The sequence below is a fragment of the Nesoenas mayeri genome, assembly GCF_963082525.1.
Source record: "Nesoenas mayeri genome assembly, chromosome: 1".
NCBI lineage: Eukaryota > Metazoa > Chordata > Aves > Columbiformes > Columbidae > Nesoenas > Nesoenas mayeri.
Genome location: NC_137541.1, coordinates 69,481,058 through 69,625,236, shown reverse-complemented (window position 1 = coordinate 69,625,236; position 144,179 = coordinate 69,481,058). Strand labels below are relative to the sequence as shown.

General features: G+C 40.0%; 1 protein-coding gene across 1 annotated transcript; it reads left to right on the top strand.

Annotated features, from left to right (window-relative positions):
- Positions 1 to 29,693: 29,693 nt before the first annotated feature.
- Positions 29,694 to 109,787, top strand: FAR2 (fatty acyl-CoA reductase 2; the record flags this gene model as incomplete). Its single annotated transcript, XM_080354308.1, has 11 exons — positions 29,694 to 29,882; positions 76,200 to 76,375; positions 79,033 to 79,212; positions 85,167 to 85,344; positions 86,726 to 86,770; positions 92,252 to 92,370; positions 94,864 to 94,931; positions 100,447 to 100,618; positions 105,682 to 105,811; positions 108,245 to 108,372; positions 109,625 to 109,787. 11 exons carry the CDS (start codon positions 29,694 to 29,696, stop codon positions 109,785 to 109,787), a joined length of 1,548 nt encoding a protein of 515 aa, XP_080210434.1.
- Positions 109,788 to 144,179: the final 34,392 nt, after the last annotated feature.

Sequence of the window (144,179 nt, the reverse complement as noted above, 5' to 3'; positions counted from 1 at the left end):
AGCTTCATTTAGTCCCCAGCAACCTCTGTCTGTAGTCATAGTCACCCTCTCTTTTCCTCTCCTTTCCTCTCTGCTCTGTAGCCTTCTGCCGTCTCTATTCTTGGGTCCCTGAAGTACACAACTGGTGGGTTAAACTCTCTGCCAGGTTAACACTTTCTTGTTCCCTGCTTCTCACTCCAGATTTTTACCTCCTCCAGCTTACTCTGGAATCCCTCCTAAAACCCACATTTCTTGAACACCAGGCTCGTTTTCTGTCCAAAGGCTCCCAGTTTCACACTACATCCCCCCCAGTAGGATATTTTTCTCAGTTTTTGTCCACAAATTTATGTTTCTGCAGTATCATTTCCTACTGCTGCATATTCACAGATCCTCTTGCTGTCTTCTGTCTGGGCTGTAAACAGATAAACATAAGCCTGGATTTACAGCAACTGGAAATGTGTGTAAAGATTTTTCTTAGTAGGGCAAGTTCCATCCTCTTATAGAAGCTGTAAGGGAATCAAAGCCCATTTAGCCTTTTGACCAAAGGTGGCCTTCTTCAATCATACACAGAAAAAAAAGAAGATACAGAAGGTACAGTGAGCATTTGGGTTATTTATGGGAAGAAATATCACAAATAATAACAAAAAAACACTGCCTAAGTTCAGAGAAGTGTGAAGGGTCACTGTGAGGGGTCAATATGGAGCTGATTCTACAGCCAGTTTTGGAAACTTTTATCTTTTCTGATGTCAAATGTCATCTGTGGATCCCATTTACAGCTGCATTTTGGGAATAAAAATGTGGAGGGGCACATTTACTCTGACTATCATTTTGTATGAGTCTTTCTGCACTTTTTCCCCTGGCTTCCTTCTGTTGCGTGTGCAGGATGTAGCCCAATTTTATTAATTCTCATCAGAATTTTACTGAAAAATTCCTCGGTATCTTCAACAACTTCGGCAGCTGTCTTCATTTTCTCTATTTTCTCTGAACAGTTGGGCAGCAACTAAAAAAAGGTTTTGCATATGTTTTGCAGGAGTTTCTTGATTTACAGTGTTCCTAATATTATCAAAGGGAATGCACCCAAAACAAGGTACATCCTCATTCCAGTCTGAATTACAAGGCACTGAACAGATTCTATAGAAGAATGAAATTCTATGTAGCAGATCTTTTCAGCTCCATTTTCTCCCATTTGGTTTACAACTGCCTCCTGGACTATTTCTGTGCATCTTTGATCAGATCTCTTAATATCCCAGTGTGTCAATCTAAGTTAAGTACAACTCTACTTCTATGCCTTGCAACGATTCAGTGAGCTGGAATCTGCTTTGTATTGATTCGATTAGAAAAGAATGAATGAAATATGGGAGAAGTTAGTAAAAATCTCAGACTTTTATGGATTAGGCTTCGTGTAAGGTTGTCAGAAAGTGTGCAATGAATAGAATTAGGGCCTAGTTGCTGTAGGGTCTAGTGTAGGAGAGGCCATTCTTGAAGTAAAAGCCCATGTCATGAGGTTGAATTAATTATTACAGTGTATATTGTAACAAATACAGCCAGCTATCTTGCACCTTTAATCATTCTGCAAGTAGATGGATATGTCTTCTCTTATTCATTAATTATGAAATACCTCAGAATATGTGGGAAAGACAGGGTGAAAATTTGAAGCTATGGAGCAATAAGAAATATTTTTGATGTAAAGTTATTCCAATGCATACTATTGTACTTCTTAACAACAAAGTCTACCAACGCTTTTTAGGCTACCTGGAAATTCAGCTTTCATAATTATAGGAATTATTTCTCTGCACTTGCTTTTTGCTGAAAATTGAAGAGTTCTGAGTTTCAGTCATGCAGGTTTCCCACTTTACAGGACTTTTAAATTTTGCATCTTTTCTGGTTTGACTTTATGAAGAAAAGCAAAAATGAAAAACAAAACAAAACAAAAAATCCCTCAGGTCAGGCTGATGACACAGGAAGCAGCATTACAGTGAAACTCCTCTGTAGCTGCCTCTGGGGTTGCCCTAGGGAAGCTTCAGTTTCTATATATATTTTAAAAGTGAAATATTACAGAGCTAAGGGAAAGAGCACTCAGGAGAGAAGGAAAGAGATCTGCAGAACATTAGAGAGAAGCCCAGAGTAGCAGAAGTGTGAATGGCTTGTAGAAAGAGAGACAAAACCCGAGACAACTAGTAAATATTTCACAAAGTAAAGTCAAAATATATTTTTATTTATCTTTTACTGGTCAGTAAAATATTTTCCCTTAAAAAAAACTTCTCTGGTCTACCTAGAAAATAACTTGCGAACCAGTACCTTTTTGATTTTGTTGATTTAGAATCATAAAATAATTTAGGTTGGAAGCGACCTTCAAAGGTCATCTAGTCCACCCCCCCCTGCAATGAGCAGAGACACTTTCACCTCGATCAGGTTGCTCAGAGCCCCATCCAGCCTGGCCTTGTGTGTTTCCAGGGATGGGGCATCTACAACCCCTCTAGGCAACCTGTTTCATTGTTTCACCACTATTGTAAAAAAATTCTTTCTCATGTCTAGCCTTAATTGCCTCCCATTTAGTTTTAAACCATTACCCCTTATCTTGTCATAACAGGCTCTGCTGAAAAGTCTGTCTTCATCTTTCTTATAGGCCCCTTTTAAGTACTGAAAGGCTGCAAAAATGTTTCCCCTAAGCCTTCTCTTCTCCAGGCTGAACAATCCCAACTCTCTCAGCCTGTCCTCACAGCAGAGCTGTTCCAGCCCTCTGATCATCTTGGTGGCCTCCTCTGGCCCCTCTCCAACAGGTCCATGTCTTTCCTGTCTGAGGGCTCCAGAGCTGGATGCAGGACGGCAGAATCACCTCCCTTAACCTGCTGGCCATGCTTCTTTTGATCTTTTGACACTTCTCCACTGGAAGATTCATTTTGAATCCTCTCTCTGCTCTAGGTTAGACAAAAAGTGATTTATTTCTTCTGTGAGCAGTTAGAAGCCAGTGTTGCCTGGCAGGTTTTTTTATAGTATTATCTTTATGGAAAATATTTCCTTCCTGCTGAATCCCTTTTGTTCTTTTTCCATTTCAGTGAAAGATCTTTATTTTTTAACATATATGTTGAGTGAGGAGCAAACATGGTCCTTTGTTCTCAGCTCCTAGTGAGAAGCTCAGGCAGAAATGGGGAAAACAAACCTCCTTGAATGTCCTTCAGCTGAAACTGTCTTTCACCGGTGGACTCTGGGATGGTTTCCAACCTGGAAGTCCTGGTGTCTTAGTTTTTGTAGTCTTTCCTTCTCACTTTTGGGCCCTTTCTGGGTCAGTGTCAGTATTAGTAAAATTGCATAATGTGGTTACTCTGCCCATACTTCTGACACACCTCAGAGTTAAGGGTCAAATAGTTCTAGCTCCTCAGATATTCAGTGAGAAGAGAGAGGAGTATCCAACAAGGAGAGTCAGAGTCTCTTTCCATTGTTTTTTGCTGTCTTTTTTTTTTGTATTTTGGGGGCAGTCCCTATTACTAATGTTGAAGGAGCAAGCAGAGCTCTTGGCACAGGCAGCCAGAAGAAAGAGCATTGGCTGTGCGTGCAAAGGAGCCACTGCTTATCCCAGCTTCCCTCTGAAACCTGCATGAAAATATGACTAGACTACTAAGAGTACAGGTTGGGTTATCGTTCTGATAAAACAGCACTTCAGAAAGATGTAAAAATCTGCTCCCAGGGTGAAAGAAATAGAAGAAGCCACATTATAGGCTGTGGCTTCCAAAGAATTAAGGCAAAGCCTTTTTCTTTCTGAATTAATCTCCCTGCTCAGACACTCACTGAGTTTAGTCATTTGGTAGCTATTTAGAGGCTTTCCCAGTGCTGGAAAGATAAAAATATTCTTTCGGGTTTTCATAAACCTGTCATTAAGAAAGAAGTGTTCCCTTGACAAAACGGAATGGTTTTCTGGGGAGCAGGTTGAGACAGAAGACTAAGATGTCTCAGGAAAGCCTCTCTGGCCAAAATAGTTATTAGGCTTCAAGGTAATCTATTGTCTAAAACCAAGATTTGTTGTACTAGGAAGCTAGTTTTTTTATTAGTAGTGCACTAAGAAAAAAAATGTATAGAGGTGTTGCATAACTGCGTGAAACTTGGCATTCTTGAAGGTATTTTTATTTGTGTCTGGAAGTGCTCTTTATGTAGCTTGGAAAAATTAACTGCATATATGTCCATCTATAATGTTAAGTTGCTTTCGCCTGAACCAGAAGATAATTTGTATTTAGCTTTTGTTTTGGTTGGGTTTTTTTCATCATCTTCACAAGTGTTACTGAATGCTGTTTCTGAGGCCCACACTCAGGGATATTTGCCAGAGATCAGCATAACATTTACAGCATGCAAAACTAAATGCCAGTACAGCAAAGAAACTAATTTTCAGCTCCCCTCTCCCCTTTGGTGTGTTTGTTTTCTTCTTCCTTGTCATTTTCGAAGGAAAAATTATATTAAATGTGCGTATAATCATAGTAATAATTACAGAAACACAGAATGGTTTGTCTTGCACCTCTGGAAGTTTCTTTCTTCTTGCCCATCCTGGAGATGGTCTCAACATTTGCCTTTTACTGTCCATGGGTCTGTTCTCAGCCTCTATGACCTTCCCAAAACAGTAGACTGTCAGCCCCATTGGATGCATCCTCTCCAGCCCCAGAGAACTGTGTAGATCTGCTATGCCGGGGTCATTCCCTCCATCTTCCTCTACCAGGGGTAACACTTTCCTTCCCCAGACTCTGCTATGAGACACAGGCACCTGGGAGGTCTGAGTGCAGAGCTTGCAAGTGAAGACCATAAATATATATTCTCTACACAGAATTAGTGGAAGTTTGGAATATTTCCTCTACTGAAGTTATGGTTTACTATCCAAATATCTGTGTATTGTCATGAGAACTTCAGTAATTAAGCAAGAAATGAAAGAATAAATTGATGGAACCCCAATTTTGCAGATCCCATGCATTAGGGTTTGGCATTTTTTGCAAATAACCTGAGTTATTCTCCTCAAATTGGACACGATTAGCTGTTACTTCCTTAGATTTTTGAGAGATTGTCATAATACTGGAACGTAATGTGTGAGTTGCCAAAGTGCATAAACAAAGGGGAATGGGAAGAGAGAATTGGAAATGGGACAACAAGAAAAGAAGGTAGTTAAAAAAGCCTCTTATGTTAAGCATATTTTAATATATTGTATAAAATATGGAACTTAAAATATTGTATATTAAATGTAGACACCTCCGTGTGAAGCTAGTCTAAAGAAGCTTGCAAAATGAAGAATTTTAATTGGCATTTAAGCTGCAGGAAATCTGAAGTGGTTTTAAAAGGCGTGTGAAGCTTTTTTTCTTTCTTTCTTATTTTACTTCCGAGGTGAAGACTTTTAGCTTAATTTCTGCAGTTCTGGCTAATTTTACTTCTGTGACTGCGTTATGCAAGGGAAGTGCAATGTTCAACGCCTGTGTAATTTGTACATTATCTGCCATGAGAGAGGAGACACTGCTCTGAGAGAATGCGCAGTGGATTTTGTGAACAACCAAAACCATTTTAACTTTCTACACAAGGACTCCAAACAAGTCAAGGGTTGACAGTGAGTAATAAAATGTAGTTTGGCTTTGTGGCACGGTGGTGAGAGAAAGGGAGGAGGGATGAGAGAAAGGCAAATGCATATTGGTGATAAATGGGCAAGAGAAGTGTCCAGGCTACTGTGAGCAAATGGTGTAATGGAGATTAACTCAACATAGTTTCATCTGTTTAGGCAAAGACATTGTGCTGCTTCCCCATGAGGGAGAGCTGTGATGCTCTGTCTTATCTGTCTTATAACAGTCAGCAAACCAGAGGGAGTTTTTAAAGACCAGCTTAAATAAAAGATTTGGATAGGACAGATATATGAGGAAAAAAATTAATAGTAGAGTACATAGCAAGCACTGATTGAGAAGAAATGAGGAGGAGGAATAACCAGGCCTGATTTAAAACTCAGTATTTCCTTCCCTCAGGGAATTCTGCTAACTTCAGCATTTATCTTTATACTGGAGAGAAATAAAAAAAATCTCAATTTTGTGGTTGGATAGAGGGTTATGAAAAATGTTGGTTTTCAAAAGGATGATGTGAGTTTTCTTTAAAAGACCAGTTTGACATTATGTCTTCCTATTCTGATTTTAATGAGTCCTAGGAATGGCGGTTTGGAAATGTCCTCATTGATCACTACAAGCTGGGGTCACTGGCCAACCACTTCTGTCCTGGTGAATCACATTTATGTGCCTCCTGCTCTGCATCCAAAGATGTTCTAGCAGAATGGAGGTCACAGCATATGCCAGGATTTGCATGAGTGTGTGTCTCTTGGGAAATATAGTCCATCAGTTGGTCCAGCTTATAGTGATAATGAGACCCAGACCTACGTGAGCTAGAACCATAATTTGGCATAGTGGCAATACAGGTGGATGCAGATCAATGTCAAAATGAGACAACATTTGGCAAAATGACAGATTCTCCTTGATTCTGAGTGACCTTGCCTCCAGGAGAAATGTTTTGCTTCAGCATTCTTTCTGGAAATAATCTAAATACTTCAGTAAAATGACTGAAAATATGCTTGTAAAAAAAAAATATATATATATATATATATATGTATATATATTAAAATTACCCATCAATTCCCAAACTGGCTTTCCCATGTAAATGTAGCATCAGCAAAGTTATTGTATGTTCTGGCAAGGCGGGGTATTTATATGTTGTGTATAATAAGTTGAGGAAGCTATGTGTGCTCTCAAAGCAAGACCACAGCATGTATGGTAGTCTAGGGAGAAAAAGGAAAGTAAAATCAGTAGTTTATTGAAGGTTATTGAGATTAAAAGTGGCTTTTATAGAAAGAGAAGCAGAACATTTGTGCAACAGTTTAAAAAAATTCAGGTTTAATTTAGCGGCATCATAAAGATCTCCAGATCAGCATGTGTACTCCAGCCAGCCAAAGGCTGTTACCCTGCAATGAATATTTCTGTGAAAGGAATATTTATTCCTGTAGAAGAGTATTTAATCAGGATGATCTTTATGTAATTTTGAGGGAGAAAAGGCCTCCATAATAGCTTACGCAAATTCTCTTCATTGGCAGTCTGTAAAACACCTGCTCTAGGAGCCACAATAACAGGAAATAAAACAAATAGCTCATTTCAGGTGTCATGCTCCAAAAATATGAAGCTGGTATTTGATTATTTGTTTTAGCTTGTGCTCAGGTGGCCAAAAAGGCCAACAGCACCCTGGCTTGTAGCAGGAACAGTGTGGCCAGCAGGACTAGGGAAATGATTGTGCCACTTTGCTCAGTGCTGGTGAGGCCCCACCTCAAATCCTGTGTTCAGTTTTGGGCCCATCACTACAGGAAAGACATTGAGGTGCTGGAGAGAGTTCAGAGGAGGGAGACGAGGCTGGTGAGGGATCTGGAGCACAAGTCTGATGGGGAGCAGCTGAAGGAACTGGGTTTGTTTAGCTTGGAGAAAAGAAGGTTGAGGAGAGACCTTACTGCTGTCTACAACTACCTGAAAAGAAGCTGTAGCGTGGAGGATGTTGATCTCTTCTACCAAGTAGCAAGTGATACGATGGGAGCAAATGGCCTCAAGTTGTGCCAGGGAAGGTTCAGATTGGATATTAGGAAAAAATTCTTCACGGAAGGGGTTGTCAAGCACTGGAACAGGCTACCCAGGGAAGTGGTTGAGTCACCATCCCTGGACATGTTTAAACGATGTATAGATGAGGTTCTTAGGGACGTGGTTTAGTGCCAGAGTTAGGTGAATGTTTGGACTTGATGATCTTGAGGTTCTCTTCCAACCAAAATGATTCTATGATTCTAAAGTGAGTCCTAACATGAGAAATTGAAGTTACAATAGACACAGAATAATGAAGTGCAAACAGGGCAGAGTTGTTCCCTTGATGCACAGCTTTTGCTTGGGTGGATCAGCATTCAACCAGGTGTTGGGAGCCTCACAGGAAACAAAGGCCCTTCTTTGGGCTGTGAGCTGGGAGGTTCTCCACAAGGATGGGTGGAGCCAGGGTGGAGATCACTGAACTCCTCTCTTTTTGAGGTGGTCATGCCTTCCTCCTCCCGTCTTCTTCACTACAATCATTTCCCCTGTGAGTCATGGGAGACTTGTTTCAATAGGAGGCTTATGGCTACTTAGTCTGTTTGTTTAGGATTGTGGTTTAAGGTGCTTATATGAAAAAGAGCTTGTCATGTTGGGTTTTTTTTCATCTTTTCTGTGTCAATATTGTCCTTTGTAAGTGGGAGGACAAGCTGTACAAGTAAAACAGAAGTGTTTTCACTTATAGTTTACCAAGCTTTTCAGGAAAAAAATATTGGGCACAGCTGAGTCACATGTATCCCCTGTGGGGAGAGAAAGTACTTTTTGGTTTTATTCTGAGTTTCTTCTTTCTTGCTGAACTGACTGGTTTTCCTTTAGGATAGGGCATGAGGAAGAACTACAGCCTGAAATCTGTTTGCTCTGATATGTGGAGAAAAATATGAAAGCATTATATTAATCTATTTCAGTGAAAATGAAGATATAATGAACTCTTTTTCCTAGGTATTAGGAAAGGAGTGCTAAATTGTCTTAATAGTGTTCTGTGCACAGCAGTTCTCTCACAGACTAAAACGTGAGTTACGATGAAGTTGTTTTGTGATAAAGTGACTCATCTATCCATTCAACAGCTATTTAACAAAAATGCTAAGCCCATTGCGCAAAGAACAGGCTATATCTTCCAGAAAGAGTTGTCAAATAAAGAACTGGTCATATTGCCTCATGTTAGCTATTGTGTCAGCTTGTTTATAGCTGTTGCAATTCTCCTCTTGTGTTTTATAGTATGCCATGACTGTGTGTGTCCAATCCATCTTAGAGCTGTTATATTTCCTAACAACTAATGGCTTCTCTGCTTCCTGAAAACCTTTCAATACCTCCCTTATAGCAAATAGAAAGGAGGAACCAGCTGATCCTTGTCCTATGCTATAAAGTCTCCTGTGTTGCAAGAGAGTTTGGCTGACTTTCCTGACTAACCTAACTGCATGCAGATAGACTTCTCTAAGAGCTGATTTTTTCAGGTAAGCCATGCTCCTAAATCCTTGCTCTGTAAGTGATGATAGAACTTCTCTCCCACACTCCCTCTCAAGTGATTTCCCCACTTCTCCATTCCCATCTCCTCAACTGGGGACTTCCACACAGAAATGGTGGATTAAGGCTAATGGTAGCTACTGGGGTTTTGTGTTACTCCTCCTTGCTTGGTGGCCATGGAGGATCTGTTCTTATTATTATATAAGCTTCCCAGTTCGGAAGACAGCACTGCAGGTTGGACTGAAGCATTAAAAAGGAGAAATAAAAGAAGGGATTTGAAGTGGAATAGAACTGGCAAAGCACCCATGAGGAGCTGGAAAGACTGGCCTGAAATTATTCATGTGAGACTTAATGCAAATCCTGGGGAAAGTTGCTTGTAACTGTTCTGATTGATAAATTTTAAAATCGGGGTACTTCCTAAAAAAGGTAGATTAAGTGTTCCTATCGAGAGGCCAGAGTTTTACTGTATGAAGGCCTTGGCAATAAGATGGGACAAACGAATTCTTGCTTTTTCCTGCCTCTCATCCCACCACTGTCTCACAGCACCCTCAGCGTTGCCGACAAAACTCTTTCTCAAGCCACATTGTAAACCAATCCAGTGAATTTGTTTAACGCACAACTTGATCACACAAGAATTCTTCCTGCTCAGGTGAAGAGGCAAGAAAAATGTCATGAGTTTCTAAAGAATTTCTGAAAAAAACTAAAGCTGCTGCCAAAACCTCTGTGTTTAGCCACAGTGAAACTCCAGAGATTGATGAAAGAGAGAAGCTGAGGATTAGCAATGGCTTTCCCCTGTGAAATGCAGTGCATTGATTGTTTCAGTCTTCCTGTCAGAACTGAAGAATGTTGCAATTAAGGCTTATGATTGTACAGATTCAGCAAATTATTGGCCCAGGCTTTGCCTCAGAGTTAAACTTCAGGTGTTGTAAATTTGCAAGGATCAGCCTGCTACAAAAAATTGTTTCTGTAATGTAAAGATGATCTAAGAGCTTCAACATCACCCATGGGCATCTCTGTGCTCTATAGTGATTAGTGGTGCTAATAGCTTTATGGAGCATTTGACAGTTGGCTAACCTGACATCTTGCAGCCAGCTGGGAAGCCTGGCAACGCAGAGATGCCTTTCTTCTCCTTTCCCTTGCCATTCATAGTTTGTCTTTTAGGTTGTAGATAGTAGCTTTTATTTTCTGTCACTGTTTCTAAGGATGATCTACTTGTTCTGTGAAATACCTGATTTAAGTTCTCTCTCTCCTGCTCAACACTGTGACTTCCTAACCTAAATTTGAATGCTGAAGTTTTCTAACTTCTTGAAAATCTAAAAAATGCCTGATTTTTATTTGTAAGAAACTGATCACTGAGTCTCTTTAGAAATGACCTCTTTATGCTGTTCCAGTTTTGGGTACACAAGATCACTACGTTGCATTCATTCTTCAGCCCCTCAACTTGAATTTGAAATGTGTGTCTTGATAGCAACCTCTTTGCCCTCTGTGGTATTAGAAGATTTCAACTAGATCAAATAATTTGCAAGTTAGTATCATCTAAATTAATTATTTTTTCCAAGCATGAATCACCTACCATGTCCCTGCTGTATCTATGGTTCAGTTTCCTTCTGTCAGAACACTCATACAATATTCACAGGCCCCTCTGGTTATTTAGGACCGCATCCTTTGCAGGACATCTCTGCCACTTGGTTGTTAAGATCCAGATTTCTTGGCATGTGTTCAGTATAAGGTCAAAGAGGATGGATATGATGGCAAAACTCCCAAAACCTACATTGCCTTTCCGTGTAAATTTAGGCCATCTCAGTGTGTTGTTTTCTGTGGTTTCAACCATCCTTCTGAGAAAACTGGGATCCTTGGGTCATGCCATTTCTTTATCTGCCACCACTTTTTCTCTGGTCATCCCATTGGGAAGGGGTCAAGAAAGGGCATTGGCAAAAATTATAAGAGAGATAGGAAAAGTTCTCAGGAAGCCAAATTTGCTGACTTTTGTGCTGTTTTGCACTGCCAGGGGGAAAAAAAAAAAAAAAAAGTTTCTTCTAAAATAGTTTTTTGTGCTACAGATAGTTCAAGATATAAAATTTTGAGCAGAGTGAAGCACCTTCCCTGTTTGTTTGTTTGTTTGTTTGTTTTTGCTTTCCTTTCACAAGCAACAGAATGATACCACTTTTCTGCTCTTAAACTGAGAGGAAAAAATGGTTGCTTTTACCTGTAGGCATGTTTGTTCCCTTCTACTCCTTTCCCTAAGAGGTGTAATTGAGCAGAAGCATTACTCTGTGTGCTTATTTTGGTAAAAATCCCTGTATTGCAGGAAGTGTCCTGTCTCAAAGACTACTTTTTGGCAAGGTCAATGCATGTTTTAGCAGTTATTAATACATTTTTTTTTTTCTTTCTTGTGGCAAACCTAGAGTAGGTACATGCTACATGTTATGTCCTGCCCAATCAAGCTGTGTGTTTTGGCAGTGAATTTCCAGCCTGGCAATCTGCGTGTAACTCACTTCAACCCTTTTTAATAGGGCTCTTATCTGAACTAAAGATTAGTGGTAAAAAAATCCAAGATGGGGGATATCCAACAAACATTGTAAGACCTGGAGGTGAATAATTTGTGTCTGACGAATCTGGACAATAATGCAATCGGTGATACCTTGAAGGGGACATTGCACCTTTTGGCTACTGTTTAGAGAAACAGGGACTGATAACAGTTTATTTATTGAGAGGTAGCCTTCCACGCACAGATGTTGTTACTCCAAGTCAGTTGACATTTGTTATCATGGTGTCTCTAGGCTTTGGTCTGAGGACAGGCTCTGAACCCACGTGGGACTTCAAATGAATTGCGAAGATCCAGGGTCTGAGAGACCAGACTTAAGACGTGAATCTTTTGTGGTTTTTGGCACAAAATAATTAAGAGAGAGTGGTTGAGCTTATTCGATCTCAAAATTTTAAGTACACAATATAGGGAGAGCATGCTTTGAGGGTCTAGTGCAACAGAGCTAAAAGCACTGAAGCACCTTGCTAGTGTTTCAGTTTCATAACTAGTAACATTTGCTTGATATTTATAATCTCTGACTGTGAACTTTGTCTCCAAGATCTTGAGGTCATAAGAGATTCAAAAAGAGCATATTTTTCTTGGGAAAAAATAATAATAAAAAAATAAACAGTAATTGAGTCTTAAATTATTTTTTCTTAAATGATATGGATAAATCCTTCCTTTTATTGTTATGTTTGATCAAACATCCATGCTTATGTAGTCACAACACAGCTAAATACCTTTACCTTGGAACATAACAATTTCCTGTCTCTGCAACAGAGGAAAGACTTCAAAACAAATTTTTAAAAAATAATAATCAGAATTCATCAACACTCTGTACTTGTACCTGAGCTTGAAATCACTGGTGCACAATAGCACAGCATTTACTGTAGTGTTTTATACTAGCAAAATGCAGCTAATTAAGTGACTCATATCTCTTTCGAGATATTGCATCACATGTGTATTTTGTTACTAACTTTCTGAAACTTCAGTATTTTCATCTATTTTAACAGAAGACTGTTGTCAGAGAAAAAGCTGCTGCATTTTGACGAGCTGAGGCTCAGCACATTTGTTGATTAGATGCTGCAGGGAAAAATCTGGGACTATACCTGACTTCGTCTGACACCTGTCATATGCCTTTGCGTATTTATTTCTATACCTCTCTGTGTTACATGAAACCATGCTAATGTATCAAATTTGTGTCATCTTGTGCATTTTGAGGGCAGGAACATTAATCAATCCAGAGGCACTAACCACTAATTTGGCTGTACAGCTTGATATCTTGCTGCTGGAGGGGCAAAGATCACATTATCGGAAGGAGGTTTGCTGGGTGCTGATCCACAGGATTGTACTTCATAAGCTTTGTGAGGTCAGCATAAATATGTCATTTTCAAGTTGTGTTCCTGGGCCTTAACCTTATTTAAAATTATTCCAACATTTAAACTATTGTTTGACTTTAAGAGGACTATCTTGGATTTCCTGGAAACAGGATGAATTTCATTTTATAGATCATGGTAGGATGAGATCTAGGGGAACTGAATCCAGCCTTGCAAAATTTGTGGATATTTTTCTTTACCAGATAATTGAGATTTTAATTTAAGAAAGAAAAAGTAATGAAAAAACTTTATTCAGTATAGGAGCATGTAAATTTTCAATGCAAAGGTTCTTAAGGATGAGGAAGTAATTTGTGATTCAGGAAAACATGTGCACTAATTTGAGCCTGGCACTGATTACAATGGGTTTATTCAGGTACTTTAAACTTAAACTTCTCTTGAATGTTTAGAACCATTTTTCCGTTCCCTTCTTGCATTTCAGTGCATAGAGGATGTATTAGATGACATTAGTTTGGCCTGACCATCCTTTTCTAATGCTGCACTTATGTTTTATTCAAAGCTGGATTTTTTTGAATTTCTATAAATGTGCTGTGTCATCTCTCATCAGCTTGTCTTCTAACTATTGGAGAAAGAGAGAAGAAAAAAAATTGGTCCTTATATGTGGGAAAGGAGGAAAAAAATTCTCTGGACCAGTATGTGCCAGCCAAGAAGAATTTTCTGTTTACATCTTATTGTTTTTTCTTCTAGAGAAGTGTGTTGCAGAGGCTCCCAGTGCTGTAAGCACTCTGCTGCCTCATTATTCAGAGCTGCTGGTGTGCTGAGCAAAGCTCCTTAATGCAGCTTTCTGTAACTCCAGGGAATTCTCTTTAGTGACTTCTTCCTGCTCTTTTTCCTTTATCTGAAGAGTAAATGTTTGTGTTTCTTGGAGAACTTTGGGGAGATAAATCTGCAGACTGTGCTGCCTATCTTCCACAGAAACCAATAGAGAAGATACAAGGAGTATATTTTCCTTGCACTTTGTGAGAAAATCTATTTTAGAAGAGTATTATTTTGATCTTCTAATTTGGTTGCTTCTGCACATAATCATCATTTCCCTCCTGAATCCACAGTTTGGTCTGTGTGCTCTTGAGAGAGGAATCTGTCTACAGTGGATCTACAGCCAAACAGCCAAAAACTCCCACACCGGCACACACAGAACGGAGCAGGGACAGTAATGCAAAGGAATGGAAGCTGGTAACAGCAAGGACCATCAGGAGGAAAAGATTCCCCTCAAAGCCTCAGGTGCCCTTGCAGAACCACTTCACCACTATACAGACTGAAGAGGAAAGACTCAGTGATTTTATTGCCTCAGTCTTCACTGGCAAGTGCTGTAGCCACACTGCTCAAGTTGCAGAAGGCAAAGGCAAGGACTGAGACAATGAAGAGCCACCCACTGTAGGAGAGGATCAGATGTGAGACTATCTAAGGAACCTGAAGGTACCCAAGCCTGTGGGACACAGTGAGATGCATCCATGGGTCCTGAGGGAACTGGCAGATGAAGTTGCTAAGCCACTATCCATCATATTTGAGAAGTTGTGGCAGTCCAGTGAAGTTTCCACTGACTGGAAAAGGGGAAACATAACCCCCAATTTTAAAAAGCAAAAAAAGGTAGATCCGGGGACCTACAGGCCAGTCAATCTCACCTCTGTACCCAGTAAGATCATGGAGCAGATCCTCCTGGAAACTATACTGAGGCATATGGAAAATAAGGAGATGACTGGTGACAGCCAACATGGCTTCACTAAGGGCAAATCATGGCTGATAAATCTGGTGGCCTTCTACGATGGGTTTACAGCTTTACTGATGTAATTTAACTGGGCTCGTGCAAGGCATTTGACACTGTTCCATACAGCATCCTTGTTTCTGAATTGGAGAGACATGGATTTCACTGATGGATTACCTGATGGCTAAAGAATTGGGTGCATGGTCACACTCAAAAAGTTTCAGTCAACAGCTTGATGTCCAAGTGGAGAATAGCAAAGAGTACCATTCCTCAGAGGTCAGTTTAACTCTGTTTAACATCTTTGTCAATGAAAGGAATAACAGGATTGAATGCACCCTTAGCAAATTTGACGATGACACCAGGCTGTGTGGTGTGGTCGACATTCTGGAGGGAAGGGATGCCATTCAGAAGGACCTGGACAGTCTTGAGAGGTAGGCCCATGCGAATCTCATGAAGTACAAGGCCAAATACAAGGTCCTGCACATGAGTCAGGGCAATCCCAAGCACATATACAGGCTGGGCAGAGAATGGACTGTGAGCAGCCCTGAAGAAAAGGACTTGGGAGTGCTGGTTGATGAGAAGCTCAACATGAGCCAGCATCGTGCATTTGCAGCCCAGAAACCCAGCTGGATCCTGGGCTACATTGAAAGAACTGTGACAGGTCGAAGGCAGTGATTCTCCCCCTCTACTCTGTTCTTGTGAGACCTCACCTGGAGTACTGTTTCAGCTGTATGGAATACAACATAAGAAAGGCATGAACCTACTGGAGTCCAAAGGAGGGCCATGAAGATGATCAGAGGGATGGAATATCCTATGAAGACAGGCTTAGAGAGTTGGGGTTGTTCAGCTTGGTGAAGAGAAGTCTCTAGGGAGACCTTGTAGCAGCCTGCTATTACCTAAAGGGGACGTACAAGGTAGTTGGAGAGAGGGACTTTTTACAAGAGCCTGTAGTGATAGGACAAGGGTTAATGACTTTAAACTGAGAGTAGACTGAGATTAGATATAAAGAAGAAATTCTTCACTATGAGGGTGGTGAGGCACAGGAACAGGCTGCACAGAGAAGTTGTGGATGACTCATCTCTGGAAGTGTTCAAGGCCAGGCTGGATGCGGCTTTGAGCAACCCGGTCTAGTCAGAGGTTTCCCTGCCTATGGCAGGTGGGTTGGAACTAGATGATCTTTAATGTCCCTTCCAAGAGAAACCAAAAAAAAAAAAAAATCTTTTTTTAGATTTACATATGTACATGATAGCAATGAAATGTCAGTACTGCAACAACTATTTTGATAAAATCAATGTATCTTACAGCATATAAGATCGTTCTTGCTGTTATGCTCTTTGGCTTGTCAAAGGGAAGTTACTTCTGATTCTTGTTATAGTACAACCTAAACAATTTCAAAGAGTTAAACATAACTCACAAAAAGAGAAGAAAAAGTGGCTGCTTGGCACTGCATCATTAGCTCTAATTCATTAACAGCCCCTGTGAATTACCTTGCTTCTAACCATGGGAATAGTAAAATACACATATACTTTGTTTCTCTGGGGTATTTCAGAGATCATTAGTTAATGTGTATAAAGGAGGCTATGAGAAAATACATTAATACAATAAAAGAATTTTTAGCAGTGTAAGGGATAGACAAACATTGCTATGCTGTCTTTGCTGTGACTGGCTCTGCTATATTACTGATTTACATACAGAATTTGAAAGAAAATATTTCCACTCTGGTGACTTCTTGGTGACCCAGCCGTAATCAGAGACCTGTTCTGACTGATGTTATTGCACTTGCATAGTTCCCATCCCAAAGGGCTAGCAATGCAGCAAATCTGTAGTCTCCACTGGAGACATATATGTTTCAGAATATTGCCTCTATCTTTATACTTTAAAACAGCATACTTAGAGTAGCTTCATATTTGCTTTTTAGTTTTATTTCTATTTTCTCAGTCTGTTTATCCTAGTAGAAAAGGGAGAGATGTACTAATTAGAAGAGTCGGAATTGCTTAAAGCCATCTGGTGAGCATCAGAAGGTAGCAAAACTACCTCCTAAGAGGAACTAAACTCTTCAGAAATTAAGTAAAGATAATATTTAGTATCAAAAGTGCAATCGGTTGAATTATGAAAGATTTTGTGAACATATTCTCAGTTAGTAGAATGAGTTCTGCTTCTTCATAGCTGGATTTCAAGTAAGGGAAGAGCTGATATGGGTAAAAAAAAAGAATTTTGAATATATTTACAAGAGCAAATGAGACCATAGTTTCTGTGTTTTGTTGATACCTTCTTATGAACTGCACCTTTAAACTATATCTCAAAATATTATGGCAGTGGCTGTTAGATGTCAAGAAATGAGAGGCTCTCAGTCTGTTTCCTACTGAACTAGCTCCTGCTTGACAAAAGCCTACCTTCTCTGCAACCTTTGATTGGCATCCACGTTAGCAGTCTCCATTGCCAGCTAGCCACAGCATACCAGTTGGCAAATTCTATGAGAAATATAAATTTTCCAAGGCAAATGAGGAGACCCTTGTAAGTTGTTTTTCATTCCTTTCAGCTATTGGTCTCAGTCTTAAGGAAACTACTTTTGGAAGAGTTCAGTTTCCATGTCATCAGTGTTGAAGATCACTAAGATATCACCCAGGAGTGATTTGGCTCAGTGCATTTAGAGATCACAGAACTATTCTAAGTTTTAAGCTGCTGTGAGTAATTCTGGGCATAGCATGGTGAGGAAGTCTCTTGGATTTGTACACTCAGTTCACTGTGAGATGTGGACCTACTGGTAGAAGCTGAATAAGTTCTCCATAAACAGACTGACTCAGATACTAATCACAGAGTCCTACAAACTCTTATATTTTCTGGTCCTTTGTTTTCTTTTATATATATATGTATATTTCTTTTTTTTAGAGAAGCTACATTTTGCAGTCTCATCTTTCTGTTGGTAGCAGTTATCATCCAAGATATGTTCACCTGCAGCCTAACCATGTTCAGTAGATTTCCTTCAGTTTTCCATTTTGATCAAACACTGGTTTACTCCATTTGTTGAAAATCCTAGCACTTACCTTGGAGCTACTGATTAATACACACCACTTGTTTTCATATGGCTAGTGAATCTTCTGGCTTAGCTGGGCTTCTTCTGTATTCATCATCCAGATTTCCAGAGAAGGAGGCCTTCTCGCCCACACTGCCTACATGCTGTCTTTGTTGATCGTAAGGAAAAAAACTTCCAAACTCTCAGGATGACATTTGCTGTTGGAAGGGGCAGAGGCAATACCAGGCAATACCATGTAGCCTTTGAAGCTTTCATTCCCTAGCCTCAAGCTATCCTACAGCCTTGGGAGGAGCAGAAGGAATTAGCTGTGAGTTCTAATTCCATGCTTCCCTTTTCTTACTAGAAGCAATAGATTAAGGATTAAAGAAATTTGGAGTGCATCCCCACAGAGACAGTCAGGGAAAGTCTACTCAGAAGAGTCTACCCTCAAAGCAGAGGAAAAGTCTACCCAGAAGTAGAGCCACCCTAGTACTGAGGTGTAATGCGAGGCAGAAAGGCCTCTAAATCTCTCTGAAGTGCCTTCTAGCTCACTGACTTCTGTCTTAAGAACTAGTATGCTTTGTATTTTTTGCACATTATACCTATAAAACCTAAATTATTTTACTGTTGCGTTTCTTCAGCCTCTCTTCAGAAGTATGCAAGCTTCATACCGGTGTCTCCATGTCCCCCTCCCAATGCTCTATGTGTGGGTCCTTGTAGGAGAAAGTAGCTTCCTAGATTCTCCTTGCTGTGGTTTCTGTGCATTTTCAAAGGGAGAATGAGATGCCAAACTGTGCAAGAGGGAGTTCTGCTATAGCTGCTATAGCTGCCTTAGCACATACCCTTACACTGCCTGTGCGAGGTCATTATTTTAGTGCTAAGGACTGTGACAGCAAAATATGTCAGCGTATTTCAGTTCTGATTCAGGTAGTGCCAGAACTGTTTTCAGCAAAACAGGGAATGCAGGGAATTACTGGAGAGCTAGTCACTGATTCTGATTTTCTCTCATGCTGCAGAATAAGCCAGGTAGCAGCATGCAGTAAGCAGTGTAAAATTCCCTGTGAACTTCCTGGAACAAAATATGCTTTGGCTGCTCTTGATCCTGCTCTGTCTGCTGAGAACTTCACTTGACAGGAAAATTTTACAGAGCAGAAGCCTCAATGGCTTCTGTCTTGTGTCAGTAGCTGGACAGAACAAATGAGACTGCTGCTGTTGTCTGATGGATTGCAAGGTGCCATCAAATGCTCTAAGCCTGAACAATAGAGAGAAGTGGGAGAAAAAGAAAAAAAAATTGTATTTAGCCTGAGTTTTGATGCAATGATGAGGTAAAAGGCAAAACTATGTTATTCTTATTGATAATGCTTTCTTTTAGGTTTCATATAAAAAGAAGACCTTATGGTATCTTAAATCTTTGGTGTTGAAAACACCTGCCTGTATTTATATATGCTTTCCTATGAAGTTGATAGTGTAAACTCTCACATCTTTCTGGTCATTCTTTTAAGAAGATTCATCTTGGAGGGAAATTTGCAAGCATTTTTGTGTTTCAGACCCAACCAAGGCAAGTATAGGGTTCTAGGCTGAGGTTCTTAATAAAACCTGAATAAAAAATGCTCAGACTGCTGAGCTTAGCTTTCTATTGGAAAGAAAAATAATTACAGTTATTTAATTATCCTTAAATCTAAGTCCAAACACAGCAGGTATTTTTTTCCACTCTGTTACATCTGAGATCTAAAGTGTGAAATTTCATTTTTAGCTTGCTGTCACAGGACTGCTAGAATAGTCACCACATTTTTCTCTTAAGCAGCATACACCATTCTACTGTTTAATCTGGGGTTATCAAGAGGTTTCACTGACATATGAAGAGCTTCTCAGCTGATAAGTAGTTTCTTCTGTCTTATAGGGAAGGTATTAGCAAACTTATCTGTTATGGAGGGCTGGAGGAAAAGGAATATTTGTTCTGTTACAACTTAGAAAAGTTTACAGTAAGAGGTATTCTTTAGCTACTATCATGTAAAAGATAGATGTGGTGTGATGACCCCCAAATGGTTGTAACTCAGGGAAAAAAGCAGTTAACAGATTGTTGCATCTCCAGTCTAAAAATGGTTTTTTATGCATGTATGTGTGTGTGCATGCACAAGTATATGCATACACAAGTATATGCATACACATTACTAAAGAAAAGTCTGCTTCAGTGATAGCATGTTTGGGAAATCCAGACAGATTGGATGGGGACTCCCTTCCTTCCTCCCTTCCTTCCTCCCTTCAGTTCAGTTAATCTCGAACTATTTTGCATTTGTTTTGAAACTTATCTGCACTGGAGTACAAAGCTGTTTATCTTTTCTATTTAGAGTTTCCACTGCAGTTAACTGTAAAAAAGTAGTAACACTAAGAAGGTAGCATGGCTTAGATAAGCATTTGTTTATCAAAAACGTGGTCATTAAGGGGCCATCACTTTTACCACATTTTTGGTACATTGTACTCAGTTTCTTCACAGAATCACAGAATGTTAGGGATTGGAAGGGATAGGTTTTGTTATGAATGCATATAAATGCAGTTGCATTTTATTTCATTAAGACTTTTAAACTTTGTGTTTCTGTATTTACCTGGCAAGAGAGCTGGATGGAGTAGAAGAGGGAGAATTAGTGGTAAAGGAGGAATCCCTCAGGAAGATAGTCTCTCCATCATTACATGACATAGATTTATTTACTGGATAATGCTCTACTTGGATCAATATTGCTTCTGACTCAAAATCTTGAATGAGGACCATTATGTTGTGACAGTGCCTTAAGAACATGGTTAACATCTATAATTACATGAATATTTGCATTGCTACTATCAATCACCGTTTGTTTGTTTAATTTGTTACAGAAATGCAGGCAGTTTTTAAATACTTTCAGTTTTACTTACCCAGTCTATTTTGGAGACATTAAGGGGTGGTTTTCTATGAGTGCTGGAATGTGGAAATTGTCAGGGAGGTAGCAGTCCTGCTGCTGCTGCCCTTCACAACAGCTGTGCTAATTGGACTGTTCCAAAAATGAGGCTTGAAAAAACCCACCAAAACACTTCAGCCTCATATTAACCTCAAACTGTATGGAGGTATTGTTTAACTGAATCAATCACAGAACCATTTCAGTTGGAAAAGACCTTTAAGGTCATAAAGTCCAACCAATAAACCTGACGTTATTTAAAGGACTTTTAGATCTGGCACTTAAGGACATGGTTTTAGTGGTGGACCAGGCAGCGTTAGGTTTAATGGTTGGACTTGATCTTAAAGGTCTTTTCAGCCACTCTTCCTCGAGCCTGTAGCACTGCCTGGGATTGTTGTGACCCAAATGCAGGACCTGGCACTTGGCCTTGTTGAAACTTATATAACTGGCCTCAGAACATCGACCCAGCCGGTCCAGATCCTTCTGTAGAACCTTCCCATCCTCCAGCAGATCAACACTTTCACACAACTTGGTGTCTCCAAATCCAACTCTTCCTACAAGTGCCATGAATGATAGTGCAACTATTTTTGATGAGGGGGAAGAACAAGTCATGGAAAAGGAGATAAAGTCTTTGAATACTGTGCTAAGACATGCCGGATGCTAATGCAGAGTTATCAGCTGAGATCTCTAAAAGAAAACAATTGTGCCAGGCCACCCTGATACTGTAGAGAGATTTATAGACCTTTGATTTAATAACCAAGAAACTTGCCTTTTGCAATGGTAAGGTCCAGTGTGATTGATGTGCAATAGGTTTTGACTTAGAGGTTTGGGAGAGAGCTGCTGGTTGTAGAAATCCCAGTCACAGCTAAAAGAGAAAGAGCAAGGTGGTAGCAGCTATGAAGAGTGAACTGGTAGAAAGAGAAAGGGAAGGATTGCCTGCAGAAATGCTCTGATGTAGAATGTCTGCGTTTATTAATGCTGAGACAAAGCAAAAACTCTTCTCGTCCTGATCTATGCACCCAAGCTTTGATTCTGTAACTTGCTCAATGTCTTTGCAACAACTAGATCTAAGTGAGTGCTGTTAAAAAGGGAGAGTCGGTACAGATGCTGACCCGCTAGCCTGCAGAAGCTGCTCCTTTGATGTCTCTGGGAGCTGCTGTTCTTACCAGTAATTTAATTAAATAGGAGTGAGGCCAAATACATCCAGATTTGAGCTGCTGAGAAATATTTGTTATTTAAAATCCCATATCATGCGTATAGGCATATCCTTACCACAATTGCCCTGTCTTAGCTGTAAAATGCCTTATAGGCTTGGTTTCATCAATCATAGAGAGAACATAGTGAGACTGAGAGAGACTAACAGGTTTCACTAAAAAATCGTAAGTCTTCTCCTGGGTTGTGTTGCATCAATGGCCCTTATGCTTCCTTCGTTCTTCTCTAATTCTTAATAGTGATCAGATGGTTTGGATTACTTAGGAGAGGCAGATGATCTGTGAAACTGTACAGATAATGCTTAAGCAATGACCAAATCTTGAAATTCAAGCTTTTGCCTTACATCTGACTCTTGTTCTGTGGGTAGATCTCTAGCCCAGAAGCCACAACTCTCAGCGGTTTCCAAAGGATCTAGAGCTTCTGTCCGCATGTCATGTAACGTTCAGTAGTTCACAGGATCTGAATGTGCACATTGCTCGTTGTCTCTAGGTCTTAATTATGCTGTCACACTGCACTGTCTCTTTAGATTTAACTGTCATAAATTGAAATGGGTTGAAAAACTGGTGTCATTTTTGAAGTCATGAAGGGTTTCTGGGAGTAACGAGAGTTTCTCCTAGCTTGTCGCTACTTGGGTATGCTGTTATGGAATTGAGTCCCTACTGTTAGCAAACAAAAAATGATTTGAAATATATTAGCTGGAGAAAAGTGATTTAACCTTCAGGCTTCTAGCAACAACATTTATATTTGGTGTAAATTGCTTGGAGCAAAATCTCTTTTGTAAAGAGGATTATCATCAGGAGCTCATTCTGGCTGTAAATGTGCCCATCTTTGAATCACAAGATTTTATTTCTTTGTGCTGTATTAGCATCTATAGTGCCTATACAAAGGATGGATTATGACCTTCCTTTTAACTCTGTAGCTAAGTGAGAGAAGGTTTATCTTTGCCAGTTTGTTATTGTTTTTAGGTTGTTAGTGCTATTAAATAACTGCGGAAGTTTAGCAAACCCATAAGGATCTTTTAATTTGTCCCTAGATTAGCCATTTTAGCATCCTCTTTGCTTCATTTTCTGCCATCAGTAAAATCTCCCCATTTTTTCCCAAACTTAATGTACTACACAAATCTTGATGTGCCTAAAGTGCTTTGAAAATATGTTATGTAACTTCAGTGCACCGTTGTTGGTACTATATACTTGCTCATGTTAACAGTGCCATTGCCAAAAATGTTGTGTTGTGCTAAACTACCGCCCTTTTCCATTCTGAGTCACTGTTATTTGTTACTGAAAATGCAGAAAATACTTTAAATATAAAGTCTCCAGTCTAATATAATTCATGTTAATCCCAGCTGAAACATTGGTCATTGCAGTGGAACTACCCTGATTGTGAGTTTGGCCCAGTAAATCAAATAAATGGAGCTAAGTGTTGCCGAGAAGGCAGGAGTTAAGTCACTGTGATGAAAAGCAAGTCACTACTTCAACTATTGCTAGTGTGCATGGTGTGGGACTTTGCTCTGTGACTCTAAGACCATGGCATGCTCTATTACTTCCAAATGTCTTGGGGCTAAAAATAATCTGTGAAATCTCTGAAGCAAAGCCTGGTGCTCAACAAAACCTTGACATCCATATAAAATGGCAGAGCATCCATCTCAAATGACAGAGCATGCACAACTAATGCACCTGCATATGCCCAAGATTTCACAGTGAATTGATGGATGCTGTTATATCCCATATTTCTACTGCCAGTACATAAATGAAATACGTAGATGCTTATTGCATTTTCTTTTGTCTTTTTATGTTTTATACTTTAAGCGTGGAATGGAGCATTTTGTTATTCCAGGAATCAGAAGGTTGGAAGTTGCTTTGTTTCAGACTGGACCTTGCTCCATAGGAGGTGGTGTGCAGATGTTGAACTTCCATCACTATTCCTGCCTCTTCAACCATGTACACACTCTCCTTGGATTATACTGATGTGCTTAAACCATACAATTGTTGTGTCTACATTAGCACTGGAGGAAAACTGCACTTTGTTCAAGTGTCCACCTCTACTGGCCACCAAAGTAAAAAGATCAGGTTTTTGCTGCTACAGTCATAGTTGTGGAATTATCTACTTGCTGGTGATTAACCAACAAGAAATTATCCACAAATGTTTTCAGGCAAAGAGCACATATTAGAAATAATTGCTTGTAATTACATGCATAGTTTGTGGAGTTTCAGTCACGCATTCGGGGGTGGGGGTGGGAAGAAAATAATTATATGAAGATACATTGTTCAGGCATCCCCAGTGTTCAATTCTTTTTAAACTCCTAAAATAATTAATAGATTGAGCAGGCAAATGGATGAGATGGAGATTGAAATAGTCTGTGATTGCTTCTTCCGACCTGTACGAATTCTCTGAAATGACAGAGGAAATTTTCTTTCTCTGCATGTCCCAGGTTAATTATGGCTCTTCCAGAATCCTGATTAAAGAAAACTGTCATATGTATGATTGGATATTTGTACCCAAGATTAAAAATTTATATTCAGAAAGTGGCCAAAAATTATTTTGTCTTCAAGGACTCTTGCTATGTATAGCTCTGTTCCGAAAAGCTATTTGTCATTAATCATAATTTTAGTTGAAGCTGGTTCATTACATTTAATATGACACCTAAATGGCTGACACTCCTGTTTACAGGAATTAAATGCCTGCATAAAGTTGTGAAAACACATTAGATATGAGGAAACTCACCAAAACCAGACTAAGCAGGAGATGCCAGAGAGGCCATTTGTGATCTAAATGTATAGTTACAGGCATAGGGTCATTTACTCCTGCACAAAACTAAATCTCTTTTCCTTTTTTCTTTTTTTTTTCTTTTTCATTTTGTGCTGTTGAATTGGAATGGCAAATAACTCAACAGATAAGCTTTTGCAATGGCCACTGTTCCAGTTGAACAGAGCATGGTAATCTTATTAGTGGTCCAAATTGTAGTGAAATATTAACCTGCTGTAGTGTACCCATCCTTCAGTGCTCATGCTGCAATTTGGCATTTCTTGTTAACACCTTGCAGCCATGGAGCTGTTCTGGGCAGCAGCAGTAGCAACAGTCAGTGAGGTTCAGATGTATATTTCCCCTTCCATTGCTATGGCTTTGATAGCAGTCTAACTCTAGGCATTGCACCATTGTAGTCTGAAGGCAGATTTGGGATCATTGAAGTATGTGGAAATTGAGCACAGTGTATTAATTGTTGTATTAGTTGTTGTCAGGTCAATTGTATCTGCTCTCCGTGGGGGAAGGCCCTGCTTTACTCTTCTCTTTGGGCTACGAAGGTTTTTCTTTTGCAGGAGCAAAACATTAGGTTGGTAGCATTCCTACTCTTCCCTTTGTCCTTTGGCACAAGACTGTGGCTTTGTTTGTAACACAGCGCTGCAGATCGTCCTTTATAACTGATCCAGAGGAGACTGTCACAGGTGCCAGTAACAGAGCTTTACCCTTAAAACATCATGTGTACTTGTGTCTGCAGAGATACTCAGTGTGATTCCTGGCTGGCTGTCCAAAAGGTGGGGTTTTTTTCACAGTGTGGTTAGAGATGAGTCAGCATCAGTGAGACATATGCTGCTGCAAAGATGCTGTGTTCAGTAATTCAGATGGCATCAGCGATTACTTTCCTGCTCTGATTAGTGCCTAAACCATCAGATTTCCATGTAATTACTCACTTGAATTGGGCTTCAAGAAGCCCTTGTGTGAGCTTTTCTCCACCGTTCAGTGGCTTTTTCTCCTACAGTCAGTTTTGGAAGAGACAGAAACCTCAGGCTCTGAAATAACCATTGTCCTTCTTCATCTCAATAAGGGTCAACTCACTACAACTGCTGACCGTAGTTCAGACTTTGAATAGTTTTCTCTTACCATACATTGCAGCTTAGTTGACTGGGAAATAGTTAACGTTTGGTATTGCCTCTTTATTCCTTGAAATGAAAAGCCAAATATAAGATTCTGCAGGAAACATTTTTTTCTTCATTTGACTAGGTGTAAAAGATCAAAAAGGAATGTATACTACTTTGTATTTTGAGGTAGATATCCAAAGGGGCATTGCTCAGCAGGCATCACTTGGATGACACCCTTTGACTGCAGAAATCCTCTTGTTCCTTAAAATCTCCAAACTTCTTCAGTGTTTTCTCTACAAAGGCCATGCAAAATCAATTAAAACAGAGAACAATAAATTCTGTTATCCCACTCTTAAAAATATAAAAGCCAAAGAGGGTTCTGAAAAATAAAGAAGTCAATATTCCCTAAGTTGAAAAGAAAATATCTTGGCAATCCTGAATATAAACTGGAATCTACTTTTGAATTTGGAAGGTAGTAAAAGCCTCTTTAAATTTACTTGTGGAGATTCAGGGATCTGTCTGAACACAGCAGATTGAAGCCTTGTGGCTTTTGTATCATGATCTCAAAACATCAATTTGTTTGTGCACATTAAACAAATAAACAGATTTTCATTAGCATGGCATCAAATGGGTACAAGGTTATTGTATTTTCTTAAAAAGCTGACTTAGGAAAGGACAAAAAGAAATATTGCAAGGACACACAAATCTGATCCCATAATAAGAAAAACCCATCTCATTCCTCATGGCCTTTCATTGTGTTTGGGGCCCTGAGCAACCTGATCCAACACTGAAACTGGCCTTATGAACTATATGCTGCCTGAGCTGGAGTGCCTTATTATAGAAAAGAGAAAGTATGTGGCTTTCCTTACCTTTTTTTTTAACCCTATAGGGTTAAGTCAGTAATTAAGAGGAACAGCAGATTGCCTTTGAAGTTCAGTTTTCTGTGTCTGTGTTTCATGTTTCCATTGTTTCCATTCTGATATAATCAGAACAGTTTGAGAGGTGCAATTGTTTTCCTGACTTCTCTTGGAGTCAAATGTTCAAAATGGTCTCGGACTACATGGGGGAAAGCTATCAGTTATATATGTGCGGTCCTTACCAGGATTACTTAAGGAAATCTGGGCTGCATGGCTAATCTTTGGGACACTATAAAGTAGTGTGTCATGTATTGTTTGGTTTTGTTTTGGTTTTGTGGTTTTTACTGTTCTAGTAGGCATCGAATATCTGGCCAAAACAAATGAAGCCCCATATGGATAACCTAAACAGAGAACCCAAATAAAACAACATGATAAACTGAGGTCCACATTTTGAAATCTTAACAGTTATTTTTGCAGTAGTCTACAACTATAATGCAAAGCACTAATGTTTAGTGGTGCAGGTTGGAAATATGGTGTACTACTGAAGTGTGGGAAGGAGAGTAATTCCAATTAAACACTGTGGGTAACCTCCAAGTCTGTGGTGGAAAGTACTTTATAAATGTACGATTTTTCTAGCAGAATATTAGGTGAATTTAGGTAGATATGATCTTCTAAATACAAGTTCGAAGCAAGTAACCAGTGACTGGAAGGAGTCTTATATTTAGTCTTTTTGTTTCCTTATAATTTGTATGGCCTCTAGTGACTAAGGATTTCTTTTATTAATTTTTCTGCTTTGCAGAGCATGTGTTGTACCAAAATACTTAAGTTTTTTGTCACCTCCATCTTCATCTGACCAAATTAGTATCTACTTTTGGACTCACACACCTTTTCACACACTTCCAGATTCTGCAAGTTCCCATCTTCTGATACCACTCGGGTTTCCGAAGCTGAATGAGATGTAACATTTTATTATAAATAAGTGAATTATCTAATAGTTTAACCTGTTTGTTTAACTTCCCAAGTGGCCGGCTCTTTGATAAGAACAGGTTTTTAATAGTCTTAAATGAGCCTGTTACAGTCATTTAAATTGTGATGTAGGTCATAACTGAAAGTAGGCTAATACCTGAATTCACTGAGCCAGAATACCCACAGCTATTAATTTGTAAAATACTGTCCTTCAGAAGTTATCCTGCTTGACCCACTTTCTAAATTGCATGGCACACCTAATGATTCATTACAGATAAAGAAATTTTGGAGTTTTCATTTGTTTGATGCAATGTACTGCATTGCAGTCCCAGGCAGCACTGAGAAAGAACAACAACATTCTGTTGGGCATGAGTCTCTTGTTTATGAGCCTGGGCTATAGCCCTTTAGAAATATACATTCAATGTTTCCATGCATCAGTACAATGATTGTGAAAACTGCCAGACTGGTAGAAATGAAAAGTGAGTTCTGGATAGATGTATCAGCTGTAGACCCACATAATAACAGCACATGAACATAGACTGTGGATTGCTTTTCACTGTTGTGAGTGGCATTGCCTTGAGGATCACAGTCCACCTAAGCACATTGCTGACCGTGGTCAATTTTCTGGAGTAAGATATCTCACTACACCCTGAGGAGGACATGCACTGTAGTACAAACTGTATTTCTCTCGTGATCCCATGTGGTGGAAGGAATTTTAGCTGCCATCATATGTAGCCAGGGCTCTTATAGTACTTTAAACTCTTTGTTGCTGTTCCTTTGTGTTGGTCCAAACCAAGGACTCATTATATGATTCTGTATGAAGGCTTGCAGTTTTTGCTCTAGCTTAGGCTGCTTCACTGTCCCTGAATGGTTTATTAGGTTTCAGAAATGCAAAAGGTTTGGTGACAACAGGGGATCTTGGCAGACTGCAAAAATGCAGCAAATGCTGTGTTTCTGTTTTGATGTATTTGCATTTTGTTAGTATGCAGTTGACTCATGTTGAGAAACTGGAAATGGCCAACAGTTTCTCTGAAGCTTCTGCAAGAAGAGAGGTTTTTTTGGAGTACCTGACATTATTCTACTATTTTTGTTTCTTTTTGTCTCAAATTTAGTAGGCTTTTTTTCCAAGACATCTATTTGTATTTTACATGAGCATTTCCCTTGCAATAGAAGTGGTCTATGTATGATTGGATCTGCAGCATTCCAAGATAGGAGGGTACTTTTCCTTCAGTTTGTCTGAGAGAAGAACTATTCTAGAAGCATTCATTCCAACCTTGTTTGTTATTTAAAAAACTTAGGAGTTTGAACTAGGATGGCTGGGGACATGTAGGCCTGAAACCATTGTATCTAATTAAAATACTTAACTAGGACACTTCATGTGGGAACCTAGTAATGTCAGCCCTCTTGTATAGTAAATGGATCTCCAAAGGTTCAAACAACCTAAGCTCTCCAGAGAAACCATGTGATATCTATGCTCCTTTGAGTTAAGTGGGATGAATTTTGGCCTTAACAGCCAAAATAGTGGTGACCTACACATAGGACCATGGTATTGCAGTCTTGCAGAGCAATATCATTGCACTGTATCGTCCATGATGAGGAGCTTTCTTCATGGATTTATTCCAAGCCAAGACAACAGGAAAAGATTGAGTACACTGCTGAGTGATGGCAGACAAGATCTTGAACTGCTGGGCATGGTGGAATTAAGGTGCAAACCACAGCATTTGTATCTGTAGTGTTTGTGAGAAGATCTGTTTCTACTTTGTCTTGTAGGGATAACTGCTTATCATCATGGTTACCAATTCACAGTGTATGAGATAAATGCTGTTCAACACAGCAGTGAGCATCTACTAGTAGGAGTCTTGGACAGCAAAAGCTTTGTTCTAAACTGTGACTGCTGGGTGCAGCTGTGTTAAAATACAGAGGATAAGGCTGAGCTCAATTTTTTTTTAAGCTTCTCAGGTTAACATTTTTAATTTTTGGGGTTATTTTTGTAATGAAGGTTTTAGAAAGAAATCATCTTTAGAATTAGCATTGACTGAACTAATGTGAGCTGACATAGCACATTGGGAAATGTTATCTCAGTTACCAAATAACTGATCCGCGTCTTGACTCAAAGGCATTTAAAGCTTTATTTCTGCATCTTCTCAGGTACATGCTGCAGGAAGTTAAAGGAAAGGAAGAACAAGAAAGCACCATGTCTTCAGTCTCAGCTTATTACAATGGAAAGACGGTACTTATCACAGGAGCTACAGGTTTCATGGGCAAAGTACTGGTGGAAAAGCTTCTGCGCTCCAGCCCTGAGGTGAAAGCAGTTTATATACTTGTCAGGCCAAAGGCTGGACAATCAATGCAAGAGAGAGTGGCCAATATGTTGAAATGCAAGGTAAGTTTCTAAATTTTATCCTAGAGTTTAATCTGAAATCCATTTAGCGGGGTGAAGAAGAGGACTTCTGTTATACTCAATTCATGAAGAGCAAAATACCATCTTCTGCTGTAACTGTTGTATATTTTTGTTGTGTCTAATACAAACAAAACATGGTACATGAATGAACCTGAATTTCTGATGTTGATAGGTGATGCAGGATATTGCACTGTGGTGATGTAATCCTTTTTCTTCATTTCTGCATTGTTGTTTGTTGAGAATTATTTTTTTCCAAAAACATGTTACCCTAGCAAATTTCCTCTTTTCTAGAAGAGAAGCATTTTGCTTTCCTGAACTCTTTTCCTTCCCTCACTTTCAAAAGTTAATGTTCAAACATTAGCCTTCAAAAATAAAACTGAGTGTGAGACCGTAACACTCATCCTTGCTCTTTTTGGGGCCTTAAATTCATTTCATAAGACAAAGTGTAGTAGCAAGGTATAGTGGGCTGTGTTTTACTGTAGTACAACTGGGCATCTGCCATCTTCTTATGTCAGCTCCAGTTAGGATAGACTAGGCTAGACTAGACTAGAATAGCTGCAGTTGAAAGGCACTTAAAGCAATCATCTGGTCTAGCTGCCTAACAAATTCAGGGCTGACCAAAAGTTAAAACATGTTATTAAGTGTATTGTCCAAATGCCTCTTAAACACTGACAGGTTTGGGACATCACCCACCTCTCTAAGAAGCCTGTTGCAGTGTTTGACCAGCCTCTCAGTAAAGAAATGCTTCCTAATGTCCAGTGTAAACCTCCCTTGGTGCAGCTTTGAACCATTCCTACATGTCCTGTCACACCAGGGAGAAGAATTCAGTACCTCCTCTCTGTATCCCCTTCTCAGGATTCTCTGGAGAGCCATGAAGTTGCCCCTCAGCCTCCTTTTCTCCAAACTAGACAAGCCCAAAGTCTTTGGCTGCTCCTAATGGGAAATGGCTTCCAGGCCTTTCACCAGCTTTGTTGCCCTCCTCTGGACGCATTCAGAGACCTTTGCATCCTTTTTAAATTGTAGGCCCCAGACCTGTCCATGCTCAAGGTGAGGTCACGCCAGTGCTGAATACAGCATAATAATCACCTCTTTTTAGCAGCTTGTTATGCTGTGTTTGGTGCACCCCAGGGTGCCATTTGCTCTCTTGGCTGCCAGGGACACTGCTGACTCATATTGAGCCTCCTGTCAACCATCACCCCCAGGTCCTTTTCTGTAGGGCTGCTCTCCAGCTGCTCCTCTCCCAGTTTATACTTATGCCTGGCATTACTCTATCCTAGGTGCAGAATCCAGCATTTCAACTTGTTAAATTTCATCCCATTAATCATTGTCAAGTGCTCCAATCTATCTGGATCCCTCTGCAAGTCCTCTTGTCTCTCAGGAGAGTCAACAGAATCTCCCAATTTGGTGTCATCAGCAACCTTGCTAATGGTACCTTCAACTCCTGCATCCAGATTCTTGATAAATATATTAAATAGTACTGGCCCTAGAATTGAACCTGAAAGAACACTGCCTTAGTTACGAAATTATAAAATACTGTTGTACTTGGAAAATATGTTTTCCAAAGTTACTTGCAGGAGAACAGAAAAGCTAAGTCAGCTCTGTGAGTTGAAGAACAGACCTATAGGATCTCCACCCGTGTTACTTGTTTCTATTGAGCTTTTAGCTTGCTGTTCTGGTGAGGAAAATCAGATCTTCAGTGTCAAGAAGGATGTCAAAGCCCTTGACTGTATTGAATGTAAAGACTTGTATGGAGACACTGCTAGACTAGTTACATATAGTGGATTTGGTCTGAGGACCTCTAGGACCCTTAGGGCAATGGTGAACACATGAACTTGATCAGACTCCACCAGTACCAAGAGTTCAAGAGAATGCTTCCTGCTAGTGGGAATTAGTACATAGCTGATGTGAAATGAGGGAAGGGGACAGAGCTGGCCGTAGTAGACAAGGAATTACTTGGAATTAATCAGAGAATGGTCAACACTTCTTTATAGTATCAGTCTAAAACTTTGAAGAAGACTTGACTGGAAAAGTACTCCTATTTCTAGTGGAGTTAAAGGTCTATATATAGACCTATAGACCAGGGCTATATATAACTCAGGGACAAGCTGGTCTGGGAGAAGGCATGCATTTTTTCTTCCTAAAAGTTTTAAGGCACCAAGCTAGAAAAATCTTAAGTATGTCCAACAACAGAGTTTGATTTTTTGGTGTGTTTTCAACAGAGAGTAGGTTATTTTCCTGTTCAGAAAAAAATTGTAAGCGATATAAAAGGGAACCATGATATTGGCTGCTTTTTGTATGTCTGTCAAGTGTAAATTTTTTCATTACTTTTTCTTTCAATTAACTTTTTTTTTTAATATATATTTCTACAGCTTGCATAAGTGAAAACTGTGGGTATGGTTTTCATCATCAAAAAACAAAATTCCAAACGTGGTGTGTTTGCATGGGTTTTTTTGTTTTAAAAACAAGCAAACAACAAAACAACTATTTGTGGTTCTATTTATTCCGTGCTTCAGAACATGACAAACTGAGCTACTTTTTAAGGCTTCTATAAGCTTTGTTTGCACTTTCTCTATAAATATTACTGACTTATCTCTTCAGTTGGCACGCACAATTTGGTGTTGTTAGCTCTAGGTGAGGTTCCCTGGCACCTGTTTTATTGTTGCAACTGTACTGGATGTACCCTTTATTTCCTACTATGTGTCAACAGTTTTAGACATGCCAACAGCAAACAGGACTTGGTCACCTCTCCTTGAACCTTTGGCAGCCTGCTCCAACGTGTTTCAAGTGAACAAAAGAAGGAGGCAAGTCTCTAAGTTAGGTTTCTGCAGCCTTGAAAGGAAAAAAAAAAACTAGGGGTATTCTCACAATTCACTCAGGTGCCTCAAGGAAGTAGGTGCCTTGTTGATGCTATTCTTTTAAAAATAAAGTAAAAATATTTCTCTAAGGCAGAAACCTAACTCTTCAAAGGTGCCCAGGGAAGTAGTTGAGTCACCAACCCTGGAGGTATTTAGAAAATGTGTAGATGTGGTGCTTAGGGGTATGGTTTATTGGTATACTTGGCAGTGTTGTGTTAATGGTTGGAGTCAATGATCTGAAAGTTCTTTTTCAACTTAAATGATTCTATGATTTGCATTTGACAATCCTGATTGTAATTGCTGACGAAGCATGCATATATTTGAGTAAGCACAAGAAACTTCAGAATAAAATCCCTTATCTTCCTTACATGTACATATATAATTTCTAATCTCTACTGCATAATTATTCTTTTCCCCCATGGACTGTTGGATTTAATGCAATACAGTATTTGTATCTGATTTTAGGAGAAAATACTTTATTTCTACATTTGTATTATACCCGATACAATCTTCATTATTGACAAATCATATATTCACTTTGAAAGTAGCTCTTTCTTCTTTTACATTATTCCTTGACACAGTATTATCCTCTGGAATTCTCATTTTCACATCTAGAAGGGTAGTTTCCCAAGAACGAAGGAAATAGAGAAAAACAGGTTAGCAGCTTTTAAATATTCTAAACAAACCGATAAAAATAGTATTTGGGATGAAATAAAATGAAAGCAGAGACGTAGAGGGACAGGAATTAGTTACACTGCATAATGCTTAGGTTCTTCAAGTCAGGTCCTCTGGGGACTCCTGATTTTTGGTAGTACTTAATATTTTGAAGGAAATTGCCTAACATTTTTGATCTCTCTTTATATATCTTCGTTAAATTTTTGTGATTTCTGTCATATCTACAGGGGTTTAAACTGAGATGTCACATTTGTGAACTGTCTTGTTCACAGTGTGTATATGTGAATACTCCGGGAGATGACTACTGCTAAACAAAAAGGCAATTTTAAGCCATAAAAGGGTGATGAAGTGTGAAGGAGCAAAATGTCTTTGTTTGCACTTTAAAAATGTTTCTTATCTGGAATTTTTAAAGTTCTGAATCCAATAGAAAGAGTAAAATGTAAAAAACAATGTGGGCATAAATTAGAGTTCTTCCACTGCATTCTGGAGCAGCTGTCATTGAAGTGTAACATAGTGCTGCTTTTCCTCAGATCTCGTAAAATTAGTTTTACATGAAGATGACTTATTGCATTAATATAGAACATATAATGAACAGATACACAATTATCTCATCATCAACTCCAAAATGAATTTGTGCATTTAGGAATGTGTGGCTCATGGTGACCTTGCCTATTTATGAAAGGAGATGTTCTATTTTCCAGTAGCTGATCCCTAAGGAAATCAACCTATTACCCTGTGCTTAATGAAATGCCATGTCTGCATGGCACAGAGCGCAGGTCTTACACAAAAAACCCCCATGTATTGGTATTTGCTCCACCCTGGATGTGTCCATAAATGTGGATCACAAGGCAAATCTTGACGGTGCTGTTTACTGATTAGTGGATGGGAGGTGTATACTTATCAGAGGTAGGGAATTTTTTCAAGTATTTTTTGTTGTCTGATCTCCCTGCGTGCAGAAATAGACAGAAATGCTTGGAGGGGTTGTCTCAGATTCCCTGGAGAGCAGTTACTGGGCTAACGCTGAGTCACTGGTTGTAGCTTTCGCATTGTGCTGGGAGAGCAGAGCTTTCTCCATGCCCTGTATGAAGCGAACCAAGGCTGCTTGTTGCTGCCAGGCTGTTTCACAGCTCTATTTGTTCAGTGCTCCTAATTAGTAAGATCAGTCAAAGTGGGGAGTGAAAAGGATTCTCATTAATGTCTCTGATAATTCAGAGCGAAAATGGGGAGGCTGTGAGGCCACTGAAAATGGGGAGTAGATATTGCTGTGTATGACCAGAGAAGTTCTGTAAAATGCTACTGCATTTTCACATCCACACAAAGTTAACTTTTATGGTTAAGTGGATAGTACAGATAGACCTTCTTCTCTCCCCTGCAAAGCTTTGTCTGGAACTACATATGATGATGGGACTGGCCACTGAAAACAACATAATTCCAATATTATCAGACACCTTTACCTCTTCAGTATTTCTTTGCCAAGTGTGCTATGCACATCAGCAAATATACAGAAAGACGCTCTGTCAGCCTCATAAATTTCACTAAATCATGCCAGGTATCTCTTTTTCCACTACCCTTGACTATCCCTTTTTCCACTCCCTCACTCATGGGTCTTGCTTATCACCACAAGCAGTAAACGTTCTCCATGCCAAACCAGTGCAGTGACACTCCCTCTGGAACAGTGTTCCCTAAATCTGCTGTGCCCACTGTCATAGTGCCTGGATCACTGCCTGGATCAGAGTAATGAGGTTTTTTTGGTTGATGGAACAGGACCCCACTCATTCATTAAGACATCTGGAAATGGCTAATTGAAGAGAAATAGAACTGATGTTTTCTGGTTTATTATTTATTTAGATATTCCTCACTTTTGTCAGTAGATTATCAGAAATAATTCTGGTATTTGTGTACCAAAGGAACAAGTCTGTCATTAAAAAAAGAAAACGTTTCTTACTTGACCCCATGATTTGTAAACCATGTGGTAGAGAAGAGTTAAATCTTAAGGGCAGTAACATAATTGACACGAATGCAGGCAACTGGCTCAAAACATTCTGTACCTCTTTCTGAAGTTAACACCATCTGTTGCCTTGTTCCATTTCACTTCTTTCTCTTCTCCAATTTGTGTTTCTGTTTGAAGAAGTCTGGTAAGGTTTTGCTTTATATATTAGCAGCTAATAGCTTGCTTCCTACAGCAGAAGGCAGGGCCAAAAAGGCAGCTGATGCTTCTAGTAAGATAATCTTCCACAGTAGATGGGAAAGAAGCCACCATTAGTCCTGAGCACAAGACTCATTCACATGTCCCTGGTGTCACTTTCTGCTGTTGGAGGTTTGCAGCCCTGCTGTTGCTGCTCCTTGGCTCTAGGCTCTGCTGGAACATGGGCATCTGGAACAAGCTACTTGCAATGTCCTTGTCTTTTCTGGGTGCTGCGCCAAAGCTTCAGCCTTACATGTCAACAACTCCTCCTCATTTGATAGACATCCAACCCATGACTCAGGGTGCAGAATCTCACCAGGCTTTCAGCTAAGCTGGGAGACCTGGCAACCCTACCTACTCTTTTGTCTGTTCTGCAGGCAAAGGCATGCCTACCAGAAGGCTAATGGAGAAGCTGAAATGGGGAGCTGAAAAGCACCAAGGCCCATCAGTTAGCATCATCAGAACTTCGTTTCCTACATCTCCTTTCTCCTTTGCATTTGCAGGGTTGTCAGCACAGACTGCATTCTGCAGAAGACCTGGAAGTGCAGCTAGGTGGAAATGGCAGGGATTTTTTTTTTAATGCATACTCAGATGTTAGAAGAGAAACCATGGTAAGAGGAATGGGGAAGAAAAGGTGGTGGCTGAAATTGTGTCCTCCATTGCATGTCAGATAAATTCAGGCCACAACCTGCTGGGGAAGAAAGAATGTCTTTATGTGATTGAGGCAATTTGCAGAGAAGATGGACTGATTGCAGAGTTTCATAGTTATAATGCAGTTTCAGTCACTACTTAGTATACATGGATTTAGAATTACTCCACACACTGAGTAAGTTGATCATTGACGCATTCAGAGTTATGGATTTAGAACAACACTAAATCTCCTTTGCTGTGTGTGTTTATTTACATTTATATATGACTAATGGCAGTATCAGAAATAATAACTATACCTTTCTGTATATAAAGTATTTCTTTGCTAAAAATTTCCAATGTGTCTGGTGAGCCTGATTCATCTTTGCAGACTGATTCCCTTTGGGATACTTTAATTTAGAAATGTTAGAAATGGAGCACCTCAGATCAACAGTCATTTTGAAAACACCTGCATATTTGAAAATGCTTTGCTGTGTCTATACCCCACTTTTTAGGACCATAAATTGGTTCTGTAATATTCTATGTACACATAAAAGCAGGCATGAAAAAAAAATGTGGGGACGTATCTATACACCATTCACACAAGATGAGCCCTCATTTTTTTACTGAAGTTTGAGAGAAAATGTGGGTGACTGGATTGTCATGCAAATTAGACATCCAGAGACAGAGAGAAGAAGCAGTTAAATAATGAGTTAGTGATATTACTGAATAAAGGACTAATGTTTTGGCTATCAGATGTTACAATGAACTTCACGACAATCAGAAGGAGAGACATCAGCTAAGTTCAAAGATGGCAGAGAGAGTGAAATGGGTCAGGAACAGTAGAGTAAGGAAATAAGTTTATGACATAATGGTGACAACAGTGGAAATCTTAGTAATGGAGGATAAACTGTGCTGACTCAGAAGATAAAAGGACTAATAAAAGGCTGCAGTAATGTGAAAACAGGAAGAGATCCTGAAGAAAAAAATAGAGAAAAAAAAAAAGACAGCAGATATGCAGAGGCTATCAGAGATAACATTTGGAAACCTTCTTTTCTGGTATTGATATATGATAAATTTTATTTGCCTTCTGTTGGCATTCAGGAGCCATAGCTATGCAAGCACAGATCTTTGTCCAAAAAGTCTTTCAAACTGAATGAAAGGCCTGGTAAGGTCATGAGCAGAAAGGACAGAAGTAGTCCGGGTGATCAAAGAGCCCATCCGAATGTATCAACACCATGACTTTCAAATTATAAAAAGGATTACGCCTGATTTAAAGTCAAAACCCTTGTGTCTGTCATATAGCCCTGTTGAATTCTTCATTTCTCCTGTATCAAGGTGATCAGATGATGCTTTCCTGCTTATCCCAAATTTTGCTAAATATATTAATCTTCATTAAGGTTTTAGGAGCATGGGAGAAGAGTTGTTAGGCCTCATTTAAGACAGTCTGTAACAGAAGTCTTTAATCTTTCACTTAGATATTACTCTTTTTTTTTCCATGGTCATTTATTTAAATGGCAAAGTAATTGTTGATCACTATCGGTTGAACTACACAGGGGTTATTCTCTACCCCTCAGTCCTAACTGTGTTGCAGAACAGAAGAGGTTAAGTATGAGAACTGCCCATCCTATACTCTCTTCTGTGCAGTTCCTTGAAGGCATGCAGCACTAATATTTTATTTTGCAGAACAAGCTCTAAACTCTTTCTTCTTCCTTTGGCCAGTTGAATTGTTCATTTCCCTCTTGCTCTCTGCCTGTGTCATGACATCATGTAGACATCCCTGTGGCCTGAGTAATTCTTTGTTCCTCCCAGCCACCAATATCAAGAGTCTGAAAGAGGTACTGTTCTCCATTTTCAGGGGAAAATAAAGTCTCTTTCTTGTCTTCTAATTAAGATCAGTCTTAGATACTGTCAGAGTACAGTAGCTATTCCCAGGAATTTCATCTCTTATTTTAATCAATAGGGAATATGACAAAACCTCTGTAGTGTCCTTTATTACATAAAAAATAATTCTATTCACTGTAGTTTCAGCTAGTTTTTTATAAGCCTGAAAATGCAAATCTCTTTCCTTTCTAACTTGTTTGCACATTCCTATCTTTCCCCCTTTTTGCAGGATCACAGAACTGCTGAGGTTGGCATGGACCTCTGGAGATTGTCTAGTCCAACCTCCTGCTCAGAGCATGTCAGGTAGAGCCAGTTGCCCAGGACCATGTCCAGCTGGGTTTTGAACCCCAGAGGAGGGAGACTCAACTGTTCCTCATAAGACTTGTGCTTCAGACCCTTCACAAAGGCATTTCCCACTGGGAGAAGCTGGGTCCCTTATTACATGGCTTCTTCTTGTACTCCTGCTTTAATCTCTCTGTGAAGCGTCACGCTCTAGGCACTTGCAGGTGCAGTTCTCTGACGTTATCAAAATGTTTCCTGCTGATGTTGTCCCTTAAAAGCAGAATTCACAGTACCTAGAAGCTCTAGAAAGGATTATGACCTGATTGTGTGATGCGTTGTCTTTTTTTTACAAGTGATACTGCTGAAATACAGACAAGCTTTGAGGTCTGCTGTTTGTCTACTGGTCACAAGCTCTGCTAGGTGGTGCAGAATACAAACCTCAGTTTTGTCACTGCCAAGGAGTGTTCACAGCTTAATGCTCCAGCTATACAAACTGTCTTTGGTACTTCAGCTCCTGGGGGTATTTGCAATAGTAAAGTCAACTTGTGTGTGTTTATTTTTTAAATTAGACTGCAATTTTCAGTTTACTCCGATTATACATTACTTGGAATAGTTACACAATAAATCACAATGAAATTAAGATTGTTTAATTGACATAAAATACTAAATGAAAAACAAGGAGATAGTGATAAATGAAAATATAGAAGCAAGGTGAATTATTCTCAAATGAGTAATTTATTGAAGGCAAAAGAGCTTCAGATATCATTTCAAGAGTGCTTCTTTCATTTTATGAACCAAAATTTTTTGGTGTCAAAACCTGACACATAAGATTCCTCATCTTTCATTCTAAACAGCTCTTAGACGTGTTGATGTGGCACATCCACTGGGACCAGCAGAATTACAGTAACACTGATGCTTGTCCAGGTGCTCAAGCACTTGCAAGACAAACCCAGCATGAAGTATGGTGGCCCATCACCATTGCCTGACCTGAGGCCACCTGCTTGGCAGCAGCTGCCATCTCAGCAGAGTGCTGCTTTGCCACCCTACTGTGCAGGAACTCTGTTTCTCTCACCAGTCTCTTATCACAAGCTGTGTGTGATCTTTGCTGGGTGCATGCACAGAAAATATGTCTTGTGCAAAGGGTCAAGCTAGATCTCTGCCTGAAGGTCAGCTTTCTATACACCTACTTGCTCAGCTGCAAGAGGGAGTTAATGGTTTCTGTCTTGCATGTCATTCTACACAAATACCCACCACTTGCAGAATAATATGTAAAAGTTGGCCTTCATTTGTATTTTTATTTCTTGGTTTCATACGGCTGTTCCTTGGCGTGGACTGGAATCACAATAAATCATTAGATTTCAAAAGGATTTTTCGGTTGGTTGGTTTTTCTACTTCAAATCACTTCATGATGTTAAGTAGATCATGATCTAAACAACGATACTTCCAGAGCAGAATACAGTACCTCAAATATAAACATTCCGGAAAAATCCCTTTAGCCAATTATATGCTAATGCATATGTTGCTAATGAAATAAAGGAAAAAAAAATAAAAAGAAAGGATAAATCTCTCAGTTTCACATTAGATATCTGATGAGACTTACACACAAGTTTAAATAAAAATATTCAAGTATTCTGCTAAATTTGTAAAAATATCATAGTCAATTTTATGCAGTTCTTTGAGAATTCTGATGGTCAGAGACATTATTTTATAGAAGGAACACTAGGGGCAAGCTTCATATGTAGTAGACACAAAACTGAGCTCTGCAGTCCAGTTACTATATGCACATTTGTATACACACAAATACACATATGGATAAAGGTATTCTCTTTCAAGCTAGCCATTTTTGTGTTATTTAATGATGGATATGCCAAGGGATTTATGTGTTAATGCTGATGTCTGCAATGATGAATTCTGCCAGCTGATAAATGACAAAATAAAGAAAGTTTGGCCCTTGAAGCAAATGAGCAGGCGGTACATTTAGAATGATGCAATTTGAAAAAACATCAAAAGTAAGATCTTTCTCTTGTCAGTAACAGCTTAGAGGTTGCAGTCAGGCTGCATTTGCTACCATATGTAAAATGGAATGCATTTTTAGTTCTCCATAAGCAGCGATATTTTGGGACAGTTGTAGCCTATATCTACTTCACAATATTTTTTCTTTAATGCGCAAGTATGGCTTACAGAAGAAAGAGGGAATCTAATGATGGAGTTAGCAAACTCAGACTGCAGTTGAATCACAACTTTAAAGGATCTTCATAACATTGTTTGAATTTGCATTCATGCATACATGCTTTCTGGCTTGCAGCCAATGCCTGGTTCCTGAAATCAGTAGAATTTCTCTTGGTATCTTCTTCTAGCTTTGGTTGAGTATTTCATGAAGGATGGATTTAAAAAATGTGATGGACCCAAATAAGTAATTTATAATTGTGATTTCAATTATATGTCATTGTGTTGGATTTTATTTTTGCTCTGGATAATTTTGGTTCTTATAGAAAAAAATGCCCATATGAGTTTGATTTGACTGCCAATATTTCAACTTCAGGTGATAGTGATTTAAACATGGCCAGAAGAGCTTGATACAGGAATGCAAATGCAGTTAATCACTCTTCTATATTTGGGAAACCAATACTGTCTGAGTCTATCCTAAAAGCCTTGGAGTATAAGCAAACTAGACAGTTTCTGGGTTTGGAAGCTACGAAAACCAAGAAACAATGGTTTTATTGGTACTGCTGACTCTCATCCACTTCTTTTGCATCTTCAGACTGCATCTGAACTTGACCTTGTGCATCAAGCTGGGAATAGAAATTGCATCCTAAATTAGATTTTTGCAAGTGAGTAAAAGGAAGATTTAGATTCTCTAATCCACAAAATTCACTTTTATGCTAGTCAGACTTCTCTCCATCTACAAAATTATCCCTTTTTGGATGTTGATCTCCTTGCCAACAGAAAGCTTTCAGCATCACCACCACTGCAGTCTGCATATCCCAAGTGGCTAAAGTCAAGGGAGTGAGAGAGTGTGCATTAGAGGTATGGAAGAAATGTGACACAGAGGAGAGTGGTGGTGAATAGTTCAGCATTACGTTTTCAAAGAGGACATGAAAAGTACAAAGAGCATTAAAGAGAAAAGCTCCACTCCATGGGCTCAAGAGTTTACATCAGTAGCAGAAATCAGGGCTGTTTCCCAGCAGCTTTTGCTGGCACCAAGGCCATGGAACAACATCATTAGAGAAGTCCTGTTGGGCATCTATGTAGCCCTCTGATTTCTCCTGTATCCCAGTTTTGCTCAGGCACTCAGGACAGCTGAGCTTTTAGGCAGCTGCACAGCATGCTTTGTGTTCACAATTTTGCCAAGTGACCCATTCACCAACAAGGCCTTCAGCAAACATGTTTTTAAACAATGTTTGTCATTTTGCTGGAGCCTGTGACTTGGCTCTTGACGTGTGCGAGTTGGCACAATTCCTTTTTGGGCTGTTGCACTTCAGAACCGCTCTGGACACCGACAGAGCTGCTTGTGTACAAGAGCTCCTACACAGGCTTGGGTGCTTTGCTTTGAATTGGGGCTGAAAAAGGACACCTAACCTCAGGTAACCTCTGTTGGTCTGCCAACCACAGTTAAGAATGGAGGCTTATCCTTTTCTTAAATGAGTCAGTAATGGAGCTATCAGTCAACACCCAAAGAGCAGAACTTGCTATTTGGTCATTCAACGATATATAAAGTTAATTCACATTTCATCCTTCATGTCTGATTTTATTACATTCTATCCTCAGCTGTTTCTTCCATTTTTTCTTAAAGCAAGCTCTTCTGTTTTCCAAAATCTAACCCTAGACTTCCTTGCCTGTGATTTTTTCTTACCTGGCAGCTGACTATTTGTTTTGATTTCCCAGTCAAAATCCTTAGACCTGATGACTGACTAATATCCTCTACAATGTTGCTAAAATATTGGGGAGATTGGGGAGAATACTCTGAGCCTTAGGACCTCTAATAGAGATCCCACTTGTGACACGGTGGTATATCTTGGTATGCACAGTTCAGAGCATTTGATCTTCTAGGTGACCTGCCTGCAAAGAGGAGTCCCTGGCTCATGCATCTGCCTTCTCTCAGTCCCTGGCATTGAGTTATGGCTGGAAGAGTGAAAACAAATTCAAGGTATCCCTGGATAGCAGAATGCCATGATTGCCAGAAGGCGCTCATAAGGCCATTTGTACAGATACTGACTGCTACATTATGTACCAGAAAATTGACCCTAAAATTGATCCTCCAGGAGATCAGACAGCTTAAAGGTTGGCTGAAGATCACCTTTGAGGGCAGTTTACCCTAGCAAATGCAGTTTATTGTTTTTATTTCATTTACCAAACCCAGTAGGACCACCAAATATATTAGAGACAACGCTTAAAAAACAGTCAAGTTTTCAGTCACATCATTGCTTACACAAATCAAAATGTCTGAATTGTGCCAAGAAACCCAAGTGTGAAAATCAGGTTTTGGTAATTTTCTGGGGACCAGTATTAGGCCTTTTGTTTTCTTCTAAGGGACCTGAGGGTGGGACTATTACTAGTGTTAGCCTGTTGTAAATTAATTTTGCTTCTTGAAATAAAATCTACTGTGGCAAAGTAGCTCTTCCATTCATAGTTAAATGTGAATGATTATGTGATTAGAAACAGCAACTGACTGAATGCAGCTAAACATTCAGACTGAGCTGGTCTGATTTTGTAGAGGGGAACTCTGTTAATTCTGTGAACAGGAATGATTCACTGCCATACTCTGGGATACGGAGGTGGCTGTCCAGAGCCTGTTGTTTGTGACCAGTTTGATCTGGAGTTGGCATAGGAAAAGGGTTATTGGTCTAGATAAATGTTTTTAAAAACAAAGCATGCTCATACACTCTGTTGAACACTATTATTAGACTGATTTTTGATCCTATATTTCTTTAGTTACTATAAGCTCCCACTTTAAAAATTCTAACTGTAAGCTGACTGCTTCCAAGGTGTACCTTTGGGACTGAATGTGTCACACCATGCCAGGTGGCACCCCCTGTCAATTTGAGAGGGTTTCATGCATCTCTGTTCCTGCCTGGCAGTCACAGCTTGTGCCTGTACTTCTATTGAGAAGGAGTTATGTGATTTCCTGTGTTTTTATGGTCCTGTGTGTTTATGTCACCTAACCAAAGGAAGTTAAAACACCTGCAAATCGGCAGCAAGCAAAGTAACAGTGGCTTATAAGTGAGTCTACAATGACCGGGCAGCTACTGTGGTTACTAATGTGGATTGAGCTGGTGGAGGCTGTGATAGGACAAGGGGTAATGGTTACAAACTGGAACACAAAAGGTTCCACTTAAATTTGAGAAGAAACTTCTTCTCAGTGAGGGTAACAGAGCACTGGAACAGGCTGCCCAGGGGGTTCTCCTACTCTGGAGACATTCAAAACCTGCCTGGATGCCTTCCTGTGTAACCTCATCTAGGTGTTCCTGCTCCGGCAGGGGGATTGAACTAGATGATCTTTTGAGGTCCCTTCCAATCCCTAACATTCTGTTATCCTGAGGTACCTGAAGAAGAATCTTGATCTTGAGATGCCAAATATTTTATAAGCCTTGTATTATTCTTTTTTTTTTCTTTCTTTTTGAAGAAAGTTGGTGCTTCTTTCACTGCTATGTTAGTCTTGTGCTGTAGTTTGGGTCTGTTTTATCCTAAACTCAAGGAGGCTGCATCAAAGCAGGTGCCACTGAAGAGTTGACAGAATCTTGCCTTGCATTGATACAGACTGAACTGAGTTTTGCCAAGTGTTTGATATGAAAGAGAAAATTTAGAATGATTAAACTTTGGGATTAAGTAACTAGTTTGCCCATCAGTTCCTAAAATACCCCAGCAGGCATGTGATGAGCAGTGGTAGTGGAAGTGTTCAGGTGTGCCAAAAAGTAAATTGTTAGGGTCAAAAACTTGAGCTTGGAGAACTGGTAACCCATTCAGCATTAGGTACTTACTGGAAAAGTCAGAGCTGGGAAGGCAGCTGATGCCAGTGTTAATCTGCTCCCACAATGTCAGCACGCTGAAATACTTAAAAGAGCACAAAATTATAAAAACATAGTACTGGAGAACAGCAGAGCGACAGAGGATGCACAAGGGGAAATAACAAAGGATAAAGGTCCTGGACTGAGACCAAGATAGATGCATCACTGCAACACACAGCAAATTATAAATGTGGTAAAAAGAAACATGTTTGGTCACTAGAATGGCGGAATTTACCAAAAATCTATTGTTATCATATGGTTATGATTTTTCTCTCAGTTTGCTGGAGGTGTGCATTTGAGAAGATAAATTACTGATTCTAGTAACTTGCATTTGTCCATGTTTGCTTGCACCAAGGTTTAAAGGCAGAGACTGAGCTTGCTGTGTCCAGATGGAACTTCTGGGCACTGCTGCAGTATAAGTAGCACTTAATAATAACATAAACAAACAATGACATGTTGCTTGTTTAAAAACCAAACAAACCTTTGATACTTGCTAACTATGTGTGTACATTTAATCTGCATTATCATGTGTTTTCTTCTCATCTCTCCTGTCTAGTCTGCTAGTTGTCTCTTTTTGCTGACATTTTGTCTTAAAAGTGGGGTTCAAGAGCTTAGTTTAGGGGCATAGTCACTTATTTTGATTTGGTCTCTGCAAACCCCTAAACTCTGTTTTCAAGCCTTCTTACTGCTCCTGAGCTCACCAAAACAGGAGCCTCGATCTGGCTCCAAGCTGAGTGTTACAAGCATTATGTTTTTGTAATACTACAAGCATTTCATATTTATAGTCAAATTTTTATGATGAACAGTCAAAATCTTCCTATTAGGGAAGGAAAAAAAACCTACCAAAATGTTTTTTGTCAAAGAAAACATGGATAAGGACAAACAAAATGCACTTTTGTATTGAATTAACTGGTTTGCTTTGGTAAAGCTCCCTGCACAATGACCCTAAAAAGGAAAACAAAACAAAACACATACACACACACACACACACACACACACACACCCAACAAACAAACAGAAACAAACAAACAAAACCTCCCAAAACCCAAACCAAACTACCACAACACCACCAAAAAAAACCCATCCTGAAATATTTTGGGATGATCTCTTCTAAAATTCTTTTCTAAAATAGCAATTCACATTTTTTATTCAGAAGGATATATTTATTTTGAATATTATTTCAGATTTTTATTTTTTAAATTGCAGAACCAGAACTCAAAATTACAGTGAAAATTTCTATTCTGGTGATAATTTTTTTTCTTCATTTCATTGAAAATTTCCCCTTCAGATCAAGCAAGAATTAAGTTATACAGGTTCTCTTTGATAGTCAAAGCATCTTGAAAAATCAGGTGCCCAGAGGGCTCTGTACTCATCTCAGGTTTAAACTGGCATTTTTTTAATGACAGATACATCAAAAACTGGTAACACAGACTGTAAGCATCTAGTTAGATTCCTCACTTGAAAGCTTCATAATCCTGCCTGTAACACATCTCAGTCTGACCTCTTTAAACCTTTTTAAAAGATCTTCACTTACTGTTGAAGTTATTCAAGTGTAAACTAGGCTGTAAAAACACACTATAGGGGTGCACTAAGGTAACAAAAGTTTATATCATATTGCTTTCTGCAGTGACTACCCCTTAACCAAGTGATAAGGTCATGTTTCAGAAGACCAGGTGAATACAGCTGTACTAATTCTGGCATTACATGTGCACCCACACCCAAGGAATTAACCGCCTGAGTTATTCACCCACAAATAATTTCAGTGCTGTCTGAAAGGGGCATTTTAATACAAAATGTGACAAAATTTTCAACAGTGGAGCAGGAAAAAACACTTTTATGTGATTTTTTTTTTAGGATAATGCTTTCATAAAGGACATAACCTTTTAAAAAACTTGCTCTGTTACTTACTGTGTTGTATCCATGCTTAAAGACACACTGTCTCCCTAATGTTTGACTCCCTGTTGTGTGTGGGCAGTTCCCAAGCTGTTGTTCTTACTATGATCTCCAGGAAGGTGACTTCATTAATGCTGTGTATGTTTTACAGCAAATTTCTTTGCCAGAGGGGCAAAGAGAATACGAAAACCTATGTATTTCATTTATTTGAGAAGCCTCCAGGCTTTCTAGTGATTATAGAGAACACTTATGGCTGGAGAAAGGTAAATGTTGCACCCATCATCAGATCAAGAGAGACAACTCAGGTAGCTGAAGACCAGGCAGTTTCCCTTCTGTCCTTGGAAAAGTCATGGTTTCTTGGAACACATTTCTGATACAAGAAGAACAAGGTGACTGAGAATGGTCAGCATGGATTTACCCATGCTATCCTTGGCACCTGATTGTGCTCTGTGATAAAGTAACAGTGTTCGTGGATGAGGGGAAAGCCATGGATATCATTTACATTAGCAAAGCTTTCAGTGTAGTCTCCAACAGTACTCCAACATCCAAATTGGCATGTTACAGTTAAGACGGGGAAAAGAAATCTGGCCGGACAGACAGACTGCATGGTTCAAACTCTGCTTGGAGGCCAGTTATAGGTAGAATTCCCTAGGGGTTTATCTAGAGACCCGCCCTGTTTAATACCTAAAAAACAACGAAAATAATATCTCCAGGTTATATTGCATTCTTTATGCTACACTACTGATAACTGGCAGTGCTTTGATAAATAATATCTGACTTAGGAAGCTGGAGAAGGGAAACGGAGGAATAACCCTATTATGTATCTCTGTGTTCCTGAGGCCTGGTAGCTTTCCCTGGTCTTTTTATACATCTCTTGGCTTTTACTCTCTTGACGCTGATGGGCAGTGCTCAGAGCAAAGAAGTTTCTAGGTCACTCACTAACCAAATCTTAGATAAGCACTTCCAAGTGCATCAGGCACATCCTGGAGGGGTCCCTTAGGTTGTAGGAATTACTGCAATTGGTGATAGTGAAGACACTAAGCGATTGGCAGCAGAGGGATTAAAAAAGTTGCAGTGCTGTAAACAATACTAATAGGTAGCTTCCAACCAAAGGTGTCAATGGCATAGTGGAGGCCTGATGTGATTAAAGGTCTGATTCAGTGAAGGAGATATGCACCTGCTTTAATTTAGAGATGTGAAAGATACATATCAGAACTTCATATACTTTCTTCAGGACAATGAATCATAATTTCAGTCTACGCCTTCTGTTGAATAATATTATATTCCATATTTTAATGAAGGACAAAACAGTTTTACAGCTTCCAGACCCAGTGTGTCAAAAGCCGACCTAAAATGAAACTTGGCAGTGAGTTCCGCTCACAACAAACATGCTTTAAATAAAATACCTGCTTAGGGATTTTCCTGAAGCAAGATTTAATTGACCTGTGTCAAGCTTCACAGCCTGTCAGCAGAAAGCAAGCAAAGAAGCTTCTGTCTCATGAGTTCTGATTTGTGGCTTTAACCCAAAGACCTTTAAGAGCAGGGTTAATCTTCCCTAGCTTTAGCTTCTAAAAGAGGCATTTACTTAAAGGGTGCAGTTTCATGATTGACCTGAGCCAATCAAAGTCGCTGCTGACTCTGCCGAAAAAGATGGTTTCTCTATGTGCCACATGATCTGATGATTTCCCATATGCTACTGTTAGCCCTTATATGTAGCTACAGCAAATCAGGTAAAGCAACTGGTCTGACTGAAAACCCACAGGCAACTGTCACCATTCCCTGCACAAAAAACAGCCCCCAAATCTGGCAGCAATAACCAGAAAAACACACCTTCTGGCTGAAAATGTCACTCCTCCTTGTAGCAGTTCAGCTCATGATGTGGCCGTCAAACGCTGGTAGAAGAAGACAGGAAGGCAGGGAAGAGGCTTGGACTGTCTGTGGGAATGTGTAGTTGAATTTAGGCATTCATAAGGAATGAGGGTACTTTAAGCACATATGCATTTACTCTTAAGTCTTTAGCCTAATCTGGGCAGCATTTTAGACTGAATAATTCTTGCTTTTGAATGCCTAAAGCTAAAAAAGCTGTTACAAGTGTGTGGGACATGGAGAAGAAAATACCAATGAAAGAATACTAAGCCATGACATCTTTTTCTACGCTGAGGGTAGAAGCTCTTACCCAGCCACAGAATTGCACATTGCACAGTCAAAGATAACCAGGATGTGTTTTAGAACTCATTCGTGTGGCTGCTTATTCAACTATGCTCTTGCCAGGTGGTTTCTCTCTCAAACTTCCTGCCCAAGATGCAGCTCAGCTTTCTAGGTACACTATTCAAGTTACTCAGGTTTCTAAGAACATTGAGATGGAGCTAGTAACTTCTTGTAAAATATTACTGTCATTATCACTTGACTGCCTACCGTGTCACACACTCTACACATGCATGATATTAGGAGAATGGTGCATCTTTTTGAGGCCTAAGTCCTAAACCCACAACATGGCTTCTCTGAGATACCCAGAGCTTCCTCTGTGAAAACAGGGCTTGTTATTTTGAAAAGAGGAGGTGGGTTTGGGTTGTTTTTGGCTTTGTTTTTTGGCAAAAAGGGCAGAGAACCATAAATACATATACATGTAACTATTAATGTTTCTTGTTATAAAGAGAAAATACAAACATAACCTGTGGAGACAATTTGTATTATAGGTAAGAATTATAAGAGGGATGTGTAACTTGGCTAGGCATATCCAGAAAAATAAGCAGAGAAAATACAGATTTGTTCAAAGGATTGAGAGACAAGAGTCTCTTCTTCATCTCCATCCTTTTTGTTTCATCCATCTTCTGTATGTTGTCACCATACAAGTTCTTCAAGTAAGGGATTTTCTCTGAACACATCTTATGCTATGTTCATTAAGGAAAGGACAATCAGGTTTTGATTCCTCTTTTTACACTGATTTAAAGTAATAGTCTTCACCATTTCGTATCAATTATCAAAATACATTACCACCTTTTGTTTTAATCTGTGTGGAATAAATAGAAGATTTTGATAACTCTATAAATATGTACCAAAATATTGCTTTAGCATCTCTTCCAAGCGTCAAATAAGTAGTTCTTTAAATGTAATCCATTTGAAGGATTTATACTAAGAAAGGACGCATGAGAGATCAATGCATGGAAGTTCAGAGGAGGGAAAAACTCCTATATGTGAAGACACATATGTACTAAAAATACATTGTGGCATGTTCTCGGTAGATATTACTCTCATTCTAATATTTTTAATCCTGTATATTTGATCCTTTAAAAGCTTGATGTCTGCTGCAAATCCCAAGTGCTGATTTTGCTTGTCTCTCTTTCAGCATGAGCAGAAATACAAACTGTGATCAAAGTCAATGTGTCAGTTTTGGTAGTGAGGTCTGTTACAGAAGTGCACCAAAACTAATCCAAACCAAGGATAAGATGAAACAAACTTTATTTCATGACAGCACCAAACCAAACAGCAGAAACAAATGAAAACACTGACAATCCAAAATCATTCAGCACTCCAACATTTCACACACCCTACAAGTCTGTTGTACCAGTCAGGGTATTAATACTACATGATGACACATAAAAATGATGATCCAAAGCACGCACATGCTCACTCGCAAAAGGGGAAACTCTCTCGAGGGTACCCAGTCGATATAATAGCTCGTCCGGGCGTGGGGATGAGGGCTCGCTCAAAGATATATCCAGAAGGGGGATATATCCACAGGGGGAGGTGAGGGCACTCAATGCTGGGAAGTTTCTTTAAATGGCGTCCCAGTCTAAGTGGGGAGATTGTGATCACAGTCCCACTGCTCTAAGACCACTCAAAGGGGGTCTCCAGCAGAGACCCCATTTATAGCCTGGTCAGATCTGATTGTGGTCATATGTGGGCATAGTCCAGAAGCTTTTCTGGTTCAAGGTGCCGCACTGACCAGGGATCCTGCCTGTTGACCAAGTGGTCCTGCCTCTCTTGCTCCCCTGCCAAAGGGGTATACATGACTTGGGTCATTGTACCCTGGTGGGTATGTGATGGTTGGCACATAACCAAGGTGTGTATGTGATGCCCACCACGGTGGGGTGCAAAAGGAGTGAAAATAAGGATGCAAAAGAGCCAGTGGCTGTGGTGTGTGAAAGCCCTCGGCCTTAGTGAGGTGGGTGCATCTGCCACAACACCCAAAGGACATCAGGACTCTGTACAGTGTAGGCTGAATACCAAAGAAATAAGAAATAAGTCAAGTTTACTGCACTTAAAAATTGTTAATGTAGTACCTGTATGATTTTGATGGAATTTTGTCAATGGAGAGCCTCTGAGTCTTTAGGGAATGGTAATTAGATTCTTCTCTGTCACTTTTTTCCATGTGCACGGTACATTGAGTGAGAGGACAGTAGCCATTCTTAGCAGCACAGAGACCGTGAGATTCAATGGACGCAGTAAATCATTTTGTCATTCTTCCAAAATTATTCTTTTCAGCCCTTCCTTTTGAAGCCTGGAAGATTACTATTCTTTCTGCCTTTCCCCTATTACTTCTTCCATTTCTTTCTGACAGGCAGCGTTTCCTGCTTTGGGCCTGGCAACTCCTATTTTCCACTAGCCCCAGAAATATCCAGGGAAGGTTTTGATCACAGATCACTATAATATCAGCAATTCTAGCTGTGCCATTACATTTTCAAGTCAACTCTGACCCAAATCCTGTGCCCAGCTGTACTTCTGTTTTCTCTTTAATGACCTGTAGAACCTTATAGCCATCATATGCTCAGTTCCTTCTTCATGTATCTCCTTCAGCTCCCAGCATTGTCATGTCACATGTCCCTCCCATATACATCAGCGATTATAGTCAACAGTACATCAATTCTTTACGGTTTTAGGACATCATTGCCAATGCAAAAAGGGGAAAAATTAGAGATGAATTTGATGAGATTGAGACCCTTCTGACTGTGTTCCTGTTGAGAATGAGCCATCACCACATTCAGGTGATAGCCAACCATGTTTCCCGATTCTCTTTCCTCACCAATCCACACTTCCACAGCTAATTTTACCCTCTTTCAGAGGTCACGCTTTAAACAGGGTGGTAGAGCTGTATGCTTTCCTGTCAGCAACCTAGAGTTTTAAGTGCAGTGTTTGTGAAAGTTGGAAGAAATGAGCGTACATTCTGTATCTTGGATTTGGGCTGGAGCGTGCTGTTCAGCATACACAGCTGAGGTCACACTTTAAACAGGGTGGTAGAGCTGTATGCTTTCCTGTCAGCAACCTAGAGTTTTAAGTGCAGTGTTTGTGAAAGTTGGAAGAAATGAGCGTACATCCTGTATCTTGGATTTGGGCTGGAGCATGCTGTTCATCATACACAGCTGGTAGTTTGCACCTTCCTGCTTTTTCACTTGTATGCAGAGTCTGGAGAACCAAAATAAAGCAACTTGCCTGTAGCACTTACAGCTAGACAACCTTCACAGCCACTGTTGATTAATTTAAGGCTAGCCACTCTGATTGTGCCTGCCCAGAGGGCTGCCTGAATTGCTTTCCTGACTATTTGATTTGCTGGAACAGCTGCTGGCCAAGTATGTTCAGAAGGAGAATGTTTGGTTATATCTTAACTTGACAGTTATCTCAAATGGTGTGCTCCGCACATATGGCTGGACATATGTCAAGCTTGAAATGAGAAGACTGAGCAATCACACGAAAATGTGCTGCTGAGCAGTGTTCTGTCCCCTGGTCCGTACACATTACACTGTCCACCTTGCTGAGAGACTGTTGTACTGTTTTCTTTGGCTGGGTCCCCATGCCCTGGCAAGTGCTGGATTTTTTAATAGCCTACTTTGCAAAGCAAAGCAAGAGGCAGCCGTTATCTTCCTTGCTATCTTTTGAGCTTTAAGTAAGGCAACACTTTTAGTAGAGGGGAAGAATTGTCTCAATTGTTCACATCAGTCCCTTGTTAGAAACAAAGTCTTAAAATAGCGTTTTTACAGCAGTATCAACCACCTTCTATAAGACATTGCTAACTCATCTAATGTTTACTCTCATGGATACTGATCAAATTTGTACCCAGTAAAAGGATGTCCAGGAGGACCTAGCCAGCTCACTTGAAAGGCCTTCTCCCTTTAGGAAGCAAGTCCTTTATTCCATACCCCTTTGTGTGCCTTTTCTCCCCCTTGGCATAATACACATCTCTTATTCCTGACTGCTTGCCCTTTTTCCAAATGGGATTAACTGTTTGCTCTCTTTTCTCCCTCCCTCAGGCAAAGAATTTTTTGTATGCCTCCCTCCCTGGCACCTGGGCAACCATGCTAGAAACTTATTTCTTGCCTTTCCATCCTTCTCTTTTAGTTTCTATTTTAATTGCTATTGTTTGGGTCTGCCTAACCTGTATGAACTGGTTATCTCCTATGTTTATGTATTTCACTAGGGACTATGAGCACTGAAATTGTTGTTTCAGAGTAGAATAAGATTTCAACTAGCACTCTAATCTGAACAAATCAACCAGTTTAAGTACATTTGTGTCTTCCAACTACAGCTGTAACATGAACCCCATATTACACAGGGTCAGAGTTTGATATCTCCCTTGGACACAGGATAATCTCATGAGGTCACTTCCGACTCTGTGTTTCTTTGTCTCTACCTGTGAATGATAAAAAAGATGCTATATTTTTTTAGGAGAACACATGCACACTGAGGCCACAGTCTGCTCATGTAAAATACTGTGTCACTTACCTGAATGCCCTAATATTAGCCTGAGAGCCCTTAGCAGTTCCGGGGGATAAAAAGAGAAATAGAACTTTTAAAATTTATTGCCTCATAGAAAGGAAAACAACAAATCAGCAAGTCAAATACACAGCTGAAGTACACTGCAGGCATAGTTGCCATGCAGTCCATAGATACTAACCAAAGCAATGCTATGTGTTTCAGGTTTTGTCCAGGTGGGAAGACTTCCCAGCAGAACTACATCAATGTCTTGATATGCTAAACTAACCCAACATAGGGGTCTATAGAATAACTTTGTCACTTTTGCTTGTGTCTTTCTGGAAGTGGTTTAGGTGGTATATATCTCTATAATGAGAACTTGCAGTCATAAAGTTATAGATCAGTATAGATCAGTTGTAAAATTGCCTGATGGAGATGGTTCTTCATTTTTACATTGGGCAGCCGACACGTTTCAAAGGTTATCATTTTATTGGAAGCCTTGAAAGATAAGGTGGTGCCTTCAGATTGTTATCTTATCAAAGAAGAGTGTATTTAATGCTAATTTGCTGTAAAATATTAACCATAATAAACTACAATGGAATTCATTGATGGACATGCTCCCATCTCCTGAGGTACACTGCAAATACACTCACATGTCTGGATAGAAAGTATGTCACACTGAGAACCAAAATGCTTAAAATAAATGAACCCATGTAATGTTCACTTTACTATCAACCAAGCAAATTTTGCTGCAGGCTTTAAGCAAAATGATGTCTTCTTATTTCTCTAGAAATTTCAGTGTTGATTAATATCAAATGATTATACTGGTTTTATGCTTTCCACATTTTTTTCATAATATTGGAATATCTCCACTTAGTTTAGTTCAGGAGAGAAAGGTGAGCTCTTATGATGTTCTGACATTCTGTTTTGGATGACATGATTGGAAAAGTTTCAGCGTTATCCCAAGTGATCTAAATTGAATTAGTCTAGGTGGATTCACACTACAATAAATTGAAGCAATGTTAGAATTTATAAGGACCTCCATTTTTAATTATGCTGCTGTAATTTGATAAATCAGCCCCCAGACCCACATGAATTACTTAAAATTCATTGTGCAAACAGGAGCAAATCAAGCTTTGAGTACTGTCAGTGATAACATTAGGATGCCAGTTAAACTAAAAGGTTTCTAAGCAACATCTCAGCAATCCATAGACCATCCTGTCCATCAGAGATTTTCCCTTGCCTTTGTCTCCCTCAAGATCAAGTGCCTTTAAGTCCTGGGAGCAATGTCCAACCCCACATCATTGCTCTGGTCCAGCCCTCCAGCATCTGTGTCTCTTATGCTTTTCCAGCATCATCACACACCTGCTGCAATGGAAACGGGTAATAAAATAGTGTTTATTACAACTGAAGCAAAACATTAACAAGGACGGTAAGGGAGGAGTATCCTGGAACAATTAAAAAAAAGCGATAACTACCCACAAGTGAGGGTGTGGAGTACCTTGGCATGCTGTGTTGTGGGAGCTGCTGCAGGCAATGACATGTCTGGGTGGCACTGGGGAAGTGCCAGGGGTGGGACTCGTCAACTCCCAGTCTCCTGAGTCCATGAAGGTCAGGAGGGTAAGAGGTGGGAACAGTGCTGCCATGAAGTTGTCCCCATCCAGGTCACAAGGAGCCTTACTTGAACACTGCCTCTGAACATGGGCTCTCTCTGCTGTCAAAGCTACAGTGATGTGCTAACTCTGTCAGCATCCTGTGAAACAAGGTGCCAACATCGGGTACCAACTTGGCACCTCCAGCCTGTGCTCCTTCTCAGCCATCCTCCTGAGAACACCCGTCATTCCTATTTGCATTTCGTTCAGCAGTTAATGGGAGGAGAGGAGAGCACTAGAGAATGCATGAGCTGGGGCAATCACAGTGCAAAGCACTTAAGGAGAAGAGCATATTGTAGTCCAGGGAAAGATGAAATATTGCTATTGGAAAAAAAAACGCATACCCTCCTGTACGTCACTATTTTATGATTGACATGGCTTGGAAGGGAGACTGAGTATTAACTGGACAGAGAGGGAATACTTCCTAGAAATCTTCTCTGATATCCAAAGCATACTATTAATGGTGGCCTTAAAAAGAGCCATACTAGCCTTCTGGCACTACAGAGCTTTTGGTAAAAGGTAAAAGAGGAGAAAAAATAACTGCAGTCTGGGCTTATGTGAATGTTCTGGGAAGAAGTGGGGGGTCCAACCCCCTTCCACCTTGGAAGAAGAGGGGAACCACCAGAATTCCCCATGTTTTTCTTTGCAAAGGCACAAATTAAAAGCGAGGAGGAACATAAGTCCAAAAGTAGCAATAGCAGCAGTGATTTATCTTTGAATCTGTATAATTCCATTAGCATTATGAGTAAGGCCTCATTTCTGCGTGCATGAAAGTATTCAGATACCTCTCTTCCTCTGAAACAACTACTTTTTTGGTTAGAAACAAAGCCAGGAAGGGACCAGTCCAAGGCAGCAAGCTTCCCACCCAGGTCAGTGCCTGCCTGTGGGGCTGGGACCTGTTTTCTCTCCTATATATGTGCTCCAGTGTGTATTGCTCCTTGCCTTCAAAAGGTAATGATGTCGGTGATTGATTTTCTGCAGTGTTCATCATCTCCTAATGCTGTAGTTATAGAAAATGGTGTCCTAAAGGATTATACAATCTCACCTTAGTAATGGCACATTTGGTTCAAAACCTACACATGTATTCTTAAGCTTTTCCTTGTTTCGTTTTTGTTTTCGGAATGTGTTTGTACTCCTGAAAATGGCAATGTGGGAGTCCATCTGCTTGTTAGGGATAAATAGTAAAATTGTAGATTATCTCCAGTAGATATTTATCAACATTGTGCAGACTTGTACATATACAAATCTGGATATCACGTTTGAAATTAATTCAAACATATTCATTTAATATATTTTCCTTTAATCACTGCTACTACTCTTTTAGTGTCTCTCTTTTGGGGAGGCTGTTTAGGAAATAGTTATTATTTTGCCCATATTAAGAAACCCTTCCCCCTATATTAGTGTGTATTTCAATAGGGAAGACCAGATGATGAAAGAAATCAAACTGATGGACCAGGAACAAAGGAAATTGTGGGCTTGACAGTCAACCTGTAACCTCTACCAATAGTAGCTGGAAGTGTTTCCTTGGAAACCAGGCTGAAAACCAAATTGTCTCAAATTAAATTTTCAGTTTAACTGAAAAGGCAATTCTATGTGGTATTAACTCTCCATGTGTGCTATTGTGTATTTTAAATAGCAGTGAGTAACCTGAAGTAGGTGCACATAAATGGGGGCATGTTTCTGTGAATCTGTACATTGTCTTTGATTCAAAGGTGAACATTTCCCCAGTGACAGTAGGAGAAAGCATATAATTTAAGTAGAAGTTACAACTTGACAGACATACATGCTGTTAGATTACCCTTTGTGCTGGACTGAATCAGTTGCAGAAGAAATGCATCCATGTGTAATTTGTCAAAATAAAATGTATGGTTACCTTCCTTGGGAAGTTCCAAAAAGATATTTTATAGAAGGTGCTTGATTCACTATTTAACGTAAAAGTGGGGGACTGAGCAATTCCTGCAAGCATGAGCAACTATTTTTGATGCTAGAGGCCCAAAGGTATGGCTAAACTGAAGTCTTTTTTATATCTTTAATAAAGTGCAAAGATTAACCTCCTGCTGAAGGGGACATGAAAAACAAGCTCTAGCAATCCTAAGGCATTGGTTCCCTGCTGCTGTTTATAGCAATGACATACATTTAGCCTAATCTATTTACACAAAATGGGCAATATGAAAAGCTCATGAAGAGCTGCTTTTGAGATCTGAGATTGTTTCTGTAAACGACTTTTGTGTACCATTACGCTTCTTACTTCAGCTCTGATTTGGGATCCATAGTGTATCAAATGGGAGTGGACACAACTGCCTCTGTGTTGAACTGTGCATTGCTGAAAAGGTTCCTTTGATTTCTGGCTTAGTTGCTATACATATATTTATTTCATTTGCCAGTGTCTGCCTCAGTCACACATCAGTCACTCTTTGGTCCCTCTCAGATGTGTCCTCTGAGGAAAGTTTTCACTGCTTTCCTTTTCTTTAGATGAAACCAAGTGGCAGTTTCCACTTTTCCCAACTATCTTAACTCTGCAGGACACATTAAGATTGCTGCCTGTAGGCAGTTTTCCTCCAGATAAATGTTAGCTTCTGATTAGAAAGTATCAAAAACAGTTTATGGAGGGGTGGAAAGGCATGAAGAGCCTTCTTTCTTTGTAAGCTTAGAGTTGGAAAGAGTGTTCTTCCCAGCCTGCTTGGAGGCAAGGAGAGGCATCCTCAAGCATAACTCCACCTTTAATTATTTCCCCAAGGGCTGGTACTCTCTGGGGTGGCATTACTCTGCTTCACCCTTCCTTCTCCCTGGACGCCTGTAGTCTCCTGGAGGTCAGACAGAAAATCAATGTTCAGTGACAGAGGAGACCACATGGTTCCTACAAAAAGAATAGATTCTTTCGCAGGCCTGTCACCCAAGTTTGTTACTATTCACCCCAATGTATCCTGCCTTTGTTAAGCACAATTTCTTATGCTCCAGTTACAAAGAGATAATATTCTTAAGCTTAACATGTGTGTGCTGTATTTTATTTTCAATATAAGTTTGACTTTTAGTCAGAGTCATGATTTTAAAGTTAATTTGGCACTGAAATAGCTGCTCTCAGAAAAGAAACAGTTAAGGATGGAGTATTGCCTCTTAAAGGGATTTAAAATAGCTAGGTTCTCCTCCTGGTTCTTCCGTTGCTTAGTTATGTGACCTTGGATAAGTCACTTCAAATGTCTGTGTCTGTTTCCTCGCCTGAAAATTATATGGCTCTTCTTTATAACTTACTGAAGTAAAAGGCTATGTAATGGTTAGGTATTAATGGAATATTTAATCAAAAACTATTTGCAATCCAGAAGGTATGTCTGGAGACCTTTAGTTACCGTTCTGTCCCTTCTGCTTCAAATCTAATCTGGAAGGTTCAGGGACATTTAATCAGTGTTATTCCCTAGCCACTCATATAACTATGAGACCATCTTCTTCAAATTTGCTTTCCACGGACCATGGACCATATACCTCTGGAAACAGTGAGTTCCTTGGGACGTAGATGCTCTCTAGAAAAGCAGTTAGCTTTGTATGCCTGGCTACAGATTGTTTATGTACTAATAGATGTTCAAATCCCTGGCATCAGGAGAGTCAGCAGAACATGAAACCAGACCGGCCAAAAACATCTATGCTAAAAATAAATAAAACTAAAATAAGGTAAACTCAGTGTCCAGAAAATGGGAGATTCAGTGAAAATGAAAGCAAGTTCAACATTGAAGAAGGAAAGACTATGTTACTAAAGAGTAACTAGATTTTGAGATTAATAGTGTATGTTGTTATTGAGGCAATGAAATGAGTCTTCTAGCTGTTCTAAACATTTGTATGCATAAAAAAAATATTACAAGTGGAACATATATAGAAAGATGGTATTGTACTTAATCACGCAAACCAGTTCCTTCCTCCTGTAAACTAAGATGAGACCTAACTGGGAAGATGTGATTTCCCAGATGCCTGATGCAGGCTACTTACATCTTTCTTTGAAATATCCCTTAAAGCTCTTGTTAGGCAGGGACTGCTGCTACACGGTAGTTCTTGTGCCCCTGGATAATTTCTCTGCCTAGACCTGGTTTTGTGCTCCTGTCCTCAGACAGGCATTGCATTTAATTTAGTCAGCACTCCTTTTCCCTTATTTTCATGAGTTTTCCTTCTAACAGCAAAACTAGATGGATTTCAGCTCCAAAGGCATAGCCAAGCCCATGCACTGGTAAGATGCCAGGGCTTCTGAGCTGCAACACTGGAAAGATTTAATGCCAAGAAATGCCACTTCTATTCTGAAAACTTAAATATTTTGTTAAAAGATATTAGATTTTCTCTAAGGCCAGTGGCACACCCCCAAGGGGATGGTTCAGCAGGTTGCTTTAGAGACTGAATGGAAATAGTCTATAGGTAAAATGGAAGAGAAGCACTAATCTGAAAACAGCAATTGGTTTTCTCATCCTTCCTGATTTGTTTTCTGTTGAAGGCATGGCATGTATTTACTCCCTCACTTCTCCACTGCAATTTGTCTTCTTGCTTGAGTGACTAAGTAAAGGTGACAGCTACCCAGGGTGCACTTGATCCTGGAATCTAGTAAGCGTGAACGCGTCATGCAGGCTGCAGTCTAGCTTTTTGTCTGTTGTCTGCATCCTGCGCTTTGGATAAGGACCCCAAGATGAGGCCCACATTTTACTTTTGTTTCTTGGCAGGTGTAACGTATTTGATGTGAGATGATACCTTTATAATAGATCTGTTAGCTCTTTCAGTTTAATCTGATTAGACTCTCCCAAATACTTACTTAGGTGAGGTAGATGGGATGAATCTGAGTCAGAAAGATAAGTCACTTCTGCGTAATCACAAAAATGTCAGAGGCAGAATAAAGAATTTGCGGGGAATTACCTTGAAGTCATACATAAATGCACTCAGTCAAATCAGGGTCCAGGTTGTGGAAGGGGAAGGAGGACTGGCACAGCATTATTCAGTAGCTCCCCATCCTTACTTCTTGCACAGGTCTTCCACTTTTGGTACTGTAGCAAGAGAGTGGAGATCAGCAACGAGTGTGGAGCAGGGAGCTGAAGATGGTAAATATATCTAAATCCCAGTTCAGTGTGTTAACCTCTGAGCCAGCTGCCCTCCTTTACTAAGTGTGGATATTGTACTGCAGAGAAACCTTCAATATGAACTTCCACATAAAGAAAAATAAGAGCTGTATCCTCAGCTGAAGTACATTATGTCAATAGAGCTATTCCCCTTTGCCCTGACCAAATGTTGACACAGGCTTTGTGATCAGACCATCTCCCTTATGCTTGAAGGGGAAGACAATCAAAACACAGTATTTCCTCTCCTAAATGTTTCTTGGGTGATTGAGAAACAGAAGTTGGACAGATTTCCTCATTTGTTGCTTGTGATCATACCACCGTGGCTTAGAGCATCATTTCTAGAATTTAATTCTGATTCTTGGAGGGAAGAGTAGACAGGTTAACTTACCCTCTAGAGTCAGTCCTTGAGTAATGAGTATTGCACATAAATGCTTTATAATAATTATGAACAAAGACATGAGTACTTGTGTTGTCTCCCTAGGGACTCATGTCACCTAGCTTGTTAGAGTTATTTCTTTCCTAATAGAAGAAACTCATTGTAGGCGTAATTCTACCATGGTGTGTGGGAGGGAAATCTTGGGGAACAGATGGTTCTTGGTGAACAGACTCTAGTGACTAAGACTGCCTCTCAAAAAAGAATGAATCTATCAAGCTGATTTGCTGAAGAATAGAAATACGAAAGACAACCATAATATAAACACAAAAATGAACTATGCCTGATGTATACTTAACAGTAGTATTTCTCCCTGGTAAACAAATTGCTTTTTAATAGCTCTCCTATGAGAAGAATTCTTTGAGCTGTTTCTTTTTAAAATGCAGATGTATTTATCATTGAGCACAGGAAGGCAGAAAACCAGGCACTTGAAACTCAGAATGAAAATTAAGAATCGTGTGCTATCAGAAACTTTGCCTCTACAGATTTGCATCTATGTACTTGAAGGTGATGTAGGAAACCATTGAGAATTTCTGATGCAGGTCAACGTAAGTCTAATTTTCATATGGTATCTCCTTAAGAAAAAACAGTGTGATAAACCATACCTGGGATGATCAGTAGGTACCTTTGAGCCATTTGCAATGATTCAAATGTGGTTGCCTTGCCAGGACTGCCTTCTACAACCAGCAAAACAGATCTGTTCACTAGGCAAATGCCCTTTTATGTGGATCCTCAGACACAGGAGGAATTGAAGCAGCAGGACACTGTGCTGCATGTCTGTCCCAGATGTGTCCTGCTGCCAAGTGGTGGGAACTGCAAAGTGCTATAGACAGTGCCTGTCTATAAGGCTAGAAGTGCCCCTCTCTGCAGTTCCCCGCGGAGGTGGTAGTTTGCATAAAGAAAGATTTAAAATGGACAAATTCTCTGGTTAAGCTTATTTCAGTCTACTAGTGTTGATAAAAAAGTACCTTGTGTTAAAGGTCATAGTTTAATTATTGGTGCTGACACTGACTTTCATGACCAATAAAGAGTGATTTCAGACTACCAGGTTGCTGAGTGGGTGGATTTAAGTCTCTCCCCATGAAAGCGATTTTTCCTTACAAAAGAAGTACCCAGTACTGTGAGCTATTTTCACAGTCATAAGTAATCTCTTAAGAGCTCCTTGCCAGCCATTTGATAGGATGGTGCTTCATTTTCAGGGTGTTTAACCATCCCACCAGCTGGGAATTAGATAAACAGCATCTCAATTTTTCCAGTGCAAGAACTGAAAGCAGTTAAATAAGTAGCCCCTTCTTACTTGGCAGTATTTTTTCAGGACTCATTTGATCGCTATGTTGACTGAAATGCAATTTTATGTCTATTATGCCTGCCTGCAGAGCCAGCACAGCTCAGGGGAAGATTATTTTAAAGTCTGTATCTACAGCAAACTTTTTAATTTAGACCTGGCCAGAGTGTAGTGGGAAAATCTCAACCAGACGTATAAACCTGTTGTCCAAGACACTGTGCTACTGCTACTAAATATGAAGCGGACAAGACAGAGTTTTATTTGGGTTTAATAGAAGCAATACTAAGCAGTCTGAGACTTAAATCTGTTTCCCTTTTGCATTACAGTAAAAACGTCATTTTTTTAAATAAAAGACTATATGGGCTCTGAACTATTCTTAGCTACAATAACTGATATTTAACTGCAGAGCTAAAGGCTACCCATACAAAACATCCTGCAGTAATGTTTCAGAACTGGCATCTGTCCTCATAAAGTCCTATTCTAAACTGGCAAGGTCTTTTGAGCAACGTGCAAGGAAATGCATATCTGCATGGCTGCAACCCAAAATGTAGATTAGCGTCTCTTCAGAAGTGGACTTCAGTCTTGGAGATGATCTCCTGACCTTCTTTTCCTGTAATGGCACAGCACTGATCTGCATACCTCATAGGACATAAATGGCTCCAGCATTGTCAGTGTCATTGTTCATTAGTTGTTATTTCTTTTGGTTCAGAGACTGATGATCAGACACTATTATATAATTCGAGCCTCGTCAGGAGATGCTTTTAGGCATGTGGGAGGGAAGGAAACACAGTGTTTTGGAGAGTCATTTCTTCCAGTGTAAAAGAGAAGAAGATATTCTTGGTGTAGTACATTTTTACTTTCTCTGAATTAAATAAAATTGCAATGCTCTGAGTGATGTATTGAGCAAATGATGGGGAGATAATAGCTGTGCTATTATCCCTGGTGAGAAGGTGCCAAAACTGAATGCTTTTCATTTGAAAGGAGTGTGCTGCCATTAAATGTTCAATGTAAGAAAAATTGCATGGACTAGGCTTTTTCCTCCAGATACTTCTTTCCCCACTAATCTGTTAAGTTAAACACTTTTGCTGCAAAAATTAGTCTGAAAATAGCATATGGTCTGAAGTTAGAAGAATCCATGCATTAGATGCTTGGCCATTAGCCTGCACACTACTGGAGAATCCAAGACACAAGTTCACCATTAGGGCTTCTTCCACTTCAGAGATCATTTTCCACAGCTGTAGCACAGCAGTACTTCCATTTTCCTGCTTGGGCACCCCATAAAGCTGCTCAGGGGATCTCATGTGTTACTTGAGGTCCCAAAGAGGTGGAAAGTACGTTAAATTGCAGTACCAGAAAAAGATACTGCAAAAGGAAAGCACAGGGGAAGGCAGGGGACCAAGAGAGTATGAGAGTCCCTCCAGCATAGTTATGAGTTCAGTGGGGAAGATCTGTTCATGCTGTCATGGTTCCCTCAGGCTGACAGGGATGACACTGTGAGGCAATTCCAGAAACCCTTTAAGATCATAATATGCCAGTGGGATTGCCATTTTCCTATATAAATGTAAGAAACAGAAGTGTCATGAGCTGAGCACAGAAAATCAGAGAACACAAAGATCAGTGCCTTCTCATTCTGTTATAAGTGCTTTGGAGCCTGTGAATTACAGGTGTCATTTGGTGAGTGGATGGTGACAGATATCAATTGGATGGGAGTCTGAGCATCCATCTGGAGGTGGGGTGAAGGCTGCCCCTGTTGTGGTCAATGCCACAATGTCTGGATGGACACCAGTGACAAGTGATGTCCGTTGGGGTCCATACTGGGATCAGTAGTGTTTGATATCTTCATCAGTGACATAGATGGTGTGATCAAGTTCACTCTCAGGAAGTTTGCAGATGACACCAAGCTGAGTAGTGTAGTTGACACACCTCAGGGACGGAATACCATCCAAAGGGACATGGACAAGCTCGAGAAGTGGGTCAACGCAAACCTCATGAGGTTCAACAAGGCCAAGTGCAAGGTCCTTGCACGTGAGTCAGTCAGGGCAATCCCTCGTATCAGTACAGGCTGGGGAATGAAGGGACTTAGAGCAGCCCTGTGGAGAAGGACTTGAGGGTACTGGTGGATGAAAGATTGGACATGAGCTGGCAGTGTGTGCTTGCAGCCCAGAAGGCCAATCATATCTTGGGCTGCATCAAGAGGGGCGTGGACAGCAGGTCAAGGGGAGTGATTCTGCCCCTCTACTCCACCCTAGTGAGAATCCACCTGGAGTCCTACATCCAGCTCTGGAGCCTCAGCACAGGAAAGACATGGACCTGTTGGAGAGGGGCCAGAGGAGGCCACAAAAATGATCAGAGGGCTGGAACAGCTCTGCTGTGAGGACAGGCTGAGAGAGTTGGGGTTTTTCAGCCTGGAGAAGAAAAGGCTCCTTCTTATTGTGGCCTTTCAGTACTTAAAAGGGGCCTATAAGAAAGATGGGGACAGACTTTTTAGCAGGGCCTGTTACAATGGCACAAGGAGTGATGGTTTTAAACTAAAAGAAGGGAGATTCAGGGTAGACATGAGCAAGACATTTTTCACAATGAGGGCAGTGAAACACTGGCACAGATTGCCCAGAGAGATGGTAGAAGCCCCATCCCTGGAGACATTCAAGGCCAGGCTGGATGGGGCTCTGAGCAACCTGATCTAGTTGAAGGTGTCCCTGCTCATTGCAGGGGGTTGGACTAGATGACCTTTGAAGGTCTCTTTCAACCCAAACTATTCTGTGATCCTGTGATAAATGGATAGAACTGGTCTGTCAGGCTGGTGAGCCACAGGTACTAGCTGTATGTTGCTTTATGAGTCTGACAAGCCCCTTCAGGTTGCAGGCTTGAGGCCAACTAAATTAAGACACTATGATGTTTCTAAATTAAGCAATACTAAGAGACTAATAAAGTAATTACATGATAATTAATCTAAAAGCACACACAGCTATAAAGCTACTAATTATCATTCTTAAGCCTTATGAATCACACCCAACTACTACTGAATAACAGTTCTATCTCCTTTCCCTTCCCACTATTTAGAATTAGGGTGCAAGTCTATCCCTCCCTTTTTCACTCTCGCACACCAAGTCATTCATGTAAAGACATGATGAAGACTCCACAAGGTTGTCCAGTGGGGGCTCACTCTGGCATCCGTGCGGACTTGGGTTCAAAGATCAGCTTCATCACTGTCTGTAAGCGTTCACAATCCTAGTGACAGAAAATCTTCTTCCTTTTTCTGTACCTGATTTTATACCTTATCTCCTGGTTTTCTATTTCTAAATGTGTCTTTTCAGCACCCTTGTACCTGTCTCCATCCAAGCTCTTCTCAAATAAACAATCTCTCCCCAGTTACTTTTTTCCTGGTTGGTCCCATTTCTGCTGTATATATACCCAAGTTTAGGGTTTTGTCAGTACTGTTATTATACTTTGGCAATCTCGACTTTGTGCGGTATTACTTATATGGTTGCCTGGAGGCCTTACCTAATTATGAGGTTGGGTACTCCATCAGGGCCTCCTGCTCACACATGATCACTCTGTAGTAGTGTCTACAGAAAGCTGTATGCCCTAAAGATGCTAGCTTTACAGGCTATATAGTCTGGGGCGGATCTTTAAGCACTGGGGGTTTTTGCCCCAAGGAATCTGGAAAATTGATGGGCTGCCTCTACTGAATATAGCAGTATAGGTGGAGATTTAATGTAGAGATGGATTGTACTTTCCTCAGTTAAATATACAGTTAGGATGTATAGCCTTATGCAAGTACTCCTTTTCAGAATGTTGGGTATTTCTTAATTGTGAAACCACTATGTGGGATGAGAGGTGTATTTTATTTCAGTACACATAGTTGTTTGTGGTATGTTCTGCTTGTTTCTTCTCTACTCCTTCAGCCAGTTTTTTTCACTGGTAGATTAAAGCCTTAAAGTAATTTATAACCTCAAAGGACTAGGGCCAAGGACATGGGCTCATTGACAGTAATCCCTATTCAGACAGGCAGGGAGACTTTTGTATACAAACAACTTTTTGTTATCCAACCTAGTTGAAAAAGTTGCTCATTCTGGTGACACCATGGACAAGTGATTTGTTACACTGGAAGCATAATTAGCCCAAGTGCTCGTTTTTCTGCCCTGTATGAACTGAGTAGCTTAAAACTAATTAGTGAAATCTAGATCGAGAAGCCAGAGCAGGGGATGCAGAAAACATGAATGCCGTTTCAGCTTACATGAATTCTCATTTTTGGTCTCCATTGGAAGGAGTATGAGCTGAAAATATGCTTGCAGAGAGAACTAACTTTTCTATTAATAAATTTATAGTATTTGGGGTATTTTGTGAGTGTCAGTGTGAAAGATGTCTCAAGTCATGGATCCTCTGATGAGAAAGTTTTAACAGTATGGCCTCAGCTGGAACAATTAATAGCAGTTCCAGAGATGGTAAATCAGCCTTGTAATGATTGATTACCCTTGAACAAACCTCTGAGAGATGCCAGAGCTAGACAAAATCTGAAGCTGGATTAGGAACACTTGGTATGGCTTTCCTGATCCTCCTTAAAATGCCTGGTTTTCCTTTCATACTAAAATATCTGTATTTCTCTAAAAAACCAAAACAAACCAAAACAAAACAAAACAAAACAAGGAAAAGTCTTGCACAGCATGTGAAACATCAGCTGGATTGTCTCTTACCAATGACAGTGTCAGAGCATTCTAGTCAGGTACAACTGCAAATTTTCACATGGTGTAACTGAGCCATCTGTGGCAACACTCTGATCTTTGTACCAGGAAGTAAGCGACATCTGCTCCTGGGAGAAGTGTTACTATCACAAGCTGACGTTAAACGGCCCTCCTAGCAACAGGTATCTTTATTCTGAAACAAGACCACACCTGCTTGATGAGAGCCAAGCTAGTGGAAAAGGGAGTGGAGTACACACGCCAAAAAGTTTGTGTGAACTTCATGAGCAAAATTTACCTTTTCTTTACATCAGGATAATTTGATACGGTTCAGTGGGACTGCTTATATTTTACTTACATTCATGCCAGGAAGAGGTGAATTTTAAGAATGCTTGGTATGGGAAGAACCAATTGGTCCAAGAACTGTCAAAAGAGGTCTCAAATACAGAAAGGGGTCTGTATTTTGTATTACATGCAAAGAGGCTGGATTAAGAGAGAAGTTCAGAGTCATGAATCCAGCTGTCAGGCTTGCATGTGGGCTTCTGCAACAATGTGTAAAGGGTTTCCATGGATTTTTCTGAGAACTGACCGTAATCAGAGACATTAATTACAACTGGTCTCCAGTAAGAGCAGTACTTGCAGAGCCACACTGCGTTGTAAGTAGCTGGACACTGTTTGGACAGATGGTTCTATCTTCTTAAAGAAGTCTTAAATTCTCTAAGCTGAAGGCTCCTTGGATGGAAATCAAGGATTACTTGTAACTCTCCACTTCCTTGCTTGCTTGGAATAGTGACACTACAGAAAATCGGTTTATAATGGTTAAGTCACCCTGTCTTAGAATCTCAACTGTTTTCTTCTTCACTGGATTCTGTCTCTTTTTTACAAGTGCCTTTACTTCTTGTAGTGTCCCCGCTCTTCTTATTAGTCTCATAGATTGCATTACCTGCTGACTAACTCCCAGTAATTTTCCAGTTTATTTACTTACTGTGTGTGCTGAATGTAGTCTTACCATGAGAATATTATTATAGTTAAGTAACAGCAAGGATAAGAAGGAGATATTTGACAGGATGAGGTACCTGGGATTAATGCTTTTCTTTTAAGCACCAAACAAAACATTATATTGCCATGATGAACGTAACAAAAATGTATGTGGAATAGCATAGGAAGGCTGAAGTATTTGTATCGGACTTAATTACAGAGGAAACAAACTGAGATTACACGATCTGTGTTATACAGATGTACAGGGAAACAATCTCTTGAGGTTTAGGATTGTGGAAAGCAGCTCTGCAGCCAGCAACTTGAAGGCCATGTGGCTCGAGCTCTTTGGGTCGGCTTGCTCAAATAGCTGGTAGTCCCACGGAATCTTTGCAGACAAAGTTGCTACTTCTATGTATGATTTGGTTGGTGGGAGTAGGTACCGCCGTATAGTGGACAGTGAGAAATTGGCCTGGCTAAATCAAAAACTTCCATGTTTTAACAATTGTACTGTTTGACAAGGTCCATAAATTGAATATTCTTGGGATAAATTTTAGGCACTAAGACCTGCTGGTGTGAAACGGTCTGCACTCAAGGCATTAAACTTTCTTACTTTCCAAAATATCATGGCCACATGAGAGATCTCTGTTGGAAAAAGCCCTTGTGCTGACTTGTGACAAGGGATTTGTTCATCTTTCTCATAGTTTGTTCAGGTCAAAGTTGTGCTAAGACCCTTCTAACAGTTGACCAATATAGATGATTACGTTCCAGGACCCAGGGCATAACCTGGCAGAGTTTAGTTTACAAGTATAGATATTTCCACAGAATTCATTGGCGCTCTTGGGTGTTGTCTGTGACATCAAAGTTTTTTTTCCTCTCTTCTACTTTTAATCAAAGTGAACTTTGGTGCCCACATTACCTGTGATTCTCTTCACAATGGCCTTCCCTTCTTTATGCCTCAGAAAGAGGTCAAGGATCTTAAAGTGAGTGTGGAAGGGCAGAGCATCCACCCTAGGTTGCCACAACTGCTGCAGTCATTTGTTTAGAACAGCTCTTTGGAGGGGCCCAAGTTCAGAATGGAGTGGAGTGGAACAGAATGGAATGCAACAGAACGGAACGGAACGGAATGGAAAGGAATGGAATGGAACGGAACGGAACAGAATAGAATAAAATAGAACAGAATATTTCAGTTGGAAGAGTCCTACAACAGTCATCTGGTCCAACTGTCTGAGCACTTCAGGGCTGACCAAAAGTTGAAGCAAATTATTAAGGGCATTGTCCAAATGCCTCTTGAACACTGGCAGGCTTGGTTCATCACCCACCTCTTTATAAAGCTTTTTCCAGTATTTGACCACCCTTTCAGTAAAGAAAAGGTTCCTAATGTCCAGTCTAAACCTCTCATGGTGCACCTTTGAACCATTCCCATGTGTCCTGTTGCTGGATAACAAGGAGAAGAGCTCAGCACCTCCCTCTCCTCTTCCCCTCCTTAGGAAGCTCTAGAGAGCCATGAGGTTGTCCTTCAGTCTTGAGTACCTCAAGATTCTCTCAGAAGTGCTTACAAGAGTCATAGGGCTCAGAGGTACCCACAGAGTTGTCCTTAAAAAAAAATGCTGAATCATGTGGCAGCACTGTGTATGTATACAGATTATGCGCTAGCTGTCTCAGCATCATCTATGTGACAAGCAGTGTGCCTGGGTATCCTCTTTGGAAACAGCATGGTAGCAGAAGAAGTACCCTCAGTGTCTGGCTGAGATAAGGTTGCCTGAATGTCTTTAGTCATGGGGCTCCCTCCATGACGTTTCAGCAGAGCTCTGTTTTCACCAAAAACTGAGATTGTGAGTTACTGCATAGAGAAACACCACCAGGCAGACCCCAAGACTTCTGTGGGGCTCAACCAGTTCCAGCCATCAGAGGATATGATTGTTCATATAAACAGGGACTGCCACGCAGAGCTGATGCTGACTGTGTTGTGCTGGGTCAGCTCTTTTTACAGCTGGCTGAGGATGCCATTGTGCTGTATTTAGTCTGTGATGGCCACTTCTTTTTCACATCATTCCATCCTACAAAGCTTCACAACTGAGTGTGACTGTTCTACAGTCAGGACTGCATCTCACTCATTTGCAGGGCTGCACCATGTCTCCTTTCCTTCTGTGTGATCCAATGAGCCAGGCATGCCTGGTCAGCCAGATGTGTAGCTGTGGGCAGCTGTATCTGGCCTGTCTCTCCCTACTAAGGCTCCATGTGAAAGGGAGTCTTATCTGAAAACATACTTTGCAGCTGCTGCCTATATGTGACCCCCACACACACTTCCCCAAAACCCCACTCCATATCATCTGTATCACTATATACATGTAACTTATCTTTTTAGAGGGGAGAAACCTCAGAGCTCTGCACCTGTGATACATAACTTGTTTTAATGTAATTATAAGTGAGAATGCATTAGAGATCACACTGTCTAGCTGCCAAGTACTCCAATCTCCATATACTCCTAAAAAATCAACCTGGTTTTTTTTAGGTACTTTCAAATGGGAAACTCATTTTTGGTCATTTCTTTAAATGTCTCCAAGAAGTAGGCTTCTGTGTTTGGCACAAGCTTTAGTCCTGTCTGGTTAGCCTCTGGGCACTCAGCAAATGCTCCTGAAGTTGTCTGGCGCCCAAGCAAATCTGGCAGTTAAACATCAAATCTGTAATTAAGCAATGACTATGGAAAAGCCGATTCAGATCCTGTGTCTAGATAACTGTACTAATTAACATTTCCAAGTACATACAATGATTATCTAAGTAATCTGTACGGAATTCTGCATGGCAGAATTGAGGAAGGGGAGATGGACGGGGCTCTGGTCACTGAAAAGTGCTTGTGCTGTCCTTTGGCTACTAACTCCCCTTGAACCTATGCGCACATTGGAGCAAAGCTATGGAGGAGGGATGAGAAGGAAAACAGTTCTGGAAAATGCATGGGAAAAAAAGAAGTTAAATGGTTCCTTGTAAGAAAAGCTCCAAGTCTTACCATCCTCCTTCCTTTCACTTGAATTCTTCCCCTGTTTTAAATGTCAAGCATACCATCAAATACTGATATCGATATCTGTCTAAATACCACACATGGGCACAAGAAATGTCTGTGATGAATGTCAAAAAGCTCCATATTCTGTCTGTGACTTGTCCACCCACCTATATGATGATACTAGAGACCACAGAAAGCTTTTCCATGTCTGTCAGGTCCCTTATGACTCTGTATACAACGCTGACGCTGAAAGAGATCCTTCTGCTCTTCCAGATTAACTGACATGTAACCCGAGAATTGTTGCTAGAAAACAGCAGGCTTTGTCAGCAGCCAATTTTCAAGGAAATTGGCTGTTTGAAACCACATCCTAAGTAGCTGGCTATACATATTAGCCTTAGCTGACCTATATTGAAATTTACTGTCTGTCATCTCTTTGTTTCTGTAGTTTACATCTTTAAATAATCAGCTGTTTTGTTTACTAGATGTTGGTCATGGGTAACTGTATTTCCACTACATTAGCTCTATTCAGGGGAAAGTAATAGCTCTAGATTGAAGCATAAGCCATTTGTTTCCCTATAATGAGGAACACTCTGCTACATGCTTTCTAACTGATTAGATGAATTATACTTTATTTGCCTTGAGAAGAACCACAGTTAAAAGCAACTTTCTAAAGAGGAAATGAAGCAGAGAGCACACAAAAGGGGAAAAAAAAGGGTCTATCCCCATTAATGCTGCCTGATCTGCATTTTCACACATTTCTTGACTGAGCAACCCTGATGCTTATTACTGGAAATGTACCAAGCTGAAAATTAATTGCCGGCTAATTACTTTATGTCATAAACCTCCCCAATTATTTCTCAGATTGCTACAGTGGCAATTCTAAAAGTAGCTATGTACCTTCCTTCCTTCAAGACTGTATTGGAGGATTTTATCAGTGGCAAACACAACTGGGATAAGCCCTTTCATCAGAATAAAGCTGCAGACATCAAGTGGGGTTTTTTTAAAGAGTTATTTTGATGACTTTGGTACCTTCAGTAGTTTAGATTTGTGCTGGTTGCTCATTTCCATTTATGATACTGCCATTGAAATGACAGAAAGATGGATATAAGTGCCAGGGTATTAGTCTGTGTATCTATATAAAGTCTATTCCCTAGCATTTATACACCAATAATCTGTTCAGAAGAGGGATTTCAAACACCACATTTTTTAAATTATTCCACACACCAACTGAACACCTTGTTCTTTAAAGGAATGGTTGCCACAGAGTTTTATCCATTGGCCTGTGTCTTGCTTAGAATCAATTATTCATGTTTATATTCTCCTGAATTGCATTAATAAATCCCTTCAATTTCTTTATCTGAAAAGGTGGAAGCTTTCTTCCTTTTTTAAAATTTTTAATTGAACTCTCTCAACCTTTATCTTCTTGGCAGTTCTTCATATATGAGATGTGTTTTATGGGAATTCTCTCATTTTTCTCCATTTTAATTGTTCTCATACAGTAATGCCTTGAAGTGTGCATACTACAATGTAAGTTATAATACCAACTTTTGCTAATCGTCCTAGAGAAACCTGATATCCCAGTTCCTATTAAACACACCTGGCCTCACTTTGCACCAGAGAAGACCATTTTTTATTAGTCTTATGAAAAAAGTTGGCAACATCTGGTTAAAATTGTGTCATTTGGATGCCTTGATTGACTGTTGGTTTTGTACCACAGGAGAGAAAAAAGTTATCTTTCTAGGCCACACTTAAAAACTTGATTTTTTTCTGGGTCAGTCACCAAAGTGCTTGGCCTTGTTCTGCCAGAGGGAGAGCTGTGTGTGCTCTTGCTGAAGAGGCAGCTTGTTGCAGAAAGGAGCCACAGCAAGTTACAGACTGTCAATAACGTGATGAAGAGCAGTAGCTCACCTTCACTATGGCTTGCATTGTTGAGACATGTTTATTCAGCACTTTGGAAGATGAACCCTTCACATCAGGGGAGAGCACAAGAAATAGCATTAAATAATGTCACCAAGCAAACAGGAGAACTGCTTTCTCTCAATTTCTCAGTGAAATGCCATCCTGCATAGTGCCTCTTACATAAGCTGGGTTTTGAGGAGTGAGGACCGATACATCCAAAAAAGGAAGGACTGCCCAGACTTCTTCGGAAGGCAGCTATAAGACCAAATACATGCAAGTTCCTTTTTAAAGCAGACCATGTCTTAGGCACTCTATTTTTCATTACTTCACATTTGCTTCACTGAAAATGCCTCCCGAGGAAGAAGCAAAGCCTTTGGCATTTTACATTGTTCAGTGGTTCCTTTATTTTTCAGCTGTGCTGTCCCAACAATGTGTAATTTGCCCTTTCTTTGGTGTTTTTGTATCTTTGTGATATGGAAAAATATCTAATTGAAAGATTGATGGGCAGAAATCTGTCTGAACTACTACACACTTTAAGGCAAGAGCAGAGAAAACAGGGAGTTAGAGGTGCCCTTTGGGAAGGGAGGTCAAACCTTAAGTGGGCAGGAATAGAGAAAGAGATGTCCATCAAACATACTCAGATATAATGTTGGGAGATATTCTAGATGTCCTGTTTTCATAAGAAGTGCTTGATCATGTAAACTGAAATCACAGACATTAGATGATTATTACTATAAATGAGAATTACCTGGTTATAAAATTAGAAAATTTCAGCAAATTTCAGAGTGAAATTCTCACCTCTGTTGAGGGACAGCACAGCCTATGCAGAACTTACATCCTATTTTGAGGATTAAAATGGGAATAGCAGTTATTAAGTTCATTTATTCTGTTTTGGCCAAGGCAGCAGTGTTGCCCCTGGAATGCATTAGGATACTCAAAAAGACACTGAAAGAAGGATATGTTATTACTGATTTCCTTCAGTTTAATTAATATTGGACATGGTTGATCAATTTGAAATCAAACATCTTGCCCTTCTCTTCACTATAATTCTGTGGCAATTCATGTATCACTTTTGGGGTATTGCTGACTTGGCCAGAGTCTTCATGTGGTTCCAACAGTACAGCATCACAGCCCATTTCTATCCATTGAATATATTTTGTATTGACAGATGGCTTCTAAAAAGAAAAGACAGAACAATCCTTAGGTCTCATGCAGTTATTGGGGATTTATTATATATGCTGTGGGTGACTTAGTTGGAATTTAGAAATGCAATTATTGTTAACCTACAGTTGAAGCATTATCTTTATGTGAAGCACTCCTTGAGCTATAGGAAACAGTATAGAATAAGCTGCATTTGTTTTGTCTTTGAATCTTCTTGCATTTTCCTGTAAAGCACTGACAATTCTGAAATTTTCAGATGTGATAAAAGAGGCAGCAGACTTTGATTAAACAGCTGCTCCTGTTATCTGATTTAATGGTGCCAATGAACTGAATGTTCTTGGGATCCAGAAGGCTTCCAAAGCAGTATGCTGATTTGCAACCTTGCTTCTAGAAATTGCCTTCATCCTTTAGAGAAATGCAGTGAAACATCAGAGGGAGTGAAAAACTACAGCTGCTGAGTGGCGTATGGCACTAGGCAATACCTAGCAGTAGGCACAGAAACTGAAGAGGACATTGCCTGCAGTGGGAATGTCAGGAGATGGCATGTAGGCAGAATATAGCTGTCCAAGTTGGAGCAAGGCTGGCCCTGCAGAAATACTACTTTTTTTTTATATGCCATGACTAAAATGGGGAAAGGGCTGATTCATTCTTTCTCTGCCCTTGCATTATTTATGCCAAAGTAAAACAAGTATAAATTAACTCTTATTGGGTGGAGTTTTACGATCTCTCTGCAACAGAACAAACAAATGCAGAATTGTTCCTAAAACTCTTGAAAGATAGCTTTGGTCTTACATGGGTTCTCTGGGAAACCTTTCCACTTTGTGTCTCATCAGGGTTTGCTCATGTGCAATCTCTTGGACAGGCCATCTAGCATCCTCTTGTTAGAAGATAAGCTTTTAATAGACAGTAATGTTGGCAGTACCCAGTTCTGTCTATAAGTCATTGGGAATTGAATTACTACAGTCCAGCTGTCTCTCACCAACATTTTCAACCACAGTTAGCTTTCTCTGTCTAGAAATCCATTCTCTGGGCTATGCTACATTGCTGAAATATTCATGTAGTTGGATGCAATGGAGAGAAATGAAATAACATTTTCATGTGCTAACTTTTGGTAACTTGCTCAAGTTTACGAAGGATGCACAGCTGTGTGTTAAAGAAAAACACATGAAGTCAAGTAAACAGTGTGCAGCATAGTGGGGAAGGCTGATTATTTTCTTATCACTTCTTAATCTCTAAGAACATCAAGGTTTATCCAGATTTGGTTGTCAGATGAAAGATGCTAATCACTTAATCAAACAAGAAACTATTGCTGGTAGTATCAATGTAATCTTTCCTATGTGTTTTTCTCTTAATATGTTTGATTTTTGTCACACAATTTCCGCTCTTACGTAAGCACTGGGCAAATTAAAGACAGAACAGCCTCTAGGAAAACAAGAGGTCATGATAGTAAACAGATTTACAAACTCAGTGTTTCTGGTGAGTAAAATACACAGTAGAGGAAACACCCCAAAACCACAGAGCTCCTGGGAAGCCAGCTGCCCCATCCATCTGCACCAAGGCAGGTTCAGCTATTCCCTGACTTTCCTGGCAACACTTATTTAGACAGTTCTTAAATGCATCCGAAGGCAGTGGCCCAGAACATCTACCAATAATCTGTCCCAGTGCTTAGTCATTCCTGTCAGTAGGTTAGTTACCTTTGAGGTGTGGTTATCTTTTGAAATCTAGATTATACCTCTTCAGATCGCATAGCCTCTTTATTACATTTATTCTTTCTACCCTTCTTGTTATCACCTGCCCCCAAAAGCAAGAAGTTTTTTGGACTTAACTGTTACTATTATTTCAGTTGATGCTGCTCAAATATAATAATGCTGGCCAGCAATACAAAACCCTTAGATCAAATGCTTCTAAAATTTAACATGATTTTTTCAAATCCTGCTCCAGCAAACTCACACGGTGTTTTGAAATTTAGGCTTCATCTTCTTTGCCTGTGAGACTTACCAAATAAAAGGTCTCCAAGTGGAACCTGCAGTAGCTGTCTTCTTTTGTGGCACAAGCAGACCTGCACCCAGACCTGCTGGACTGTTATCAGTACCTCTGAGCTACTCACAGGGTAAAAGTGGGAACTGAGTAAACTGACGTTTTTACATGGGCAATTTACAGGGTTGGTGCAGAGTTGTCTTGCTGTTCAGGTTATCTGTTATCTCAGATCCTAGGCAAAGCAGATGCTGGTTTCAGACAAGTCATCAGACAGAACAATGTATGGAAATGCAGGGATCTTTTTACTGGGTAGATGCACAGTCTTGTCATTCTGCAGAAGACTGGGCATAAAAGATGTACTGGAAAGAGCTATGGTTCATAGTCATAGAAATAAAAAGGCTGGAAGACAGCTTGAGAGGTCAAATAGTTACACACTTGTCCAGTCATGCAAAATTGTTAATGGCAGTCAGCAGCTTACCCAGTATGAATTATTGAGATTCCCTATCTTTCCATCTCAAAGGCAGTTCCACCACAGGACCCATCTGACAGGAGCAGACTGACAGTAGGCCAGGAGCAGCATGATGAAGAGGAAGAGCCAGAATGTGTCCTGCTCCCCTTCTGTCCCCAAGTTCTTTGTAGAAGCATCAAGAAAATTGCTTAAGTCTGATGCTTCCCAGGCTTTCCCATTCCGTACTCTGCCTTCCTCTTTAGCTTCGATTATGATCCTGCAAGCAGCCCTGGAGAGTGGTTGCAGGAGATGTGTAGATACAGGAATTTCAGTTGCTGTCCTGGGAAATGAGTGGTGCACAGCAGGTTAATTCATCTCTTCAGGGCAATGCATTATCTGCTATTTTTTTTGTTCTCTTTCCCCTGTGAGGTTTTCCCATGGGAGGGAACAAGTGAATTAATAACTACTTTATCATCTCACCTGTGTGTCCTCTCTGAAAGAACCAGGCATTCTCTTTCATACTAATTTCATTGATTGATGTAATCAGACTGGCCACTAATCAAAGTGGTCTCTGTAGCCTAATTCTGTACCTGATCTCTCTCTCTGTGCTTCAAGGTCTTTGACAGGGTCCGAGAAGATTGCCCTAATTTCCACGAGAAGATTAAGCCTATTAATGCTGAACTCACTCAGCCCAAGCTGGCCATCAGTGCTGAAGATGAGGAGGAGCTTCTGACCCGGGTCAATATTGTCTTCCACTGTGCAGCAACAGTACGCTTTGATGAACCCCTGAAGTATGTCCTGCTTTCTGCTTTCTGTATTTGCTAAGTGTGATTCAGAACGTGCAACAGCCCATAACACACCCTTCAGTGCACCACTCGTGTATCTGCTGTAATAATTCTCCATGCACGTTTTCATGCTACATGTGGTTCTGCGCTGAATGTGCAATGTAAATGCTCTGAAAATGTCATGTGCATATGCACATCAAAAGTGAAGTATCCTGGCAGATTTCCATGGGAACAGAAGGAAGTACTGCAAGTTTGGGTTGTAATATAGTAAGGGAGTTAAGTCTGACCTAAAACTGGGATAGGGAAAAGTGTGGTTTAGGTGAAGAAAGAGATGTTTTGGCAGAACTAGCTGGAGACAGCTTGAAGTGGAACTGTGTTGTGTCTGTCTCTAAAGCTAGTGTTAATGGCCTTTCTTTGTTGCTGAGTAACTGAAGAGAGATGTGAGATGTGTAAGAAAATAGCCTATCATAAGCTTTAAAATACCAGGGACTTGGTGTAATTAGTTGTTTAAAGTAAATGCTCAATTTCTGAAAGAGCTCCCTTGGGAGTGCCTATCCAGGCAGGCTTTCCATTAAGAAAGAACAGCAAAAATAACAACTAAACCAAGATTAGATGTGTAAGTGCTTCTTTGTAAATTGTGAAGGTCAACAGATAGATAGAGGTGGATGATCTGGATTGTCAGATCTTCACAGTTTTTTGAAAAATGCTAAAGCTATGAGAGTAGAAAACACAATTATTAATGTCAGTCTTCATTAGCTCATACACAGGCTAATATATATCCACTGTGTTCAACATAAATAATTTCTTTTTGCTACACCTACCAGAAAGGAAGCAGGTCTTGATTTAATATTGAGCCATGTGTAAAACCTGGCTCAAGGCATAAGTAGCAAAGCACTGCACTTTATTAACAGCCATAAATGTTCTTAAATAAACAAATGGACATGCTACAAAAGTACATCACAGTGGCACATAACATCAAAGAGAAACTATGTTTTCCATAAGGAAGATAGTTAAAAAGAAGTTAAAAGAAAAAGTTAAAATGGTCATCTGCATGCAAGCAGCCTAGAAAATATTTAAAGGCTGATTGCATGTGATATGTCCAAATATCTCAAACAGAACGAGGAAAATCCAGTACTATTAAACAACAAGGTATGAGAAGTTCTTAAAATAAAATTATTCCTGTCTGAATAATAAAATATATCATATGGGTAGAAGGCCTAGCAAGTTAAATGTGAAAGCATAATATTGCTGCTCAAATAAGAATTTTAAGCAGCAACTTGCTAACAGCACACATACCAAAAAAAAAAAAAAAAAGAAATTCAAAGCCTACCACGGAATATACAGAGCTGATAGGTAAGGGAGGTGCAAAAACAGTGCTATCAAGACACTAGAAAAGGAGCAACAGAGAAACTAAATAAATTATTGGCATCAACATGCAGCACAGTTAGGGAATTATCCAGCTAGAACTCTTGAGGGCAGAAATCTGAGAAACTGTGTTATATGGAAATATTAGTAGATAAAGCTTTAATATAAATAGAAAAATAGAGGGTAACAAATCATCACAGTTAGATGATATTGCCCTAGAAGGCTAAAGGAACTCTGAACATCTCACCAGAAATCCATGCTAGGCCTGTATTCTGAGTGCATTCTATTAATTCCCTATCAAAAGAGATACAATTGAGTAGAAATGTGCACAGAAGAGTAACTTTCATATGTATTCAACCTGCTAGAAGGGCAGAAGGAAGTAGAAATCTACAGAAAATGCTTTTCTTTAATAGAAGCATGCTAAAAAAAATCAGCATCTCTGTCTTTAGATATTGTGATCTAAGCATTAATCATAGTCTTAGCTTCTGTTTTCATTCATCTGGACTATTTACAATTTCTCTTCACCATTGGTGTAATTAGTTTCTTTAGTGTATACTTGATAGCATCATTAATAATCTTGTACATGTTTTTGACAGCTTCTACTCTGAGGGTGAACAGATTGCATATTCCTTAGCTGCTTCCCTTCTGTGCAGGAAAGTGTCTTTCTTCCAGTACAAAGTGTGCGACAAAGTTTATCGTCTGTTCACTGAGGTCCACTGCAGATAGTCTCTAGGATAACTTCCAGATATGCTGGATGCTTCAAGGTCAATCTTGCTAACCAGGACTCTTTTCCTCTTAAGCTTATCAGTCCTCAATTTCCCTGGGAATTCAAGATGTTATCTCTAATTGTGTCTTCTTTCAGTGTGAATCTGTTTTTCTGGGCCCAAGGACCTTTCACTCTTCATGGAAACCATGTATTTTTCTGGTTTAGCAGTGGCCCCTTAAGGAGAAAGTTGAATGGGGACCGTAGGAACCATAGTGCCTCAGTGATCATGTGTGCTGGAAATACTTGTTTCAAGAAGGGATAGCAAATATGTCAGATGTAGAGATGCTAATGAAATGTTACCTTTGATCCTTCAAATTGAGTAAAAATATTTGAGAGACATTCTGTGGCCAAAACAGTGAATAGAGCATCACTCTGAAAGCTGGTTTAGATCCTGCATTTCATTGAAGCTCCTTACTCTGCTGTGACCCCTTCCCTTACTTGCTTTTTGATTATCTGAGGTTTGGATAGTGCTCAGCTTTGATATATTCTTTCCAGTGAAATGTGTTTTGTGTTTTTCCCTTGCCCTTTTTAGACATGCCCTGCAACTGAATGCAATGGGTACACAGCGGCTCCTAGAGCTGGCCCGGCAGATGCAGAACCTCGAGGCCTTCATCCACATTTCCACTGCCTATGCAAACTGTGTCCGGAAATGCATAGAAGAAGTCATCTACCCACCCCCAGCGGAACCCAAGAAGCTCTTCGATTTAGTAGAGTAAGTAGGAACATGATCTTTCGAGGTCCCTTCCAATCCCTAACATTCTGTGATTCTGTGAACTGTACCACCTCTTCTGACGTTGGTTTTGCTTCATTCTGCAGAAGATGTCCGAAGTGTTCACATAACCTGTCCTTTGGGATTTTTGTTCATAGTTGTTGTTATTGTTTTATGGCCTTGTCTGCACACACCTGCACCAGCAAGAACTGCTGGCCACGATAGTGAGACCAAGGGAAGAAAGAGATTTCATTCTACGTGGTTTTGAGGGGTGCTGTCTACAGAATGTCATCCAGTAATTATATCCTTTCTAGATTTTGTCTTGATACTAGGTTTACTGAAGTTTTTATGAAAACAGAGGGAATAGACACACTGCTTTGGGGCCAGTTTATCTGGAGACCTGCTGAAATCATGCTTTATAAACATTTGGTTGAGCTTAACAATGTTTTTCCAAATATAACAGTATTAGAAAATAACATCAACCACACTTAATAACCCTGTGATTTCAGCTACCTCTAAATTTTTCTCTGCACCATAGAAACACAAGTGTTTGCTATTGGGAATGAAGTTCTGATGCTTTCTTCTGCAAGATCCAGTTCTGTTTCTACCTTAGTAAGAACTGAAATTTTTCATATACCTTATGTGAATTTGTTTCTCTCTTCAGTTACATGGGGATGAGTGAGAAACTGGCTGTTTTAGAAAGAGTTCAGTGTGAGAATCCAGGACTTTGTGGGAACAACAAAAGGGCTTGTTTAATTTAATTTACCAAAATGAAGAATAATTAGAAAGAATAATAAAATTCTTAGGCCCCTACAGACCTTGCCCTGGGACAAATTTTCCCACAGCTGTAACTTTGTTTTCATTTATTTTCTAGTGGTATTCCACTTGTGTGACATAAACAACTGATCTGTGAACTAATAACACAAAGAGCTGCTGTAAAATCTCTCTGCTCCTTGATTTAGGGTGTTAGGAAATGAGATGAATTAATGTTCACTAGCTGAGCCATTGAGTTTTTATTTCAAAAAGTTATTTGTCTAAAGAAGTAATTTCACTAAGCACTACTCCAGAAAATTTAGTACAAATCAATGTTTTCTATTTGAATTTCTCCAGTAGCTCCTATTCTTGGATGTATTTACTTACAGCTAACAGTTGTCTATCATTTACTATTTATTCAGCAAGTGGAGCATGATAAGAACACAAGAAATGCCCTAATGTGTTAGAGCAATGGACTGCCTGGCCCAGTATCTTGCTCTCAACAGTGGCAATGGGAAATGCCATTTACAGTAACTACACAAGCCTGTATAGTTTTTGCAATCTATTCCCCTTTTTGAATTTCCTGGTACTCTGCCTTTGCAACGCCTGTGACAGCAAGATCCAGAAGTTTGTTAAATGCTGAATAAAGATGCACTTTCTTTTACTCAAACTGTCATGCTGGTCGCTTCGTTGCATGTCTCATACCTACAGCATTGCAGTATCTGCAGTAATTCCCAATTCCCTGCCTCTGCAGTTCTGTAATTCTGAGTTGCATTCACCCTGGACCTTCTTTTCTACAGCCTGAAGAGTCCCAGGAATTTTACTGTCTCCTCATATGCCAACAGATCTGTCTTGATGATCTTAGTTGCCCTTCTTCTTCCTTTCCTTAACCTCCATTCTCCCCCTGAGGTGCAGGGACCAGACAGAACTGCTCACAGTACTCAAGGTGTGGGCACTATGCCATCAGCTTCAAAATGACAACATTGGTCTTGTTCTCAGCACCTGCTGGTGTCCAATATTTCATTGAATTTTGACTGCTGCTACTCATTGACTTGTAGATTTTATAGAACTGTCAGCTGTGCTTCCAAGAGCTCTTACTGAGCTACAACTGCCAGGTCTGAGTTCAGCAACCTCTAAAACCAGGTTAGACTGTTTTTCCCTAAAAGCATTAACTTACCTTTATTTTCAGTGAACCTAATCTACCACCTTTTGCCCACTGACTCAGATCTACAATTCCTTTGTGGTTCATTGCTATCAATATTTGGATTAGATGTAGATTTAGACTAGATATAAGGAAGAAATTTTTTACAATGAGGGTGGCGAAAGACTGGAACAGGTTGCCCAGAAAGGTGGTAGATGCCCCACCCCTGGAGACATTCAAGATGAGGTTGGATGGGGCTCTGAGCAACCTGATCTAGTTGAAGAAGTCCTTGTACATTGGAGGGGGGTTGCACTAGATGACCTTTGAAGGTCCTTTCCAACACAAATCGTTCTATGATCCTATGAATATTACATTTCACTGCCCCAAAAAACTTTCCACCACTTACAACTTTGGAAACAATTAGTACTGATGGCTCAGACAGAAGAGACTCCAGTAAAGGACTGAATGTTAATTCAAAAAATGCACAGGTGCGTAGCTACCCCAGGGGTTGCTACTTCAGCTGCTTCATATGAGACACTAAGAATTTATTTATCATAGTTTGTATGTGCAGCGAAGAGAATGATGTTTGAAAGAAAGGTTGAGTGACAGAGGATGGGCTTTCAGATGTGTTCTTTGATGAGTTCATCTTGGCACTATGTTTGGTTGTTGTTTTTTAGTCACTTAATTAGAGATAGGTTTTCTTGCTTTTTTACTACATTTTTCAATTTGTTTTTCTGTTTTTCCTCTGCAACATACTCCAGAAGTTCACCTCCTTCCAGTACCTTTAGTGAAACTGAAATCACAGCCTGCTCTCAGCCAGGATAGCATCTGTTTCCTTACAGTGATTGCAGGTAGCATTATAATTGCTCACAGCAAAGACACCCACAGCTTTCAAAGGCATTGAAATCAGGTGGGCTTTGTTGAAAATCACTGTCTTCACTGCTTTGGAAAGTGTCCTGCAAATCAAAGGCAATATATGGAAGACAGGCAGGGGGTTGCAGAGCATGTGGAGGAGCAGGATGAGGAAAGTCCCTGGGATGATATGACACATGTAGAATGGAATAGAGAAAATTCTGAGAGATGATAAAGGGTGGGGGATTTCTTGAAGGGAGGGAGAGAGAGATAAGACCAAAATTGGAAGGAGACAGGAGAGATGCACCTTTTATTATTCACCATGTAAGTAGAAGAAATAATATGTGAATATCTGAGTACCAAAGGTTTCAGAGAAAGGAGATTAACATATATCAGAATATTACCTTTAATCAAGAAGCAGGGAGCAGGGGAGACTGGCGGCAGGGGAGCAGACAAGAAAATATAAACTCCTTTCTAAAAAGCAGAAGAAATACAGGCCATGTTTTGCATGAGCCAGCTGTGAAAGCTTCCCTTAACAAACAATCCTTGTCTTAAAGTGCTCTTCTGCAAGTGCATTAAGAGGTATGATGGCACAACTGGATGCAGTAACAGACCCGTTTAGTGATGCTTTTGACCGTGCATTTGATATATGCTTAAGTTTCTTTGTTTGGCTGAGATCTCAAGTAGGACTTCCAGCTGTTTCATTTTATGTTCTTATCTTCTTGTTATATCCCTGCTTTCCAGTATTTTGATATTTAACCTGCAAGTAAAGCCTTAGGCTTAATCTGTGTAAACTAAAAGTCACGCTTCTAAGTGCTGCCAGGCTAATAAAGGAAACATATCATCTGCCACATCAAGCAAGGTTTGCTTTAATCTAAAGCTGAGGAAAATCAGCTTTGAAGGGTGTGCTGAGGTAAGGAGCACAGGGCACAGTGAAGTGTGGGCTGAAGCAGAACTGTTTTCATTATTGCAGAAAATGTAGATCCGTCATCACTTACAAAAACTCAAGTGTCTTATTAATGCAAAGTGATTAACACAGAAAGTTAGGTTTTCCTATGGTAATGTGGTACATATATGTGGTGAAAGAAGAGGTTACTAATTGTTTAATTTGCATCTCTTGTTTTGACCGGGCAATTGTAGCAGTGAGCAAAAGCAGTAGATTTGTGATTTAGCATTTAAAAATCTTCAAAGTAGGTCACAGAGGAGTAGGAACAATTCGCCTCACTGAACTGTCAGCTTGGTGCTCCAGTGATGGTAATGCTGGTAGATCAAATCACCTGGTGGCATGGTACCCTTGAGACAGGCATAAGCATGGTCCTGGTGCTCTTGATGACCACTTAAAGTAATGCAGAGGCCTGTCTGGAAGGACGAGGACAAATTGCTGCTTCTTGCACTTCTACACCTGTCTCTGCTTTGTGAGAAATCCTAACCTGTAAGACCCCAGCTCCTATTAAAGAAAAAGAGAAAGAGAGAGAGGGAGGAGGAGGGAAAAGAGACTTGTATGTAACTGAATCTGGGCTCCCAAATGAACCTAGTCTTCCTCTAGGTGCCACAGAAATAGACATCTCCTTTTGGTAGGCTGGTAATTAACTACTTGACAGATTCAAGCAATGGCAATTTAGCTGAGACTCTGAGGAGCCTGGGTTCAATGGCTGCCTAAACAGGCTTCACAAATTACGTCCATATTGTGTACTGTGTGTAGCCTCTGTGTCATTCAACTTCGTATTTTACACTTAAACAACTTTCCTGTCCTGTTTCTGAAGCATGGGACTAGGATTGCAAAGGTATTTGTGCCTGCATAAGGCTTTTCATAATTAAAAAAAAATAGTTCCTATATACTAAAAACTGTTGGATCCTTTTTAGCTTGTTCCAAAACTGAGAGATTCACTGAATTCAACCTTCCCCTGAGAACTGTTTGGCAGTTTCAGTGAATCAATGTTTTCTTATACGACAGCTTTCCTGTAATATTTCCACCTGTGTCTAAAGAGAGCCATCAGGTGTTTGCACATTTAAGTTGATATGATCAAGTAATTCTCCAGGTGTGACATTCTCCACCTTGTTCCTCTCCCCTTGACCTGAAATTCAAGATAAAGAGGGGTGAAGTGAGGATCCACAGGAAAGAATATCCTCACAATGCTCCTGGGAAGAGCACACCCGTTCAGTCTGAACTAAAAGACCATTGACTTAATTACAAATTGGATTATGGGAAGTAATCTTTGATTCCGTGGTGTAACACCAGACTGCTGAAAGCCCGTCGGGGATTGGCAGCAATGTGCAAGGGCTCTGGAAGTACAGCCAGTTCCTGTCCTTTAGACCCAAATGCTGGCATGACTAGTGAAGACTTGATGGTGTGCCAGGGGAAAGCCTTTGAGCCTTGGGCCCTCTACAGCACCATGGTGGTAAGGGACACTTTTTTAAAAGGTATAGGCATAACTACTTCTGATGGATGGATTAGATACCTGAATATCTTAAAACAAAACAAAAACACCTCCACAAAAAACCAACACATTAACTTGGTGGGGTTAGTTTGTTTGTTTGGTTTTGGTGTGGGTTTTTTTTGTGTTTAGCAGGTAGCACTGACAGTTTCCTAGTTTTCCATGTGAACAAGCCAGTAGAAAAACAGTAGGAACAAGCACCTAACATTGCAAATAATGCTACTTAAATAATATCTCTGTATCACATTGTTCTGGCTTTTGAGACCTTTGCAATGCCACTTGACTCAGTAACTGAGGGTTACCAAGAATCTCCTGGAAGGTACTAGGGAGTATACATGGTCTGTGTTGGCTAAGGGTGAGTGCTACCTACTGAGAGTGCTGTCGAAAAGCTCCATCAGACTGCAGACCACAGGTATATCTACATTACAGATTGCAGTGAAACATATAACACACAAGTGATTCCTTACAGTCATATTGTTTTGGTTAGAAAAGAGTTTTAAGATCATTGAGTCCCACAATGAGATGGCATAGACAGCTGAAGTTGAGCTGGACATCATAGCATAAAGCTCACAAGGGTTATTTTGCACTTCTTGTAACCTTTTTCATACAGACCTGTTCTAAATCCAAACTAGTTGCTCCTTGCTTTGTCTTAAATGGCTATGACTTGCTTATCATTTTTTTCAGATGAGGATTCTTGTCTCACTGGTCTTTCTTGCCTCAGTCTTTTCTCTCTTTGTGTGGCAGATAATGACATTCTTCTTGTTTCCTGTATGTAGGTGGTTGGATGAATCTATCATTCAAGACATCACACCCAAGCTGCTCGGGGACTGGCCCAACACTTACACCTACACCAAAGCCTTGTCAGAATACCTGATCCAGCAAGAGAAAGGAAATTTGAACATTGCTATCATCAGGCCATCCATCGTGGGAGCTAGCTGGCATGAGCCTTTCCCTGTAAGCATGAATACATAGCAGTTTCCTACTGAGAGCCCTTTGATATAGCAGTACTGTCAGGAATCTCTTCCCGCTTGTAGCAGTGTCTGCTTGGGAAACAAGCTCTCTAGTTAATAGGAAAGCAGGTACAAGAGGTAGAAGACCTGTACTAGAGTAGAACAGCAAGCCATCTTCAGGAAAGACTCTTGCCTGCAAGTGAAAACAACATATTTAAGCAATAATAAGAAAAGATGGGATAACAATGGTGCAAAACGTTGGACTTGAAACCAGCAGCCTTACAGGCAGAGGGTTGTGCCCAGGCAAACATGCAGGGGAGTTTCTGGACTAGTTGGGGAAACAGAAGGTCTAAGGCTTGGTCACAGTCCTGATGCATTCTGGTTCAAGTCTTTCCATGGTCTACTGAGCATATTAATGAGGTCCTGATGAGGACGTTAGACTTCACACGATCCTTAAAAGCATTTGATAATGTCGTGTGCAGTTACCTAGTATCTTTGCCTTCTGTTGGTAGTTGTTGTGTTCACTGGATTCACATTTGTGTGAGCCTGTTGCAGATAAAAATGTTAGCCATGAAGTAATTAAATGCACCTGGACTTTTGGACTGAAGTAATTCACTCAGCTAAATACACTAGTGGGAATAATGTGCCCTAACATTGCAGCCAAATTGGAAAGGCAACATAAAGTCACCTCTGGCTTTCCTGCAGCTTCAAGTGTGCCAAAGATGGCTGAGATAGGGCTGAGACTCTGGGCCAAGCTCCCTGTCCTGGAAAGACAGTGTGAACTCTATTAGGTGTCATAACTTGTTTCAGGTCAGACAGCTCTTCACTGCTCTTATCTCCAGTTCCCACAAGTGGCAGTTTCCCTGACCTGAAGTAGAATGGATTCAAAAGTAGAGTGGGTTTTTTTCTTTGGTTGTTTTTGTTTGTTTGTTTTTAACTCCTTGCCTTAGAAATTAGCTGGAGTAACCAAATCACTCTCAGTGGCATCTGCATGTTGTATGTCAGTGAGTATATAACACGCTGACTTGTTTTCAGCAAGTGCGACAGCACCAAGACACTGTAGTGTTTAAAGCCAGAGTTTATTCCTGTAGTCAAGTTATTATAAGAAAGAAGTGGTTTCTAAAGACAAAATTAGATTCTGTTGTCAATGGCCAAATTGCAAACAGAATAAGGTACCATACAATGCACCACCTATTTAAAATCAATTAGGTACTTCGTACTGTTTAGCTTCCTGGCAGCTGTCCCAGATAGGCTGGCATTCACCTCAACAGGTGTCTCATTGTTTCTTTGTCTACACCACAGCATCACAGGCCTTTCACCATTCCAAAGCCCAGGTAAGCAACATGTCACTGAAAGAAATAGTAATCATTCTTCTTTTTTTGCAGGGTTGGATTGACAGCTTCAATGGGACAAGTGGAATATTTGTTGCGGTATGTCTATGTCTATTTATGTTCCCCGTAGAGTTAGAATTATTAAAATAGCAACTCTAAAGTTACTCTACAGCTCCACTCAGAAATTGTGTGTAGAAAATGATCATAGCAATTTTCTGAATCTGGTAGAAAGATGTCAGATGCTTGCCTTACATTTATATGCCTGCAGAATCCTAAAGATTGTCTATTTATGCTGCACTCAAAAAAGGACATTGAAAGAGTATTGATGTTGTTGGTTCACTAGATGTGCATTGCAGTTTCTAAAAACTCTGAAAAACCTCTAAAATTGTGGACAAATTTGGCCAGTTTTTCATAAGAAGGGCAAAAGATTAATCCTGGGAACTAGGATAATTCACAGACGTCAAAGCTTGAATCTTATCACAGAACTTAATGTTGATTACTTAAAACTTAATGTTGATTACCATATCATCAACAAAAGGCAACATTATTTTTCCTTTCAATTACTTTCATATGTATTGTTGCTAAGTACACTGCTATAGTTTGTGACCACTCCACAATAACAAAGATTCTGAGTCTCTACTGCCATTGCTTTATACAGGATTTCTCCATGTGCAGAGTACACCTGAATACTGTACATAACTATCAATTCAGACTCTGCCTGTCACATGGATAATTCACTATATTCTTACTTAACACTGATGTAAATAACTGTTGTGCAAAATAGCAAGGAAAAAAACCCATAAGATAAATAATGAATAACTTGATAAAATATTCCCCATAATATGAGACAATCATTACAATTTAACACGTGAAAACAGTAAAGTTACATACCTTTTCTCCGGGTTATATTTTCTTTTTCTGAACTAAAGTAGTTGCCTTAGGTCTATTTCTCAATTCATATTCTGTATAGCTATGGGCCAGTATTTTTGTTCATGTATTATTTGTCCAACTTGATTATTTTGAAAAACCTATATTGTAATCAGTCTGATGCAGTGTATGAAAGGATTAGTAGTCTACAATCATAGGCGAGCAGAATACAATCCAAATATCATTTGGTAAAAAAAGCTCATTTATACCTGAAGTAGTGCATAAATAGAAAATGTTACAGTTACTTCTGAAATCACAGCTAATGCTTTTATCTGAAACCTCAGTTACACAGTTCAGAGACATTCAAAAGCCCCCAAAAGCATCATTTGTGTTCACAAAGTGTTATTAGCTCCACTCATGTCACAGTTCCTTAAAAATCACTATCAGCCCTTTACTCATTTCTGACTGCTCATAAAGCTCATACTGCCGCTCTGCTCTACTCCCAGTATCTTGTGCTGTTTTCTGTGTTCTTTCATGATGTCTTGTCATCATGAAAAAGAAAGGTTTTACAGTTCCTTAAGTTTGCAGATCCGCTCCTTACATTTTCATTTGACAGGTTGTAACTTTTGCAATTATATCTGTGAGTTTCAATTTTTTTTTTTTGTGATTACTTTTGAGCATTAAAGATGTCTGTCACAAAATTTTTTCTAGAATTGATTTGCAAGAAAGATATTCTGCCAAAATTTCTATTGCGTTGCTCTTTATTCCTCATGAGTAAATCACCTAAGTAACAAATTACTGTCATATGTGTATCACATGCTATGAAACACAAGCCAAAATCATATGCTTTCAGCCATATAAAAACATGCCAATCAAATCTTTTGTCATCTAAAAAGCATTTTTCCCCTCCTTTTTTATTTTCTTTTAATCTGACAACAAGTGAAAAACACCTATTGGTGAAGTATTTGGAAATTTTGTCCATATACCTGTCTTTTTTTAATAGTGTCCATTTTAGGAACTTACACTAGATCTTGCAGGTATTTTATATGCTTATCCTTTGCCACTCATACCATTAACTAATATTTTCTATTCCTCAATGCAAAAAATTTCTAGCCTTACTGGATGCAACAGCAAATCTAGTGGTGGTTTCACTTAGGCCAAGTTTCACACATAGATGCCAGCCTGTATCTTTATCTCAAAATTAACTCTATGGAAAGTAAAGATTTTGAGATTCCAGAATCACTGTAGTTAATAACTTCCCTTCCCTTGTATGTAAAAGCTTTGACTTGTACTGAAATAGTTTTGAAATAGAGATGGTATTTTTTGGTTCAAGATTGAAGCTCTGAGGTCCTTCAATACAGGAAATAAGGAACGAATAAAATTTTTGTAATCTGCACTGAACTCTTCAGTGATGAAATATGATGATGTGTAATTATATCAAGACTTAACTGAGAAAAAGGACAAAGAGCAATGACAGTAGGTGCAACGTTTAGAGATGAGGTTGTTGTCTGTGTCCAATGGCTCTTTGGCCCCGCAGGCAGTGATGTTGGCTGGCATCAGTCAGGAGCAGAGACTCCGCAATGTGGAAAAGTGATAAGAGGGTTGCCAGTGTTGACAGAGAGTATTTGTCTTGTATCACCTCCAGTTGCTGCTGAGCCTAGTTGGACTGGTACTAGTTTTCTGGAAGTGAAAGGTGTTTATTATCAGGGAGCCCAGAGACTTCTTCTGAGTGGGAGAAGAAAAAGAAATACATGTTTTGAATTAATGTGCCTGGATATGGTGAACTGCTAAATCCTGTTTGGTAGCTGAAAATTAACCTTTCAGCATGTGAGTTACATGTTAGTTTGATTACCTGAATGTGTGTGATTACAACCAGCTAGCTATCTCAGACATCTGTATTACAAAGTGTATTTATTATTAGTCAAGTAGCTTTATTAACCTCAATTAAGGATGGAAAAAGCAAAAGGGAAGTATTTTGGTGTTTGTTTATTTTTTAAAAATTTCCCCTCATGCTAAAATACTCCATTACCACTTCTAACCTAAGCTCATCCTATGTGGAGAATAACCTCCATATTCAGATTTGGTTCAAATGATTTTTGGGATCATCTGGGCAGAATCAGAACTCTAAAGCTTGCAAGTTGTTGTGGGTTTTTTGTTTGTTGTTGTTTTGTTTTTTCCTCAGTCATTACTACAATATTTGAGTCTGGTTATTTCATTCCACAAATAGATATATTTCTTTTAAATATTCATGAAATATGGGAGTTCAAGTTGTTCCTGATACTCTAATTAAGTTTCTTTTGCCTACAGTTGCTCCAGCTACTGCGGAGAGAACTTTGTTGACTGAAAAACAAAATGAAATTAATTACATTTCCATTGGACTGTAATTGAAGCATTTTGTCTTGCTGTTCCGTATGACATGTAAAGACCTTCTTCCCTGCAAGGCAGTGAAGCTGCAGGGCAGAACTGTGGTTTAATATATATTCTGTGCAGTGGCTGGCCCCAAAGGGCTTCAGCTGGGATGCTGTCCAGAAACATCAAACTCGGACTGGGAAATTGTTTTGGAGGCTTCAGCTACAGTAGCTTCTGTTTCACTGAAGAGAAGTCAGCAACCATAAACAGAAATCAAGCCATACCTGATAAAGAAGCACTAAACCATTTCCAGTGTAAAAAAATAACTTAAAACATTTAAACCTGAAGTCTTTATTAAATACACAGTGTATGAAATGTCTAATTTATCCATGTTTATATGACCATTGCATGCTGCTCTAAATACAGGCATGTTTGCAGCAGATCCATCAAAACTTCCTAGTTTTGAAGACCTCAAACAGGCCTTTAGTGTACCTGTGAAAACGTGATAGCTGGTCACACAGTGGTCTCTAGTGGGCATGTGTTCACAGCAGTGGAAAATTCATAGCTGAGCTTGAGTTGCTGCTTTGGTTCTTTTTGCTATTTTTCCCTTGAAAAATAAGTAGTAGGAAGAATAGGAAAAAAAAAAATCATAGTCATGTTGCAAGTTAAGGTTTTAGTGTCTAAGCATAACTGTAGTCCAGCTTAGGACAGCAGAGGGGAACTGCATACCATGGGTTTGAGGAGGATGCTTGGAGACCTGTGGGGAAGTTGAACGTGGTTCCCTGTGTCTGAGTCTCTCTCTATGATCCCTCTGCCAGCTGCATCAAGGGTGAGATGTGACTGCTCAGGAGGCTTAGGTGATGAAAATTATATTGGTAGTAAGTGGTGTTTGGTTACTTGCAAGCTGTGAAATGTTACAAACCATCCAATTATAGGAAAAAGGAGGGAGAGAGAGACAGAACAAAGCAAACTAAAAAACCAAACAGTTAACCTCACAAACAGGGGATGCTTTGTCCCTTAAAATCCACCAATGACCAACAGACAACGGCATGTGCTTTACAAGTTCATATCAAGTCTTAAATGTTTTTATCAGCACATCTTTCTTCAACCCAGACTTCCCCTGCAAGAGTTTTTGCACAACTAGTCACTTCCTGTCTGCTTGTTGCAATAAAACTTGCATCTTTCACACCTGGAGAGCTGTTTCATCATGAAATGGGAGTCTCAGGTTGGAAGAAAAGAAGAAATGCTATAACATTTCCTTTGCCCTAACTTTCAAGTATTCATGGATCTGTAGGGCATATTCCTTGGCCCCTTCACCCAGTCCTCTCCTCTGGTTTTACATGGATCTAAATTATAACAGTTTTGTTCCTTCACTAACACTTTTATCCTTCCAGTTCTTTCACTGGGTCCTCTGCTTCTACAACAAACTCAAATTCATTGCATTTTATTTCCCATATGTTAGACAACTCTACTGCAACTTTGCCACTGGGGGTCTCTTTTTTTATTTACTCTGTTCTGCCCTCATACCTGACACACTAGGTGAAGTTCCTTCACCCCATTTCACCTCCAAATTTCTATATTACTGAATTGTCCTCTCTGATTCAGTCTTCCGTGTTGTTGCTATGTCTTTCCTGTGGAACTTCCAAAGATTAATTGGTCATCTGGAAAACCCCTTGATAAGTATTCCAATTAGATATATATTTTTTGAGGAGCCTGACTCCCTGACAAATGCACTTTCAGCCAGAGCAAAATTAAAATCATCTGCTCTTGCCTACCTTTCTTCTTTCATTGTCAGTACTTTGTATTGTCCATTCATTCATTTCCTGAGCTTTGCTGGGTGGTGAACTCTTCAAGGCAAGGGCTGTGTCTTGACTGTATCTTTGTGCTTAACAGACACAGATTTGGAAAGGAAGAGGGTGTGAATACTTCCAAAGGAAAGGGAGTAAACTTTTTGAAAAGCCTATTGGTGCCATTTCCAAAGTGACTACTGTCTCTGAGGGACACTCAGACCTCTGTCTGCGTGTGTCATTTAAGAAAATGTAACTTCAGGTATCACTGGGAATTTTATTTGAGTAAATTCAAATATATTTCTTTCCTGAGGTATTTCTTACAGGTTGAGTTAAATAAGAATCACAGCTTTTCTTATACATGGCACAGATGACAGACAGCATGTTTCAGACTTCCTATGAAAATGCAGAACAGTGGGATCCATGTGTGATCAATCTTTATTTTCATAGAAACCAAATAATCTTCTGCAGCAGGTGCCAGGTTTGAAGAGTGCTAATGTGACAGTCTGTCCTCAGTCCCAGACAATGAAATCTTACCATGGCCTTACATCAGTGACTGTTTTCCTTTGTCCCACAGGCAGGCAAAGGGATTCTGAGGACTGTCATCGCCAACAACGAAGCCGTAGCAGATATGATCCCAGTAGACGTTGCCATCAACCTCACCCTTGCAGCTGGATGGTACACGGCTGTGCACAGGTGGGAAAGCACTCTTGTTTGCCAGACCTGGGCACTTACTGCCTACACCAGGACTTTAAAGGGAACCGGAAGCTAACAGAAAATCTGTGCAAGAGCCTCGTTGATTTGTTTTCTGGTTCATGTTTTCTCACCTGAGTTGGCAAAGATTAAGAGTGTAGCAAAGGCAGGCTTTAGAGTGACGAAATCTCTAAAGCTACAGGTGAGACCTATTTCTCAGTACAACATAGGCTCAGCTGACAAGCCCGCCTCTCAGAAATCACTTTTCTGAAGATCAAGAGCCTTACTGTAGATGTTTTTGGGGCCTCCTTTCTCAGGCAGCTGCACTGAGTTGCTTTTCAAGTGGCTTCTAGAGTTTTCTTGGTGAAAATGCTCTGCCTCTTTTCCTTGGAAAATGCTGCACAATGAATGTATTATGGCTTCATATGACAGAGGAAATGATCTAAAAAAAAATTTTTGATTTGCGTTGTTGAGAAGGGTATGTAGAAGTGACATTAGGGATTTTAGGTCTTCTGTGAACCTCTGACTCTGACCTTAATCATTAGGTAGGAAGCGCTACAGAGTAAACCACATGGATTATTCTGGAGGTTTATGCAACTCTGAGAAATCAATACCAGGCAAATAAAAGGCACAAATATTTCACTTTGCAAGGCAGAGTAAGCCCTCTGAACTGAGGGTAGAGAAAAGCTGCATAGAGTAACCCAAATACAGAGATCCTAAAAAGATCTTAAAAGGCAGCTCACCAGCTTTTCAGATTTATTTTTCTCATAGTTTCATCCCTCTCCATCAGTAATAGTCAAAGCAGCATGGTCAGGGAAAAATAAATATGGCTTCCCCAACATATAAACCCCTGAGAGGCTCCAGATGAAGAGGGCTACAGCCTGTCCATACAGCTGGAAAAGGAGATGAACATGTGCGGATGAGCAGTAGTACATCAGCATGCAGGTAGACTTGCTGGCTTTGGCCATGGTAGAAGTGCCGTTTTACCTAAATGTTCATTGTCGAAAGATACATGGATTTAATCTATTTCCCACACAAATAATCATTAGGCTAAAAGAGCAATTGCAGAACTTGATTTAATGCTTTGTCTAGCTGGGCACAACCCTAAGGTTAGCAATCTGTATTAAAAAAACAGCAGCATGTATGTGAGTGTTTTTGTTTGTTTTGTTTTGGGATTCTTCTCTGTTTGTTTTTTCCAACTCATCAAATTAGAAAGTAGGAAGTCAGTATCCTTCAGGGCAGGTGACACTAATGAGGGAAATTAGATTCTAAAACTTAGCAGGAAGTTGCAATCTTTGCTATACAGCATAGAAGCTCTGCAAAGCTCTACATTTTACCAAGGTCTCTGACTCACATGGAGGGTGGAAAATGGAAAAAAAAAAAAAAGAAAAATAATAGGAGGAGTCTCTTCACTGGAAACTGGGAAAATGGAGAAATCATTGTAATTCAGAGTTACAGGAGATCATGGATTCATAGCTTGACATGTTATCAGTCCTAAGCATCCCTACAAGTCTGCTAGGGATTAGTAGTAATTATAATATCCAGTTAAATGGCGTGATTTCGAAGCATGAAAAAAACCCAAACCAAAACAAAAAGCCTGTACAGTATCCAAATGCAGTTTTCAAGTATTACTGTGTGAGATCTCCTATCTCAGGTTTAGGGCTCTGTCTCCGCGTCTCTTCAGTCACAGGAATTTTTAAAAGAGAGGTTCCTCATAGGCACCCTCCTCCTGTGGAGAGAGGCTCCGAGCACCACAGGTACCTGAGGAGCACTGAGATGCTGTATCCTCCAGCCAAACTGCTGTCCCCTGTTCAAGGCCAGGTCTTGCCTCTTCTGGCATTTTGGCACATGGTTCCACCCGCTAATGTAGAGTAAGAAAAATGCTGCACTTGCACCCTTGGCAAGGCAGGCTTAGATCAAAAAAGCTTTTTGGCTAATTCTTGCACTATATCAAAGGAAGAAATAAAAAACCAGTATGATCTATATTTAGTTCAAATAAAACAATCAAGCTTTATTTGTTATTAAAATTAGACTTTTGTTGAAATGTGATTTGTAATCACTAGCCTAAAAAATGGAGTTTAAAAGTAGCGCAAATCATATTCATTAAGTAAATGATTGTTAAATACATACTGTCCCTGAGGCCAGATCGAGCCAATTATTTACAAAATATTAAGAGAAATTATTTTAAAAACTCAGAAATTTGTCAGTATGCATGCTTTTCTTATTGTTTTTATAATTTTGGTACGTGATGTATGGATGATTTTTCTTGAACTCCATCTGTCTTTATTAACTTCATATGTTTTCCAGAATCCCACTGAATCTTATCAATACTTTGTATTTTGTACTCTATTTTCATATTTACGAAACATGCCCTCTTCTGCAATTTTTATGAGTTGATATTGTTTCTTGGGCTGATTGATAGCTTTCAGACTCCTCTAATAAAGCTTTGGGTGCTTTTCTTCACACCTTAAAATAATACTTCTTTCTCTTTTCCAGGCCAAAAAACATGTTGGTGTACAACTGCACAACAGGTGGAATCAACCCTTTCTTCTGGGGAGAAATGGGTAAGGTCTAATTTAAATCTAGAATGTGTCAAACATCAATAGCATTCCTCAGCCAGGTTTTGAAAAGGTAATTTGCTATATTTAGGTGGCACTCAGTGTCTGCCATTCAAACTCCATGTGGGAGGCCCAGCTGCAGTGAGTGAGGGCCCTGTGAGCAAAAGCTCCCGGTACTGGATACCCAGCTCAGGAAAGCATCTCGTCAGTTTTCACTGTGGGCATAATCTCATTAATACCCAGAAAACTACATTCTTTGCTGCACTGATGTATTGAAGTGATGGAAAAAGAGACCAGTCCCTTAATTCTACAAGAAGACGCTTTGTGTAGCTATAACAGGACACTTTCCTTTCTGATTTAGAACTTTTTCTGGGTTTGGGGTTTTTTCATGCTTTGAAATCACTTGGAGTACCTTGCTAGTGAGTGGAAACTAGCATATTAAGGAGGTAGAGTACACTTTCTTTGTCTTTCTGTGCAGAAAATTTTAAACAGAAATAATTGGCGTAGACTTGAGAAGGCAAACCTTGAAGTGACAGATGTGCTTGAAGAACAGTTTGCCGTCTGAACATGAAGCCAAGTAGCAGAATTTAATTCAGTCGTATACTGTGAAATACTATATGCAGCCAGTACATTCATGGACAGATGCATGGGGTCTTTCTTTCACACATTCATTCACATCTTTGTGCTTTAAATAAAGAAGGCTGGCAAATCACTACTGTGTTATTTCACCTCTCAGCTGCTGCTTTGCATTTAGTTTTGCATTATTTATGTGGCAAACTCTTAGTCAACAGAGAATTGCATTTTCAGAACAAGGCTTGTCTCAAAATCCTACTAATGTCCTACCATGATATTTGATCAAGTGATCTAGCAGGGAAGAGGTTTCAGCAATTGGCTGAGCTGGGAGAAAATCACGCCACGTTCCTGGCAATTTTTTTTATGAGAGATGTAATGTTGTGGTTAGTCACAGATCTTCTGTGGCTTTTTTCACAGGAGTAAATGCAAAGCTTTTCACTGGCTTCTACTTTAGGCAACAGCCACCATGATGCTACCTGAAGTTTGCCTTTCTAGTCCATTTTCTGTGTAATTTTACTGATGAAAACAGCAATATATTAATGCATTTTAACTGATTTTACTCTGTTACTTTGCTCATAATTGTGGATTTAGCAATTAAATCATTTGGGTGCAGCAGAAGTTTGCATAAGCATTTCAGTTGTGTGATGGGCCTGAAGGCAAAATTTTCTCCTTGGGTGACACTCTGGAAGACTTTCTACTCCATGTTGTATCTACAGTTTTCCTCAGAGGAGCAAGCTGCAGAGGGTATTAGGTAAAGATTCATGAACAGGAATTGGGATAGAGTACCAAAGAACAAAATTTTGCCCTTGAAAATGTTGCATGGTTTAAGAAATTAGTTTGGGAAAGGTTTACCACATGAAGATGTTACAACTGCAGCCATCCAGTTTGAATTCTCAGTTCAGCCTTCTACCAATTTATTTTTGGTGAATACACAGAAGTCTAAAATCTTCTTTATAGATATGACAGAATTTCTCAACTATTCATATACTTTCTCTCTCTGCTTATTACTATTTGGCTTCTAGGCAGCCAGTCTCATGGCATCCACTTCCATCAGGCCTGTCAGAGCCAGGATCTCTTAAATAAGAGCTACCAATGTGTAGTCCAGCCCCTGCACAGAAGGACTGAACTTCACCCATCAGTTCTTTCCTTTGCAACGGGGCAGCATCTGCTACTCAAGTTGTTACCTTCTCTGTTTGAAAGCCCATTTCCAACTATGTTTAGCTCTGCTAACTTTCTCCCTGCAGGTTGAAATTCTTGAGGCCAGGTCTCTACCTCCAGTGTTTTTTCAGCTTGTTCAGAATTTTTCTTTCTCCTTGGCATAAAAGGAGCTGTTTGATATAAACATACAGGGGACACAGGATCAGCAGATGTGGTGGGGAATGGGAGTCATCTGGTATAGAACTGAGCATTTAGTGCAAATCGGACATGGAGTTTGCAGAGGGGAGGACCTGGACTACTTACTTAGGGAGACTTACAGCAGGACCAGCTGTAAGAATGACATGCGAACACAACAGAGTAGGTATTTTTTGGAAGGAGAGGAGGACAGAAGAGAAGAAGATCAAGGAAATTGAGACAGGAATGGGCTGAGGATGCCCTGGGTAGGGAACAGAAATGACTGAGATGGGGACATTTTGAGTACAAAGGTGATAAGCTTGGAGGGAGGGAGGGAAGGAGGAGAAAGAGAATCCAGAAGAGAATTATTTGAAAAATGTAGAAGTCTAGTTCAGAGCTTATGCTTAAACATCCATTGCAGACCAGTTTATTCTACCAGTTTCCAGACACAGACAAACCTCTGGTGTTAAAAGGAACCTTAACTGATTTATGTATTTTCCAAATAATGCTGTGCCTTGGGATTTTTTTTCTTATTGCCTTCCATTACTGCTGTTATTTTGTCTGCTGTTACCAAAATGTGGTTAGACAACCAAGTATGAATCTGTAGAAGTGTATTCTGCTTGGTTGCAATGTAAGTCTTGCTAGCCTGACATTCTGAAGTACATTGTGCAATTTCTGCTCAAAACTAAACCTCAAAACAGGCTTTAAAATGGTGTTCAGTGTGTGAAAATTTAATTTCAATTTATCGTTGACATTCTACCTGGGCAGGACTGGTGTCTGATTCTCCCTCTGCTAAATCTGCCTTAGAGCTGTAGAACTCGCTGCTGGTTTTTTGTGCTGTGGTCGGAGGGGAAAGACAACCCACTCACTAAATTGTTTCAGGAGCTGCTAGAGGTGATGTGTTTCTAGCTTGGAATTCTCTGCCTGACTTGTCTGTCTGTCTGATTCTTTCTCTCTTTCCAAAACTCAAACTGTTATAGCATAAGAGAGTTGCTACGTTTGCGAAGCTGAACACTTTCCACAAATTAGGACACAGTGCAATTGTGCAGAGTCAGTGCAAGCCAGGGTAAGGGAGATTCATAAGGAAAACACCCATAGGATTAACTGTTCTAAATTATGCAAAATGGGTGTTTTCCCAACTTTCTTCCAGTAAATCTTTCAGGTTGGTCTCACTGCCTTCATATATGCATTTTAAAATGAAACTGTTTTCATTCCCGACTTTCAGAATTTGCATCAAGTTTTCAGTAGAAATCTCATCTGCTCTTGACATATGTGTTTCTCATACCAAGTAATATCATGGCATAATTCTGTGGCTTCTCTACTACAGCTGCATTTCCCATTACAAGCTTTAAATAACCAAGATGATAAGGGTGTTGCTGATTTGTGCGAATTTGGTGCATGGCCAATGATTTGAAATGACAAGGGATGCAGTTTCCACTTACTGATTCATTCTCTCTTGCTATCCTGGTCAAAGATGCCAAAAATGCAAAGAGAGGGGAAAGGCAGTAATGTCTTTAATGTGTTTCTAAAGGGAAACCTTCTCAACCAGTTTACAGCTGAAAGCTAGATCTGCAATATATTAACATCAGTATTTGAATAAATAGAGCTATAAATATATGCTGCAGACATCATCAAAACTATCTCAATTCCAATATATCTGTGATTCCCAGTTAAACTGAAAGGTTTCCATTAGGAAATCAAGTGAGCAAGTGAAACTAAATAAACTTTAAGCAGATGAGAGTTTGTGAATAAACTGTGATTTAAAGTGCCTCTTGAGGAAATTTCCTTAAGGGGAGAAGCAGCAGAGTTCATGGGATTGCTTTCCTGATCCATAAGCTACTTGAATGGGCACAGATATACAACTCTCCCAAACCGGGAGCAAATCTCTCTAAGTTTGAGCCAGCTAGAGCTTTGTTGAAGTATAATTGTAGTAAATGGCCATGCTGCTAACACAGAGGAAAGGAACTCCTCATGCACTGCTAAGACAGACACAAACTCTTCCAAGAGATGGCCAGACAGCAGCTTCTTCCCAGTAGCCCATCTCAAACTCTTTATTGCAGCTCCCCTGCCAGGAGTAAACACCTTTACAAAACTTCAGTAAAACGCTCTGGTGAGCCCTCCCTGCCAGGCACAACTACATGGGAAAGTTTAAATAGGAGATTTTTGCTAATGCTTGCCATTGTGAGAGAACATGCTGCGAAGAATAAGATTTCCATACCACAGCCCTTGAGATGACCATGAGATAACCACATCCTTGCAGTGTGGCTACGTGAAACCGTCTGGCTGTTCAGAGGCAAGATGAGTTTCAGGAGAACTAGTCTTCAGCCATTAAACTTGCAGTGTATGGGGTGCAAAAATTAACAATGAACTTGCACTAGAACTAGATTGTACTATTACAAAAGTTGTTGTTGTCCCAAATTAGCAGGTAAGTGGCTAACAAGTCTCCTCTAGTTGCTGCAGCTTAGAACAAGTACAGCAAAAATCCCTACTTGAAGTGAAGTGATGAGCCCACTGCACAGACATGAGAGGACTGTCTGAATATTATGATTGGAATCTGCTTATCTAAGGATGATCTGGATGTTTCTTCTGACTTGCAAATTCTCATTTGATTGTCCATTTGTAACATAAGCTTAGACAGTAGACTATAACATTAGCACAGATTGATGTCGTAACTCTCAAATTTATGTTTAAAAAAGTAAAAAAAGCCCACATATTCTTCTTTATTGAGCTCACTGGTGCTCAGGAATAGTAGCACCATCTGTTTATAAGTCCCTAGGATGGGAGTTTTCTATTCAACTACTGCAATTCTATTAAGCCTCTGCAATATGCAAATGCCCCAGATATGCACATGTAGATGCCACTTCTGTGGCACAGTGCCATTGCAAGAGCTCAGAATCAGGCCCAATGTATTTTTATGCCTTAACATACAAAAAGTGTGAAAGATTACCACCCTATCATTAGTTTTCAAGTTAAGAATGCAAGATAATTTGGTGATTTAGTGCATCCAGAGCTCCTCTGAAAAAAAGGCTGAGGTAGTTGTTGTTGTGGGTCAGATGTGGTTTGAATGGATATAATGAAGTCTTTCCAGAAGCAGCCCCCTATGTGTGTAAGCAACTTGCCCATGACTCAGACTAATAATGACATTAGCCCTTCTGAAAATTTAGTTAGAAATTAGAAATGTCATTTTTGTTTTATGCTGGTGTATCAAAATTTGCTTTCAGTGATCTGAAGATATGTTAACACTTACCAATTTCTTCAATACGAACTGCAGGTGAAAGCAGACCTGCAGTTCCTTGGTTTGAAGCATTTGAGGCTACAACTGCCCTCTTTTCCTCCATTCCATTTTGGCATTTTATTAAGGAAGTTTATGTCTGCTGCTATTAAGTCTAGAATCAAATTGTGTTTCAAATAAGCAGTAGATGGAGTCATCAGTTTTAATGCCAGAAGGGACCATGAGATGACCTTTTCCAGCCTGCACTGACATAGTTCGCAAAACTGTAGGATAAATGTGTTAAGCACTGTAACTTGGGCTTTACCGCAGTTTGTTGGTATCGTTGTGCCCACCTCAGCTGAAATAAAGTGCCTGATATTAAGTTAAATGTCTGTTCCCTTACAGAGCAGTATGTCATGTCCACATTCAAAAGGAACCCGCTGGAGCAGGCCTTCCGAACACCCAATGCTCACTTGACGTCCAACTACTTGATAAACCAGTACTGGATAACTGTCAGTCACAAGGCACCAGCCATACTCTATGACCTGTACATGAGGCTCACAGGGAGAAAGCCCAGGTAAGAAACCACACACCTTTAGCTTCCCACACACCTACCACTGTTACGGAGAGCAGATCTCTAACAAGTTCTGTGAAGTGGCTGCCTCAGCTTGGGATCCCTGATCTTCTTCCGATCTTCAGGCCTTGTCTTGAGGAGATTGCTCATAAAGAAAAGGAAGCATATGGCCATACTTAAGCATAGCCTAGGGTTCCCACCCATTCCAGTACCTGGGGGACAGCACAAGTTTTAAACTGACCTTTACAAGCTCCAGAGGTTCCAAAGCCAGCAGAAGAGTATTGCATGTTGTATAGCGACATTTCCACCACTGCAACTTTCCGATACGATTGTCTCTATCTGTCATGAGTAAAGACTTAAGTCTGTGCAAGGACTTGTTACTGGCAAGGTTTAGAACATTTTAATATTTTTTCCCCATAAATCAGATGGCATAATTAGCAGTTGCCAGCACTGGATCAGCACCCTGAAATCTAGGACGTTTCCGAGTATGAAAAAATTCTGAATTTTATTTATGAGGACAGTTTACCATTACAATTGATATTTGGGCCTTGGCAATGTCATGGCTCAGAGGAACACGGGCACACATGTCCCATGTGGGAAGAATCCTGATGTAAATAACATAACTCAGCCAATGTCCTCCTTCACTCCCTGCCACCACAGAGAAGAATTTATTGTACAACACAAGAATGGTGTGCCAGCATTGTGTTCCATGTTAATTGCTCTGTGCTCTTCTGCTTGCTAGAAAGCTGGCTTTAGCTGTTCGCAGGAAGATCCCTGGCTGATGTCACGCTTTGGTTTCTCTCAGATGTTTTGCTTCAGAGTGAAATTGGTCCATAAAAAGACTTCCAGTTATCCAGGGGGCAAGAATTACCCTAGAAATAAAGGTAAACTGAATATGAGGAAAAATAGACTGGAATCTTAAAGTTCTGTTGAAACAGGCAACAGTAAGATTTTGGCATTGCTGTTACAACGGACATTTCATAAAGTTGATGGGCATAGGTAGCCAGTGGACATTGGTTGCAATACTGTAATTAAATTTCAAAGAGCTCAGCATGAACTCAAGCTGAGAAAGATCTCTTCATCTGAACTTTCAGATCTGTGATGTGAACAAACACAATGCAGTGATGAACTTGTAAGTTCAGAGTCCTTTTTCTTATTTTTTATTTTAAAATGTAATTCCCCTTTTCTTTTTACATGTTACTTAAGCTCATTGAGGTACCACTGCAATGTGGTAGAAAGCAAAGTAGCAGCTCATTCTTTCTTTTTTTCACAGCTACCTAAATATCAGGCCTTTATGCTCCAAAGGCAGTAAACCACATTCAAATTTAAAAAGTTTAATGTGTCACTGAACCTGCTTTAATGTTTCCTTTTAATTTCTCCCTCTGCTGTAAATGAAGGACCCAGACTCAACTGTCTTCCCATGTGTCACTCCCATCTTTTGAAGTACAAGCCATCTTCATGGCAGTTTCTTGAATTCTTTCCATGACCTTATGCCACATTTGCCAGCAGAAAGGAGAAACTTCTTTGCCAGGGCCAAGAATCAGGCTTCAGTTCTCTACTGTATCCATACTCAACTCATCATAAGGTGATGGGTTATTATATGCAATAGGATATCTGGGAGCTGCTTATGGTTTCACAAGTCTGCCCTTTATTCAGGACCGGTCTGCAACCTTCACTAATTTGAACTGCAGGATACTTGGTGGGAACTCAGTTGTAGTTCCTCCTGTAGTTATCATGCACTGTACTCCATCTATCAAAGGGCAGGTTCAAAAGTCACCTCCTTCAGCTTTAGACTTATATATACTGTCTCTCTTGAGAAGCTCACTTTAAGTGTTAGCTCATTTCACATGAATTGCCAGGTATCTAGCAAAATGGCCCTAAACGGCTAACTGTTATTGCTGCACATCCATCTGTGACTTTGTAAATAATGTGGTTTATATCATTACTAGTCTCTTGGGACAATCTGTGGCACCTGAGAGCCTGTTCATGCAAGGCTCACTCTGGGAGCAAATAAAGAAATCATTGCTGTAAACAGTTTTCTAGAAGACAAGATGCACTTCTGAAGTGTAACTAATGCGGCTATCAGTGACAGCTAATACTTCATTTTTTTTCCTCTCGGTTCCTCCACAGTGGAGAATGAGATTTTCTATAAGAAGTCTTTGCTATAGTTTCTCAGAGGCTGGAGAAAAGCATGTTTCTACTTGGTTGATGTTTTTTCAGTGGACCATTCCTTCATCCAAATTAATAAATATTTTGAATGTGGTCACAACATTTGAGCTCAATCAGTCAGCATGAAACACAGTTTCCATACATACCTCTTTAGATGATTCATTTCTCGTTTTGACCTTCACTTTAAGGCACTCAGGTATGATGCTTTGGCTAGATCTACAATCAGAGCTTATTCTGCCCACATTGACACAAGGCCACGTGGATAGCCTATGTTCAAAACAGGAGCAGGGACATACAGTTGATTCTTTTATATTTTTTTTTTTCTGATAGATTCCATTAACTTTAAGCACTTTAAAGATATTGCTGGCTTTCAGGGAGTCAGTTTGAGGGGCTACTTCAGATCTTTGCAATCTAGCCATATACTGTTTCCCAAGTTCCTAAAAGGTATTAAAATATTCACAAAGCTTTGCCCCATAGTACTTGCCCACACATGCACAACCAAAAAGATTAATCTAAGGTAATTTTACAGTAGTTTAGATAAACTGCATTCAACCAATGCGCACATAATTATTCAGAACGAAGGTTCCCTTAATCTGATGGTGTGCTTTTCTTCTAGAATGAAAGCCACTTTAATTCTGAGTAGGAGTGTCTATGTAAGGTTTTAGTGCTCTTTCAATTCACTTTGCGTAAGCTGTGCAGTTCTCCTCTGAATTGATGTACTCATTGTGTCTTTTTCTGCTGTGCTTAGTGCTTGTCGTTGTGGCAGTCACATCTGCACGGGGAGAGGCCGGCCTGGCACCATTCTTCTCCAGGCTGCCGCTTTTTATTTGTCACAGCAACTGTGTTACCCTCTGGGCAGCTAAAAATTTCTTACGAAAACAGCTCTGTTTTCCACAGAAATCAGACTTTCTCTTGCCCTCATCCAGTCTGAGAGAACATGGTGTTCTCTCAAAATTCACCAAGTACTGCACATCATCACAGTTTAAAACAACCACCTCCCAGAGGCCTTTTGTACTCATGACCGTTGGGACAACTGTAAACTAATCGTGCAGGGTAGGACAGCATTACTGTCATCCCCTTTTATATAAAAAATGAATAATACAAAAAGGCCAAAACACACGAGAGACCAGAACCTACATCTCCAAAGTCCCAGTTAAGCAACTGTGCTCCTGCAGTGGTTTTCATCTTTATCAGAGCAATCACACTCCAGGAAGACATTCAAACAGTTCCCCACCACCACCTCCCTCCCCCCCAGAAAAAAGCAGCTTGTGCACTTGGATGATTTTCAGAGTCATCCACCAGGAGTGCATGCTATCAGACCCTTCCTGTATACAGGACACAAAAAATGCTCCAAACTGCCAATAGATTATGTAAGGAGAGGAATGGCTTTTAAGAAAAATTATTTTTTTGTTTGTAGTTTAGTGGGAGAGAGATTAAAGAAGCCTAAAGACATGAAAAGCATGCCACTGAGCTGAGTGGTGTGTTTGATACTCTAGAGGAAAGGGATGCCATCCAGAAGGACCTTGACAGGCTTGAGAGATGGGCCCATGTAAACTTTATAAAGTTCAACAAGGCCAAGTATAAGGTCCTGCACATGGGTCAGGGCAATTTCAAACATCTATACAGGCTACACAGAGAATGGATTGAGAGCAGCCCTGAGGAGAAGAACTTGGGGGTACTGCTGGATTGAAAATTGAGTATGACCTGGCAATGTGCACTTGCAGCCCAGAAAACCAACTGTATTCTGGGCTGCATAAAAAGAAGTGTGACCAGGAGATCAAGGAAGATGATTCTCTGCCTCTACTCTGCTCTGGTATGGCCCCATATGGAGTACTGCATCAAGATCTACAGCCCCCAACACAAGAAAGATACGGACTTGTTGGAATGAGTCCAGAGGAGGGTCAGGAAGATGATCAGAAGGCTGGAACACCTCTCGTGCGAGGACAGGCTGAGCGAGTTGGGGTTGTTTAGCCTGGAAAAGTCTGCAGGAAGACCTTATAGGGTCCTTCCAGCACTTAAATGGGGCCTACAGGAAAGATGGGGAGGGAGTCGTTATCAGGGAACATAGCTAATACAAAAAATGGTAACAGTTTTAAACTGAAAGAAGGTAGATTTAGGCTAGATATTGGAAATAAATTATTCACCATAAGGGTGGTGAGGCACTGGAACAGGTTGCCCAGAGAAGTTGTGGATGTCCCATCCCTGAAAACATTCAAGGCCAGACTGGATGATGCTTTAAGCAACCTGGTCTAGTGGAAGTTGTCCCTGCCCATAGGGGGTGGGATTGGAGCTATATGATCTTTAAGGTCCCTTCCAACCCAAACAATTCTATGATGATTCTATCTGAAAACTGAAGCTGAGCAACTGACTTCAAAGCTTATTTATTCTGCAGATGCAGTCACCTCTGTACTGGAGCCAACTCCAAAAAACAGAGCCTTGCTTCAGAAGCCAGCTCAGGCTTGAGTGGTAGAAAGATAAGTATCCACCTTGGGTAGCAAGGACTATACCTTTGTGGTTTTACAATCTCCTGTGCAGACTTCATATCAGTTCAGATGGGCTCTTCCCCTCACATATGGTACATGATGTAGATAGATATGGCCTCTAACCCTTGTTTAGTTCAGGCCAGTAAGTTAGGCATGAGTCCTGCCCTGGGAAATGCATGTTTGCACCCAACATTCCAGCCAACAATAAAAGCTGGGGAGCTGTAGGCTCAAGACTCAGCTGGAGCAGTTAGACTTGCTGAGCAAGTGCTCGGCCTGGTGAGCAGAAGTGCAGTGCTCATCAGGATATGCAATGCTTATTCATCTGGATTGGTGAAAACACCTACAGAGCAAACTGACAGCTTTTGCATAAGGTCAGGCTTTTTATCTACCTCTGACACTCCTCCTCTGTTTCAGAATGATGAAGATCATCAATCGACTTCACAAGTCAATGATGCTCCTGCAGTATTTCTCCACCCAGTCCTGGGACTGGTCTTCAGATAATATGAATATGTTAATGAGTCACCTTAACACAGAGGACAAAAAGGTAAGCATGTCTTAAATATGGATTGCTAAATACCAGTTCTGTTCATCTGCAGCAAGTGTTTTTAGTGCACTGCTAAGCTTATGAGTGACATCCGCCTAGATGACTGGAACTGACTTTAGCTTGAAATAATTTATTTCGCCCTTGTTTTATTAACGTGTCAGAAACCATCGGTTTATTACAGGAGAATGTTTTCTCTTGAGGTGTATTGCTCTTTCTTCTGAGAAAGGTGAATCACTGCAGTCTTTTGAGTTAACATGGCCCCTCTCTGCCTTGTGCTGTCAGTTTTCTATTTGGCCTGTAAACAATCTGAATTTGTTTCCACAGACAAAATGGATTGTACAAAGGGAACATAACTTTATATCCCCAGTGACCCAGCTGTACTCAGGCCTTTGAGTTGGAGTTGGCATCCTAGGTAGCTGTGGCCATTTTACTACCTGCCCTGTGGTTGGCTACGTAGACTGGAATACTCAGTGGATAGGAAAGCTAAGGATATTCCTTTTTTGATGGACACATGACATTTCTCTTTCTAAAAAGAAAAGGTCAGTTCCAGTTTTCACATCACAGCTCTGGTCCCCAAGAATTTTAGGCATCCCCTTTCATGGTATGATGTGACCATGTTAACTCATGTGCTGTACAGGAGCCCCAGAAAGACAGCATCAATGGTAATGCAAAGATATGTGCTTTGGGGAGTTTCATGGTAATTAATTAATCACTAAAAACTGTGATGTATTCCCACTATCTTTTCATCCTAATTTTCTAAGTGTTTCGCTCTTGCAAAACCAGGAATCTCCTTTACAACATCCCCTTCTCCCTCATCTCTTCTGGCAGTCGGTAGGCTTTTGTTGGGAGATCTAGATGGGAAATACTTGAATGATTTTGGCATTTTCATCCACATTGGTTTTAATGGGCACTGCACAGGGAAAACTTAATTAATATATAGTCTCACCCTGAACAACATGAAAAAAGTTCCTGTTAGATTTAAGTCCCCAGAGAACAATTACTTTGCAGTATGTCAGGCTCTGCTGTAGTCTTTATAGGTTTGAAATAGTACTCCTTAAGAATGAGATTGCAACTGAAAGACTGAAGGAATACAAAGAGTAGTTCTGTGATAAACTTGAACACACCTTGGGTCAGTATCTCCTTGAAAAGAGATACTTAGGCATTCACATCAAACTAGTCTCACTCATATCATTAAATTCTGGCACAGACTCTGAGTAGTAGAATCAAGAGTTTTCTCCCCTAATTTGCAGAGGGAGAGTATGCAGCAAATTCTGTCCTCTAAGGGTAGTGACACTGCTGTGACTACAGTAGAGAGAACATAAATGGCGGGATAGGAGCTGGTTCTCAGGCAGATAAACAAGAAATAAACATCGAGGACTCAGTGCAAGCTGGGCAGAGTTTCAGGCTTACCAAGCTGCTTATGAGAACTCTATGAGATGAACCATGTCCCATGTTACCACTGCTGCATTGTGAGCAGCATTCAAGCTATTAATAGACAGTTTATGGGCAGCACACATTTCTGTATGTATCTGACAGACACACCAGGATCTGTGCAGTAGCTAATCCTCTGTATTTGACAGAGTTAGCTAACCCCTCTCTGCTCAGCTATTGCTGGTCTGATAACAAAGCTCTTGCACCAAAGCAAATCATGTGGATTGGCATAGAGGTGAAAGGAAGATACTTTTCTGAGTATCTTCCCTTGTAAGACCCTGTAAATAAGAAATGCCATTCACTTCACTCCTTCATTTAAACAAAAATATTCTCTCCAAAAATCCCTCTTCCTCTTTACAAATCTTTTATTTGCTCTCAGACAACCACATGAGAGCTTGCTAACAATTTTTCCAATAACAGCGTTTGAATTTTTCAGGGGTAATTAACTGTACAATTAGATTTTGTTGATGCCAAACAGCAAAGTAACCTATTTCTTGGACTTCTGTCAATCTAGATGCTGAGAGAGAATGCAGCACAACACAGAGTAATACTGACACAGAGACAGCTGTTGACTTAATGTCCAATTAATTTATCTGCACATAACTTTAGTGACACATTAAAAACTGTGTGGAGGTTTTCAGATTAATCCATTTATCTGAGTGGAATGCCATTTTTCTTCCACAATTTTGTGTATGTGTGTATAGCATATGTGTGTATAGATACACATGTTTATGCACAAATGGCCACCTGAAAGACAAGTTTATCTGCCAGTTAGCACTAAATTTCTGCTTGCTTTTCCCACATTCCCAGCTGGGTAAGACACCAATCGATAGCTGTGAAATATAGTTTGTTAGTGCCCCTGTGTTCTTAGAAACTAGATGGCTTTAATAACTTCAGAGAGGGGGTTGTGTCAGGAATGGAAGTCAGCAAAGAATTGATGCTTAAAGGGAACTTGTTTTGAACTCCGGTGTTTAACTTCTGCTCTTTGTCTTTAAATCCCAGTTATACAACTTCGATGTTCGTCAGCTGCACTGGTCAGAATACATTGAAAGCTATTGCCTGGGTGCTAAGAAGTACCTGCTAAATGAGGACATGTCTGGCATCCCAGCAGCAAGGCAGCACTTACGAAAGTAAGTCATATCCAGTGACAAGGACAAGAGCTCCTGGCTACTTTGAATGGCTTTTGAGGAAAATTGTTCTATTTACATTGTCATAACTGTTGTTGAATAATATGGAAAAAAAACAGAGCATAGCTTATTTCTTAGGGCAGAGGGTTGACAGTATTTCATTTTCCCATCCTGTAAGAAAGAGGACTTTTGATGACACTAATGATGAGGTACTAGATATTATGCCTTCCCAGCAGATGACCAAGTAATTAAGTTACAATGCAGAAGAGGAATAAATGAATGCAGAAGTTCCTCATCATTCAGAATTACAATAGAAAAATACAAGTCAGATTTAGATTTTGTGAAGCTCCTAGAATTTTTTAGCAATTCAAAGACATAGCATAAAAACTTCAGACATTTGTATGATTTTAGATTTCATTTTAAAGCTGGAGCTTCTAATTCCTTGGGGGAAAGGACAAAAATTTTCCAAAATCAGTGCAGGCCTTATGCATTCAATCCCTGGTGGCAGTTTAAGAGAATCTGAATGAGCAATTTGAGATTATCCTTCCCCTATTCAGTTAAAGATTGTGCTCTTCCTGTCTTCTCCAGCCCTTTTACTGACAAGTGCAGGCAAAAGGAGGAAGAGCAGCTCTCTTGAAGTAAGAGCCTTGTTCTTTCCTTTAAGCAAAAACATTCTTGTGCACTATAAATACTAGAAGCATAAAACAGGCTGCTGTCATATGAAGGAATCCTTGAAAAGTTGTTTGTTGATGGATCATTTTTAAAGGATCTATAGAAACCTCCATAAAAGGCCACTAACTACCTCATAGCCTATTTGCAGTACTGCAAAAGTGAAGACCATTTATAGTTATTGAGTAATTTCCCAACATTAAAGACAAGGTTTCAAACAAGAACCTTACTCATCAAATGAAAGCACAAAGTATTGGACCTAGACTATCAGTTAAAAAACAACTCTCTGTATGACTTCAGTGTCTATTCTGGTCCGAAATGAGTGTACACAGAACAAGAGACACTTGAATAAAGGTATTCCACCTATTCCATTAACTATTCACTATCCCATAACTTCAACACAGTCGTTGGCAAGATGGTAGGGACATCTTAGGCACAGTCTCTTCACCAATATAGGAAAGGCAAAAAGCCCAAGGGCCACTTGTATATAGGATTTCTTATAAAATTACCTGTAGCAACCAAAGCAAGCTGCTAAGTTTTTTGTGCTTTTGTCTTCCTCCATAAGATGTCTCTTTATCTTTCTCAGGCTGAGGAACATCCGATATGCATTCAACACCACCCTCCTTGTGATCATCTGGCGCATTTTCATTGCAAGGTCACAGATGGCTCGAAACATCTGGTACTTTGTGGTGAGCCTCTGCTACAAGTTCCTTTCCTACTTCAGGGCATCCAGTACCCTCAGGCACTGAAGCCGTCCATCAGCAACCAGCCTCTTCCAGAAGGACCTCCATCTCCTCTAATCAGCAACTATGGGTGTCGGGGTCTGAAAGTAGCATAAAAATCTATTCCCTTCAACAGCAGCCTGCATTTATTGCGCAGTTGTATGTTCACATTTTTAATTTTAATTTATGCTTTAATACATGGTGGTCTTTCTTCCATAGGACTAGGCCAATTTTTAAAGCCATAAATGAAGCTTTAGGAACAGGTCAAGCTGGAACCATTCATCTAGAATCTGATGTGCAAGAGTAAGGATTAACCAAAGTCATTGTCTTCCCATGTACTACCTAGGCTCTCTTAATCCTATCTTCTTCCTCAAAAGAGGCTAATTTAAAGCATACTACCTTAGGAGAAAAGGATGCCATCAGAGAAGACCCAGTCAAGGAAATTAACCTGTAAGAGGTCTTCCTAAAGAGGCTATTGTTTCATTCTCATTCAGTGAAATGGTACCTTATAGAAAAAACACAATTTCAAATTTTCAGTTTTTCAAAACTTAGAGGAGAAAAGAATCAGTTACACTAGACCAGTGAACACACTGAACAGTTTTCAGATCTTGTCTGATATTGCTACTGAGGACTGATACTTTCAAGCCATAACTGAAGACATGCATTGAGTTCATGTACCTGTATTAACTCTACTCACTCATGAGCTGCTTGCTTATGGAGAGGTATTTTTTCTCTCTGTGGTTAAGGTTGCAGTCTATTAAAACACCCTGTTCTTGGATTTATCACTTTTGCTTGGAAAATTTTTTTGGCTTGAAAATATGCTCTATTTACTCAGAAAATGAAGAGTAGGCTTCTTAAAAGATTGAAGAAGAATTCAGAAACTCTTTATCATTTTTGAGGAATAGGTCCTTTTCCCCCTTGGATTTGTCTGTAGAAAACTTCTCTCCCGGTAGCTCAAAAACAGCCTGATACTGTCTTTCTCACTTTCATTACAGCTCAATCACTTTGCAGTTGATCACTTCTACTGGCAAAAAAAGCGTAAAGACACCTATGGAGGAAATTCCATCAGGCCAATTCTGCTGCCTTTCCTGTCAGTAGAAATTAGAAGTCTGAAACTTGTTTTTGTTGACAATAGGAGAGGTTTCATTGACTTCTGTTTTAAACATACACTGTGAAGGTAACACATTTTGTCCTACATTGCAGCTTGAAAGGAATCCAAGGATCCCCCTAATGCTCATGGCTATTGGAGATACTTGTTTCCCCTAATGAAGTATGAATTCCTGTGGGGAGAGAGAACCTTCTCCAAAGTAGCTGGTGCAACAACAGCCTTAGTGCAACAGCAACAAATTTATCATGCTATCTGATGTTTCAAAGTCAAACCTAATACTGGAATATTTTTTTATTCAGATAACACTGAAAAAGCACTTTAAGATTATCAGAATTTCCAACAGCTAGTTTTTGAAACAATGCAGCATCCAATTTCTCTAGTCTTGTGTCATGTTAGCTGTTTGAAAAAGTAGTGCTATGCCACAAAAAATGACACAGTTGCTCTTTTGAGAACTGAGAATAGCAGAGCATTTACAAAGCCGGCTTTCTTCAAAAATTATCCTTGTTTTTTGCCACTGAAGGCAAGAGCAAGTTAAGATGACAGTATATTTATATCATAGGCCTCCAAGCTGGTTCAAAAGTCTTTCTAAAGGTGAAAGAAATTAATCTTCCTCCTTATGCCCCAGAGGTCTAGTTTCAGGCAACTGCCAAAGGATGCAGCAGAATGTGACCAGAAACATGGTATCTAAAATGGCAGGACTCTGGCATTCCCAAGCAAAGGCCCATGTGTCTGTCACACATTAGTTCTGATCTATGCTCAGTGAGGTCAAACATCTAGTTTACAAAATGCAAAATTTCCAAGTTCTTGCCTTGAAAACATACTTTCAAAGTGAAACCATGCTGGTTGTTAGCTATGTGTTTTCCAACTCCAGAAAGCTGGCAGTGCATTCTGTGCACTGCACATTAGCAAGGTGTCACTGTCTGGGAAACGAGGAGCTATGGGTTCAGGTGCTAGGTACCAGACATATCACATGCAAAGCTTCCATAGCAGTGTATATGGTGAAAGTTAGCTGCATTGTATTTTGCTAACCTGGAAATGTAGAGACTGTAGCTACTTTGCAGAGTGAGGGAGGTTGCTGTTGGGATTCCTCTAGAAACACTTCATTCCCTCAAGTAAATAAGCAGGTCATCTGCCAGCTTCCAGTTTACTCATATGAAAGGCTAAAAAAAAAAAAAAAACAAAATTTCAGATTACTTTGAAATTAACTTAGCTTTAAAGAATGAATATTAACTCATATCCTAACATTCTTTTTTTAAGTGCCTGCCTTATGTACAAAAAGAAGCCACATCTAAGAGGATCATAAGTCTCAGGCCATGCACATGATAGACAAAAACCTGAGTCTCTCAGAAAATTCAAATACTGCAGACCTGTTACACATACAACAGCTGACTGATGTAGACCAGACCTACTATGACGGTGTCCTGCCTTCCCTTCCCCAAGGCTGGTCATGCCATGCATTCCTCACGTATGCCTGGTGGCATTCATAGTTATTTGCACTGGCTCTATTGTCCCAACAAGTCTGAGATGTATCTTTGCTCACCCGACATTATCCTGACCTGTCTTCTGCACGTGTAAAAAGATGCTTTGGGTTTCACAGTGGTTGCATCACCTTTTAAAGCTCTTCAGCATTTTGCTGAAGGTAACAGTCGCAGCGAAGCTACTACTCAGCCCTGAAAAACCAGCAGGAGCTGCTTGGGATGTTGCAGGAACACAGCTGTTGCAGATGGCATCTGCTGTTTTGGAGACCTTTCATAGCCCACACAGCATTGCCAGCAGCTTTCTCCAGAGCTCTGGCCTTGGCTGGAGGGGGATCAAGCTGTTAGTTTTCCTTAACAGAGAGATAACATGCAGTGAAATTTGAATCTTTAGTCCATTTTCCCGTGGCTTAATATGCTTTCAAGTGGTTGTCTGAACCACAGAGATATTTCAGAAAAACCTCAATGCAGACACTGACATGTGGCCTTTGGCTGCCAGTCATGACTGTCCTCACGGAAAGCTGGACCTAGTATAAGAACTTTTTCTTGCCTCAAGCAGTGACTTACTTATCTTTGATGTTTTATTGTGTGCTCCCCACTGTATTTGTATTTGCTCTGAAGAAACCCAAGCCCTGGGGGAAACATCTAAAAGAAAACAACAAGTGACAGCGCTTCTTTTCTTCCCTATTCTCTCTCTCGCTCTTTCATCTATAGTCACAAGCTTTTGACAAAAGAAAAGCCAAATATAGTTGTTATTATTAAGTTCAATTGGAGGTCCCGTGGTAACTGCGTAAATTAGCGTAAACTCACACTCACAACTATAAGGCTGAAGCAGGACTTAGGTTGGTTTTGGGTATTTTTCCCCTACAGGGGTAGCATGGTGAATGCTGTGGGGAGAAGAGAGGACTGGGAGTGCACTTGCTGCCTCTGTTCACAGATAGCAGAAGCATTGCTAGGCACAGAGCAGCCAGCTCGACCAGGAAAGGGAGACGAAAAGGATCAGAGAACTATGAGCTGCCAAACTCAGAGCACTCTGACTCCTAAGGCATGGGGGAAGAGCTCTGTCAGCATTTTGTTATCAGTTTGGTTTCTTGTAATAAAAAAAATGAACTGAAAGGCTTCTCTGTCCTTTCCCCCAGCTACCAACAAGCAGCATAGAGAATAGTATTGGCAGTCATTCTGCACAGCCACAAAATAAAGTATCTGCCACAAACAGTATCAAGGGATTATCCTTTGTAATTGATTGGACACTATGAACTTGCAGTGCATCTACCGCATCGCCGTGTCAGGAACCTGCAGTGCTCTACAGAAATAACATGGACCTCTGCTGAATCCAATGTACTAACGTTTTGTTAATATTATACATATACACTAGTCTGTAGGCTATAGCTATGAACAGCTGTGCAAACGCAATTAAACACCGAATATAATTTCACTGCCAAAAAGCAATGGGCATAAGTTTGCAATTAAGAAGCATCTCTTCTTGCATTAAATTGTGATAACAAAAAAAAAAATCCCTAAAATTAATCTGAACTTAAACTGCCTTTTGACTGACAACCAAAGCTGTTTATCTTCAGCGCATCTGTTAAAAAAACCCAAACCTCGCTCCTCCACCCTCTACCCCAATAGCTTCATTGAGAAAACACAATTCTTTCTTGGCAGAGAGAGGGGGTAACAGGCATACTGGTATAATACAGGTTGTTGGCACATTATCCACTTCCTCAAGAGATTTGCTACTTCACATTTTTTAAGAAAACATGGTTATATATGTCTGGGTTTATAGTTACATCTTTCAGCACCGGTTTTCTCATACAACATACAGAGATGGTAAAAATAGTGGAGCTCATATTGAAAGGCCAGTCTGTGTTTGTTTGGTATGCATTGTTCCAATTAAAGATGAAGTGATTAAAATGTATCCTAGTTTCCAGTGTAAAGGAAACCTAACCTATAGTACTATTAATGAAATCATCATCATGAATAAGCAACTGGGAAAAGAGGGAGGGGGTCATTCTTTTGTTTGTAAATAAGCTACAGCTTCATGGTCAAAAGCATGCTGTTGCTCTTCCAGCATTGACGTTCTACCACAGAAAGCAAGGATGAACTTTTACTGTAATTGGACCCATTATTCTAATACAGAGTAAACACCATCCTGTACCTTCCGCAGAGGCTAAATGGTGAATAGTCCATTAAATGGTGCTAAATATTGGTATGAAGGTGGTACAGACTTACTGAAGAGAATTTAAAAATAAAGAAGAAAAAAGTGTATTTGGGGAATAATTAAAGATGTACTATCCCACTTTTCTCTATTGCTTAAATGTCAACTATGATTTGAGTTATTTTTTTCAGATTAACATGAAACTGCTTACAAAAGTTTCTTGTTCATACATAATCTTGGCAGACACCAGTTTATAGTAAAATATGTACGCTCCCACTGTCAAAAGTTTATATGGTTCTATCTGCTATTTCTATTTTCTTGTTAGCTATGAGACAACTTACTGTTATAAATCTTAATTACAAAGTTTCTAATGTTAAGGTGTAATCTTTTGAGCTCTCAAATCAGATAAAATGATAAAGTCACAAATTATGAGAACCTCAGCCATAAAATTGTTAATATGTTTATGTTATTTTAAACATTTAATAAAACAAAATATTTTAAAACTATGGTCGCTTTGCATTGGTTAAGTTGCTAAAGAAGATACAGTTACTTGCTGGCCATTGCAGTTCAGCATGGGCTGCATATGCACCACATCTGTACACATCTGCACCACAGCTGCCAGCACAAGGACCTGCTGCACAGACCAGGAGAAGGAAATCAAGGAGGGGGAACCCCAAATTTTAAAAAGTAATGACGGTGAGACTTAAACCCACATACATAAGACCTGGAAGGGTCCATCTCTGATAAGTATTTTCCAGAAAGTAATAGGGACAGGTCTTCAGCAGCATGAAGTTTGTAACAACCTGAGCAACATACCATTGGCACCTGAAAATATTACCCCAAATTCTTAGTTTTACAAGGTAAGGACTTAAATTTATACTTAACACTATAATGCTGGCATGAAGAGCTTTAAAAGTCCACAGAAATATGGTATGCTTTTACCTCAAGAACCTACTATATGCTGAGGAAAGTTTAAGGATGTTAATTGCATAGGTGGTGGGGTGGGGAGAGGAGGAATAATCCTGGTTTATATGTGTTTCCAATAAGCGTATACACTACTACTTCAGGCTGTTGGATAAACTCTTAATCTAGCAATTCTCTGGATTGCCAAGAACATTCTGACTCTATGACAAATACTTCACTGTACTTCAAATGATTTCTTGAAGGCCATTTGGAAGCAATGGCTCAGTAAGATAATGAAATCACATTGATGAATAGCAAGGTGTTTGTTTTACGGGCAGAAGAGTTCTTACCTTTTCTTGTTCTGGAAAAAAAAAAAAATCCTTCTTGCTGAAATAAAATCTTCACAGTTGGAAAATTCAATAGTCAAAAATCTCCACCTACCAAAGTAAAGACACTGTCTCAAGGTCTGAGTTCAGGCACTCGGTCAGTGTGTTTGTAGATGAAGAGAATGTCACATCCCTGGAGGTCCTTGCTATCAAACCATTTAAAAAAAAAAAAAAAAAAAAAGTGTTTATATTATAACATTAAAGCTTTAGTCTGTGTTTCCAGTTATCTTCATTGGAAGAGCCTGAAATCAAAACACCTCCATTCCCTTTGCTGCTGTAACAATTCTGTTTTCAAGTGCATATGCGCAGCACAGACTGCCACCAGTCCACTCCCATCTCCCCTAGCTGGTCTACTGGATCTTGGCTCATTCCCCAACACTTCATGAAGATTTTCACGATAGGTAAATTATCTGAGCCTCTTCCAGTGCTCAGCAGGAGCACAGCAGGATCAGACACCCTGAATGCTGAGCACAAACTGCAATTGTTCTGTGTTTTAGTACTTCCATTTTAATTCTAGCAACTGCAATGCCTTGCAGTAATCTCATTTTCAGAAACTTTTAATCTTGTAAATATACATATGCGTATATTCCTAAAAACATATATGTATAATTAATAATATGTGTATTACAGATATGTCTCAAGTCAGGACTGGTCAAAATATGTGGCATTTATAAACCTATGGATGAACCTAGGAGTGCGCATAGACACACACACACACAAAATTTTGGAAGGCAGGGAAAGAGGGCAGATCAAATCTGAGTAGGGTCAAATCCTCAGTTAGCTGCGTTTCTGGAAAGGGATAGGAATGAGGTTTTAATATCGATTGCCATTACAATTAGGTGTAAGGGGAGGGAAGCCAAGGTGCAAGTGTGCTGTAACTAGTGACACACTATGCACTACCGAGGAATGTAATGGGAAGCTAATTTAACAAAAAACGTGGCCAAAGCTGCCTTAGTTTCAGTGCAAACATAAGCCATGTCTTACCTAATTTCAAAAATCACAGGTACTCAGTACTTAGGCTCTTTTTTTCAGACATTATTTTGAATTCTAGAAGCTAAAATGCCTTTCAAAAATGTCATCTTAAATTCCAAGGGGGCTACAGGGAACCAAGACTTGGAGGTGGTAGATGTGGATAGACCAGTATTTTTCAGTTTCTGTCCAATGCTATTCAAGAAAAAAAGCATTTAATTATCATAAAAATAAAAAACCCACAAATTTGTTAGTTTTCAAAAGCATCACTTATCAAAAAAGCACACTACGAAATAATTTTACCATGTATTATTGATAAAAATGTTTCTGTCAAGAGTGAGAAATCTTCTTTCTAACTCCTTTCCAAAAAACATGTTTATTGCAGAAAGTTTGTCATCTTAGTCTTATTTTGCCAAACCACAAATATGCTTTCTTTTAAATTTCTCCAAGAGGTTTTTTATTTTAATTGAAAAACTAAGAATGCCTTGATAAAACCGAAACAAGAAACAACAAGAACAACTCTGAAAAAAAAAAAAAGGCATGAAGATTGAGGTGGCATTTAGCATGTATGACTAATTCTGGGTGAGAAGTCTTTCCTCCTGCCATATAAACAATCACGCAGTCTGTTATTTATCATCAGTTGGCTGATTTCTCCTAAACACTGTGGTAGGAGTGGTCTCATGGAACGTACAGCATGCAAAGTGCTGGCAAACACAGATAGCAACAGTTTTTCAATGCTGCATGCTATAGACATTAAAAAAATCGTGTCTGCATGTGCACATACATGTGTATATGTGCATATATGTGTGTGTACATACATATACATGAATAAAGCATGAGTGTCACAAATTCTGCAGGCCTAATCCACCGCTGCAAGCAAGGGAACTTGACTCACAACAACACTAGGGCCAAATCCACACAATTACTTTTCTCAAAGACACCTCTTTGCCAAGAAAGCCAGTTTGTCTCTTATTCTGTTGCCCCAACCCAAACAATACTTCTGCCATCCCAACATCACATTTTCCACATTCTTCAAGAAGTTATGCAGCTCCTAAATTTCCTTTCTCCTTGCAATCTGTTCTCTCTCTCCACCCCACACACACATGTCAAAATGTTTTTATTACAATTTCTTTATGGTAAGAGTATCTTCTGTATGAGAAAAGAGGAAGAAAGAGAGGAGGGTCCAGAGAGGCTCTTGGGTGTTTGTGGGCCAAGATTAGAAGGTAACTGTCTCATCATATCTTCACTGTGAGAGGAGAAGAAAGAGGGACGAGTTTGATGTTTCTCAGTTCCTAAATATCCACATGATGGTCCATAGCTGCTTGATATAGGTTACAGCAAAAGCAGGGGTAAGGAGGAAAAGGAAACGGGAGCTGCGCCAGTCTGCAATGAAGGTCTCCAGGTGAAAGGCCTGGCTTTGGCTTAACCTTTGCATCAGCTTCTTGCTACTGCCACAGCCACCATAACCTTTTTCCAGTTTTGCCTAACAGAATTTAGCATGAAAAACAAAATCGGACCCATGCTATTCAGATTAAACAGAAATATCTTTGCATTCTTCTTTTCAAGTTAATGGCACTCTTAGTAGCATTTGCTATTGACTTGGTAATGTTGCTCTTTCATTAGAATGGCATTTTGCCAGTCTCACTCTAGGCTTTGTAAGATTTTTACTTTGTGTCCTAGTCCAATAAGAAAACAGAAGGATGTTGAGGGTTATTTGTTTGTTGATTTCTAGGCTTTGTTTTTATAGAACAAGTAGTGGATAAGCCTTTCAGCCCTACTGATTTTGAAAATGAAGGTCAGAGAATGCACCTCATGATGCTGGTCTTCTGTAAAGAAAGAATAGATAATGATTGGTAATCATCGCCTACTTCCTTGCAATATAGTAAAGAGTTTAATGAGAGAAAAAGTCACAGCATTATCGTGAACCTTTCCTCAATGAAAATTATTTCAAGTCCTGATACCCAGGGCATATATCAAAGCCATAGTTTTCATTTTGTTAGCAAATCTTTTCTTAAAATATTATTTTCCTTTTTTTTTTTATGTAAATGTGATCTTTAGGTAGCAAAAAACATCAATTTTCCATTAAGATGCATCAATGAATCAGCAAGAAAGTTCAAATTAATGCTAAAGAACAAAGACTTAAAGGTCAGCCTGCAGACTTGAATATTTAAAGCTTTTCTTCTCACATTCTGATGACATAGGATTATCAAGCCAAATAATCAATTAAATAAACTAGGGAAATTGTATTACTATTCATTTCCTAAAAGAAGCAAATCCAGGAGGAGGAAAATTATTTAATAATGTAGGACAACCAATCCTTAGCTGCTACATCATTGCTTAGATGACAGAATAAGCACCAGGTCTCAAGGGAAGGGATCCCAGCCAATTGTTCCCACCTCCCTCAACTAAGGACAACCAGAAGTTACTGTTGTTCTTTATGAACAGATCCCACAGGTCCCACTTTATAACTGCCTGAATCAGGATTATTAGGCTCTGAAAAGTGCTATGGCACAGTGATAAGGCAGATTTCTGGACTCAGGCATTCATGCCATCCTATTGTATGGAACACCAAAACAGAGAAAGCGATGGCTGCCTGCAGGTCAGTTGAGCGTCCCGTTCAGAGCCACGGGAGGGGCACATGCTCATCCACTGCTTTTGCCAGAAGTGATCAGATTATACAAATTCCCACAGCTTCCTGCACTGCGATCTCAGAGGTGACTTCTTCCTTCCAGGGAAACAGCACACACTACACTGCTAATGGTGTGAGCTTCACCCAGACACATGTAAAAGCCACATCAAAAGTAGACATCAGAGAAATAAATCTTCTATAAAAATGACCCAGAATGAAGATTAATCAAGACAGTGTCAAGGCAATAGCTCTGAAGCTGCCTTTGAAAAGCCACCTAGTCATGATTACCATAGGCTGCCAAAAGAAAATGCAATATAGGAAAACACACCAAATCACCTTAAACACCATTATTCTGCATTCCTAGCCACTGGCCTTGTCTATGCCCTGATATGTGTTCAGGTACCACCAAGGAAGAAGAAGGAGTGAAAGAAGAGCATCACTGACAGGGATTGCATGCACACAGCTACAAGTGACAGCCTACCTGCACAGATATCGGTCTGTACACAACTTGATTCAGGGGCAATGAAGAAAGTGACTTTTAAAGCCACTGCTAAGCAAAATTCATCCTTCCCCAGTTTTCCCTGAACAGGGTATGCAGAGAGCTTTGCAGAGAGCTTTCAATAGAAATTCCCACCTCAATTAGTGACCCGACTTCTGTATTCCCAATTCACTTCTCTCTAAAAGTGACTTGTTCGGGAACCGCTGGCTTAGGAAGGTACTTGGGCAAAGCTGCTGTCAAAGTGCACCATAATTAATTGGACTAAATGTATACAAATCGGTTAGAGAAATTAGGGCTTGTGAAAATGCCAGCAAAAATAGCAAAAAAGTTTGTAGGAAGAGGTTGTGCCTGATTTTAGACCAGCAAATATAATCAGACAACAGGCAAGATTGGAGGTACGCAAAGCAAATGTTTTGCTAGTTGCAATGCTGGTCCTTTGCCACTGTCATTTGTCATTGCTTCTGACAGTATTTGCTGTATAAAACGCTGAGAAACTCCCAAGAGAAGGGGTGAGTACCCCCGTGCCTCTGACAGTTACCTCTTGACAAGAAAGTAACAGAAAGCTATTAGCATGACACAATCTTGCAGAGAAATGAGGGGGGAATTAAATGTCTCTATGTTATTCTTTCTCATTTCCCTGGGCCTTAAAAAATGAAGACATTTTACAACCTGAGGAACTAAAGAAAAATTTACAACTAGAGATATTAATAATAAAAACTATAATTTGTCATCGTAGAGTAATAAATAAAAGTTTGGCTATTTGGAAGTGTGAATGGCAGTAACTTTTTCAATAACGACAATGTTTATGCAACACTGAGTGGAATTTTTTTTTTTGGTCAGTCCTGTTGTCACAATCCATGAGTATTGATCATTTTAGCACATTTTGTTGCTCTCCTCCCAGCAGAGGCTGATGTGACAACTGGTCTGGGAAAAGAGAAATGTCAGTTGCCTATGGAGGTCTCTGGAAAGTTTGCTACCACTTAACACCTCTAGAGAAGCTTTGCTGATAAATAAAGACTGTGAGATAGGATAAGCCAAGAAAAATACCAAGAAATATTAAGTCAACAAGGGCAAATTCAGCAGTGAACAGACTAATAAGGTAAACTTGAAAAGGCAATTGAGTCTGAAGCAGCAGTAAGGCAGGAAGCTGATACTTGCAGATCAGAAGAGCAATTACATTAAAGCAAGGCCAAACAAGACAAGTTAGAAAGTAGAAGAGAGAAATAAACTATTTTTTCACCTTATTCTAGTGAAAGAAATCAGTTATACACAACTATATTACTTATGACATACAGATCAATTTATTATTGAACTAAAGTAAAATAGATTGACTTCATGTGCCAGTTTATAAGCCCAGCTGGACAAGCAACCTTTTATTAGCTGTGACACTTGTGAGCAAGGCGAGACAAACAAAACCTTTAAAGTTCTGGGGTTTGTAAGATAAGTAACGACTAATTAGGGAAGCCACCCATAGCGCACCTCCATATACACAGTTTATCTGCCCCATAGTCACACCGCTGATGCTTTACATGAGACACCCTGAGTCTAGAAGCCAGGTTAAGCACAGCTCTGCTCCCAGGCACAGATTAACTAAGGAATCACAGTCCCCGTGGGAGACAAGACCACCCTGCTGTGTGATTCTGGCAATACCACCTAATGTTAAAAGAGCCCTCAGCCCCATTGGCAGTAAATCCCAGCCTTGGCTTAGCAGAGCACTAACCCAAGTATAATGCTTTCAGATAAAAGCCAACTCATTTATAAGCAAGTCAGAGCACAGGACAATTTGTATTTTTGTCCGTCATGACTCAGACACATCTGAACAACTCCTCCAAGAACTATGAGGGAACTTGGGCATGTTCCTTCATCCAAAATGACCAAATCAAGAGAGGGAACTAGAAAACATGTGTTTCTCTTTGGGCCCAGATACTTTTATATCCTTCAGTGCCCCAAAGAGGGAAAAGAAGCAGCAGCATCCTCCAAAACCCTTGCTCTACTGTTGGAGCCTGTCCCTCCAACCCTTACCTTCTTTGATTTCTTAAGAGTCTTAGAAACCCAGCTGTCTGTCTCAGTAGATGAAGTGAGGAACATTCAGGGAGCTGTGCAGGATATGTAACCCTCTTCATCTGTGACCCTGCTCCACATCACCTAACTGTAATCTGGGAAGCATCCAGGGTTGCACTTCTCTGCTGGTACAAAACCACTTAAAGTTACTCATCACATTGCAAGAGTAACTTTCCGTAGAAATGGCTGTATCCTCTGAGAGGGAGTTCCTTAGACAAACCTCACAAGCCAATTTTAAGACCTAGTGACATTCACTAGCAAGGCAGCAGCTCCAAAGAAAATTACATCCATTTGTATCTAGTCCGACACGCCGCTCAAATGGTTGCTTCTGGGCAATCTGAGACACACATTCTGAGTACGCTGTCTTGAAATATATGTTGTAAACTTGCACTGAGTTTGTATTTTTTGAGGTTTTGATTTGTATTTTTAATTACATTACCATGGAAAAAGACAACAGAGGCTTAAAGTTTCTCCTCTGCTGTGAGGGACAAGTTTGCTTGTGTTTTGTAAATCCAGACAGATTTTTATACAGTGAGAATTAATAAACTCTGCTGAAACTGTTCTGTGATATAACCTGATCCAAGGTGCAACGACACTTGCAAAAGGATTTAGTTAATGTTTAGTTTATCTACCACTCCACTTTTCTTCATAATAAAGCTAATGGGGTGACAATATGTTAAAAATAAGATAAAAGCTAAGCACAACAGTTAGCTTCAGTTCAGTCCAAGTTACCTTGAATCACCAAACACTGTAATCACCTTTCCAGGGTTGTTTTCTTTCTTTCCACCACTTTCCAGCATGGTCAAATACTCTTCCTGCCCCGTGAGCCACTGCAAGGCCTCCTTACCTCAGCTCCCCTCCAGGAGCTGTGCAGCTCATTATTTCCACCTCAGCACTGAGCCTGAGCATCTCTGTATTGAATTATCTTCCAGGTCTTCAGGGTGTTCTTCCCTATTCATCAAGGTCATTTCAAATTCTAATCATATCCTCTGATATTTCAGCTCTTGCTGCCAGCCTGATGTCATCTACAAGGATGAAAAGCACACACTGTACTCCAACATTTAGATCATCAATTAAACTCCTAGGCAGTGCCAAACCCTCTAATTTCCCAACACCACTCCTTTTCTTCCTTATTCTCCCCCTTTAACCCTCGCGTCCTTCATGGTGAAGCTTGCTCTCAGCTGCTACTGATAGCCAACGCTATGCACCAAGCACAAACTCTTGCTCTCTTCTGTAGGAGATGATGGTGGACTGCAAAGCTGCTCATCAGTGCAAAAAGCCCCACTACTTCACTGCAGACACATCCCTCCCCAGCCAGCCCAGCTACATATGTGCCACCCCACCTTGCCTTCTTCCTTAGCCCTCCTGCCACTGCTCAACCCACAGGCATCCAACCTCTTCCCAAAGTAACACCAGCCTTGGGCAGGGGTAGCTTAAAGCTGCCCTCACATGACTAGACGCTGCTTTGTGAACTTCTGGTGTGTCTCTGAGCAGCTGCCCTTCCACACGAGATGAGTCTCCCAAAAGGCAGTCAGATAGGTGGTATTTGCCTGTCTACAACAGGAGAAACAAAGCATGGCTGAAATATAGCTACTACTTAAAACTAAATAATAAATATAAAAGGTAGGGAAGCCTTCCTAATTTTTAACTTAACAAAGGGAATGGAGAGGAGGATAAGAACGTGTGAGCAAAGTAGCAGTATGAGAAGTTAGGTCTCTTTCTGGGGAAATATAGTGGGATGCAGTGGAAAACTGTGAGTGTGTCAAGAGTCATGGCCATGGGATGGGGACGACACTGAAACCAGGAGATGAAACATTCAGCTTTGGCTCCTCCACTGTGGAGCTGTCTAGTCTATGATCCAGCTGCTGGTGGGGATGGAGACGAGCAGCTGCAGCAGTGGTAGTGCACATTATGGGGAGTAGTTGAGGAGACGGGGGGCAACTTTTTTCTCCTGAGAGAAGGGGCAGGTTGAGGAAGCCCTACCACTCCTGTCTCAAACCACAAGCATAAGGAGATGTACAGATGGACATACATTGATTGCCAGGTTCAGGTCTATTTAATACCCTTTGCAACAAGGGAGGATGGCGGTTCAGCCCGAGATGCTGAGTCACCTCATGTGCATACAGCAAAGCCAAACATAAAAGAAAAGGTAAAAGACAACTATCCAAGCTACAACAAGCTTGGTTCTAGGTTGGTAGCTTAATACTACAACAAATATGTTAAACAATAAATAGCTAGTGGAAGTTCAGGTCCACCAGCTAAAGCAGGGGGGTCAAGCTCATTTTCCCTGGGGGCCACATCAGCCTCACAGTTCTATTCAAAGGGCCATTTGTAACTCCTCCTACATTTATACAGTCCTAAAACTAGATTCATCCCTTTGAAAGCAACCACAGAGCTGATGAGGCCCTTGGTGAAAATGAGTTTGACACCCCTGACCTGATAATTCCACCCTATGGAATTATCAGTCAAACATTTAACAGGTACAATACCATATAGGTAAAGCAAGCCATTTAATCAGAAATAACTCCAGCTGCTTTGTCTAAACTTAGTACAGCTTATCATTGTTTTGTTTTAATTTATTCTAGTAAGAACTTCAGCATAACCAACATCTTACTTATTTTTTGTTGTTACTATGGTATATTCCATTACTAGCTTTAAGTTACGAATACGACTTCTCAAGGCCAGTAGTCACAGCCCAAAATAGATCCTGCTAGGTCTGAAAGCAATCAGATGGTCTGTAAATCAGCATGCAAGAGGATGAAAAAAATGCTGAAGATCAGGAAGGAAGGACCTGATGTTTAAACCCCAAACTGTAAGAAAGGGAATTCTCAAAGTTCTGTAAATTAAGTTTTATTTAGGGAAAAAAGTGAAAGTGAGAGATAACAAGATGAAACTAAGAAAGTGATGGTATTTTCCCAATTCATGACCAAGCAATCCTTCCATTAACAAGATTCTGAAAAGCTTTAGTGAGAAGTAGCAAAAAGAAAGAGAAAGTTGAGAGAATGTGAGCTAGGACTTTTGATATCAGTTGTAGGATAATAAAAGCAATAGCTGCATTAATGCTATTTCATTTTTAACTTTTGTCATTAAGGTGAGACTAATATTTCTAGAAAGATTTTTTTAAAAAATGTATTTCCTATGCTTCATTTGTATGATTACTGACTCAAAATAAAGAATATCAAAGAAAGCAAAGGAATTAACTAGATCTAATAAGCGTTAAATTAAAACTATTTTCTATTAGTATTTATTCTAATCAAGATATTCCTTAGCCTTAGAAAGCAGTATAAAATCAACAATGAGCAATACAAAATAGGAAATATGTTTTGGTATGTAAAGCAAGAATTCTCTGCTGATTAGTTGTTTGTCAGGATTTGTAAATTGGCATTTTATTTGGAAGTCCTATATTCCATGACACATATGGAACCGAAGCATTGGAAAGTTTTCTAAATGAGACACATAAGATTTTTTACTTACATCTCAGCAACAAAAATGGGCATGAACCCTCTGACTCTATGCACAGCAGCAGTCTTCCATGATCAAATAAAGAACCAAAATAGTTATACAAAAAAAAATGGCAGGAACATAAGTTAAAGATTAAGATAGATACTCACTACCCACATTATTTTACACCAGTTACACTTAAAATATCAGAGCAAAGTTCTAGATGTCTGGTAAATTCAGAGGGAAGAAGAAACAGCATTCTCATGGGAAGGTGGATCAGATTCTCCTTACCAGGCTCTGAGACATAGAAATATTGCAAGATCCAGTCATTGCTATCACTAGCAAAATATGACTGAATAATATTTTTTTCAGCACATTGGCAGTGCATATATAAGTGTCATTCTTACAGACGGATGGAATTTGCAAAGTTTTACAGGCTACTAGGTCTAGGACAATCTCCAAATCCAAGACAGCGTGGCACCACACACTCTGTACTGATGGAGGATGCTACAACGATGTAGTCAGGCAAGCACTGACTAGGGGCATGAAATTTGCCCTGACTGAATGGCATCACTCTGGAGAACCAGGCATTAAATCTCATGTTGTACAGGCATTTTGTCACTGTTAGAATGACATCTTTCAACTGTGCTGTTAAGTTATATATTTTCGTGAATGTCTGCATATATGTCACTATAAAATTAAACAATTAATTACAAATTTATCCCTAGATAAAAGTGGAATTCACTTCAGCATACTGATTTTGGCAAGCTAAACCTTTTCAATTTTTTTATACAGTACAACTGCAAGATCTCTGTATGTTAATTACTTTCTATAATGTAATGTAGCCTGCAGCATATCAAATTAAAAAAAATCACATTTCCCTGTCAGAAATTGCTCATTCTAACCCCATACTTCTCTGGTAAAATTTACGGAAACTATAAGACTACTCTTAGTTCAGTCACTACTTCAAAAACATCATCAAAGTCATATGCCTTGGATCCATTTTTCACACACAGAATTTTCTATATAACAGATCATTACATTCCACTCTTTTGCTGCCTTAAGTGTCCACATACACATAGCTGCACTACAATTTTTTCATTAATTTATTTAATGTGCCTAGTACGGTAAAATTACATGCAATCTATCTCATGTATAAGAAGAATAATTTCCCTCACAGAGAACAAAAATTCATTTAGTTACAACACAAAGAATATTTACCTGTTCCTCCTTGCAAAGAGAATTAGTTAAATTATTTATTCATGTCGTCCACAATTTCTCATTCAGCTAAACAAGAGGGAACAATCCTTAAAGCCCTGGCCCTGGCAAAACTGGACACAAATATTCCGTACCTGGGCACCAATTCTACTCCTTCACTGACACAAATTCAGAACGATAGATGTTTGATGAACAAGTTCTAGGGGTTGGGGGAAAAAAAGGCAACACAAAAGTATTCCAAAGAACTAAGTTTTAAACAATATTACTTAGAAATATTAATTATTGGCTAGAAAAGTCAAAATAATGTAATAAAAATATTGCATAAAAATATATAAAGAGTTTAATGTTGTAAAGAAACCAGGAAAAAAAAAATCAGTCTGAACATAGAAATTATTTTAAGATAGTAATAAACAGCAGTGGGTGGCCAGCCAGCTGGGATTAAACCTTGCCCATGTATCAGCGAAGGTGCAAGGAAAACAGTGTCTTTGGTTACCCACAGGTGGAAGCCTCAATAAGAACACAAGTTCACTGCCAGAAGATGACTGCTCCTGGGAAAAGTTCATCTCTTATTCTCTAATCAGTAATAAAAAGCTGAGTTATTCAGAATTGAATTATGGCAAATTTTGTGAGTGGATGTACATAATTTATGATTCTCCCCCGAGCCAGATAATTTGCAATGTTTTAATTGTTCTTAGAACATGCTGTCATCTATTTCTCTGCTGCTTCTGCTCCACGCCTAAGGGACTGATAAAGCACATTAGAAGCAACTGATGGAGTTCAGCAATGCTGACGACCACCCAATGTCATTATTTATTTTAAAGACTGAATTAATCCCGAAGAAAGATGCTGTAAAGACATTTCAAGAATTAACTCACTTCATATCACCTCCTGTCAACTGATCTCAATGAGGGACTGGGTGGGATAGGATTTCACTTCTAAAGAAAGGCGGTGTCATTATGCCACCAGCAGGGATTCACAGGAAAAGCAAGGAAGAATGGAGATATTGTTCAAAGCACGGTGCTTCAGTGCTTTGGATACCTCAGAGTGAGGAGACTGCGCTGGTACCTATTCACTCGTTTCAGTAACTGCTTAATGGGTTTCCTACAGAGTTTAGGCATTTTCCAGCTGAGGGATTTGCTGAGCGGGGATGTCAGATTGGTAGTTACATGTCTAAATTTCAGCCTCCCTAAAAATCACCCACTTCAAGCTCTGTAATGACCTGCCAAGACATCAGATTTGAATGGAAGCAGCGGAATTGCAATGCATGAATTTCCATTGGTCCTCTTCAAGCATCTATGCCACAGAGCCTACATAAATCCCATTTCTGATCGCAGTAACTTGTGTCGAGCGAAAAACCTCCACAACAATCTTTTCTGGTTGCCCTGGCATACGTGACAGTGTGGCTACTGCTGTCATTTTCTGCTGCTAGTGATTCAGCTAAGGGTCTAGGTTTTCTGTGTGGAGATGTCAGCAGCTTTTGTCTTGAAGATGATCCTGTTAACTGGCTTCTTCCACCAGACAGTAAATGCTGGTCAGCTCACGTTTCTTAGACACTTGTCCTGAATAAGTAGCTATATTCCCCAGATGGGTTTGTGCCATTGCTGTGTAGCGAAGACAGGACAGCTGCATCTTCTTATCCTCCTCCAGAAATGCTTATCATGATGAATGGGAGGTGATGGAGGGGAGTGGGAACACCTCCATGCTCTGCTCTGTTCCATTTATCTGAACGACACCCAACTTGCCCAGGGAAGTGGAAAGGGGACAGTCTAGTTTATAACTGGCAGGGAAAAGCCTTGGAAGAAAAAGGGACCAGATTGTGAACACGACCCTACACTGAGCAAGTTGATTGAGAAGGCCACAGTTCAGGCAGCTGAACCTAGACTGCACAGTTTAACTGTCCAGAAAATCAACTAGAATATTATGATAATCTAAGAAATCCCTCATTAAAGAGACTCTTCCTACCTGCCAGGACACCATGGATTTTCTCAGTGTCTTGTTTACCAGAGAAATAAGAACAACACATGTTTATCTTGTCCATCCTCTGTAAAATCTAAACAGATCATATGCCTCAAGGAGGAATCCCACAAGCCTTAAGACTCATTCTCCTGCCTCCAGCACCCAGTCATTTAATGGTGCTGAGAAAGAAATCCACCTGCTTTGGCATGATGATGTTCTTCCCTAGTCTCCATCATATTGTATTGTCCACAAAGCAGCTACAAGAAAGAACTTGTTGGAACCATTCAGATTTGCAGAGAAGACCAATATGTTGTAGATAAACAGATAACAGTGGGTACATCTCATCACTACATCAAAACCTGCCATTCCCTTTAGTAGAAGATTTAATTCTCTGGCACCATCTCATGCAAAGAAATAAATATGCATTGTAAAACGCCATGATGCTGCTGCTAAGAAAACAAAACAAAAACAAACAAAAAACCCCCCTTTTAAAACTGTGTGCATTTGTTCAATTTAGGTCCTTAAAATGCCTTCTTTTACATTTGAAGTGTTTTGGTAAAGAGCGCCATCTGTGTGCTTTCATGCAAATGATGGATTGCAAAGAGAAGAGGAACAAATTTGCCAACAGATAAGGTAACAAGAAAACAGAGAACAGGACCGGATGCACCAGAGGTCTGCATAAAGAAACAGGAGACTGTGAAATTCAAGAATTTTGCCTATGACTTACCAGAAGCGAGACAAAATAATGAGAGAAAAGATCCCAGACAATGTCCACTGCCACTGGGCACAAAAGGCAAGACACTTCTGCTCAAAAAGAACCCAAGAGAGATTATAAGAACTTGATAAGCAGCGTCCCTTTGCCTCCATTATGTACACAAGTGTTTCGGGTCAGGCCACACTTGCACACAGATATTTTGGTGTTTGTGAGTACATGCGTGTTCGAGTGCGATTGAATTAAATCCATGCAAGAATTAACATGAATGGGTAAAAGCAAATTGCTTAGAGTGTGTATTCGTATTTGCAGGTCATATAAAAATAAACTGAGAAAAATATTTGGAGGAGGAAAAATTTCCACTGAAAAGATTGTGTATTATCTTTTAGAAGGTCAATATAAAACAGATATAAGGAAAACATTTTATACATGCTGTTATAAATGCTCTGTAGAGTGACTCTAAATATAATATGGTGTAAAATGCCCGAGGAATATATTATAAATGCTGTCATTTGAATACTTGGCTGTATGATAATGAATATACAAATAAGGATATGGGAAAATAGAGCTGGTGTAGCACACACAAGTATTTTCATACAGAGAAATAATAACACGAGAAATATTGTAAGCAGATATTTAAAATGCAAACCTATCTAAAGAAAATAATCCAGTACACATTATTTCATTTCCATCTTTCTATAATGATTACTAAACCACTAGAGGATGGAAAGATCATAAATCTTCATGTGGAGTCTCAGAAGTTGGCTACTAGATGCTGCATTTGCTACACAGACAGTTGTATGTTGTCTTTAAGTTTTGTACTGTAACATTACCTGGATTTTTATTTTTTTTTTGTCACTATACAAGGCATATGAAATTGGTTTCATTTCCCTCACCACGAGACTGTGATATTTGTCTCCCTTAAACCTACACTAAAACCATTATAGAGCTTCTGGGTGATATTTGGAAACATGCCTGAAGCAATGGAAAGAGGAAGAAAAAATAAAATATGGACAGTGTATTTCCAGAAATTAGATATTTGCAGTCTCAGTGAACTGACAGTAAGACCCCAAAGCAAGTAAATCCTTGGAGAATAGGCAGTGGGAAGATGAGCAGTATCTTAAATGACATTAAGTGCGCACGTAAACACTATCTCAAACTAGAGGAAGGACAAAAGGTGAAGAGAATAAATCTGATGAGCCACAAATTTCCCCATTGGTCTGAAATCACGAACATGAACTACACAGGAGGCGACAAGTAGGTCAGATTACATAAGATAAATGTTAAAAAAAAGAAAAGGCAACTGCAAGACTGGCCAAGCAACAAAAGGTAATGCAATGAGAAAGTAAAATAGTGTGAAAGTATTCTATAATATTACCGACTGGAAGACAAAGACTATAGGAAGAGCTGAGTCTCTGTTCAGTGAGACGGGGAAAAGCATCAACAGAAGAAATCAACATCTGTGTCTTTGCTAGAAAGAACTGTTTAAATTAATAATTAACATAATTAATATCAACAACAAAATTATAAGAGTTCAGGTTAGAGTAGATAAAGGTTACAAAGTACTTGGCTTAGATTTTTTTAATGTCACCTGTAGGCTTGAGCAAGCTGAGGTATGCTGGTAGATGTCATAAAGATCTCAGGAAAGATGGACAAGATTGCAAAAAATAGACTGAGGGAAATGCGAAAGGAAAAGGAAGAACCTGTGAACTATTTTTAGTGAGGCTGACTTAAATACGAGAGCAATACGGAAACAAGACATAGCAGTCACACAGAAGTTAAAAAGAATAGACAGTATAGATTTCCAAAGCCAAATTATGTCATCTCAAATTTTCTCTTACAAGAGTGAGAGGCGTTGTTTAAAACAGAGGACTCAAAGATGGCATACAGTCTATGCTTTTAAAATTTTTAAATACTATCTCACATGATTATTCTCATGAATAAGTTGAAGAAAGAATACTATAAAAGGAATGCAAATCCTGTCGGAAAATCACAATAGTTATTTGCAATTCAATTATAAGCTGGGAAATTATATTATGTCTTAACCTCAGACCAGAATTATTTGACAGATTAATTAATTATTTGAATGATGGGATACAGAGTATGTTCTTCAAAACAACAGACAACCACAAGGTGGGAAAGCGGCAAGCACTGTGGAGGGCAGGGGTAGAATTCAGAATATTTATATTAAATTGGAACACGAGAGTTCTACTTAAGTTAGTGACAATGATGTGATTCAAATTACAAATAATTCCATGGATACCTAATACAGACTCCCTAGACTAATTCCAGAGATAGTTTTGAAAGATTTTTATATAAAAGAACATTGTTAATTTTCCAAACTCAATAGTTCAAAATAATAAAATGCCATACCAAAGGTTTCTATCCAATTGATGTATTATGACAGACTCTTTAATTACTTGCATACTATTTTGCACGGAAAAAAACCACTGTTTTCTTCAGTGAACTTGATGGATGAACAAGAAAACTCTTCAGGATATTTTTTTTACTTCTGTCACCTACGTGTGGTCTTACAAGCTATCATGCCACACAGATCAAATTCCGCTAAACCAACAAAATAATTCACTTTATTCCCTTGTCTTTGACACTCGCTAATGCAATACCTATAGGTTAGATTCATTTAGACACTGGGATCATTTCACCAACTTCAGACATGTTCAAACTACTTAATGTAAGCTTCCTTTTTCCCTTCAAGGAAGAGCAGACCTTTCTAGAAAGAGATTTATTTGAGCTGCTATAGGGGTCCATATTAGGATGCTGCATAAAGGTCTACTGACAATCAACAGTATCCAACACAACAATCTGATTAACATCTCTATCATAGACCATGTAGTCCCAGGAAAATAATCCACTTTCATTGCAAAGCAGTATCTGCAACCTTGAATGGGATACCGAGATGCCCCAAAGCACACAGGGAATTTAGCCATCACAGAACGGAACTTGGAAAAGCTGGAACAATGAGCAGCACCCAAGACTGCCATAAAACAAGTCACATCCTTTGCAAATCGAACTTAATCCTGACAAATAGAGGAAAGTGCCCTAAAAAAGAGAGGTCAAGCTCCATCTACAATCCTTTATTCACAAATACAATGAGACACAAGGATCTAGATAGAGACCAGTATCCCAGAGGTCTTCTGAAGTTTGTTTCAGAACGCCTTAGGAGTGTCTTACTTCTGAGAGTAGGCATGTCCTCAGCATATGTTCTGTTACCCATATACTTCCTGTTCCCCAAACACGTTCCACCTTTAGGGTTAGCAGTGCACTATCCTCTAACACAGAAAAAAGAGAAAAGGGGCATGCATGTCCTTGGGGTGGCTGGATCCATCAGGAAGTTTCTGTAGCCCACAGCATTTCCAATTATAATCCCAGAATTATTACATTCCTGCTCATGGTCTGGGCAATGACCCTCTGGGATTAGGATCCCAGGACTAGTAACGACTGTGCCAGGACTAACTTAATAGATCACTGCAGCAGCTCTTCTCCTAGAGTTTGGACAATATCTTCTCTAAGTCTGTTTTGCAGAGGTTCTCAAGATACTATGATAGTGGATATACCATGGCTATAAGGTAAGGACTATCCATGCTGCTTCACAGACTTACAAAATCACTCAGGTCGGAAGGAGCCTCACAAGGTTTCTAGTCCGAGCTTCTGGTTAAAGCAGGGTCAACACTGAATTCAGACAAGATTGCTCAGAGCTTTGGCCCATGAGGTCCTGAAAACCTCAAAGGATGAAGACTTCACAACCTCTCCGAGCAACCTATGCTTTGTTGTAATCCTGGTGAAACAATATTTTGATTGCATACAGACCCAAGTAAGAAAGAATGTGATTTTCATGTTGTAATGAACACTGGCTGTTAGTGTGCCTTGGAGAAGCAGATGGACATGATGTAAGATACTAAACCTCCAATCCAGGACTCTACAGCTGTCAGAGAAACTCTTATCTCCTCCAGATTACCTTTCACTTGCTACACACTGTCCAGTGCCTAACATAGAATCATAGAGTAGTCTGGGTTGGAAGGGACCTTCTAATGTCATCCAGTCCACACACCTTGCAATGAGCAGGGACATCTGCAACTAGATCAGGTTGCTCAGAGCCCCGTCCAGCCTGGCCTTGTATGTTTTCAGGGGTGGGGCATCTACCACCTCTCTGGGCAACCTGTCCCACTGTCTCACCACCCTCATTGCAAAAAGTTTCTTCCTCGTGTCTAGACTGAATCTCCTCACTTTTAGTTTAAAACCAACACCCCTTGTCCTATTGTAACAAGCCCTGATAAAAAGTCCAACCCCATCTTTCTTATAGGCCCCTATTTAGTACTGAAAGGCCACAATAAGGTCTCCCCAGAGCCTTCTCTTCTCCAGGTTGAACAACCCCAACTCTCCCAGCCTGTCCTCAGAAGAGAGTTGTTCCAGTCCTCTGATCATCTTGGTGGCTCTGCCCTGGCCCCTCTCCAACCTCTTCATGTCTTTGCTGTACTGAGGGGTCCAGAGCTGGACGCAAGACTCCAGGTGGGGTCTCACCAGAGCAGAGTAGAAAGGCAGAATCATCTCCCTCAACAATTGGCCTTCTTGGCTGCAAGCACACATTGCCAGCTCATGTCCAATCTTTCATCTACCAATACTCCCAAGTCCTTCTCTGCATGACTGCTCTCAATCCCTTCGTCCCTCCCAGCCTGTATTGATACCAGAGATTGCCTGGACCCAGGTGCAGGACCTTGCACTTGATTTTGTTGAACCTCATGAGGTTTGCATTGGCCCACTTCTTGAGCTTGTCCAGGTACCTCTGGATGGCATTCCATCCCTGAGGTGTGTCAACTGTACCACTCAGCTTGGTGTCATCTGCAAACTTGCTGAGGGTGCACTTGATCACACTGCCTATGTCATTGATGAAGACATTAAACACTACTGGTTCCAGTAGGGACCTCTGAGGGATATCACTTGTCACTGGTGTCCACCCAGACATTGTGTCATTGACCATTACTCTCTGGGTGTGACCATCCAACCAGTTCCTTATCCACCAAACAATCCACCCATCAAATACACCTTTCACAGACCACAGACTTGAAGCTTACCATGAGAGCATCTGTGGTATCATCTTACGTGTTCCTGGACACTGCAAAGCTTTCCAGTACCCCAGCCAAGCTATAAGACACACACACTCCCTTGTACACCGTTGCCAGAGCACTGCAAGGAAGAAGCAAGCATCATTCTAGATACCTCTCAACATGGGCAAGAAGCCCCCAGGCCCCACCCCACCTAGGAATGGGCATCTTATTAGGATCAGAGGTGTTTTAGAGAATCACAAGTTTGGGAGGATAGAAGAAATACTTCTTCCACTCTCACTGACGTGAGAGAGAAGTAACAAAAAATTAGGAAGAATTATGGTTTCTTGTGCTCTTCTATATCAACACTTCCTCTAGTCCCCAGTACACTTGCAGTTCAGAGCTATTTCAGGACTTTATCCTCAAGTTCAGATGGGAACCAACAAACACATAGAGAACATCAACACAAAAGGATGTAGCTCACCTTAGTTTTGCTACAAAATGCTCCTAAAACTGCCAGCTACAAACAGAAACATTATATACAAACTCCCTCCCAACAGGTAAAAATCCTGCCTAAGCCCTTGAATAAGAGATTCCTCCTATCTGGTCTCGGTTGCAGAAGTGGCAGACTTAGCTGTTGCCTTTTGCAGCAGTCTCCAAAGATAGAAATGTAAGGAGGTGCCTAGATGCAGGGAAAAGGGAAGACAGGAGCAAAGCCAAAGGAGCCAGGGAAGGCATATACATTAGACTAACTGGACTCCAGTTTCAGTATCAAAATCTTAAGCACTGGTGATCTTTTTTAAAAATGACAGAAGCTCAATAAAGACTGATTTGTAACAAAAATGCAACATTTTAATATTGAACACCTTAAAAAAAACTACTAAAATTCAAACTTTAACATTTGCTTTGATGAGAGGATTCTTCTTCTAAGTAAAAGGAAATTAAACATCCAATAAATGATGAACAGTACCCCAGAGTTTACATAGAATGTTAGCAACTTTTACTGGAGCTCCTAAGTCTAGAGCCCCATGACTCTGGTAAGCTCAACTGATGCAAAACAAATCCCAAACATTTCAGTACAAGTTCACATTGAAGGAATGACCTTTAAAGCCTCTCAATGTGGCTTAAATGAATATATCACTGAGTTTAAGACTAATACAAAATGCTACAAAATAAAAATCAGTGGGTGATTGTCACAGTCTATATTCAGACACACAGAAAGACAGTCACACCTTATCCCACAGAGTTTTATCTTTGGACCAGAATCTGACATCATTGCACTGTCACCAACAAGATGACTTGCTAAGAGAAGTAGTATTTCCCATTCTTAAAATGTAAACCATGTTTAATTAACTACTAACAGTGCATCCTTTTAACAAGATGTCATTAAAAAAACCTCGCAAAGCCAACAACTCCCAGAGTCAGTTCAAGAGAAAGACTGTTTGGCGCAGGCAAAAGCCCCAAAGTTTCTTTACCCCAGCAGCCTTTCAAAGGCAAATCATAGTCAGCTCATTTGCACTTTTCCCCCTGCAGACTTTGCAAGATGGTGCATGTGAGCTTCTCAGTGTTCCTCCCCAAATGATCGTTATTTACCCCAGTCCTACCCCCAATGAACTAATCCATAACAGCCAACAACATGTAATAATCCAAATAGGGTATGACAGTATCGAAAAACATACTCAAGAGAGTTAACCTTTGAACAAAAGAACAAGCATCTTATAAACAATTTGGCTTTATGTCATAAACTCTTGCTAAGCAAGGTAGACCTGAACGGTGGCATTTTGTTGGTTTGGGCTATTTTTTTTTTTTTTTATGGTCAGCATCTTTGCAGGTACTACAATTTCAACATGACAACAGAAAGATCACGTTTGAGTGAGAAAATAGCACAAAACAGGAGTCACATTTGTTTGCATCAGATACATTCACAGCACAAAGCTGATCAAGTTGTAGAAGTTGCAGGATGTTGAGAGACTGGGAGGCGAGTGGTAGGCAGAATTCCAGGAGCAGATGACTGGGGTAAACAACTGGCATTTTCAGGGAGGAGACTGCTGGGATTAAGAAGAGGAAAAGAAAGAGACGCCACTGCAGCTGCCTGCCGTCCTAGCAGAAGTCCTAAGCTATAGACGTTTGAATTAATGAGATCATTGCCTGGGAGGAGTATATTCAGTTGTTTCTGAATTTCTTGCAGGACCTGCAGCTGACTTTGCTGATTCAGAAGCAGCATATCCATGTTTTCCCTCATTTTCTTCACTGTACAAAGATAAGAGAATGTTAATGCTCGCTATGTAAAAATACTTTGCATGGCAATTTAGAACCCTTTTTATACTTACACTCTTCAAGAACAAGACTCAAGTGATCCATTGTATGTTTCTCTGTACCACACCTTTGCTCTTCTTTATGATGCAGAAAGGTAGCTTCAGAATGGTTTGCATCTGAAAGGAAGAGTGAGAAAGTCAAGAGTCCACTTTATCACTGCTCGCTAGGTCAGCATTTAAATATGCTTTTACACAAGAAAAAGGCAGTTACACCAGTAACAACTCTTCCTTTCACCCACATTTTAAACTCAAAACTTCCTTCAAGTCACATGTTGGCCTAAACTAAGCCAAAGCAGAACAAAGACTGAGACCTTGAAACATTACAGACTTGGGTTTCATCACAAGCAAGACACCTTCCTCTTGCTTCCCCCATACCCTTTTTTTGAGGCCAGAAGGAAGGTGAGGGGAAGAGGAGGGGTGAGGAAGCAAAGCTGGAGCAAGGGACCTGTTAAGGAATAGGACAGCTGAGATTTAGTAAAAATGTACTCAAGTTGCAAATACATAAACCCCTCATTTGCAATTGTATCAGATACAGAAATCAGGTTTCATTCCTAATCCACACATTGCAAGGCCAGTGTGGCATGTGTTTGATCATAAGGAAATTTTATTAGGGAGCTTCAATTACAATGACGCAGTAGCTATAGTTACTCCAGAATAAGTTTGCACACTTTCTTTTCAAGTAGGTATAGTATTAAGATGATCTAATTATTGGCCAACTGCCAGGGTAAAAAGGACACTTTTAAAATGAATTATAAACTCTTACATCTAAAAAAACCTTATAAAAAGCCCTTAAGGAAAAAAAAAAATGAGTGTAAGGTCTCATCGTTAGCTCTCATTATCAGAGTTACTAGGCCACCTTTCTACCTATGGACTGAGAGGTCTCAAACCCAACCTTAGGAATTCAGTTTTGCCATTTTGTTATAACTTCGTTATTATTTCCATTGCTAAGATGAAAAGCTCTTCCTGCTCAGATATTTTTTCTCAGGAGGAAAAACAAAACAAATTAAAAAGAAAAACCTCACACACAAGATACCTTCTTCTCATATGGCTTCATGTCTTAATTGCCCTGCCGTTACATGATCAAGACCCCAACATGCAGTACAATTCTATGGGTGGCTAGGCAATACCTATTATTAAATATAAAATATTTTTGACCAAGTATAAGGGGACTACTCATGCAAAGGTACAACAGAAAAAAAAAAAAAAAAAAAAAAAAAAGCCAGTTTTTATCCCAGAGTTTCTGGTCATTACAAGAACATGTAATATTACAAAAATCCAGAAAACACTCTACTTTAAACAATCACCTTGCCTGACAGCTTGTGCTATGCTAACAGCATTACAGAGGGATGGCAGTAGACACTTCCCACTGCAGACAGCGAAAAGCTGCTCATTTCTTATTCATATATAACAAAAATTAACTGCTGGAGAATGCCAAGGCCCTGATTCACAACTAAATCCCTTCCACTTCCCTAAGTGTAGTGTTTTGTTGGCTAAGCGGCCTCTGAAGATCTAGGGCTAGACATCAGGCAAAACTATAAAGCAGGAACTAGTGGGATCTGAGAGCTCTGCAGAGTCTACGGTCCCATGCAGCCTTCATGGCAAAGTTTAAACTTAAGGCACTTCTCCAAATGACAGAGAGTAATATATATTATATAGGAAGGGAAAAAACAAACCAACCAACCAACCCCAACTCATACCCACAGTGAGGAGGGAGAAGTGTTTAGAAACAAATGGAGACCACCATATCTGATACATCCCCTGCTGAGTCTGTACAGCTTGCAATTAAACTCAATAGACTTTAATTCAGTTACCTGCTGTGCGTTCACTGGGTCTCTCTCTCAAATCAGTCTGTTGATGTTTGATGAAGTCTGAGCATAGACGGAAACTATCTCCACACTCGGTACACCTACAGGGCTTCTCATCTATATGGACTCTCTGATGCTGGAAGAGAGCTGCGCTTCCGCTGAAGCTTTTCCTGCACGAGGTACAGGAAAAGGCTTTCTTTTTCGCATGGATTTTGTGGTGAGCAATAAGGTTTGAGGAACGGCTAAAGGCCTTCTCACATTCCTTGCACTTGTAAGGCCTCTCCCCTGTATGGATTCTCTGGTGCATCACCAGGTTGGCCTTCCTGCTAAATCTCTTCCCACATTCTACACACTCAAACATTTTTTCTCTCGTGTGGGTTTGCAGGTGGTTCAGGAGCCTGGTGCTCCCCTTAAAGCCCTTACCGCATTCTGTACACTTGTAGGGTTTCTCTTCAGTGTGCAGTTTCTGAACATTGGCAACAAAGGTGAGTTTCTTGGAGGCTCTTTTTCGGTGAGGGGGTTTATTACACGCTGCTTCCTCCTCCCTTTGTGGACTGGCTGCCCCCCAGTCTGGGCTGTGGGCTTCAGGTAGCTGAGGCAGTACATCCTGCTTAAGGTGTTCCGAGAGGGCTCTCTCTATCTCGTTTTCACTCAAAATGCAGTTCCCTGATGGAATAAGAGAGCAATCTGACACTCCTCCTTCCCTAAGACAGATAAGCTGCTCCTTGTAAAACAAACTGATTTCTCAGGCCTAGCATCAAGTTGGACCAGATTCCCCTTTCCCAAAAAGGAAATTATGAAGATTGAGACAAGAAGATAAGGAAAAGAAAAAGCAGCACAGGGAAGAAGAGAGAGGTAAGAAACCCACCTCTTCTCTTCCTGACCCTCCCCATTTCCTTGATCTTCCTTCCCTCAGGGAATGGCAAAGGAAGTCTGCCAAAATGAAGGAAGGAAAAGGAAGATACTGAAACGTTTTATCCATCACAAATATCTACTTTTAGCTAGTTGTTCCTGCAGATTTTGCTCAAAAGCCTTCCAGCCTGATGAATTAGTATTGAAACTCTGGTTTAAAGCTGTGCATTTGGCTGGAGATGGTTCAACACAAAGTCACCTCAACCTTCATTAGGCAAAATCAACAGTGAGGTTCAGGTCGTTCTTCATTTGTGTTAGTTAATAATTGTGAAAAAAAAAAAATAAATTACTTCTTTTGCATCAGTTTTTCTCCCTAATTAGCACAAGAACAGTTGTAATTATTATAGGTATACTGTATATTCATGCATGAGAAGTCAAAGGAGTTAGATTTTTTTTGTGAGACATCAAGAAACAAAATTCTTAACTAACATTTCCTTGAAGAGACCAAATGCTCTCTATTTACATGACCACACCTACCAAGATCTAAATACCAGTGATCAAACAAACAACCAAACAATAACAAATGACAAAAAAAAAAACCAAACCATGTACCAAGGGCAGCTCAACTTTTACATCAAGGAATTACATCCAAGAGTTATCTTTCTCAGAGAGGGATGAAGACTCTCTCTCACAGGAGCAGTCACTCCCTCTCTCTATAACCAAGCAGCTGGTTATTCCCAGAGGCCCATGCAAAGACTGCAGGTCTCTAATAGTAAAAAGGGAAGTGAACAACCCTCCATTCCCATTCAGAGCTAGTGCCAGGGAGTCACACACCATTTCAGATACAGCTCCACAACTCCCTCAGACCTTCCTCACCCCTGAAAGAGCCTGAAAAAGACAAGTGTGCTGGCTTTCCTTCACTCCAAGTGAACTGCACTGTCTTATTTTAAAACAGCTGATAGAATCCCACCACACAAAGAAACACAAAACACCACTGACAACCCTGCCCCAGCCTTGCATGCCATATCACATCCTAGCAAGCCAGGACAGAGCAGGCAGGTGAGAAGAACGAACTCGATGTCTCCAGCAACACTTGGTGGAGCCTCAAGCTTCCTGCTGGGATTTAACTACCACCATTTACATCTTACCTGCACATTCTTCAATATCGCTTTTCTCTGGCTCCTGGAGAAGAGAGAACACAGGCTCTATTACTGGCTCCATCTAGAAGAGATAAGGAGACCTAGAGTGAGAAACTTTCCTCACACAGATGGGAGGAGAAGGAACGGGGCAGACACAGGTGCAGCACATTTTAGCAGTACCCACAGGCTGCCTTGAAGTGGCAAACCTGCACATGCTACTGAACACCACCTAAACAGAGAGGTGACGCACCTGAAGTCTGGCGACTTGCAAGCTGGAGACCTTAATAAAGAGACCAGCGTGATGAAAAGCAATGTCACCTACCCTCAACCTCCCTCTAACACCTCCCTCAGCCTCAACACCACCTTCTTCTTCCCAACACCCCCGCCAGCTAACAACTTCCCCCTGAGCCCGTCCCAGCCTTGCTTTTGGGCCGCCGGGTGAGCCCAGCCCGCTCCCAGCCGCTGCCTCGGGCCCCTACCTTCCCTCCCGCGGGCTCCCAGCCCGGCTGCTACGGCGGGTGGGGGTCGGGCTTTACCCCTCCCCAGGCCTGCTGCCGGCTCTCCCTGCCGGCGGCAAGACAGCGACTGGCCCCGGGGAAGCGCTGCGCCCCACCCCGCCCCTCCTGCGCGGTGCCGAAAGGCCGGGGGAGGTGGGAGAGACGGGGGACAATGGGCTGGGCCCCCGGGCTGCCTTTCCTGGGGCTTGCTGCACGGCCAGGGCTGCGGATCCCCCGGCCTTAACCTGCCGAGCCCCCGGGGCTACACGAGCAGCCCGCCAAGTTCTTCACAAATATTTCCTTTGTAGTTCTTTTATATATATATTTTTTTTTTTTTAAATATAAATTTCTTAATATATATTTTGAAGCTGAGTGTAATTTTTCCCCCCGTTAAACTTGTTTAAATTACCCATGAAAAGATAGCCATCCACTTTAAAGCCCAGATTCCCAGTAACCTATCAAAATAATTTGGCTTACATTACACTAAAAAAATAAATGGAAGCACAGTATACCTGTTGCCAAGATCTTAAAGAAAATCAACCATAAACTTAGACAATATTAAAGCCAGAAATTTCCCCTTCAAATCTGAATAGTCATTAGGTGTGACATTTATTATAATCTCAGTTTCTTAAGCTTTGTTTAATAAATAGCTCAGCTTTAAACATAAAGCATTTCTGAGATCTATTTATCATATTTCACTCACAAGACAAATTGAAAATTCTAAGTTTTTTTATTTTCCACTACATTCAACAAACTTCTTGTAAAGTCTGCAATAAAGAAAGGAATTATTTAATAAATAGCAAGTGTAATTCAACAGCTTACAAAATCATGACATTGATAATTTATGTGGGTTAAATAAATAATTAAATGCATGTTAACTTATACAACTGCTTGTGTGTATATGCAGTGTATTCTCCTCACTAACAAAAAAAAATGTTTATTTTATGAAAAGACTACTCTTAGTTCAAGATTTCTGAATGTTCAGCAAACAATAAGAATCAATCTTTCCTTTAGGAAATAAACCCCTTAAGAAGTATGCCTATATGATATGATTAACATCGCTTACTTAATTCAAATTTGCTCACTTGATTCAAACTATGATTAAAATACTCATTATAAATTAGTTTGGTATGAATTAAACTCCTATAGATTATTCACAACAAACCATCCTGCTGTCATCCTCCAGCCTTTTATTGCTGTTACTCTGATGATGCTCACCTCTGTGCATAGGATGTTTCAAAGCTTTTATCAATGCACCCCTGGCCGTCTTCCCAGTTTTTCCTTACCCAGTCAGCAACTAGCTTCATTTCCATTTCCTTCAGCCCTGCCACTCCAAAGATCTGGAAGTACTTCTGAGCAACAGAAAAAAACCACATTCCCAAACAGCTATAGGTCCTCTTCCTTTTTAATACCCACCTCCTTTGTGCCTCCACCCTCTGGGAGGTTGATTATTGTCCTGTTCAAGGATCAGCATCTTCTTTTGCGTTGGCATGTCAATATTAACGTAACCTTCCTCAGTGCGGTACTCCTGCAGCTGCCTTACTGACAATTTGATCCTGGGTCCCATTTTCCCTACCTGTGATTATTTTCCAGGCATACACCCCAAGCTCCATTTCCAGCTGGTGGAGAGCAGGCTGAACACAATTGCTACTGCATTTTTCCCATTTTTTTACCCTTTTTTTCAGGACTTTAAGTTGTGCTCCCTTGCAGCCTCTGTGAAAGCCTTTAGCAAAGGCTTTCACCTCCTTCAGCTGACTACACCAGGCACTCAGTGGGTAGGTATGTCACTGATCCTTTGTCTTGTTTTTCCATCTCATGTGAACACATTTTCTTATTTACACAAATTTCTCTCTTGCAATGGCTAATTCTCGTGGTCAACAACACATATCTCAGTGGAGCAACATTTGGATATGAGGCCTGTAGAACAATTACTCAACAGAACCATTTAAAAGGGACTGGGAATAAATTATAAAACAGTTCAGCACGTACAGTGGGGACAACAGAACTGTTTTCCCGCCATATCAAGCTGGAAGGAAAAGTTGTGGTAAGTTTGCTCAAGGGCAGCAAAGCATAAAAAAGTATTTTGTTTCTTCTTCTTTCAACAATTGTGGAAATCACTGCATTTAACTCTGATTATTTAACAATCCTAGGCAATTTTTAATGAATATTCATGTCGGTATTTAAACAGAGACAAGCATCAGTTCATGTTCTGCAAACCTTTACATCCCAAGCCAAAAATAAGTGTGTCCTGTCCTCTTGGTTGACTCAGTACTTCCAAATGATGCACCTCAACTGCATGAGTGTCTCATAAAAATCTTGACGTTTTTCATAAATACAGATTTTTTTTTCCCATGCACTCTGAGTTTGTTGTTTTTTGTTATTTGTTTTTTTGTTTGTTTTTTTTTTTTTTCATCAAAATAGCCACTGTTCCTCATTTATAGAGCAGTTTGGGAACTTATCAGGTGCTGGAATTTGGGAATCATAGAATGGTTTGGGTTGGCAGGGACCTTCAAATATTGCCCCAGTCCTGCCATGGGCAGAGACATCTTTCACTAGATGAGGTTGTTGAAAGTCCCATCCAACCTTGAATGCTTCCAACTATGAGGCTGCCACAACCCCTCTGGGAAACCTGTGCCTTACCAGCCTCATGGTAAAAAATTTCTTCCTTATGTCAAATCTAAATCTACCCTCTTTCAATTTAAAACCATTGTCCCTTTTCTTGTCACTACAGGCCCTGGTTAAAAAAGTCTTTCTTATCAGCCCCCATTATATATTGAAAGGCCACAATAAGGTCTTCCCAGAGCCTTCTCTTTATTCTATAGCTGGAAAAAAGAAATCTGAGAGAGGAAACAGAGGCAGTTGTGATACGAAGATATGCTGGGGAGCTTTAAGTGAAGAAAATAATTGAGAAACAGAAAAATGTGGCAGCGTGAGGAAGCTTGTGAAGGCTGCAGGACAGCATGGCAAGAACTGGAAGCCATGGCACAGGCAGGGTAGCAGAGCAGGTTGGCCAACTGAGAAGGCCGACAAAACTTCGGTCTTGTTTGCTTCCTGCTGCCCGGTGCTGTTCGACTGAATGCAGATGCTGCACTTCCACGGAGTGGGGCTGCACCCTATGGCTAAATCCAGCCCTGCCCAGGCCCCGCTGTGTGACCTGTGTCAGCACGGTGCCTGGCCACAGACCTGCTGCGGCCTCTCCTCGCTCCTTCCAAGTCCCTCAATGGGGCCAGGCCACGGGT